The 131537-nt window shown below is 45.9% G+C and overlaps 1 protein-coding gene across 1 annotated transcript; it reads left to right on the top strand.

The window, feature by feature from the left end:
* The first annotated feature begins 28885 nt into the window (after positions 1-28885).
* CFAP92 (cilia and flagella associated protein 92 (putative)) lies at positions 28886-117316 on the top strand. Its single transcript, XM_044301560.1, has 17 exons — positions 28886-29289; positions 31719-31912; positions 37182-37395; positions 45297-45410; positions 65017-65107; positions 66376-66611; positions 69159-69269; positions 76761-76945; positions 90475-91358; positions 91619-91810; positions 98421-98706; positions 99401-99565; positions 103311-103523; positions 104993-105146; positions 106540-106739; positions 108672-108853; positions 116696-117316. The coding sequence occupies exons 1-17, from the start codon at positions 28980-28982 to the stop codon at positions 116889-116891; spliced, it is 3927 nt and encodes a 1308-aa protein (XP_044157495.1). The 5' UTR covers positions 28886-28979; the 3' UTR covers positions 116892-117316.
* The last annotated feature ends 14221 nt before the right edge of the window (positions 117317-131537 follow it).

The following is a 131537-nucleotide window of genomic DNA, read 5'->3' as shown; positions in this document are numbered from 1 at the left end:
CCTAGACATGCCACTCCAGTTTCTCTATGCCGCTCCAGTTTCTCTATGCCGCTCCAGTTTCTCTATGCCGCTCCAGTTTCTCTATGCCGCTCCAGTTTCTCTATGCCGCTCCAGTTTCTCTATGCCGCTCCAGTTTCTCTATGCCGCTCCAGTTTCTCTATGCCGCTCCAGTTTCTCTATGCCGCTCCAGTTTCTCTATGCCACTCCAGTTTCTCTATGCCACTCCAGTTTCTCTATGCCACTCCAGTTTCTCTATGCCACTCCAGTTTCTCTATGCCACTCCAGTTTCTCTATGCCCCTCCAGTTTCTCTATGCCCCTCCAGTTTCTCTATGCCCCTCCAGTTTCTCTATGTCGCTCCAGTTTCTCTATGCCACTCCAGTTTCTCTATGTCGCTCCAGTTTCTCTATGCCACTCCAGTTTCTCTATGCCACTCCCACCACCACTGGAGTGAGTTTGTGACTTTTTTCAAGTCTCAGTGACAAATCTGGAGTGAAACTCAATATAGACAATCATGTCCACTTTCCCACCCGCTATTCAAAACTGGAGTGACGTAGAAATACAAATCTTTGCATGGGACCTAAAAAAGTCATAAAGCCCTATTATGCAATTTTTTGAAGCCAGAATTATGAAGTGAAGGCATGATAAATTCCCCTCTACGGGTGTTCGATTCTGGTTTTATAAACTAAGGGTACTTTCACACTTGCGTTAGAGGATTCTGGTAGGCAGTTCACGTGCCGGAACTGCCTGCTAGATCCAGAAATCCGTATGCAAACAGATAGCATTTGTTTCCGAATCCGGATGTGGATTCATCTGACAAGTGCATTGAAATACCGGATCCGTCTCTCTGGTGTCATCCGGAAAAACGGATCCGGTATTTATTTATTTTTCGCATTTTTAAAGGTCTGCGGATGCGCAAACTGGGAAACCGGATCAGTTTTTCCGGAATACTTGGTCCCGGATCCGGCATTAATACATTTCAATGGAAATTAATGCCTGATCCGGCATTCCGGCAAGTGTTCCGGAATTTTGGCCAGAGAAAATACCGCAGCAAATACAGTAAGAGGGACTGAACTGAAGACACCCTGATTCGTACTGAACGGATTGCTCTCCATTCAGAATGCATTAGGATAAAACTTAAGCGTTTTTTTCCGGTATTGAGTTCCGTCACAGAACCCCTTAGAGGTTCAGAGGTGTATTAAGGTCACGTACACGAGGCCATAATGATGTAGCAGGTGCTGTATACGCAGATTTTGTTGTGATTTTACTGCTATTTGTTTTCTACAATCATACCAATCGCAGGAAGACTGCAGCACAACTGCTTCTTAGGGGTTTTTGAGAAGTTTCACATTTTTTGTGGTTGCCCTGCAGACCTTTTAGGCAGAGCCGGAAGAATTTGCAACTGGGCAGGATAGCTAATCATGAGCAAAAAACTGGTCTTTGCAATACTTCTCCGCTCCTGAACAAAGTGTTCTAGGCTTGTTTCACAATACCGGTACGGCCTTCCTACAGGCTGTTCCGGCATAAAATGCCAGGAATCGGCCAGAGAAAAACGTTGTGCGCAGCGGTATTTGTCCAACCGATTTTCGACATGTTTGCTGGTTTCAGCTGGTTCTCCATCAGACAAAATTATAGTTAATGGTGCCGCACACCATTCCAGCAGCGTCCAGCAATGCCAAATCGGGCAGGCTGTTCCCAGCCGGTACAGCCTGTCTGAACGGTAAACGTTAATGTGACACAAACTTTAGCCATACAGGGTGCATTGGATTCCATACTGGTGGAAATACTTTTCCCTGGCTTTAGACAAGAGCCCACTTACACACACAAAGTACCTAAACATACCGAATTTTAAGGCTACTTTCACACTAGCGTTTTTGTTGTCCAGTATTGAGCTCAATACCGTAAAAAAACTGATCAGTTTTATTCTAACGCATTCTGAATGGAGAGCAATCCGTTCAGGATGCATCAGTTCAGTCCCTCTTACGTTTTTTTGGACGGAGAAAATACCGCAGCATGCTGCAGTTTTCTCTCCGGCCCAAAATACTGAACACTTGCCGGAATGCCGGATCCGGCATTAATTTACATTGAAGTGTATGAGTGTCGGCAAAATGGATCCAGCTTTCCAGTCTGCGCATGCGCAGACCTTTAAAAAAGCAAAAAAAATTAATACCGGATCCGTTTTTCCAGATGACACCGGAGAGATGGATCCGGTATTTCAATGCATCCGTCTGACAAATGCCATCAGTTTGCGTCCGGATTGCGGGATCTGCCTGCCGGAATCCTCTGCTGCAAGTGTAAAAGTAGCCTTAATTGTAGTCTGTGAATGGGATGCAGATTACAAACTACTGTAAAATGTGTCTGTAGTCTGTGGACCCACAGCAGAGCATTACAATTTCCGTTTCAGCCTTGTACGTTCTTATCGGATAAATGGAGAGATTCCAGTGAAAACATTATAATAGGGAGAGGCTGAAATACTTCTCCCATCCTGCTGCTAAAAGCTTCCTGCTTACAGCATTTTATTTTGGTATTTTGACCCTTAAAAATCTTTTAACATTTCTGGAAACTAAACATTCCATTGTTTTGCTTTTTTCGGTCCAACGCCTCCCTCGTGCTTCCAGCGCTGTGAGGTTAAAAGTGAATGGGTAGCTCCATCTTTGAGCACTATTGTATATAATACGGTATTACAGTCCAAATCTGCATTTACAGTTCTGCTGGTTGTCCTTAGAAAGCTTTTAGTCAGACACATCCCTAAGGCCCCTTTCACACGGGCGAGTATTCCGCGCGGATGCGATGCGTGAGTTGAAAGCATTGCACCCGCACTGAATCCTGACCCATTCATTTCTATGGGGCTGTGCACATGAGCAGTGATTTTCACGCATCACTTGTGCGTTGCGTGAAAATCGCAGCATGCTCCTCTTTGTGCGTTTTTCACGTATCGCAGGCCCCATAGAAATGAATGGGGCTGCGGGAAAATCGCAAGCATCCGCGAGCAAGTGCGGATGCGGTGCGATTTTCACGCACAGTTGCTAGGAGACAATCGGGATGGAGACCTGATCATTATTATTTTCCCTTATAGCATGGTTATAAGGGAAAATAATAGCATTCTGGATACAGAATGCATAGTACAATAGCACTGGAGGGTTAAAAAATAAAATAAAAATTTAACTCACCTTAATCCACTTGATCGCGCAGCCCGGCATCTCTTCTGTCTTCTTCTTTACTGTGTGCAGGAAAAGGACCTGTGGTGACGTCACTCCGGTTATCACATGATCCATCCATCACCATGGTAAAAGATCATGTGACGGACCATGTGATGACCGGAGTGACGTCACCACAGGTTCTGTTCCTGCACACAGCAAAGAAGAAGACAGAAAGATGCCGGGCTGCGCGATCAAGTGGATTAAGGTGAGTTAAAAAAATAATAATTTTAACCCCTCCAGCGCTATTGTACTATGCATTCTGTATTCAGAATGCTATTATTTTCCCTTATAACCATGCTATAAGGGAAAATAATACAATCTACAGAACACCGATCCGTTTGGGTACCAAACATGCCGATTTTTCTCAGGCGCGTGCAAAACGCATTACAATGTTTTGCACTCGCGCGGAAAAATCGTGCATGTTCCCGCAACGCACCCGCACCTTTTCCCGCAACGTCCGTGTGAAAGAGGCCTAACAGCTAAGCTCCTATTAAAGGGGTTGTCCAGCCTTTACTAAGTGACGGCCTTTCCTCCTGTAGTGGAGGGAGTTCATTACTACAGAGTTGCTCCCATTGACTTCAATGGGAGCAGTGCTGTAGCAGCGAGATCCCTCCACTAGAAGTTCACCCAAACAGCTGATCGGCAGGGGTGCATGGTGTCAGATCCCTGCTGATCGGCTAGTGGTGGCTTTTTTACTGAGAATAGGCCAACACTTAGTATTGGCTGGACAACCCCTTTAAAGAGTAACTAATGCTGGCATAGCACATCAGTACCCTGTGACCGTGTGCTATGCCAGGATTAGCTGAGCTGAGCGGGCTCCTGCCTGTGCCTGCTTTGCTAAGCTGAGAGTATGGCATATGAGCTCTTAGCTTAGCGAAGCAGGCACAGACAGGACCCCGCTCTGCTCAGATAATCCTGGCATAGCACATTGTTACATGGTACCCATGTGCTATGCCAGCATTTAGCCAACATCAGGGGGCACAGGCAGGAGCAGCAATGTACGCTCCCACCTGTACTCCATTTGCTGCGGCTCCATTGATGCAATGCAGAGTCCGGACTCCGTACACTGTTGACAAGTCAACGATGTGCGAATATAGGGCCACATTTATTAGGAACCGTGTTTTAGACGCCGGTTTTAATAAGGCTCTGCGCTGGCAGTGTGTCCGCCGAAGTTATGAAGAGGTGCCGGCCTCTACATAACTTCGGCACATCCACTGCCGCCTCTAAAAGTAAGACGTCTTTCTTGTTGTCTTACATTTAGACCATTTTCTACACCTACTTTTTTAGACCTGGCGTGAGTGGGGAAAAGTCGCAGATTGCGGCGCAAAGAACCTTATAGGCGTAGTTCTGGATAGTAAATTACCCCCATAGTGAATTTAAAGTGTGGTTGAAAATAGGTGCAAATTTCTTTAGTAAAAAGTCCAAATCAATTAATAAATGATCAAAAATTTTTTTAGGGCATTTGGGAATTTTTTTTTTTCCTTAGGCCCTTTGCAGACGAGCGAGTATTCCGCACGGGTGCAATGCGTGATGTGAGCGCATTGCGCCCACACTGAATCCTGACCAATTTATTTCAATGGGTCTGTGTACATGAGTTGTTTTTCACGCATCACTTGTGCGTTGCGTGAAAATCGCATCATGTTCTATATTCTGCGTTTTTTCACGCAGCCCTGGCCCCATCGAAGTGAATGGGGCTTCAGTGAAAAACTCATAGCACCCGCAAGCAAGTGCGGATGCAATGCGTTTTTCACTGATGGTTGCTAAGAGATGCTGTTTGTAAACCTTCAGTTTTTTATCACGTGCGTGCAAAACGCATGAAATCGCATTGCACCCATGCGGAAAAAACTGAACAACTGAGCGCGATTGCATACAAAACTGAATGAACTTGCTTGCGAAATCGCGCATTTTTCACTGAACGCATCTGCAACGCATCCGGACTTAATTCGCTCATGCTCGTCTGCAAGGGGTCTTAAAGTTGAATAAACGTTAAAGTGGTAGAATTAGTTTGTTTCCTACAGCAGATATCATACAGTATCTGCTGTACAGATGGCACTTCAATGCAAATCACCAGAACAAATTCTGTACCAACAAAGAGCCAACAAGGAATGCTGGGAGATTTTAGCTCTAAAGCCTTCAGAGTTGTGAATGCAGCACTGGAATGTAATGCACGTTGTAAAGGATCAGTACAAGACAAGTAGTGGAATGTACTTGCAAAGTTGCTCCATTTTTTTTTATTCCGCTTGTACAATGGTGTTCAGCATTGGGGTTTGCCAGGTGTTGGCCCCCACCAATCTGATGTTTATGACCTAAGCACAGGATAGGTCATGAACATTAGAAAGTTAGAATACCCCTTTAAGAAACAAACTAGGTTTCATTCTTAAAGAGGGCCCATCCCCCATCCCTGACATGTCTGTTTTTTTTTTTTGTAAATAAATGTGTTCCACATGAAATGACAATGCTGGAGCTATCTACTGTATTCTTGTGATTCCTTGTTGTGTCGTTCCTCTATAATTCCTACTTAAAATTTATAAATAAATGTACAACTAGGTGTTACCAGTTGGGGGTATTCCTGCACAGCCTTACTGTTCTCCACATTACATTTTGATGCAGCTTTTTCAGGTTCCATTGCAGTCAAAGATAACTGTATAAATTCTTATGCACAGAGCTCTCCCTAGTGGTGGCTTTGGGAAGACACTTTTATAATATACTGTATGAAGTAGCTTTTTTTTTTTCTAGCAAATAACACAGTCATTATATGGCGAAAATGTATAAATCTTTTTGACATACTCTGTATGAATCCCTCATGGTTCTCCACATCTCTGTTGTCCTTGTATGGGATCCTTCGTTACTTATTTCCAAGAGAAAACAATGTGTTCTGATCACACAATAGTCACAAAGGCCTACGGCTTATTACAGTACAGTTAAGCTGTGTACCTGTGGGATCATCACATGGTCAGGACAGATTTCTGCCACGAATAAGCTTTACATGCTGAAACCAATATTTAAAATCCACAAAACACACTGTTACAGCAGTGGGTGTGGGACCACTGCACTAACAGACGGATTAATCTTGGGCTTAATCCTAAGGACATTATCATGGAAGTCCCCTGTTATTCACTTTTTAACCATTTTGGTCAGGGCTGGCAGAGTGCATGCAATACGGTAAACACTCTGAGGTCAGGGCAGGCAGAGTGCATGTAATATGGTAAACACTCCGAGGTCAGGGCTGGCAGAGTGCATGCAATACGGTAAACACTCCGAGGTCAGGGCAGGCAGAGTGTATGCAATACGGTAAACACTCTGAGGTCAGGGCAGGCAGAGTGCATGTAATATGGTAAACACTCCGAGGTCAGGGCTGGCAGAGTGCATGCAATACGGTAAACACTCCGAGGTCAGGGCAGGCAGAGTGCATGCAATACGGTAAACACTCTGAGGTCAGGGCAGGCAGAGTGCATGCAATACGGTAAACACTCCGAGGTCAGGGCTGGCAGAGTGCATGCAATACGGTAAACACTCCGAGGTCAGGGCTGGCAGAGTGCATGCAATACGGTAAACACTCCAAGGTCAGGGCTGGCAGAGTGCATGTAATATGGTAAACACTCCGAGGTCAGGGCTGGCAGAGTGCATGCAATACGGTAAACACTCCGAGGTCAGGGCTGGCAGAGTGCATGCAATACGGTAAACACTCCGAGGTCAGGGCTGGCAGAGTGCATGCAATACGGTAAACACTCCGAGGTCAGGGCAGGCAGAGTAGAATCAATCCGGTAACAGGCACATATCAGGTTAGGCAGCAGAGAGGCAATACAGGTAAATGGAAAGTGGTCAGTACACAGGCAGACAACAGGACGTCTTTTGTAGGGAACTAATTAAGCAATATAAAGATTCTTATTGTTCAGACACCTTTCAACACAGGAAATGTCCTTTAATTACCCCAACACTACCAGTCATTGGCTGAGGAAAATTACGGCAGAGATTGGGTGGCTTCGCGGGCATGGAGTGACTTGTATTACAGGAACAAGAGGCAGGTCCGGACCTATAACACAGGCAAAGTCTTTAACAAGAAACAAAACATTTGAACCTACGGTATGCAGTGTACGTGAATCATATAATAATAATCTTTTTTTAGTATTGCGACACACCTGTTGACATAGCTAAAGTAGTATTAATTTTGGCATGACACAGTAATGTTGAAGCATTGTAAGAAATGCACCCAGAATAATGACTAAATCTGTCTGTAAATCAATGTAAGTGACACTTAATGGACTACAGAAATTACAGTTAATATATGACATAATCCATATTTACTCCAACTTTGGTCTCCACTTGTTACACAGGAATTCTTATGATGCGTGGTGTGACTGTCACACTTAGTTTATATAGAAGTAATCGCTGTGTTACTGAAGATGTGACATGACAAAAACAGATGTACAGTCCTGTATATAGCATGTAGTAATAGAAACAGAATCGTAGTGAATGTCCAGAGGTAACATTTAGAGGGCATCTGTCAGCAGATTTGTACCTATGACACTGGCTGACCTGTTACATGTGCACTCGGCAGCTGAAGACATCTGTGCTGGTCCCATGATCATACGTCCCCAATGATGTTTTAATATATGCAAATGAGCCTCTAGGAGCAACGGAGGCGTCACCATTACACCTAGAGCCTCAGCTCTCTCTACAACTGCCACGCCCTCTGCACTTTGATTGACAAGACCAGGCAGTAAAAAGATCATCATACCTGGTCTTGTCAATCAAAGTGCAGAGGGTGCAGCAGTTGCAAAGAGACCTGAGCCTCTAGGTGTAATGGTAATGCCCCCGTTGCTCCTAGAGGCTCATTTGCATATATTAGAACATCATTTTTCTCCCTATCCAGGCGTTTGCATAGACGCATTATTATGTTTCACCTGATTAAAACACTATTTTTCTTTTGCTGATTCGAGGCTCTGTTCCTGAGTTATTATACTTTTTCCCAATATGCATATTAGTCCTTTAGTGCAATGAGGGCGTCATCGTTGCTCTTGCTGCCCCCAAGCTCTACTCCTTTCTATGGTGAGCCCCTCCCTGGCTGCTTTGATTGACAGGGTGAAGCAGTGGGAAAACAGCGAGGGAGAGGCTGGCCACAGAAAGGAGTGGAGCTTGGGTTAAACAAAAGCAACAGTGGTGCCCTCATTGCACCAAAGGCACGTGCCCACTGCGCACACGGTCTCCTTATACAGCTGATTGGCGGGGTGCGTCTGACCCCCGCCCATCTGATATTGATGACCTAGCCTGAGGATTAAAAGCCCAGACAGCCCCTTTAAGTAGATACATTAAATATTATCTTATTATATGTCGTCCACGGCGGTGTTCATATAAATGTTTGGTCACAAAGTGGGGCTGCCTTTACCATATTGGAATGAGGGATACTGTCTACCGCACAGTCTAGTGTGGATTTTATTGTTTTGAATCTTTGTCCTTGTTTTCTTTATGATTTATTTTTTGTAGTTTATAATAAAACTATGCAACTTTTTTTTTTTACGAGGTGCATGTTTTCTTACCCTTTTTTTGTTTGTTCATGCAGTGGGATTATACGTAGCCGGCCAGGTATCAGGGCTAATCCATATGAGGAGGTTTAGCAGCAGTTTTTGAGATTTTCTACTGCTTTTTGCACCCTTTTAATGGTTCTGTTAAAAGTGACACTTTACGAGCAATGGGCAAGATTTATCAAACTGGTGTAAAGGAAAAGTGGCTTAGTTGCCCATAGCAACCAATCAGATTCCACCTTTTATTTTTCAAATATTTTTGAAAAATGATAAATAACCCCTATGTTTTTTCAGGGATTATGATTTCCTATTCTACAAGGAGGTCAATTCAAACCTAAAAAAACAGAATATCTCTTTAAATCATCCTCTAGATGGAATATGTGGAACATGACACACACTGCGCTGGTGATGGCGGTATGTCACTATGTTTCCTGATTGATCATTACAGTATTAGAACTCTTTATGACACATTACTGTAAAGATCTTGTCAGTTATAACTGCTCGTCATGACGTCACGTGCACACCTCTTTATGGAATTCTTGTAAATAGGTTTCGGGTCTATATAAACATATTTCGATGAACACAACGTATTATTGATGACAAATATCCTTCCTATGGTGCATCATAGAAGCCACTTGGTCTGCCTGTATGGTACATACACCTGTCAGACTAGTTTATCTCTTTATTTTCTATTTTTACATAAAGTGATATTATATTATTACCCTTATTGCTACATTTCAGTCTCTGAATAGCATCATCGCAACAAAACAATACAATATATAAAATGATGGGCATATTCTTCAGAGACTTAGATCAGTGTCTTTTTTTTTATTTGACCAGAAATGACTCCGCTGGATATCTGTCCCAGGACAAAGTGTAAAAATAACTCAACATCATTGTCCCATCTGTAGAATTTTATAGCAGCACCTGCTTCTTCCACTTCATTTCCTACCAATGCCTCTTCTGCTCACTGTATGACACGGGCAGAACAATGGGTGGCACCGCATTCAGTCCTTTGTGGAACTGTTCAATGCCCATCTGTCATTTCTATATCAGAAAAGAACAGAGGGGAGTCAACTGTATTATAAATCATTTAACCCCCTCTACTATCTGTTACAGACCCTCAAAGTCAAGACACAACTCAAATATTGTATTTCTGCTCAGTTCAGAAGATGAAAAGTATTTGTTTTGTACAGAAATCCTTGCTTTATTAACCCCTTACCTTCTATGCATTTTGGGGCTTAGCGACCAAGCAATTTTTTTTTCATTTCTTTCATCTTTGCATTCCAAGAGCGATACCTTTTTTTTATCTTTCTGTCGATTTTTGCCTGTCTTTGGTAGTTTTTAATGGCACCATTTTGGGATACATATAATTATTGATTAACTCTTTGTTGTAGGGGAAAGCAATACGCCGTTTAATTTTTACGTTGTAAATGTTACGACTAGAGATGAGCAAATTTCTCAAAAATTCGATTCAGCCGGTTCACCGAATTTTCAGAAATTTTTTGGTTCGATCCGAATTTATTTGTGGCAAATCGCGTTAAAAAATAATAAGCCAATTCTGATGCACAATATGGACCATGTCATGCAGGTCTTACAGCTGTTACATAGACAGGATCCATTGTACGTCTAACTTTTCCTTCCTTCTGACAGATCAGAAGAAGGGTCAAATAAATGATAATCTCAGCCAGACCGAAAGGCAAAAGAGTGGCCCAGTCATGAAGTGGGGAGGGCGGGAACAGCATGAGAAGTCCACAGAGTGGCCCTATGACATAATAGTGAGGTGAAAGCAGCATGAGGAGACCACAGAGTGGCTCAATGACAGAGTCTGGAGGTGGCGGCAGCAGCATCAGGAGGAGGCCACAGAGTGGCACAATGACAGTGTGGAGGTGGCAGCAGCAGTATCAAAAGGCCACAGAGTGGCACAATAAGAGTGTGGAGGTGGCGGCAGCAGCAGCATCAGGAGAAGGCCGCAGGGTGGCACAATGACAGTGTCGAGGTGCCAGCAGCAGCATCAGGAGACCTGAGTGGTGAGGTGGCAGGAGCATCAGGAGACCACAGAGTGACCCGCTTGACAGAGTGGGGAGGTGGGTGGCAATACCAGTACCAGCTGAAGATAGTGGGTAAAAGAAGAAGCACTTGGCAACAGGTGTGTGGCATCAGGCGGGTGGCAGCATCAGAATAGTAGCTGAGGCAGGTAGCCAGAAGAAACCAGTCTCTTTTGTCAAAGTGTTGGTGTGGCACCATGGATGATCTAGTCTGATGCATCAGGCATTGGTGGGTTGAAATCCTGGCTAATCCACGCCTGATTCATCTTGACAAAGGTCAGTCTCTCCACATTTTGGGTGGACAGGCAAGTTCTTCTTGGGGTAACTATGGATCCCGCAGCGCTAAATACCTGCTCTGATGCCACACTGTTGGCCGGGCAGGACAGCTTTTTCAGTGCAAACTCTGCCAGTTGTGGCCACAAATCCAGTTTGACTGCGCAGTAGTTTAGTGGATCTTCAATGTGGGGTGGCAGGGTGCTGTCCAAGCATGCCACCACCTGCTGGTTCAGGTCCTGCTCCAGGTCTAGCTGCTGCTGCTGCTGGTGAGTAGTTTCTTCACTAGGCGAGACTCAAGTTGCTGCTGATGGAGCTGGAACTGCTCCTACCCCCTCACCCTACCACAGCAGCCATGGCAGAGGAACGTGAGCGCATAGGGCCCCCCCCCGGTCAGACCTGCGAGAGGATGGACGATGGCGCAGATAGACAACGGCCAACTGACTACATAGGTTGTATAGTAGTTCAGTTTGTCCTTCCTCTCAGCGGGTGTAAAAAAGGCTCCCATTTTGAACCGGTACCGAGGGTCCAACAAGGTGGAGAGCCAGAAGTCATCCCTCTTCCGAATGGTGACAATTCGGCTTTCACTACGCAAGCAAGTGAGCATGCATCGGGCCATTTGTGCAAGTGACTCGGAGGGACTCCCTGCCTCCACTGCATACTGCCACGGTGTGTCTGGGTCCTCTGCCTCGTCTTCCTCATCGCCCTGTAGATCCTCTGGCTGCTCCTGCTCCTCCTCTCCTGTCACCTGTGTAGAAAAACCACCCATTTGGCTACACATTGCTTGTGCTCCAATGTCCTCCTCCTCCAGTTCAGCCCCATAGGGCTGATTTAGCCGTGAGATCTAGACGCCACGTCTCCAGTCCCCTGATCAGCCAGATTTAACAGCATCTGTTCCAGGACATGAAGCAGTGGAATGACGTTGTTCATCCCGTAGTCGTGGCGACTGACAAATAACGTGGCCTCCTCAAAGGGCCTGAGCAAACGGCAGGTGTCACGCATAAGCTGCCACTGGCTGACATCGAAGTTACACAGGGGAGTACTTCTGTCCGCTTGGATCATCAAGAAAGTGTTTATGGTCTTTCTCTGTTCGTATAGTTGGTCCAACATATGGAGGGTGGAATTCCAACTGGTGGAAACGTTGCATATCAGCCTATGTTGGGGGATGCCGTTCTGCTGCTGCAGCTCAAGGAGGGTGTGCTTTGCGGTGTACGAGTGACTGAAGTGCATACAAAGTTTCCTGGCCATTTTTAGGATGTCTTGCAGATGAGTGGAAGACTTCAGGAACCGCTTGACAACCAGATTAAACATATGTGCCATGCAAGGCGCATGGCTCAGCCCTCCTTGATTCAGCGCCGAAACCATGTTCTTCCCGTTGTTAGTCACCATGGTTCCAATTTTGAATTGTCACAGAGAAAGCAAGGATTTGATTTCTTGATGAAGGACACGGAGCAGTTCCTCCCCTGTGTGACTCCGTTCACCCAGGAAAATGCGGTGCAGAACAGTGTGACATCGCCGTGCCTGCACATGTGGTATGCTGGAGGGGCACTGTGAATTGTCCCTGCAGTGGAGGCTGAGGACACGGTGGAGCATGAGGAGGCAGAGGCGAACATTGTAGCAGGATCAACGGTGTGAAAACGTGGAGGCAGAAGCGGCGTCACCTGGCCAAGTTGCTGGTGTGGCTGTGCAAGAACCACATTCACCCAGTGGGCCATAAAGGACGTGTATGTCACGGCCTCTGTGGTGTGCGTCGTGACATAGTTGCCGTGTCGTGGTTGTAGCTTGCAGGTGCCTCCTCATTTCTCCTGGGGCCTTTCCTGTCTGGTGCTGGAAGGGTTAATTATCTAGCTGGTGGGGATTTAGGTGCATCCTGGGTGTGGCCACAAGGTTTATATTGCCTGTGGCCTGGGTTCAGTGTTGCTCCGGCCTTGCTGTGTGCTGGAGCTGTGCTCCTTCCCGGCCTCTACCATCTGCCCAGTGCTTGAGGGCCACCTTGTGGAACACATTGTCACAGTGGGGGAAAACTCCCCACAATATAACGTGGGAAAACGGGGAAGCAGCTAGGAATGGACACTGGGAAAAGGGAGCTGGTCACCTCCTAGAGCTCCCCTAATCCTCGCCCTGACTCCTTACTGTATGAGCGGACCCAGATGGTAGGACGGCTCATACCCAGGAACCTTGGACCCTAGTCGCCCTGATAATCCCTGGAATAGGAGCAGGGGAGAGAAAACCCTAGCAGTAAGGGAAGGGACAGACAGTGCACAGCTACTGCATCGGCAGGTAAGATCCCAGAAACAACTACCACTTACCTGCAGCGGCAAACAACGATGACCGGAACCCCATGCAGACAAGATGCATGGTGGCCCTCAGCAGAGCTGCACACTGACTAGTGGTTCCCCCTCCAGGCAACCCCAAGACCCCCTTCCAGAGGCTATACGACTCACAGGGGAAAATGTCTAGCAAACATGCTGGACTACAAATTCCACTTCGTCAACTTCGATTCGCTCATCTCTAGTTACGACGTTCACTTTGCAGCATAAATAACATGATAATTGCATTCTCTGGGTGAGTTTGATAAGAAAAAAAGAAAATGTTTTTGCATCGCTGCATCCCAAGACCCATAACTTTTTTTTTTCCTTTTACAAAGATGTGTAAAAGCTTGATTTTTGTGGGACAACGTATAGTTTTTATTGGTATCATTTTGGGGTACATAACACGTTTTGATCTTAAATTTTTGGGGAAAATACACAAATATAGCAATTCAGACATTGTTCATTGTTTCTATGGTATGTATTTTTTTTTATGGTGTTCACTGTGCAGGATGAATTACATGATAAGTGCATAGTATAGGTCGCTACGCGGCAGTGCCAAATATATGGAGGGGTTATTTTTGGAATTTTTTTTCCAATGAAAAGCATTTTTTTAACTTGGAAATTTTTTTATTCCATTTTTTGTGGCAAATACACAAAATGCAGCAATACTGGCTTTGTTTTTTTATTTGTTTTTAACGGCGTTCACCATGCAAGATAAATGACGTGATAATTGCATAGTGTGGGTTGCTATGAACACGGTGATGCTAAATACTGTATGTGGGGGGGTTTTTATTTTTGCAATTTTTTTCCACTGAAAAGCATTTTTTATTTTTTTTTGCTTTAAATCCGACCTTCTCTCAGCTTTTCCTAAACCAGTGTCAACACGTTCATCGGTCACATGGCCTAGGACAGTGATGGCGAACCTATGGCACGGGTGCCAGAGGCGGCACTCAGAGCCCTCTCTGTGGGCACCCACACCCTGGAAAAAGTCTATGGTGTACCAATATGCCTTAGACTTTTCCTGCCATTCAGCAGCACAGGGCGCACTATGAACAGCACAGGCAGCGCACTAAATGTAGGCAGGATATTGTAAATAAATTATAAAGTACATGGAAGATATTCTATATTGGACTGTAGTATTAAAGGTAAATTGCTGTGTTGGCACTTTGCGATAAATAAGTGGGTTTATGTTGCAGTTTGGGCACTCGGTCTGTAAAAGGTTCGCCATCACTGGCCTAGGAGAAGCTCATATTAGTGAATGAGGCTGAGCTGTGATTGCAAGCACAGCTGCTATACTATGTGCTTGGTGAGCACGGAGAAGACTGTGAGCGCTTATGCCTTCTAAAACCCATCTAAAGAAACAGTAACAGCAGCATCTCCAGATATTCTTTATTGGACGTGCTTCAACGAATCTGTACAAAAATTGCAACGTTTCGGCTACATGGTAGTCTTTATCAAGCATAGTAACAATTGATATGCTTGATAAAGGCTACCATGTAGCCGAAACGTTGCAATTTTTGTACACATTCGTTGAAGCAAGTCCAATAAAGAATATCTGAAGATGCTGCTGTTACCGTTTTTTTTAACGCTAATCTGTGGACTGCTGAGGATCTGCGGTCGTGGTTTGGCTGGTGCATTCCGGTAATGTCGAGAAGGCCCGTGGGTGCTGCTCTACATTATCTTTTTCACTATCCAGAGGATAGGTCATCAGTATTAAAGTTTTGGAAAACCCTTTTATCTCTGTTTATTTTTGTACCATTTATTAGTCCCACAAGGGGACTTTGACTTGCCATCCTTTGATCGCTCACATAGTACACTGTACTACTTATGTATTACAGTGCACTATATACTGTCAGTAGCACACTGATAGGCACTATTAGGCTGCGACTCTGGCATAGCCTGATAGGCATACACTGCAGGCAGACATGGGGTCTTCATTATGCCCCTGGCTGCAGTGTACAGACATTGGCACCCGACAATCTCTTTCATGGGAAGCCGATGCCTGACAGAAGGAACCCCCATGACTGCGGCATCTAAGGGGTTAAACAACCCGGATTCTTGCTTCTGAAAATCTGGGCTGTTAGAGCAAGACGGCGCTCTAAAAAAAGCCTAGTAATGACCCCCATAGAAACACATATTAGACATCATTAAGGAGTTAATCAAACAAATTAGAGAGTATAAAGGTGAAATCATACATCTGAATAGGGTTGTTGTGACAACATGTGCATGTTTTTCTGCAAGCCCTATCCAGATAAATAACCCTACAGACACACTTATAGCAGTAGTACAAGTATAGGAATAAGGGCTCATGCACACGACCGTTGTTGTTTTGCGGTCCGTTTTTCACGGATCCGTTGTTCGTATCTGAGTTTCTACAGTATGGATCCACAAAATAGCAGAGATGTACCTGTCTAGTGAAGTGACGGTACAGTATGGGGTGTACAGCTGGTTCGCCTCCCCGTGATGCACCCTAGGTAACTCTAAATGAACCAGCAAATACTGGCGGTCTGACAAAGAAAGCTTCTCCTGAGTCCTGACCACCAGGACATAAATTATAATCTATAGACTCTGTGTGTGTGTGCGGTATATAGTGTGTGTGTGTGTGTGCAGAATATAGTGTGTGGCATGACAATGGATGTGCAATGTGCATGTGAAATATATTTCTCTGCTTTCCATACAAATATGCTACTAACATAGTGGGTGCGATGTCACAGGAATACTTTGTGCAACAATCACTAATATCTAGTGAGACCTTATAAAATGTGAAGTTGAGTGCACTTAAGAAACATTAGAATCGCAGAAGGTCGCACTGGCGATTTTTTTATAACACTCTTTATGCATATAAAGCGATTGTTCAGACATGCAGGTGAAATGTAATAAAATACACTACTTTAATGTAAGATTACTTACAGTCACCAGGAGTTCTTCCTCTTCGTCGCTGAACTTGGTTCCAACCATCGTATCCATTTACATTTCTAGCCGCTGCAAACCAGTTGCTGTAGGCCACGCCTTCCTAGCGCATGTGCTCTTGCAATTAATACTTTGCCGAAATTTCGCATATAAAAAAATAATGCTTGTAGATCGCAGATTCGCTTAATACTTCTGGTATGTCCGTGTCCATGTTGTGGAACTATGTGTGCACATCTAGTAAGTATTTTGTGGCTGCAAATATGACCTGGAGGCTTTTTTTAGGTTCGCCTGCCATTAAAATGAATGGGACCCGCCGCGAACCGCAACATTTGATCGCGTTCGCAAACCGTCCCATAAGATGTTCGTCCATCACTACTGCTAGATACCTGCCTCCACAAAATACTGATTAAGGAGTTTGATATACCTGCTTCCACCAAATATTGATTGAGGGCTGCGATATACCTGCTTCCACAAAATACTGATTGAGGCCTGCGAGATTCCTGCTTCCACCGGTCCTGCACTGCTTACAGCTCTGCTTTCACATGCCGATTAGGCCGAATGCACACGGCCGTGTTTGCGGCCGAGAGCGGGCCGTGAAAATCCTGCCGGGATTCCTGCTGACTGCTGGAGCGCACGGCGTCATGGGTTGCTATGACGCCGTGCGCTTCATGCAGCCGCTCCTGTACAGTAATACACTTTACCAACTGTCAAATTGAGTGGAATTAGCCACTAGGGCCGAATGCACACGGCCGTGTTCCGCGGCCGAGTGCGGGCCGTGAAAACCCTGCCGGGATTCCTGCTGACTGCTTGAGCGCACGGCGTCATGGGTTGCTATGACGCCGTGCGCTCAAGCAGTCAGCAGGAATCCCGGCAGGGTTTTCACGGCCCGCACTCGGCCGCGGAACACGGCCGTGTGCATTCGGCCCTAGTGGCTAATTCCACTCAATTTGACAGTTGTGTACCTCCAGCCACATCATCACAAGTTCTTTTCTGTCTGGTAAATGCCTAATTTTTGGGGCCTGTACTGGCCTACGGTAAATTTTTAGTCAGTGACTGCCTAATGTACCTCCAGCCACATCATCACAAGTTATTTTCTGTCAGGTGAATGCCTAATTTTTCTGTACTCCCTTGGCCTAAAATAATTTTTTTCGAGGCTCCAGCAGGGCACATTTTTGAGAGTGGCCCCTAATTAAAATACATATTTTTTGTGGGAATTTTTGCCAATGATCCCCCTCTGGCATGTCACTGTCCATGTTGTGTACTTCTAGTAAGTATTTGGTGGCTGCAAATATGAACTGAAGGTTTTTCAGGTTCGTATGCCATTAAAGTCAATGGGGCCAGTCGCAAACATCTATGGGGCTGAGCTGCTCCTAGGTCACATTACCTATGAACGTGCCGTCACTGGCCTAGGAAAAGCTGTAAGAAGGCCATGGATCTCACAGGAATGCTGGTGCCTTCTCAAACAGCTCATCTGCGGGGGTCCCAGGTGTTTGACCCCCACTGATTAGATACTGATGACCAATTATCAGTTATAAGCTCTCTGTTCTGTGATTTTGCACACTATAGGCATAGGTTGGCGCCTTTCCAATAGTGTGCAAGTACGACCACCACTACTTTATTGCAGGGTGGTCGTAACCATGGAAACAAGCAGTGTATAATGTGATGGAAAAATGAATCAAGCCAGCAAAGTAGGCAATATGGACAAATACATTAGTGTCTTACATTTCTACATGATAAATGCCATTTGCTGAAGTGAGACAAACCCTTTAACAACAGTAGGTGAATGAAGGTCATATTTAATGTACAGTTGTGGTAGGGGGGGGGGGGGTGATTTCCTTCAACAATTAAATGGATCTAATGGATGCCGTCATGTTTTTTCAGAAAATAGTGTACAAACCACAGACATTATATTCACATTTATATGGGTTGCATTCAGAGAAAAGCATTGCAATTCAGTTCAATTAAAAGCTTCATGAATTTGCTATAATGTGGTATAATGGAATCAAATGGTTGGTTTTAGTGAATCTCGGGCTACTTACTTATCTGAGGTGCGCGCTCTTCTTAATTGAATTGTTTTAGAATGAAAACACCCTTAGGCCTCTTGCACACAAACATTTTTTTTCCGTTCATGTTCCGTTTTTTGTGTTCTGTATACGGACCATATACGGAACCATTGATTTTAATCGATCCGCAAAAAAAACCGGAAGGTACTCCGTATGCCTTCCGTTTCCGTTTTGCCATTCCGTTCAAAGATAGAACATGTCCTATTATTGTCCGCATAACGGACAAAGATAGTACTGTTCTATCAGAGGCCATCTGTTCCATTCCGCAAAAACCAGAATGCACACTGACGTCATCCGTATTTTTTGCAAATCTGTTTTTTGCGGACCACAAAATACTGAAAAAGCCATACGGTCGTGTGCAAGAGGCCTTATTAGGGACATTAGTAGCAGTGACGCATTGCATTCCAGAGCGGAGGAACCTATTACCAGCACGTCCTGGACCAAGTCAGATGAAAATCCTGTCTAAACCTTTTCCCGTGCTGGGAAGAAGCATTTATGTAATCATACATCATTATCCCCAGTTTAGGGACAATCATGTCTCTGATCTGACGGGGACTTCGTATTCAACGTGTAGTCATCTGGTGTGAGTTTTCTAGTAGGAGCCAAGTCACCCACTGCAGACATGACCTTCCGTCTGGGCTTTTGACCCCCCCAGGTCACTTTTGGGTTTGGGGCCATTAGTTAGCGAGTATGATTATAGGGGCGGTGATACGGGCAAGGTTACTTCGTATTGGTAATCACCTACATAATGACTTGCCTGTGTAATCTATAGAAGAATACATCAGTATAACTGGAAGCAGATGTCTGATCAGCTGTAATGTATGCTATTTCTACATAAAAGGAAGGGGGTTCACACGTCAGGGAATCACATGCTGTCCACGGTCTCCACGGACCGCTCACATATCCAGCGATTTTAGTCTTAGGCTACTTTCAGACTGGCGTTTTTACTGGATCCGGCAGGGTTCAGCAAAAACGCTTCCGTTACTGATAATACAACCATCTGCATCCGTTATGAACGGATCCGGTTGTATTATCTTTAACATATCTTTAACATAGACAAGACGGAGCCGTCATGAAGTCGATGAAGTCGAGTTGAAAGTCAATGAGTGATGGATCCGTTTTCTATTGTGTCAAAGAAAATGGTTCCGTTCCCATTAAAGAGGACCTTTCACCAGGAAAAAGTACGTAAACTGACTATACCGACGTGTAGAGCGGCGCCCAGGGATCCCCCTGCACTTACTGTTATCCCCGGGTGCCGCTCCGTTCTCCGGTTATAGCCTCCGGTATGTTCCTACTTAGGCTCCACCCGGCGAACTTACGCTCCACCCAAGGGAACCTGCCGGCGTCTCTTTCTCCTATGCTGTAGCGCTGGCCAATCGCATCGCTCATACTTTTTTCTGATGAAAGGTCCTCTTTAACTTGCATTGTGGGTCATGATGGATCCGTCTCGCTCCGCATCCCAGGACGGAAAGCATGCTGCGGTTTGCTCTCCGGTATGAGAACGGAATGCATTTTGGAGCGTTCCGTTCTGTTCAGTTACGTTTTGTCCCCAGTGACAATGAATGGGGACAAAACAGAAGCGTTTTTATCCAGTATTGAGACCCTACAACGGATCTCAATACCGGAAAATATTAACGCTAGTGTGAAAGTAGGCTTAGAGGAGCGGATAATTTTCCCTTTTTTATGCTTTTTCTTTTTTTCCTCCCTGCCATAACTTTTTTATTTTTCCGTTCACATATAAGGGTTTGTTTTTTTGTGGGAGAAGTTGTATTTTTTTTAAATGTTTTAATGGCACCACTTACTATTGCATGAAGCTTGAAACAAAATAGCAAAAGGGGTGAAAAAGAAAAAAGAAAAAATAGTTTTATGGGTTTTGTTTTTACAGCATTCCCTACGCAGTAAAACTGACCTGTTCCCTTCATTCTCCAGGTCAGTACTATTATAGCAATACCACATTTAGGCTCCATTCACACGTCCGTAGTACATGGGTACAGGGTACCCATGTGCTATGCCAGGAGTTGGTAAACCTCCGGGGGGCACAGGCAGGAGCAGCAATATGCACTCCAGAAGTAGGCGGGGCCAGCAATACCATAGGGCAGAACAAGATACCGCCCCCGCTGAACCAAATACCACAGTGCAGCACAAAATACTGCCACCTATGTCCTGTCCTGTCCAGGTGCATATGAGAGAATAAGACCATTATGTACCCAGCTGCGGCTGTGAGGAGGGCTTGAGTGGCCCTCCTAGGCATTGGCCCACCGGGAAATTTCCCTGTAGGGTCAATGGCCAATCCGCCCCTGGCTTTAGGTAGGGAAAAATCTAATAAAATTACAAAATTTATGAATAAAGTATATTAGAAAAACATTTATTAGGGCATTAGGGACATCTTATTAAAATTTCAGTCAAAGGTTTAGTTACTCTAATTATTTTTATTATGGGCAACGGGGGTGATTTGAATTTCTATATACTTTAGATATATTTTATATAGTTTTGTGGGAAAAGATTCATTATAACTTGTATTTTAAATCCCTGCTCATTCTGGGCTTTGAAGTCCAGGAGGAGGTACTATCAGTGATTGACCTACAGTCATAGAGGGAAGGCTGTCAATCACTGACAGGACCACCTCCTGGCCCAGAATGAGATGAATCTTGTCACATAAAAGTATATATCAATCTGCTCAGCTCCTCCTGCTCTATAACCTGCTGCCTGCAGATTATTTAGCATCTTCATGGTGAGAAAGTTATGTGAAGCTCGAAAAGTCAAAAATTGTTGCGCAAATATGGCATGTGTCATAATTAGCGGATTTTTAACACCACAAAAATGGTGTTAAAACATTAATAATTTTGTGTTGTTTGCTTTTTTGGGCAAAAAAAGAAAGCCTTATAAAATGCCTAACTTGATCAGAAATTATTGTAGCGTTGAGTTTGAGGACTCAGTTCTAAGGATAGGTGCTGGTTCCAGAGGTGGGACCCACACCTATCAGACTATGCCTTCTATGTCTGAGATGCAACAACCCCTTTAAGGGCTTATGCACGCTGGCCGTTGGCTAGCCGTGCTCGTATTGCTGCACTGACCGTGTGCACCCCGCATTACGGATCCGGAAGGCTGGTCCTCAACTGTGTGCTTCCAGGGGGTTTCTGTCCATGTCTCGGCACCGCAAAAAAATAGAATTTGCTCTATTTTTTTGTGGTGCAGACGGAGCGATTCAAGTTGAATGAGTCCAGATCCGTCTGCAGAATCCACATGGATGTTGTCCGTGTGTTGGGGACCGCAAATCAACGGCTGTGTGAATCACTTGAATGGGTCTGCAATCTGGGAGAAGAGGTGCGGAACGGAGAAACGGATCGGAAGCCCACGGACGCACTACGGAGCCATTCCGTGGGATTTCTGTCTGTTCCTCCGCACCGCAAAAAAGTAGCGCATGCAGTACTTTTTTGTGGTGCGGTCAGTCAGATGCGGATCGCGGACCTCATTCAAGACTGCCCCACGGTCGGTGCCTGTGCATTGCGGAGCGCAGCATGGGCCCGGCCAATACATGGTCGTGTGCATGAGCCCTAAGTCTGTAGATAGGTGAGCGGTCTGTGGAGACCACTGACATGGGAAAGAGGTCTTAGAACTGAAGGCTGTCACAGTTTTGGCTGCATTGTGTCCACCCCTTCAGCTATGAGCCGGGTGACCAGGCCCCAGCTCCATGCAGTATACAGGACTGTACATGACATCTCCACACATCACAGTCCGGGCAGCCAGCAGACAAGCCGTCTCCATGGTAACTGATAGGCGCTGTGCTGCGTATCCCTCCGCCGCTTGCGTTTCTGGGTGTGCTAAAATCTTCTCGCCGTGCACCTAGCTAAAGTATAAGCCACTTATCTCCTCTGAAGGAGCCACAGGTTCATGGAATATTATGTACAGCAGGTGAGCGACAAATAATCCAAACGCCGCGGACTATTTCTCCCCGCGGATGGATAGGCTGATTCTAGGGAGTTTACTTTGCAAAGTTTTGTTTGGCAGAGAGTGAGGTAAGCGGAGGGGCGCGAGCTGTCCTGGAAGATGGCGAGGGGGTGCGATAGGAGGAAGACCAGGCTGGGTGGTCTCACCTCAGAACACATTGCTAGGTATCACACATGTGGGGTCTAGATAGTGGGGGACTACAACACCCAGTGTGTATACTATATCAGTGGGGGACTACAACACCCAGTGTGTATACTATATGTATCAGTGGGGGGCTAGAACACCCAGTGTGTATACTATATGTATCAGTGGAGGACTACAACACCCAGTGTGTATACTATATGTATCAGTGGAGGACTACAACACCCAGTGTGTATACTATATGTATCAGTGGGGGACTACAACACCCAGTGTGTATACTATATGTATCAGTGGGGGACTACAACACCCAGTGTGTATACTATATGTATCAGTGGGGGACTACAACACCCAGTGTGTATACTATATGTATCAGTGAGGGACTACAACACCCAGTGTGTATACTATATGTATCAGTGGAGGACTACAACACCCAGTGTGTATACTATATGTATCAGTGGAGGTCTAGATAGTGAGGGATTACAACACCCAATGTGTATACTATGTGTATAATGAGAATGAACTATATATTTCACTGGACCCATTCACTCTTGGGGCCAGGTTTATCATGACTCTGACCGCTCACTCCACTTTCACATGTGGCTAAAGTCAGTTTTATGATCGGCCCTTTAAGACTGTAATAAATGTGGTTTGACGGTAGCAGTTTATCCGTCAGTAAGCAGCTTTACAAAAGTCGCGCGTCTTTACGAAAAAGTCGCATGTTCTATTTAACAAGTCTCAAAAGATAAGCATGGTCCTCACTGGAGTGAAATTGCGCATTTTTTTGCGACTTATTAAATAGTCCCAATAGTAAATCTGTCTAGAGATTAATTTACATAAAACACGCCCACTTTCAGAAAACTGGCGAGCATAGCGCAGAGCCAATAAAAGTCGCAAATTTTTGCACAGTTTAAGCGATCGCGCAAAAATTTGTGACTTTTTCACTCCATTATTCTGACTTGAGCTAATGATAAATCGGCCCTTGGTGTGTGTGTGTGTGTATATATATAGATATAATTTCTGGAAGAGGCATTTGGTGGATGAGACGTGTTGGGTGTTTTTACAATTTGCAGTTTTGCAGCATTTTTCAACACATCCTGTTTTTTTTTTGGTTTTACGGTGTGTGACTCCTCCATACCTCCCATCTTTTTGAATGTTCAGAGAGGGACACACGAGCGTGACGGATTAGGTCAGGATGCGTTCAGGGTGCATTCCGTAAAACTTGCACTATTTTGCAAGCAAGTTCAGTCAGTTTTGTCTGCGATTGCATTTAGTTGTTCAGTTTTTTCCGCGCGGGTGCAATGCGTTTTGATGCGTTTTTCACGCTCGTGATAAAAAACTGAAGGTTTACAAACAACATCTCTTAGCAACCATCAGTGAAAAACGCATCGCACCCGCACTTGCTTGCGCATGCAATGCGTTTTTCACGCAACCCCATTCACTTCTATGGGGCCAGGGCTGCGTGAAAAACGCAGAATATAGAACATGCTGCGATTTTCACACAACGCAGAACTGATGAGTGAAAAACAACGCTCATGTACACAGACCCATTGAAATGAATGGGTCAGAATTCAGTGCGGGTGCTATGCGTTCACATCACGCATTGCACCCGTGCGGAAAACTCGCTCGTGTGAAAGGGACCTTATGGTTCATTGTTTGAAAGATCCGTTTTTCCCGCATATCTATAGACTTCAATAGTTTCCTCTTACTAAATAGTGCAAAAATAATCTGAATATAGACATTTCGAAAATCCCAACTGCATCAAATAATGAAACAATATACGAGGCGGCTCTAATCTACAGAGACATAGATTTACTGGATCAATATTGTAAATGCAGTAATGAAAATCTAGGACACTTGGGGGGTCTGCACATTTATTCACCTGTATCCGCGTCGAGGACCTCAGTAAAGCCGCACACGTTTTTTTCTGATGCAGTTTCAGGCGCTGTCCACACGTGACTGAAGTGATGCAGTTTTGGAGTTGCAGATTTTTGTGCAGTAAATCCACAGTGTAGCACGGTACCAGCAAAGTGTAGAGGACACTAATCTCATGTACACGTTGCAGATTGTTTCTGCAGAATGTCAATTGTGTTTGCTGTTTAGCTGTGGATTTCACACTTTTCAATGGAAGGATGAGATCTGCGGCAAAACCGCATCACATCTGCACCTAAGGCCTCTTTCACACGAGCGTGTCCGGATGCGTTGCGGCAAACTCGCGTGAGTAGGTATCCAATTGCAGTCAGCTCCGTTGTTCAGTTTTTATCGCTCGGGTGCAATGCGTTTTGCACACGCGTGATAAAAAACTGAATGTTGTACCTAGACCCGAACTTCTTCACAGAAGTTCAGGTTTGGGTTCAAGGTTGTGTAGACCTTTGATGACGTCGCTACGCTCATCACATGGTCTTTTACCATGGTGATGGATCATGTGACGGACCATGTGATGAACGTAGTGACGTCATCAAAGGTCCTATACCTCACAGACCAAGACAGAAGAGATGCCGGCTGCGCGAACAAATGGATTAAGGTGAGTTAAATTATTTTTTATTTTTTTTTAACCCCTCAATCCCTATGTTAGAAGGGAAAATAATAATGATCGGGTCCCCATCCCGATCGTCTCCTAGCAACCGTGCGTGAAGATCGCACCGCATCCGCACTTGCTTGCGGATGCTTGCGATTTTCACACAGCCCCATTCACTTCTATGTGGCCTGCGTTGCGTTAAAAACGCACAAAATAGAGCTTTCTGCGATTTTCACGCAACGCACAAGTGAAGCGTGAAAATCACCGCTCATGTGCACAGCCCCATAGAAATGAATGGGTCTGGATTCAGTGCGGGTGCAATGCGTTCAACTCACTCATTGCATCCGCGTGGAAAACTCGCCCGTGTGAAAGGGGCCTAAAACGGCTGTTAGACATTGAGGATTTTGGTGCGGATATGCTGTAAAAAAAAACACACGGAAGTTTGTGCAGATCTTATGTGTATTCACCCGCAGTTGTGTGCAGGTGGCCTTAGGGTCCAAAACTGCACATAAAGTACTGTCTCCATCGAAAAAGGTGAAATCTGTGGTGGAGATCCACAGCATCAGGGCTCATCACACAACCAGACTGGCTAAGTGACCGTATTGCAGACTATAAACAGCCAGTCCACAATTGACCATTGACTTGAATAGGTCCACAATCCGCAAGATACGACCGAAGATAGGACTTTGCGGAGTGGAGGCACGGATTGGAAGCTCTACAAACTGCTTCTGTGGGCTTTCAGGTCCGCGCCTCCGCACAGCAGAAAGATAGAACATGTCCTATGGTGTAACTTGGGTCCACACCGCAGCACAGAGGTCACACGGCCAGTGCCTGTGCATTGCGGACCACTATTTGCAGTCCACAGCGCGGGCACTAAGCCATTATGCTTGTGTGCATGAGCCCTAAGGCCTCATGCACAGAGCTGTAGTTGTGGTCCGCATCTGATCAGCATTTTTTTCTGATGATGATCCATTCACTTCAATAGGGCTGCCAAAAATTTGGGCTGCACACCGTGTGCTGTATGCATCCATATGTCCCTTCTGCCGCCCCGCAAAAAAACTTAAAACACAAGTTCGCTCATCCCTACTGTTCGGTTACGTGTAGTATAAGGGTCCATTTACACATACGTGGTGTGTTGCGGACCTGCAAATTGCTGATCCACAACACACCCGGCCGGCACCCCCTATAGAAATGCCTATTCTTGTCCGCAGCTTCGGACAAGAATAGGACATGTTCTATCTTTTGCGGTGCTGCGGACTGGAAGATCGGGGCAGTGCTCCGCAAAAACACTGTGTGCTGTCCGCATCCATTTCGTCCCCATAGACAATGAATAGGGACCCTTTTGCGGACGTGTGAATGGACCCTAAGAGCTATTGCACACGAGCGAGTCCACTGCGGGATTTCCACTCCGTGTGTGAGCGTGGTCCTCTGTTTCGGACATTGAGGCGTGCATTGTATTATCATGATCTATAATGCTGTGCAATGTTCTGCTTGACCTTACTTCTACAGGATCATACTGACCTAAAGCTGTCCCCATGATTCTGTAGAAGTAAGGTCAAGCAGAGGATTGCACAGCATTATAAATCATGATAAGGCCTCATGCACACGACTGTTGTGTGTTTTGCGGTCTGCTAATTGCGGATCCGCAAAACACGGATGGCGTCCATGTGCATTCCGCAATTTGCGTAACGGTGTGGACAGCCGTTAATATAACTTCCTATTCTTGTTCGCAAAATGGACAAGAATAGGACAGGTTATATTTTTTTTGCGGAGCAACGGATGCGGACAGCTCCCGGATTGCTGTCCACATCTTTTGCGGTCTCATTGAAGTGAACAGGTATGCATCCAAGCTGCAAATACTGCGGCTCGGATGCGGACCAAAACAACGGTCGTGTGCATGAGGCCTAATGCTGTGTGCTCCTGACAGTCCAGAACAGAGAATCACGCTCACACACTGAGAGTGATTCCAACAATTGACTGGCTCATAGGAAATGGCCCTAAAGAAGCACATTTTTCCTGCCTCCTGTTTTGAAATGTGAGGGGTGCACAGCTGTGGGGTTTAGCTTTGCTCAGTGGCACCACCTGTTGACCACTCTCTGAATGCTCTCAATGCAGTTCATTAGGGATGAGTGAATCGACTTCGGATAAAAGATGCAAAGTCAATTTGCATAAAACTTTGTTTTAATACTGTACCGAGCAGGAGCTCCGTACAGTATTAGACTGTATTGGCTCTGATGAGCCGAAATTACTGCTTTGCGGAGTCTTGCAAGACTTTGTGTAATAACTTCATAAAATAATTTGTACTGTAAAAAAAACATTTCCCGAACGTTCGGTTCCAAGGTACCACTTAGAACCGAACCCGAGTTTGGGAAATGGTTTTTAGAGTACAAATTAATTTATCAAGTTATTACACAAAGTCTTGTGAGACTCCGCAAAGCAGTAACTTCAGCTCATTAGAGCCAATACATTCTAATACTGCTGCTTCGTACAGTATTAGAGCAAAGTTTTATGCAAATCGACTTTGGATCTTTCATCCGAAGTCGATTTGCTCATCCCTACTGTTCTTGTGTTGTTACTTGATGCTCCCTCTAGTGGTCAGTCCGTGGAATGGTCCGGGTAAGCTACTATCTGTTGAGCTTGGTCTGCCTGCTACCCTGGAGTAAGGCCGCTTTCACGGTCAGTGATTTATTGACTGAGAACCAGAAGTGGAGCCTATACAGACACAAGGTATAATGGAGGGGTTTGCTCCTGTTCTGTGTTTAGATCTGCACCTGCTTTTGGCTCAGTCACTGTCACTGACCAAACGCTGGGGGTCATTTACGACGGGCGATGTGAGGCCAGGGCAGGGGAGCAACAAAGACGGCTGGTCTTTGTAATGAGTAATGTGTAAAAGCTTCCTAAGAAAAGGGAGAAGGAAGACTTTCTGATCAACTAAAGACTAATTCAGAAAAGCATTATAGAATGCGCCCGTATTCTGTCCGCTGAAATCTGACTTTTCCTTTCGTGTAGCATCAGAATTGCCTGCAGCTCTGTTCAGCTTGTCTGTTTTTCTGTCTGCATGGCATCAGTATTTTGCGTCAGTTGCAAAACTGAAGAATGCCCATCCAGCGCCATCCATGAAGAAACAGATGTCATCTGTGCTGTCTTTTTTTCCCACAGACCAGTTCATTTGGACGAGCGAGGCTAGTCTACAAAATAGTAAATGCTGCAAATTTCTCTGGACGGATCGATGGTACTTGAAAAAAGTCAGACATGTCGATGAACCCACTGGAGGTCAATTACACCTGTTACTTTTTATACCATGTTTACACCATCCTCGTCACGAGACGAGGCAGGGGCCAGGCCAAATTCCCGAACATTTACGCCTGTAAACAAGCAACTGAAAACTACTCCACTCAGGGGCTGAAGTAGTTTTCAGTCTAAGCGCATGGACTGCCGGAGGATGCGGCTGATTTATGACAAGGCACACACCATCCTCCAGTGCTGAAGAGGCCGGTCTTTGATAAATGACCCCCATTATCTTTAAAGTTCAAGCATTCAGTCCATGTGCTGTCCACCTTACAGGCGCTCGTTTTAATGAGCCGTTACATATTGTGATCAGTTGTTGGACCACCCCTGCTTCAGGGTGCTGACACACTACGTCTTTTTGTTTGAGTCTTTTGGCTTTTAATAAATGCCATAAAATTCTGTTGTATTTTACAGCTTTTTTTTTTTTTCTATAGTGAACTCCGCACTCGTAGCATACTGCAATTTTTTTTTTAAAAAGACACGGAGGAAGAAAAAAATGCCAGCAGACCGTCTTATAGAACCACTACAAAAATAAATATGTTAGTAGGGCATTTTATAAAATTGTATTGGCCAACACGTAACGTCTGGCTGCAGCCTTTGTTGTCCATCCCCCCTCCCCCAACAAAAAAAATACCTGAAATTGTATTTTTTCTTTTATTTAAGCATTTTCCATCCAAGATCTTCTGGCTCCATGCTGAGTGCCTAAGTCTTCCGTTGCGTTACCAGCAGGCACTGCGGTCGCAGATCTTGTCTCTAGGGAAATGATTGCTTCAGAGTCTGAAGAGTATGACAGCGGCCTCCCTACTGATAGTGAATGCAAAACCCAGCAAAGAACATGTTCTTCACAAAAAGATGGTTTGTCGGATTATGGAACTGACCGCTCTTCTCCAGACACAGGTCAAGTGCTATCGGAGAAGGGTGGCCCATATGAATCCAAGATTCAAGCCACCGCCATGGATTTAAGACAAAAGGCCGAAGAAAGACATGAGGAGTCAGCAAGTAAAGATAAGTCTCACACAGTGACGTGCACAATCACCATCTGTTTTGCCATCCCATCACCACCCAAAAAAGGTACATTTTAGTGTTACTTTGCAAAGTAATATACTTAAAGGGGTTGTGCCATCTCAGACAATGGGGGCATATCGCTAGGATATGCCCCCATTGTCTGATAGGTGTGGGTCCCACCGCTGCGACCCGCTTCTATCTAATAAACGGAGCCTTGAAAGTCACAAAGGGTGCACCGCACATTCGTGGCCACCGATCCCATTAATTTCTATGGGGCCGATGGAAATAGTCGACCGCTGGCTCAGCTATTTCCGTCTGCTCTATTGAAATGAATGGAAGCGGTGGCAACAAATGCGCGTTACGCCCTCCATGATTTTCCCAGCTCCGTTTATGAGAGGTGGGACCTGCACCTATCGGACCATGGGGACATATCCTAGCGATATGCCCCCATTGTCTGAGATGACACAACCCCTTTAAATATAGCAACCAGTGGATTGGTTGACTGTTTTTGCAACTCTTAGGGCAAATTTACTAATTAGGGGTCATTTATCAAAGACCAGTGTTTTAAGTCGGTCTTTGCTATTCCCTGCGCTAAAGGAAGATGCGTCTAATTTATGATGAGGAGCATGCCTCGTCATAAATTAAGCGCATTATCCGCCTGTGCTCCTAGATTGAAATCTGCTTCACCCCCTGACTGGAGTAATTTTCATGTGAATTTGCTGAGACTGATGGCCTGCCCCCTTCGCTCCCCAGTGGTGAGGACAGGGTAAAAACGTTGCGTGGTCCTAAATTTAAAAGCACGGACGTTCAACAAGTCTTAAAATGGGCCTGTGTGACTCTTTTATGCCAGTTTCTGCTGTATTCCTCTTAAATAAATTACCTCCATTCCGTCTAATTTTTACGTAGTGTAAACTTAGGGGAATTTTTACCATGAGGGCACTTTTTCAGACTTTGCACATTGTTTGATAAAGTTGTTGAATTTTTAAAGGTGTTTTCAGAGACTTTTTAACTAATGACCTATCCTCTGGATATCAATTTGTTATCAATTAGTCCAACACCCAGGACCCCACCGATCAGCTGTTTGGGAAGGCATCACTGGTCCTGTAAGCACTGCGGCCTCCTCGCAGCTCACCAAGCACAGCGCCGTACATGGTATAATGGCTGTGCTTGGTATTACAGCTCAGCCCTATTCACTTGAATGAGACTGAGCTGAGCGTAGACCATGTGACCAATGAACGTGACACCACTGGCCTATGGAAAGCAGCATGAAGGATTTTGAAAACAGCGGGTCACTGGTGTCAGACCCCAAACTATTGGTTGAAAAGTTTTGGAAAACTGTTTTAACCCTTATGGTCATTTTATATAGATCGATGTTTCAGAAAATTATCGGTAAACAACCAAATGTTCCTGATAATTGCCTGATCGTCAGTGGAGATGAAGCTGCATTTACTTGCAGCAATCACCTCTGCAGTGGAGGGACAAGCTATCGATACAGAGATCACTTGTCCCCACGGAAAATCATTGGGGCAGATTTATCAAACTGGTGTAAAGTAGACTGGCTTCGTTGCCCATAGCAGCCAATCAGATTTCCCCTTTCATTTTCCAAAGGAGCAGTGAAAAATGAAAAAGTGGAATCTGATTGGTTGCTATGGGCAACTAAGCCAGTTCTACCTTACACCAGTTTGATAAATCTCCCCCATTGTGTTTTATACAGGACAATCTGCTGCCCAGAAACAATGATTTTTTTTGTGTCGGCTGAAATACAGTCACCCGATCGTTGACACCTTTGAACTGGTCAGTCATTGGGAGCCAGCATTCCTTCAAATGCTCATCCTCCATCATTGGCCCAGTGATCGGTCTGTATGAGGGTCCATTCACATTTCCGTAGAATGGTCTGCATCCGGGTGCGGACCCATTCGTTCTCTATGGGGCAGGAATGGATGCAGACAGCACACAGCGGGCTATCCACATTTCCGGAGCACGCCCCCGATCTTCCGGTCTGCGGCTCCGGAAAAAAATAGAACATGTCCTATTCTTGTCTGCAGACAAGATTAGGCAGTTCTATGGGGGTGCCGGCCAGGTGTATTGCGGATCCGCAATGCACTACAGACATGTGAATGGACCCTAAAAGGACCTTAACACTTTTGTCTAGAAATACTACTGCAATTTTGTTATGCCATCCCCCTACTGTAGTGAGATTGTGACTTTTTTTAAAAGTCACAGTGAAAAAACCCATGCCCACTTTCCCACCCACTAAATGAGTGGCGTAAAAGGGTAGGACAGTTCTTCAGAGGCCAGGACATTCCGTTCTGTAAAATGCGGAACGCAGACCGCAGAAGCTGCTACGGTCGTGTGCATGAGCACTAAGGCATATTTTATGGCAGAATCATTTGCCAAAATTTTGACCCATTTTGTTGCATCTTAAAGAGGTCTTCCACCTTTTAAAAATTAATGACCGGTGTATTATCCTTCTTTACTTTTTATATTTTATGTAGAAGACTACGAATCCATTGCTGATCATAAAGGAAAGGGAAATGGTAAGCACCACAAGAAGGTCATTGAAGCTCCGAAAGCCCAGAAATATTTCCACTTTGAGTACTTTCTTCTCCCTGAAGACACCGAACCCACCAAAGTGGATGTAGTGATGTTTGGGGTTGTGGCCAAGCTGTACATGGAGCATGAGACTCGGGTGAGTTGTAGAATATTTCAAATGGGTTCAAGCGGCTATTATGCAGTGTATGCACTTATTAATGAAGGCATTGTATCTAGTGACGTAGCTCTGGCTGTGATGATGGCATCATTAGTGGTTTCTTACGGTATACTGGCCACACACGTAAGATCAATGTCTGCCAAACCTTATCATCTTCAACTGAATCGGCCAACTATCTAATGCGTGTGGGGACCTGACGGCAGATGTTGGTGGAAAGAACGATTGGGCACGAGAGGTGTCTGGCAGCAGCTTACCCCCTCTCCCTATTCAGAATACATGAGTGTGGCTGAGCCCAGCATGCATGTATATGGGGTGGCTGGGAGGGATTGCTGTCAGCTGAATGAGTGTTTGGTTGACAGCTATGCGTATTGTGGGCTTTACTGCCTCAACAACTCTCGGGGCAATGATACTGTATATAAGGGTTTTCAGTACATGGTGCCTAGTAGTTAGTGTTAGGCTCTATTCACATTACATTAAAGGTGTATTCCCATCACAGACAATGGGGGCATATCGTTAGGATATGTCCCCATTGTCTGATAGGTGTGTGTCCCACCTCTGAGACCCACACCTGTATCGAGAACGGAGGGGGAAGAGTGGTGGTTTCCCGGGGTCCGGCCACCACCAAGCTCTCTCCCCATACAAGTGAATGGGAGCACACCGTGCTTGCACGGCCACCAATCCCATAGGGCCAACGGAAATAGCCGAGCACCCCACAGAAATGAATGTAGGGCCCCTGTGCATGAGCAGTGTGCCCTCTACCATCTTTTCCCGCTCTGTTCTCGGTGTAGGTGCGGGTCCCAGCAGTGGCGGCACCTATCGGACAATGGGTGCATATCCTAGCGATATGCCCCCATTGTCTGTGATGGGAAAGCCCTTTAAGTGCCTGAGGACATATATGCTCCAAATATATCCGTAGGGCTCGATTCGGCTGACAGAGGTCAAGTCTGTCCTTCTGGTGTCAGACCAGTATACATGGTATATCTTTTTTGGTGGTATTGAATAGAAGAGTATAGTAGGGAATACAGTAAAAAAATAAAATACAATGCAGTATTTGTTTTTTTTACAATGGGAACCTATTAGGGTGACTTGTCACAGCCCCCATCACAGATCCTGCCAATGTGTACCTCCAGTGTAGGCTTTTAAAGTGGTGTGAGTAGTGCCCTAATGTCCATTTGTAAGGACTGAGAGGGGAAAATACTTTTCTTACCTAATGAGTTCAACTGACTCATCCGTCCACTCTATTCTTTTCTTCTATAAGCCAAATCTTTTTTGTGCTGTTTTGGCTAATGGTAGAACTGTCCATGACTATGCTTCTCTTACATAAGGTGGGATATTCTTTGCACTTTAAAGGGGTTCGCCAGTTTCCAGGGGTCGACTCCCAACACCCCATCCGATCAGATGTATGAAGAGAACACAGCGCTAGTGTGAGCACTTCTCTGTTTTCCTGCTTGCTTTCGATATTGCAATGACGAGCAAGTGTACTTACAGCTCCCCTGTCCCATTCACTTCAGTGGGAAGGGGCAGATGGAGTGTAACTGCGCCTGTTCATCGCTGCGATGTCAGCGGCAAGCAGATAAACAGAGAAGAAGACACATGCAAGCACTGCTGTCTCTCCACTCAGCTGATCGGATAGGTCATCAATATTGGAAACTGGCCAACCCCTTTATGTTTTTTTTCCCTCTGGCCTCCACAACGGCATTACCTGGAGGTTACTCCGTCTCCTTCAGGAGCAGGAAACAATTAGATCAGTGCATGTCCTGCTCCAGTTGTTTCCTGCCCCTCAAAGAGTGCAGGAGAGTCAGTGCAAGCAAGACAGCAAGGTTTGTTATCCTGGTCCTTGTACCGGAGGGCTGGTGCAGAGGTTAGGGGCTCGGGACTTTGGCTTGTCACTTCTACCTCTAAGTATGTCCGGCGGATGCCGGCAACTCTGGGCTGATATCCCTGCTCCAGGATGCGGGAGCATGTGAGGTGTTGAGGGTGGAGGATCGCGGCTATTTGCGTTCCAAACGGGCGCATGCGCAGAGGCACTGGAGAGCGGGACGTCGTCTAGCCGGATAGGAGGGCGCGGCGTGATGACGCCAGCCGACGTAGCATACACCACTGCTTTGAAGAGGAGGTGTGAACGCTGGAGCATGGTGTCCCATACACGCTGCTGGACAAGAGGTTGTGTGAAATGTCCCTGGTCTCAGTAGGAGATGTTGGCCGCAAATCTTCGGATCCTCCTAGGCCCTCCAGTCCGTTAAGCCTCCTCCAGGAGGGCCCTTTTACTTGGCAATGATTAATAATCACTGGGTGATTTCATGCAGGTTCTGTCTGCTCTTAGGTGACCGCTCCTTTGGTTACTTCCAGTGTTTTTATTTTTTTGGGATAAGTCTCCTTTGCATTGTAGGGCAAAGAGACTGCAAAAGCCAGTGGAGAGGCGTCACAAAAGAAGAGATGTGCCATCTGTAAAAATACCCTTCCTGCTTCCACTAAAAAAACAGTATTACCTGCAATTATAAACTTAACTTGAACAAACACATCCAATACTAAAGATTCAAGATGGAGACAAAAAAAAGTCTACGATCAATCTACTTCAGAAAGACTGCTTCATGGTAACCCTAGATCTTACGGACTTTGGACTATCATGTCCAGATACACCCGAGATATCAAAAATTCTTAAGACTGGCAGTCTGGCTGGGGGGAGAAGTGCAACATTTTCAGTTCCAGGTCCCTCTGTTCGGCCTTTGTTCAGCCCGCAGAGTCTTTACAAAGATCATGGCAGAGGTAGCATGCTTCTTTCATCACTCTGAGGTATTGCTTATACCTTACCTCAACGATCTTCTGATTGCCGCTCCTTCAGAAGAAACTCTAAGGCCCCTTTCAGACAGGCGAGATTTCCGCGCGGGTGCAAAGCGTGAGGTGAACGCATTGCACCCGCACTGAATCCGGACCCATTCATTTCTATGGGGCTGTGCACATGAGCTGTGATTTTCATGCATCACTTGTGCGTTGCGTGAAAATCGCTGCATGCTCCTCCTTGTGCGTTTTTCACGTAACGCAGGCCCCATTGAAATGAATGGGGTTGTGTGAAAATAGCAAGCATCCGCAAGCAAGTGCGTATGCGGTGGGATTTTCACGCACTGTTGCTAGGTGACAATCGGGATGGGGACCTGATCTGTATTATGTTCCCTTATAACATGCTTATAAGGGAAAATAATAGCATTCTGAATACAGAATGCATAGTACAATAGGGCTGGAGGGGTTAAAAAAAAATTTAAAATTTTTTAACTCACCTTAATCCACTTGTTCGCGCAGCCGGCATCTCTTCTGTCTTCTTTTGTGAGGAATAGGACCTTTTGATGACATCACTACATTCATCACATGGTCCGTCACATAATCCAGGTTTTTTCACAATTTAGATGCCATGGTTGCACTTGACCACGGCATCTGAAGGCCTAAATGACTGCGATTGCTATTATTGCCAGTTGCGCACATTACCTGTAGGCCTCTGCTGTTTGAAACAGCAGAGACCTGCCGGATATGGCACCCACTGCACGCGTGAGCGGGCGCCTTGTTTAAAGACTCGGGAGCCTAAGCAAACCAGCCCCATTTAAGTAGGTTAGAATGTGGGCATTGATATTAAGTGATTGCTCCGGGAAGTCTATTTGAAAAATGTAAATCAACCAAGTCAGTCGATTCCTTTTTTTTTTTTTTTAAAGGGAACCGGTCACCATGTTTTCCCATATAAAACTGAATGTACCTTCAAGCTGGTCTACCTTGATAGTTCCTAGCGATCCATCCATAACCTTCTCAGGACTAACATGTCCTATTATATCCCCCTCATCTAAAGCTTTCCCGCCGTTATACTCGTTTGCATAAATAATTCCTTCCCCTCACACCATCAGAGCCTATTTCCCTCCCCCTAGACTTTGATTGACGGCGAATCTTCTCCCTCACTGCTTGTAATCTCGTCCGAAATCGTGCACTTGCCCTTTCTTAGTTAGACCAATCAGATACTTTAGTGTTTGTCCCCTCCCCCTCACGCCACTACGTGCTGGAATGTTCTCAACTATCCGTTCCCCCTGCGACAGAAGATAGCGCAAGTAATTAGGGAGTGCACATTACTGCGGGCACTATGTAGATCACGTGGTAGTGTGGAAATACTTGCGCAGCGTCGTCTTGCCCGTACTGACTATTGCGCATGCGGGAGATTTTATCTATAGGGGCGTTAGCTGGACTCCGAGAAAATATGACTCTTCTCTGGTCACACAAGTAAGATATGACTCTTTTATGTTAATTTGCATAAAAGGCGGAAAGTACAAAAATGCATCATACTTATTTAATTTGTCTGCAGATGAAATGAAGTGTAATTTTATATGTTTAGGGCAACACAATGAACATTTAGAAACGCTCAGTGAGGGTCGCATAGTACAGATGTAGCAGGGTTAACACTCAAACTCTTAACTCATCGCGTTATCTTGAAACAAAAGCCATTAAAAAGCAATTGAAGGTGTTTTCTTATCGCATTTAGTTTAGATAACACGTCTCATAAAGCATGTGTGTTAACTCTACTACATCTGTAGAGGTGACAGGTCCCCTTTAAGCTAAATCAGTTGCAGTACACCTCATGACCAGCAGGTGGGGATGTGGAATGGACAGATCTATTTCTATGTTTATTTGAGCTTCTCAAACTGAAGAGTAGTACATACTGCAAATCTATGGTAACAGCAAAATGAAGACCATTTTTTGTCATCGGTAATATGAGAAAACGATGAGATCCAAGATATGATGAATAGGCTTAATGAATAGAGCATTCTGCCAATTACAGGGCACCCTGGCACCCAATGGATTTTAGGACATGACCCTGACAGATGGAACCATATAGTTGTAAGGAAGCAGTTCTTAACAGCTTGTTTCATTCCGGGTGCTTAGAGCTCTCTAAAGCATTCCCAGGTATATAGGATATTTTCCGATACATTTCTCTTTATATAGTGAGGCGTCCGTGTCTACAGCGTTCATACATTTGCAATGCATGTTATAAGGATATTAATGTATTCTGCGGAGATCCACCTTTAAATGTTGTACGTCTTTATGCTATGATTTGGTATTACATATGTGATGTAGCTTTTAAGCTTTGTAATATGAAAGAATGAAGATATTGTACAGTAGATATATACCTATAATTTAATGTGAGCTGTACAAACCTGTCAGGCAAATAATGTGTAACAGCGTCAAATCATTTATAATTCTGCCTCATTATTTCCAGTTGTTAAAACCATGGCAAGAAAATGAGAAAATTTGGTTGACATGGAACCACAGCGTTGAACTCTGTGTCACAAAAGAAGTTTTATTGAAAGCGTTAAAACATCAGATCCGTGTGAAAGTGTGGAGCACGAAAGACAAAGTGTCCGCTAAAGCTAGATTTGATCGACCAAAGGCTTTTAGAGTGTCAACTGTGAAACAAGGGGAAGACCCTGAAGGTATGCTGATGTTAAAGAGGACCTATCGCCACGAAATGCAGTGCGACCAGCAGGCAGCATGTTACAGAGCAGGAGAAGCTGAGCAGATTGATGTATAGTTTTATAGGAAAAGATTCTGTTTTGGGGCTCATTCACACAAACTGTTTGGTCGCTAGGCCTATGTCGCGGACCGCAAATAGCAGTCTGCAAAATACAGGGTCTGGCTGTGTGGACTCCGCTTCGCAGATGCGGACCCATTGACTAGAATGGGTCCACGATCCACAAGATACGCCAAAAGATAGGACATGTCCTACCTTTTGCAGTGCGGAGGCATGAACCTGAAAGCCCGCGGAAGGGCTTCCAAGTGTTTCCATGGGCTCCGCAAAAGATAGGACATGTCCTATCTTTCGGATCGCAGACCTATTCAAGTCAATGGGTCCACATTCGTGATGCAGAGTTTACGCGGCCGGTGCCCATGTTTTGTGGACCACTATTTACAGTCCGCAACACTGGAACAGAGACCATACGGTCATATGAATGAGCCTTTGCTTGTATTTCATTCATTTATAATCCTGCATAGTCTGGGTTTTGAAGTCCAGTTGGCGGTCCCATCAGTGACTGGCAGCTATCTCCGTATACACAGTCACTGAGGGAAGGCTGTCAATCACTGATAGGACCGTCTACTTTAATTCAGCCCAGAATGTGCAGGAATATCAATGAATAACTTACAAGTGTTACAGAATTTTTCTCGTTAATGTCATTGGGGGGACACAGCACCATGGGTATACACCCAGCTACCACTAGGAGGCGACACTAGATATAAAAAAGGTGGGCTATACCCTCTCCACAGACACTAGGCTAATCAGTTTTAGTCTAGTGTCCGTAAGAGGCAGACATGACATGCTGTTTTTTTGCAGGTCTTGCTGTTTTTCTTTATTTTTATTTTATTTTATTCCTTTTTCTTTTCGTCTGCAGGTCTCTGCCTGCTGCAGGATGGGGCTCTATCGTGGATAACCACTTTAGTTGCACCCTCTGTGGGCGCGTACATTGAGTACCTTGCCGGTCACCCAGTTCCCCTTTACTGCATCCGCAGTGGCATGCCGGCAATCCCACTTAAGGCTCTCTTCACACGTCCGTATAATGGGTCCACGTCCGTTCCGCAAATTGCGGAACGGGTGCGGACCCATTCATTCTCTATGGGGACGGAATGGATGCGGAGAGCAGGGCGCCCCTGATTTTCCGGTCCGTGGCTCCGGAAAAAAATAGAACATGTCCTATTCTTGTCCGCAATTGCGGACAAGAATAGGCAGTTCTATGGGGGGTGTCGGCCGGGTGTAGTGCAAGTTTGCCGAAGGGGTGACCCTGCAGCACCTGAAGCTGCCGGGCGGTAAGTATTTTCCCCTGCGTCCCTGCCCCATGGGGGCCCCCGGGTAAGCCCCCTGTTTCCTGGCCAAGGGAGTCCAGATTTTTCAGTGGTCTTTTGTTTCTGGTTTTGTTTTTTTTCTCCCCCCTTCTGGGTTCCCTTCTCCTCCCTAGCCACCCACTCCTCACCATCCTGGTTCTTCCTTGGCCTCTCCTTCTAATTTAGTCCCCGGCTTCGGCTGGGACTAGTCCGCATGTTTCTCCGGCCTGTACCCAGATCCCAGGTGCTCATTTTGCCCCGTTTTCCCCCCCGCGTCGCCTACCCACAGGAGGCCCCAACCTAATTTTCTTTCTCCGGAGGGCCCACATTTTTTTCAGCCACTTAATAAATCAAGGCCCCGGCTTTTCCTCCGTCTAGGCCGCATTCTTCTCCTGCCCCCCATCCGCTTCCCGGGCTTTTTTCTGGACCCCTCCCTGTCTCGGCTCATGGGAGGGGTCCCCTGCCCCTCCTATCACAGTTAAGTGCGAGCTTTGCCTAGGGGGGTGGAATTTTTGCTTTTCTGCTCCTGGGCCCTCCATTTTGGAGGTACTCTCCCAGTACTCTGGGGATCTTTTGGTACAAGCTTCCTGCATGTTCGGTGGCTGCTGCAGCACCTCTCGGGGGGGACAGCACCCGGGGTCTGGTAGGGTAACCTCTGGCTGGCAACTTTTTTGCTTTTCAGGCTTCCCCTAGCCTCCATATCCTCTTCCTGAGTAGACTGTCTGTCCCAGCCTCCCCCCCGGGGTCACCACGTACTTACGTGTACCCGTTGCAATAGGAGGTTGCTATGCGGTTAGCTTTCCCCTCTTTGTATGCAGTGCCTTGTCTCCAGGCTCCCCCCCCCCCCCTTCTGCATAGGTCCCTCCTGAATGGACCCCTTTTTTTTGTCCCAGGCTATAGGGAATTTAGCCCTTCCCTCCCAATCCATGGTGGAGTTATTGGACCGCTTGACTGCCCAATTGCGTCCACATATGCCCCCCCAGGGACTCCTCTGCTGACTGGGTACGCTCAGCTCAGACACTAGGTCCAGTAATCGACCTTGGGTTGTCTTAACTAGGTCCTGCTCCTCTTCTGTGTCCTTGGGTCACTTCCAGGACAGAAATCCTTGCTCTCATGCGACCCCCCCCCTTGGAGTCCTTTGCTTTCTGCCTCGGTCCATATCAGGCCTAGGGTCTCCCGTCATAGGTCCTGCTCACCCCCTGCATCCTGGTTTCCTCCCAGGATGGGATTAGCACTGAGAGAAACGCCTCAAGTTTCTCCTGCCTCATTGGGGGACTTCTCTGCACCGATTCTGACTCAGAACAGAGCATCAGACGGTCTTCCACCATACAGAATCTCTCTGGGTGGTCTAAGACAAAATTCCACTGAGGAACCTCTCCTCTCCAGGGTGGGTTCCCCTTTAGTGGATTTTCTGATGGCACTCCCCTGGTTGCACAGGTAATTATCCATACAGGTAAGTCAGCTTGCTGTCTCTCCAGTAGGTGGTGCTTTACCCGCCACCTTGTTTAGCACGCCGTCACACCTACAGTACCTGTACCATCTCCAGATGCTGGAGTACCTGTACCATCTCCAGATGCTGGAGTACCTGTACCATCTCCAGATGCTGGAGTGCCTGTACCATCTCCAGATGCTGGAGTGCCTGTACCATCTCCAGATGCTGGAGTGCCTGTACCATCTCCAGATGCTGGAGTGCCTGTACCATCTCCAGATGCTGGAGTGCCTGTACCATCTCCAGATGCTGGAGTGCCTGTACCATCTCCAGATGCTGGAGTGCCTGTACCATCTCCAGATGCTGGAGTGCCTGTACCATCTCCAGATGCTGGAGTGCCTGTACCATCTCCAGATGCTGGAGTGCCTGTACCATCTCCAGATGCTGGAGTGCCTGTACCATCTCCAGATGCTGGAGTGCCTGTACCATCTCCAGATGCTGGAGTGCCCTCTGTGCCCCCTTCATGGTAATAAAGCCCTCTGTGGCTAGTATGCTAGTCTGAGTGTCCCGGCTGACAACTGTGGAGACAGGGCCCTGCTTTCTTTAGATGCCGCTAAGGCATTTGACAGTGTAGAGTGGACTTACTTGTGGGGTGTTTTGAGAGCTATGGGGTTTGAGGACCGGTTCGTGAGGTGGGTACAGGTTTTGTATTCCTGTCCCAGAGCCCGCATTAGAGCTAATGGAGGGTTGTCGGACAATTTTAATTTGGCCAGAGGTACCAGGCAGGGATGCCCATTGTCGCCCTTATTATTTGCACTGGCCATTGAGCCACTAGCAGCTCTAATACACCTGTCACCTCATATTGTGGGGTTTAGTTATGGCGAAGTCCAGAATAAGGTGGCTCTATATGCCGATGATACCTTGCTTTTTTTGGGCGATACTGGGTCATCTTTGGACAGTGCCATGTCACTAATAGATAGATTTGTGAGTTTCTCCGGTCTTAGGATCAATTGGCAAAAATCTGCTTTGATGCCTGTGGATGGACAGGTTGTGCCTGATGTACGAGTGGATGATAGAATTCCCTGGGTGAATAAGTTTAAATATTTGGGGCTGTACATAACGCCTAGACTGATGGACTTTGAGGATCTTAATCTAACCCCCCTGCTTGTTGCTTTCAGGCTTAAGGTGAGAACTTGGTGTAAGCTCTTTTTGTCGGTAGTAGGTAGAGTGAACCTTTTAAAAATGGTATTGATGCCGCAGCTGCTTTATGTACTTAATAATGCTCCTGTATGGATCCCTCGAGATAGGTTTAGGAAAATGCATTCCATATTTAGAGATCTTATTTGGAAGTATGGCCAAGCAAGGATCAAATTAGAGACGTTGCAGTACCCTAAGACGGAGGGTGGTTTGTCAGTCCCGAATGCCTGGATTTATTTCCTGGCATCTCAGTGCCAGCACTTCAAGGGGTGGATTGATTTTCAGGCCTCGGATGTGACGGGGAAGATATTGCAGCATTGGGTGGGTAGTCGGGACCTTATGTGCATATTAGAGGGGGCGGGAATGCATGGGGGGAGAGATAGGGTCCTAATTATTGATCTTATGAAGAAAGTATGGGCGAAAGTGAAGCAACTTAGAGGTGTGGGAGGAGTTGGAGAGCTTTCCCCAATATGGGATAATAATTTATTGCCAGAATTCACGTCACTGTCGGGACTTAGGAACTGGGAGTCTCGGGAGGTGATGAGAATAGGTCAATTACTTGAAGGCACGGTATTCAAATCCTTTCAGGGAATGCAGCAAGAGTTTAATGTCCCCAGGAGATGGTTTTATCAGTATTTGCAATTGAGGCATGCTTATGATGTCACGGTGAGGAAAGGGTGTCGTATAGCTAAAATGGATGTGGTGCAGAAACTTATTCTTTCGAAGGGAGGGAAGAGAGGACTGATTTCACAGGTGTATACGTTATTACTGGATACGTTTCTGGATGGGTTCCCTCGGTCGCGGATGTTGAAGTGGGAGGGTGATTTGGGTGCAGTTTCGAAGGATCAGTGGGATGATATCTTAGATGCAGTTCCCAGAGTGTCTCTAAGTGAGCAGGCGAAATTATCGCAACTCTTTATCATTCACAGAGTTTATAAAACACCAGTATTTTTACGAAAAATCAGAGTCAGGACTGATGATAGGTGTCCGAAATGTACGGTGGAAGGAGCGGATCTGGTGCATATGCTGTGGTCGTGCTCTGTCATAGGTAGATATTGGGATGAGGTGCTGAATAAGATTAACCGTAATCTGGAGCTGAGATTGCAGAAAGATCCTAAGGTGTGTGTGCTGGGTTATATAGCAGAAATTGGAGGAAGTGAGTTGGTTAAGGTGGCGGTGGGAAGACTGTTATATGTGGCCAGGAAACTGGTGGCGCAGAGGTGAATCCAGGGGAGTCCGCCAACGATTGAAGAGTTTGAAAGGAAGGTGAATGACATGTTGATCTTGGAGAAGAGTGTGTTTGTTAAGCGTGGCTGCCCTCAGAAGTTTGACAAGTTGTGGAACGAATGGATGTCTCATACTCATCTAATGCTATAAACTAGGACAGAAGGTTTCTTACTCCTTTCATTTTTGGGGGGGGAGGGGTGTTAACATGTTAGTCCAGGAAACATTGACATGATCAGTGATCATAGTAGATTTTGGGTGATGTATCTTATATGCCATTTCAAGTACTCATGATTGTGTAATGTGTACTATTGTAATAGTCGTTTCGCCAGTGGACGAGATTTGTGATAGACTCTTATTCTGATGGTGGTAATGGCATAATGTGATTGTGAACCCTGATATTGCTTTCTTAAAACTTTCAATAAAAATGATTTGATTTAAAAAAAAATAAAGCCCTCTGTGCCCCCTTCATGGTAATAAAGCCCTCTGTGCCCCCTCCATGGTAATAAAGCCCTCTGTGCCCTCTCTGTATTAAAAAAAACAAAACACAGTAACTACTCACCTTGTCCCGCTCCTGAAGCTCACAGTCCTCTCTTCTCTGCAGGCACAGATCGCTCTGCAGCAATGTGTGGGCGGACCCTATGCAGGTTACCGGGCTGCAGGCTCCGCCCTCACAGGCTGGCAGCGCAATCCGTGCCTGCAGGCTGAATGATGAAGCGGGGAGAAGTCTTCCTGCTCTACCATTCAGAGCGCCGCCGGCCTGAAGGAGGGGAGGAGCGCGGGGAGCTGAGCGGTGAGTGACAGGACCCAGCTTCTGGCACCTGTGCTGTGGGCCCCCGTAGGAGCTGTAGGCTCTGGCAATTGCCCGGTTATGCCGGATGCTGATGCCAGCCTTGCATGGTGCTGTGTCCCCCAATGAATTGAACGAGAAACTGATTTTACGGTAAGTACAAAAATTCTATGTTTCCCATAAAACAATACATCAATCTGCTCAGCTCCTCCTGCTCTATAACCTGCTGCCTGTAGATTGTACTGCATTTTCATGGTGACAGGTTTCCTATTGCAGTATTGCTTAATATACTGTAACCTTATAGGAGTATTCCAAGATTTTAACATTGATATCAATATCTGATTGGCGTGGGGCCAACACCCCCACCAGTCAGTTGTTCCAGTAGCTAAGCTACACAGCTCTGTCCATTGTGTAATGCGGGGATGCTCAAAATGTGGCCCTCAGGCTGGTGCAAAACTACAACTCCCAGCATGCCCTAATAGCTGTAGGCTGTCCAGGCATACTGGGAGTTGTAGCTTTGTAACAGCTGGTTGGCCACATGTTGGGCATCCCTGGTGTAGTGTATGGAGCTGTAGTGCCTTTGACCCGAAGTTTACCTGCAGGGACTAGTAGTAGTCTGGTTAAGATAGCCTGGGAGTGCTGGAGCCTGATCGGAGCATCGGAGAGAAGTATAGCTCTCTTCACTGGTCCCACCATGGCAGGGGGACATAAAAAAAAACAAAACAAAAAAAAACAACAACTCTTGAACCCCCTTAAAGCACATTTATGGCTATCAAACTACACCAAGCTCATAGTAGGGAGCCAACAGACTTTGTGTCTCTGGATAGCCTGTTCATCACATATAAAAAGTTTTATTCTGTATGTAAATTATCCAGTAAGTGCCCCTTGTTAAAGGGAACCTGTCACTGGGATTTTGGGCATAGAGCTGAGGACATGGGTTGCTAGATGGCCGCTAGCACATCCGCAATACCCAGTCCCCATAGCTCTGTGTGCTTTTATTGTGTAAAAAACAGATTTGATACATATGCAAATTAACCTGAGATGAGTCCTGTCCCTGAGATGAGCTATGGGGACTGGGTATTGCGGATGTGCTAGCGGCCAGCTAGCAACCCATGTCCTCAGCTCTATACACACAATCCCGGTGACAGGTTCCCTTTATGTCTGTCCAAGTTCTCCCCCTTGATTGATTCCCCTTGATTTAATTTTTTTAACATTTTTTTTAATCGACTATTTTTGAGCGGATATGGGAAAAGGCAAGTTATTTTATTTTTAATAAAATTGAGATTGAGATAACCATCCTCATCAGGTATCACTTGAATCCTGTTTGCAGTCCCCCGCACATGCATCATTTGTCTATGGCACATGCAGTTTACTCCCTGCATTGAGCATAGACTCTGCGCAGTCTTCCAGATGTGGTGGTAATGGTCGCGGCACACGTACACTTTATCCATGAGGCCCTTTCCCACAACAATGAGCGCAGCACAAGATTGGCAGGGGGGGAGTGAGCAGCACATTCAAGTGATTTTAGTCAGAAAGCAAGTGAATTCTGATGAGGCTGCCAACATCAATCAATAGGGAGAACTTGGGCGAGCTTGCAAAGCCAGACTTGGAGCAATTCCTGGGATTGGAACTGCCCCTGGGGTACTTGCAGCTATTTTGCATATAGAATAAAACTTCTTGGCAACGAAAAGGCTAAGAAGAAACATAAAGGTATGTGTGAACATACTCGCCCATGCATTGAGAGTTGTTGTTTTCCAAGAGGTCTAACTTTTTTAAATTTTTGGCTTTGTATAAAAATGTACTGTACCTATCCATGCAGACGTGCTGGACTGTTCAATATATACATTTCCATTCTTCTCTTTTTATGTCTTTGGCTGCAGTAAAGCATTTAGTATTGAATCAGAGAAAACTGTTTGAGGACAGTCTGCCCCGACAGAGTTTTTTTCCTGAAAAAAATGGAAATGTAGTGTATAAAGATGACTACAATACTGAAGGTAAGAGCGTGTTTTCTGTTATATCTGGGTACTAGGGCTGGGCGATTATGACAAAAATCAAAATTATGATTAATTGAACATGTAACCTCGATTTCGATTGTAGAATGGTTATTTGGGGGTGTGGCTTGGCAGTGCTCCAGACTAAAAAAATAACCAGGAGCCATTGGCTCCTAAACTGAAAAATGTAAGAGCCAAATTACATTTTTAGTCACCAAATTCCAAATGCGTATAATTATAATTAAAAAAAGGACTTGGCGAAGAAGATGAGCCGCAGGTCACAGTAGTGAGCCAGCACTACATATAGGAGAATACACACCTCTTACCTCCAGTGACATCCTCTGTCATGTAGACCTTCTCTTTCCTCCTATGTTTGACCCCGAACGCCATGACAAATTCTTTCAGCCGCATTTTGTCTCTACAGATTTTGTCACACAGACACGTTAGATTTCTCAATTTTTTTTTCATCAACCTCCCCATCCTGGTGTCCCCACAATGTCATCCTGCTGCCACTCCTAATACTGTGCCCATTGTTCTCCCCAATGCCCCAGGTACTATACTGCTGAAAAAATAGTGACCCAGTAGAAAAAATGTCACTATAGTGTCTACAGCTATTATGAATGCCCCCTAGAGTGCCCCCAGTAATAATAATAAAACCCTAGATTGTGCTCCAGGTAATAATGCCTGTATAGTGTTCCCAAAAATAATGTCCCCTAATATGTCGCTGTAATAGAAATGCTCCTACAGTGCCTCCCCAATAGTAATTTCTCCCACTCTGCCCTCGCATAATAATTTCCCCCCACACTGCCCCCACATAATAAGTTCCCCCCCATACTGCCCCCACAATAGTAATTTTTCCCCATACTGCCCCCACAGTAGTAATTTTCCCTACACGACCCCGACATAATAAATCACCCCCTCACTGCCCCCACAGTAGTAACTTCCCCCCTCACTGCCTGACAGTAGTAATATGCCCCACATTGCCTGCACGTAGTAATTTTCTCCCACACTGCCTCCACAGTAGTAATATGCCCCAAAGTTGTAATTTCCCCCCACACTGTCCCCCAGTGCCCCCCCTTCTGGCCAGTAATGTCCCCCAGTGCCCCCCCCTTCTGGCCAGTAATGTTCCCCCAGTGCCCCCCTTCTGGCCAGTAATGTTCCCCCAGTGCCCCCCTTCTGGCCAGTAATGTTCCCCCAGTGCCCCCCTTCTGGCCAGTAATGTTCCCCCAGTGCCCCCCTTCTGGCCAGTAATGTTCCCCCAGTGCCCCCCTTCTGGCCAGTAATGTTCCCCCAGTGCCCCCCTTCTGGCCAGTAATGTTCCCCCAGTGCCCCCCTTCTGGTCAGGAATGTCCCCCAGTGCCCCCCTTCTGGCCAGGAATGTCCCCCAATGTCGGCACTTAGAAAAAAAAAAAATCTAAAATCTTTTACTCACCTGTGTCCGCTCACTCGCTGCTGGTACGGCCCAGGATGATGCGATGCAGATGCGCACACGTCAGTGCTCTGCGTCCCGGCACAGGAGGCCGCGATGGGATTTTACTACCACATAGGCCTCAGTCCTTCTAGGCCTGAAGCCTATGACTGCGTCGGGGCAAGGAATTATGGGCTCCCACAATATTCAGCTGCAGCGTGGCGGTCCAGTCGCAAATGGCGACAAGACTAAAGTCTGAATTCCTTGGAAACCTGGATTCTACCTTTATTTCCTCATACCCGTGTACTCCTGTTACAGTTACTAGTAGCAGAATCTGACTTTTCTCTCTCCTCTGTCAGGCAGGGAGCTGACGGGCTCCGTATCTCTGCTCTCTGACATTATAAACACTCATTATAGCTCAGGTCTTATCTTACTGATAAGAATGTGGCTTAAGGATGTGTTTATGACCTCTCAGTAATTTAGAGATAAGGGTTATTAGAGGACCAGCACAAAGTGAAAGTAGGATGCACACAGCTAGAAAAACAGTTAACCCTTTGTGTCAGAACGGCTCAATGTTTTTAGTAAAAACCAATTGAAAAAATTATTTTTTTGAGTTTTCTTTATTTTCATGACTATGAAAATTGTAGATTTCACACTGAAGGCATCACAACTATGAATTAACACATGTGGAATTATATACATATCAAAAAAGTATGAAACAACTGAAAATATGTAATATTCTAGGTTCTTCAAAGTAGCCACCTTTTGCTTTGATTAATGCTTTGCACACTCTTGGCATTCTCTTGATGAGCTTCAAGAGGTAGTCACCTGAAATGGTTTTCACTTCACAGGTGTTCCCTGTCAGGTTTAATAAGTGGGATTTCTTGCCTTATAAATGGGGTTGGGACCATCAGTTGCGTTGTGGAGAAGTCAGGTGGATACACAGCTGATAGTCCTACTGAATAGACTGTTAGAATTTGTATTAAGGCAAGAAAAAAGCAGCTAAGTTAAGAAAAACGAGTAGCCATCATTACTTTAAGAAATGAAGGTCAGTCAGTCTGCAAAAAATTGGGAAAACTTTGAAAGTGTCCCCAAGTGCAGTCACAAAAACCATCAAGCGCTACAAAGAAACTGGCTCACATGCGGACCGCCCCAGGAAAGGAAGACCAAGTGTCACCTCTGCTGCGGAGGATAAGTTCATCCGAGTCACCAGCCTCAGAAATCGCAGGTTGACAGCAGCTCAGATTAGAGACCAGGTCAATGCCACACAGAGTTCTAGCAGCAGACACATCTCTAGAACAACTGTTAAGAGGAGACTGTGTGAATCAGGCCTTCATGGTAGAATATCTGCTAGGAAACCACTGCTAAGGACAGGCAACAAGCAGAAGAGACTTGTTTGGGCTAAAGAACACAAGGAATGGACATTAGACCAGTGGAAATCTGTGCTTTGATCTGATGAGTCCAAATTTAAGATCTTTGGTTCCAACCACCGTGTCTTTTTGCGACGCAGAAAAGGTGAACGGATGGACTCTACATGCCTGGTTCCCACCGTGAAGCATGGAGGAGGAGGTGTGATAGTGTGGGGGTGCTTTGCTGGTGACACTGTTGGGGATTTATTCAAAATTGAAGGCATACTGAACCAGCATGGCTACCACAGCATCTTGCAGCGGCATGCTATTCCATCCGGTTTGCGTTTAGTTGGACCATCATTTATTTTTCAACAGGACAATGACCCCAAACACACCTCCAGGCTGTGTAAGGGCTATTTGACAATGAAGGAGAGTGATGGGGTGCTGCGCCAGATGACCTAGCCTCCACAGTCACCGGACCTGAACCCAATCGAGATGGTTTGGGGTGAGCTGGACCGCAGAGTGAAGGCAAAAGGGCCAACAAGTGCTAAGCATCTCTGGGAACTCCTTCAAGACCGTGGGAAGACCATTTCAGGTGACTAACTCTTGAAGCTCATCAAGAGAATGCCAAGAGTGTGCAAAGCAGTAATCAAAGCAAAAGGTGGCTACTTTGAAGAACCTAGAATATGACATATTTTCAGTTGTTTCATACTTTTTTGATAAGTGTATATAATTCCACATGTGTTAATTTATAGTTTTGATGCCTTCAGTGTGAATCTACAATTTTCATAGTCATGAAAATAAAGAAAACTCTTTGAATGAGAAGGTGTGTCCAAACTTTTGGTCTGTATTGTGTGTGTGTATGTATGTATGTATGTATGTGTGTGTGTATATATATATATATATATATATATATATATATATATATATATATAAATTACTCGGCAGTATACAGTTTGCTTGTGCAAATTTTGTCACCTAGCAAAGTAAAATGTTATATTTTGTACCAGCATTTTATATTGTGTAATAATTCTGAACAGTATGGAGTTGGTTCCCAGCAAAATGTTGTGCTGAAAAACGTAATGGATTGTGATTATAAGGCCCAGCATGAATTATTTTATGTCCTGCACCCAATAAACTTTAAATTGCCTTGTTCCTGAGCTCAGCATGAGGCACTATGGCGGTTATAATGGCCAGGAACGTAAACGACAGCATATCTGTTTATAGTGCTCCTCAGATGTCATTCAGTAAGTCTTCTGCCGTTTGTGACCAACTTTTATGTTTTGTGTGCTATTTCAGTGAAACTTTGTGACAAATCTCTTGCCTACAAAGCATATAGACCTAAACCAGAGATTGTGACCCTTAAAGAAGTTCAGACTTACAGTAGACAGACCTGGCTGTGCTTGTCAGCCTTGGAAAACTGATTTATTTATGACTCGGTTTTGCAATCATTCCCCAGAATTTTAGGTTAGAATCAGGTTGTATAGCAGAAGATACAGAAAATGTCAAGCCCAACACATGTAAGATAAGAAAATTATTCAAACAATTTTTAATACTCATTTCCTTATCTCTGCCAGGCCAGCAGATTTGTGCAATGCATTTCTGAGACGGTCAAATGCGGCAGAAGATATGACGGTCACATTTCTTTCACAATAGCTTTGCATATGCTGACCTTTTCCGTGTGTTCTCTCTTGCTTATTCTGTGAAGTCTTCATTGTCAGGAGTATTCAGTCAACAAGGTTATGCAATGAGTTAGCACCAATGTCAAAATCTCATCCGTGTCATAAGCTCTATGATCCTAAAGGCCAGTGATTACTAGTAGAGGTGGTATGAATGCAATTTTTTCTGAATCCGAAAAGGTTCTCGAATATATCGAATCTCGAATCCTATGAATCCTGTACATAAGAATTATGGGGATCTGTGGATGACACTGTTATGGAGGGGGATCTGTGGATGACACTGTTATGGAGGGGGATCTGTGGATGACACTGTTATGGAGGGGGATCTGTGGATGACACTGTTTTTCAGACCCCTCCATGATTTCTAAGAGGGAGAACTTGCAAAATTGCAGGGTGTTCAAATACTTCTGTTCCTCACTGTATGTATAAGGTTATGGATGGAGCCTGATGGAGAGCTGCAGTTGTTGGTAGACCCTACAGATATGCAGTAGACTGGCCAGCTGGCCCTAACACGAGGACTGCCCATGCGGAGGGAATCGCAGGTTAGGGAAATTGTGTATTACAGATCAGAATGCTAGGTAGTATAGGAAAGGAAGGGACAGCTACCATGCTGACCTTCAAGGATGAAGGTGTATTGGAGGAGTTCACGTTCTCAAACCCCTGCCTGGGGTCCCAGGAAAGCTTGTCCCTCCTCTGCATATGGGTCTTTATCCATTGTATTCAGGATTAGTAATGCAGTTTAGGTTATCTGTTTTTGTACCTCTCAGATTTCTTCTACCTGATGGAGATGTTCAGAGTTAATCATTATAAACTATATTCCATTTTAATTCTAATGTAATATAATAATGTAATTTCAGTAAAGTTTCTTTTATTGTGTAATTAATTTATTCTCAGTTGTGGCCATTAATTTCCACCATTTTGGACGTCTTCCAGTGCTGATAGAGCCTCGGCAGTGTCGTGAAATAATCCAATTACTCTTTGCAGTACAATTAGCACGGGGGCCGTGCTGTTATTTAAGCTTGACTCTGCAGATTTCTCCTAAATGTTACTTGTCTTAAGGTTCTCAGATGCTTGGCAATCAATCATGTCACCAAGTTTCTTTATGCTCTACTGATGATATCAACAGCCAGAGAGAACATTTTCAGGATAAACCCAGATTTTCATGCAGGTCCATCAATCACTTTTCTCAGTAAATGTGAGAAGATGTAAGCAGTCCTATAGCTTAATTTGTGCTGCAGATCATGGGACCTGTGTGAGGACTATACACAGACATTTCTTCTAGGACCGTGGCACATTATGCTTTCGTCACACAGCCTACGCTTCTATGGTTGCTCACTTTTGATCTGACCACAGGCCTGAGAACAGCTACTGAATATATATTCAGTGCTGCGACTTTCCTGGTCCCAATGGCATGTTCTGATATGTACCATTTGCTGCGTGGCTTTTGGAGATCAATGCAGAGAGGGGGGGGGGGGGGAATGTGACATCCGTATTGCATCAGTTTTTTTTTTTTTGCGGATCCATTGTAACAATTCCTATCCTTGTCCGCAAAACGTACAAGAATAGGACATGTTCTGTCTTTTTTGCGGAACGGCTATGCGGTCATACGGAAATGAAATGCCCACAGTCATTTCCGTTTTTTGGGGGGACCCTTTGAAGTGAATGTTTCTGCATACGGGTTGCAAAAAAACAGAAAGGACCCGGAAATAAAATATGTTTGTGTGGGGGCGTGGCCAACTGCCGTCATGGACGGTCGCATCTGAGAGCAGCTCCGTCTCCCACCAGCAATCCTGAGCCATCCTGCACATTCCGGCTGTTGATTTTTACCTTCAGCAAGGACGTTTGAATTTGCTATCGAGACCGATTGCGTGCCATGAGCCCCAGCAAAGCACAGATGGCGGCGGAGCGGCTTAAGGAGTTTGCCAGGCAGGACTCCCAACATGGCGCTGAGGCCTCCTCACCATCCCGCACAGCCAGCACGCGGAGTCAGTCCTCACAGCAGCTCCCGTCTGACACAGAGGCCGCACCAGAACTTACCCTGCAGACCTCTCACCAGCAATTGATGGCGGCTATTACAGGTTGCCAGGGAAGATAGAGGAGGTCAGGGTAGAATTTGGGCCTACTACGGCATGACGTACAGCAGCTACGGGAGAGAGTTAAACTCACCGAAACCAGAGTGTCTGACCTGGAGGATATGACCACTCCCTTGCCGGCGAGGATAGCCGCCGTGGAGGCCTCCGTGGAGCTTTACCGCCAGAAATGCGATGACCTGGAGAATCGCGCGCGCCGCAATAACGTGCGCATCATCGGCATGCCAGAACGGGCGGAAGGCACTGACCCAGCGACTTTCCTGGAGGGGTGGTTCAAGGAGATATTCCTGAACGCTGCCTTCTCCACTGCATACGCCGTTGAAAGGGCGCACCGTGTCCCGGCCAGGCCACTACCACCGGGTGCCCCGCCAAGGCCTTTACTTGCCCGCATGTTAAATTAGCGCGACAGGGATCTTATCCTAGCGCAAGCCAGAGTCGCACAGGCCATTACGCTGGGCTCGGCGAACATATCTTTATACCCGGACTTTTCCGCTGACCTGCAGAAGAGGAGGGCCACCTTCGTCTCCATTAAAAGATGACTTCGCAAGATGAATCTTAAATATTCCATGGCATACCCTGCGCGTCTGAGGATCGTCGACGGTGAAAAATCCTTATTTTTCTCTACACCTGCCGAGGCGGAGGACTGGCTTTCCGGAAGACCTCGCCGTTCCCCTCCTAATTGATTTGGGAAAAGGATGCAGCTTTGCTACCATTAACGAGGACTTAGGACAGACCATGCAGAATATGTGACGTGACTGTCCCATGATCTTACTCCTTCATTTTACCTGGGTCCTCGGTTGGTAATGTATCACCTCGTCGTGTCTGGACTCAGAGCCGTTAAGGGTTAATCACATACATGCATATATGATACTGGGTCGATAGTGCTTATTCAGTCGGCACACCCTGTTACGAATGGTGGGGGTCCGCTACTCTACCTGCACTGGGTTTTCATCCCTATACACCGTGCAGGTCCCCCAATGTACGTGGCCACTAGATACAAAGGGCATGTTTATGTTCTACTGGTTCACCCACTGTTTGGGTGGTTAAATGTATGCCTTATGTTATTCGCTTTTTCTGAAATGTACAGTCACATTCTGCGTATTATGATCCATATACATCTTCTCTGGCATAGTGTTCCCCAGTGTCTGGGATCTTATCCTTCTCCAATATCTGGTGCTCACTATGGCAGACATTAGAGTAATGTCTTGGAACGTCAGAGGACTGGGCGGGCCCAGGAAACGCATGGCTGTGTTTTCTCATATCCGAAGCTATGCTCCCCATATCCTGGGGTTGCAGGAAATGCACCTCACCGCTGAAACCGGGGGGAGGGTACGGAAGCCCTGGGCTCAATGGGTGGAAAGCGCGTATGGGACCTCATATTCTAAAGGAGTGTCATTGTTGATTCATCGGGCAGTCAGATGGGAACCGCACCACACGAGTATTGACCCAGAAGGGAAGTTTGTTTTTGTCTATGCTCACATAAATGGTATGCCATATGTGATTATGAAGATGTACAATCCTCCTCCAGCCAGCCTATCACTGCTTCAGGCAGCGGCGGGATTTGCAGCGCAATTCCCCACTGCCGGGATTCTCGGCATGGGAGACCTTAATATGATCCTGGATGACTCGAAAGACAGATTTCGCAACCCGTCTGCTAGTCACCCCGGACGGCCCCTAAACAAAACCGCTCTAGCGCGCCTCTTGTCTGAGCTGGGATGGATGGACATATGGAGAGAGAGATATCCAGACAGGATAGAATTCTCTTGCTTTACACCCTCTAGGGGAGCTCTCTCTAGGATTGACTACCTCCTGGGCACCCCTGGCACCTTTATGGCAACACGAGAGATCCGATATGGGTTTCAAGGCCCGTCTGACCATGCACCTGTAATGGCCCCACTTGCTGACCCTTATATGGCAAACCGAACACCCAAGCAGCGTATACACCCATTTTGGTTATCTCTGAATGACAGGGTGCCTGATCAGCTCCACACTTTCTTAATGGCTCACCCAGCTGATACTGACCCGGCCTTATTGTGGGACACCCTGAAGGCCTTTCTGCGTGGATGTCTGAAATCCTCCATCTCATATATTAAGAAGTCCACTCGCCTCAAGGAGGAGGAGTTGGGCATACAGTGCAGAAATACTGAATGTGCGTTTGTCTCAGATCCTACCGAAGAGAATAGGAATGATTGGTTGCTGAAGGGTAGGAATTATATGAACCACCTGCAGGAGAAGGGCGACCGCAAGATGCTTTTCTTGCAGCAACAGACCTTTGAACAAAGGAGTAGAGTGGGCAAGGTGTTGGCGCAGATAATAAGGAGGAATAACATGTCCCCACCGATACTTCGCATCGCGAACAAGGATGGAATAGTGGTGTCGGACCCGGGGGGTATCCTGGAACGTTTCTGGGAATTTTACCAGGACCTATACTGCTCCCATGCTGAGTACTCTCCTCAGGCATTATAGACTTATCTGCAGGAAGTAAATCACCCACAGTTATCCGAGTCCGATAGGGAACTACTAGATGGTGAGATTACACTGGAAGAAGTGAGCGAGGCGATCGCAGGGTTAAATCTAGGAAAAGCCCCGGGACCGGACGGGATACCATTGGAGGTATACTCCAAATATGTGGAGATTTTGGCACCGCAGCTCCTGCGCATGTACAAGGCGTCTCTGAACAGTGGGGTCCTCCCGGAGACACTGTGCGAGGCTTCCATTGTAGTCTTATTAAAACCTGATAAGGAACCCATAGAGTGTGGGTCATACCGGCCTATTTCACTGTTGAATTTAGATTACAAGATCCTTACTAAAATATTTGCGAATAGACTGAACAGTCATATCTACTATCATACATGACGACCAATCAGGTTTTATACCAGGTAGATCTACCTCTAGTAACATACGTAGAGCGCAGGTTATTGCCCAGCTGGGTTGTGCGGATGGGAGGCCATGGGCGTTGGCAGCCTTGGACACTGCCAAAGCGTTTGACTCCATCGAGTGGCCCTTCTTAGTGCAGGTCCTGCAGTTTTTGGGCTTTGGTCCTGGGTTTATCAAGTGGATCAATATACTGTATAGCTCCCCATCTGCGAACATCATGATTAACGGCTCCTTATCACCCACATTTAGACTATACAGAGGTACCAGGCAGGGATGCCCCCTTTCTCCCTTGTTATTTGCAGTGGCCATCGAACATCTGGCGCTGAGAATTCGTCAAGATGAAGTCTATAGAGGTGTGGGGTTGGGAGGCAGAGAGGACAGGCTGGGTTTATATGCTGACGATCTCATTTTGTACATGGATTCCGTAGAGTGCACCTTACCGAGAGCGATATCCATTATTGAGCAATTTGGTGCATTCTCCGGACTATGTATAAACTGGGCCAAGTCGGCCATTATGCCTTTATGGGCCTCAGACTGGCCAGCGGTGTACCGGAATCTGTTAGTGGTGGACAGATTTAAATATCTAGGAGTGATCATTACTAAAGCCCCGGAGTCCTCTCATTTGCTGAACATAGTTCCCCTGGTGGCATACTTCATGGACAAGTTTAAATCCTGGAATACTTTACCGCTGTCCACGATGGGCCGAGTAAACTAAACTTAATCAAAATGGTTCTTCAGCCCAAAGCTTTATACCTATTAGAACACGCTCATACACCTGTCCCACGCGCGTTCTTTGATAAGCTACACTCCCTTATGGCGACATTTATCTGGGGTAGGAATAGAAGAAAATTAGCCGTCAAGTCTCTACAGAGAAGTTGGGATCAGGGTGGAGCAGCTCTGCCGGACTTGCATTTATATTTTCTTGCTGGTCAGTTGAGGTATCTGGTGCCATGGGTGACCCGGGACGTGCTTTCTAGTTCTGAATACTATTTGCGGGAGTTTTTGCAGCTCCCCACCCTGTGGCCTGTACTTGAGGGCCGATCTTCGGTGTCGGGCTCGCTCCTTCCGATTCATAAATTGGCGCATCAGGTATGGGGGGCTGCAAAGATGCAGCAATACAAGGATCTACCAGAGGATATACCATTGTGGAACAACCCGATGTTTCTGCATCTGATGCAGAGTGAACGGGAGGTGATTTGGAGAGGATATGGGGTGTGCTATTTGAGGGACCTATACGAAAAGGGTATACTGTTCGCCTTCTCCCAGCTGCAGTCCAAAGTGGGTGTTTTGAGATCACACTTTTTCAGGTATCTGCAACTGAGACATGCCCTCCAAGCCCAGTTAAAGGATCTTAATAGGCCGGTGTCAGTTTATCCTCTGATAGGGGTCTTCAGGACCCAAGGCCCGAAGGGATTGATATCCGCCATCTATACGCACTTACTTGGTCTTAAGATTTCAGCTTCTCCATTGAGTGCGGAACGTAAATGGAGAGGGAATATACCTACTTTGACGAATGAGGAGTGGGGAGAAGCTCTGGAGGCTCCAGTGGCTGTATCTCCATCTCTCAATAACAGATTGACACAGCTCTTCATTTTAAATAGATGTTATTTGACCCCAACCAGGCTTTTTAAAATGGGAAGGAGGCAGCACACGGAGTGCCATAGGTGCTCACAGGTGAATGCGGATTTCTGGCATCTAATATGGGATTGCAGTCACATACAATCGTTTTGAAAAGGGGTGGTGGATGTAGTCTCGTCCCTGATCCCGGACTCACTGGTAGTTTGTCCTAAATCTTGCCTTCTGGGTATAGTGGAAGATGAGTCACGCTCACGTTACACTCTCGCCCTCATTAGGGAAACCCTATTTATGGCCAGGAAAGCCATTGCAATTAGATGGATGGCGGACAGACCTCCTACGGTTGGACAATGGAAAACCATGGTCAATAACATTATTCCCTTCGAGAGGATTATTTATTCTCGTAGGGGTTGTCCTCAAAAATTCGAGAAAATATGGGGTCCATGGTGTGCTTCCTATCTGACTGCTACGACGGCCCATCTGCATTCGGTGGACTGAGGGGTGCACTCGTCCAACTGAGCGCTATCAGGTTCTATTGAAGCGATGTGCTTGAATGACGTAAATCACAGTATGTACTGTAATGCTTGGCCTAATGACGACAGTTAAAATGATGTACTATGGATAATGGATGCTGTTTATTACTTTCTGTAATGTTGAGAACTGTATAATCTTGCAATATTCTCTTTGCAACGCTGTACGACTCTGTTCAATGCAATAATCCTCGAATGTACTGTTACATAACTTGCTTATCATTTTCCAATAAAGCGAGTTTAAAAAAAATATATGTTTGTGTGCATGAGCCCTTACTGCGAGCACTGGTGCCTTCTCAAACAATTAATCAGTGGGTTCCTGGGTGTCAGGCCCTCACCGATCAGATACTAATGGCCCATCCAGAGGATAGGTGATCGGTGTAAAACTCCCAGAAAACCCCTTCATCTAGAAAAAGAAGAGCTTCAGAAAATTAACATGCAAATTATAAAACGGAGCTGGAGAAGCTAGAGATCTGCAAATTAATGGGCATGTCCAAAACAATGACTTAACTGACCTGAGCACTAGAAAGCAGAAACCCACAAAATAATAAGATTTCTAGACCTACTATGAAGTTCACTGATTTAAACAATGGTAACAGCCAAGCTAGGGGGTTCTGTCAGTTTTGATAGCAAGAATAGCACCGCATGCAGCTATATTATTCCTATCAAATGGCTGAGGAACCTCATTATAAGTCAGCATGGTCTATCTGAAACCGTTCAAATCCATCGTACTACAGATCCATTACAGCGTCCTAGCTTCTGTAATTGCCTGTTCACACAGGTGATGTTTGCTTGCTGTCCAAGCGTAGCACGGACAGCCCCCAGTCTGAACATTGACCCATTATACTCAGTGTGCTAATTCACGCGTGTTTTACCACATGGATGGTTGGTCGTTGCAGAGAATATTGCAGCGTGCACTATCAAGCTCCAATTTTAAAAGGGTTTTCTGAGATTTTAATACTGATGACCTATCTTCATGATAAGTCATCAGTATCTGAACGGTGGGGGTCTGACACCAGGAACCCCACTGATCAGCTGTTTGAGAAGTCACCGGTGCTCCTGTGAGTGCCTCGGCCTTCTTCTCGCTGCTCACAAAGCACAGCGTTGTACATTGCGGCCTTCTTCGGTGGACAAAGAAATAAGAAAAAGAACAAACAGCAGGTGGCGCTATACAGATGCATTTTATTGAATAACTCTATGGCTATACTTAATTTTAAATTACATGGAATTACTAAAGTATTCAGATCAAGGTGCTGGTTTGAAAACTAGAATTTCTCGTACATTCCATTGGGGGACACAGACCATGGGTATAGCTTAGAGGTATTACTAGGAGGGACACTATGCAAAAAAAGAAGCTCCTCCTCCTCGGACTATACTCCCAGGCTCCACCAGGAGGACTTCAGTCTTTGCTTAGTGTCCGGTCAAGGAGGTTGACGCTTACTCTTCTCCTGTTTTGTTATTTTTTCTGTTCCAGATGGGGATGCAGGTCAGCATTGTGCTTTCCTGGCCCCGTGGAGTGTCTGCCACAGTCTTCTGACGTTTCCAGGCTACCTCCCATTCCCCTACGGAAGATAAGTTGATCCAGGCTCGACCTGTCAGCTCTGGCATCCCACCAGCTGCTGGGGCACCTGCTGCCACCCTCCACCAGAGCACTGTTCTCCTAGATTGGAGTCAGAAGTCTGAAGAGGTGCATCCCTGCTGGTCCTGACATCGAGGGAGCAGACTGCAGGAGCAGATAAGTATTGCCTGCATCCACCCTACTTCTCTCTCTCCCCCCCCCCTCCCCCCGTGCCATCTGCCTGTGGCGCTTTTGAGGCCGCCTGGGTGAGCTTGAGAAGGAGTTCCTGCTGGGGGCATATTTCCTTTGGGGGCCAGCTTGGGCTCTGGGGGGCAAGAAAATTTGTTCTCCGTTTGTTAGGAGCAGAGACATAGGGGGCGTTCGCTGCAGGCTGCGGCGTCCCCTACCCACTTACAATTATCGGCGCCAGATTCATTCAGGCCCATGGCCGCTGCGCTCTCCGCAACACCAGCCGGTGGACCGCTCCTCCCACAATCTATTAACCCCCGCTGCGCCGCGATGGGGTGTTCTTATGTCCACATTTTTTCGCGCCGCAATGACGCGTTCGGGGGGGCGGAGCTTCGGCGTCCCGCTCTGACTCTCCCTACGCCGGAGACTCTTGCTGGGTTACGGCCGTGCAGCTCCTCGCTTCGTGTGTCTCTCCCCTGGTCCTCTACGTCGGAGACTTCTGCTGTTACCTGGGTGGTAGGACTTTTTCAGCTCTCCTTGCAGAAACTGGTAGGAGATCTTTTACTCTTTGGATAGCCATCATGCCTAAACCTGGGGTCCCTAAGTCTGCCAAAGCCTCCTCTCAGGCTCCACTGGGGTCATGTAAGGTGTGTCTTCTGCCTTTCTCTGTCGCTGGTACCTGTGACTCGTGCCCTGATCCTGGACAGGATCAGCCTCCTTCTCTTGCTCAGCCCAGTCCCCCCTCTGCCCCTGCGGAGCCAGCGGTACCCGCCTGGGCCTCCGCCATGTCTAGTGCGGCCGCGGATCCGGCCTTAGTTGCCAAGGCAGCCATGTCGTTTATGGAGCGTATGGCAGCTACTAATCCCGTAGCATCCACCACTCCATCTCCTCTTAGTGATTCTCACAGGGGGCGCCTGACCACTAAGAGGCAGCATTCCTCCTCGGATGACTCCGCTTTCCCCCCCCCCCCGCCTTAAAGCATGCCCGGATGACTCTCCCTCTCTCAGGGAGCGCAAATCCGAAGGGGATTTGTCCGGATCAGACGAAGTCATGGTGCGGGAACCCCTGCCTAAGCTTTCCGCCATGGTAACTGATTTGGTGGCGGCTGTCCGTGACACCTTTAATATCCAAGGGGATTCTCCTCCCTCCACTAGTCGGGAGTTCTCCCTTTTTCCACCCAAAATACCGGAGTGCGCTGTGTTCCCCGTTCATGAGGAATTCACTGCGGTCATATCAAAGGCTTGAGACCGCCCTAATCAAAAAATTTCGCCCACCAAGCGCAGGGAAAGGCTTTACCCTTCTCCTTCTGACACGGTGGAAAAGTGGACTTCTTCCCCTAAGGTAGATCCTCCGGTGGCCAGGTTAGCCAAGAACACGGCCCTTCCCGTACTAGACGGTTCTTCTCTGCAGTATGAGGTGGACAGGCATCTGGATTCGCTTTCCAAGTCCATCTTCTCCCCGGCAGGCACTTCTCTGCAACCGGCCTTTGCATCGGCTTGGGTCGCCAGAGCCCTTACTGCGTGGTTGCAGCGCCACCACCTGGAACTGGTGGAGCAGGACGCTGCTGCAGACACTCTGGATTTCATCCTCCAAATGTCTCAGGCTTCTAAATATCTCTGTGAGGCTTCGATGGACATCGGCTCCCTCTTTGCTCGTATTTCGGCGCCCTCGGTCATTCAGCGCAGGGAGGTCTGGTTGAATGTGTGGGATGCTGATGCTTCTTCCAAGCGTTCCCTCGCTAACCTTCCTTTTGAAGGGTCCAGGCTCTTTGGGGCCCAGTTGGCTGAGTTCATTTCTGCCGCAACGGGGGGCAAGAGTACTCATCTGCCTAAACCCAGGACCAAGTGCCCTTTTCGATCTATGGCTTCAGGTTTCCGGGTCCAGTCCTTTCGTCGCTTCTCCACTGCCAGAACGTCGACGTCTTCGTCATCCGGGGGATCCCAGGACGCAAAAAGCCCTTCTTCAAGCCCCAGCCCTCTTGGCGACCACGGGCTCAGTCAGCCCGTCCTCCTGCTCCCAAGCAGCCCTCCGCATGAAGGGGTGCCCCCGGTGGGGGGCCGTCCGCTCTCCTTTCAACAGGTTTGGAGGGCTCATGTTCAGGACGCCTGGGCTCTGGAAATTGAGACGTCTGGTTAAAAGTTGGAGTTCGCGTCCAGACCATCGGAGGATCCTCCTTTGGGCGGAGTCTCATGTTCCAGTGTTGTCGGCGGTGTACATTCCAGGAGTCGACAACTGGACGGCGGATTTTCTGAGTCGCATCAAAGTGGATCCGGGAGAGTGGTCTCTACATCCAGAGGTTTTCGAAGACATCTGCCACCGATGGGGCTGCCCGGACGTGGATTTGATGGCGTCCTGGCTCAACAACAAGGTGCCGGTGTTCCTGGCTCGCTCTCGGGACCTGCAGGCGTACGGGATGGACGCGCTGGTGTCTCTGTGGCAGCAATTCAGCCTCCTCTACGTCTTCCCTCCATTTCCTCTGCTGCCGAAGGTGCTGCGCAAGATCGAGGCGGAGGGGATACCGACCATTCTCATCGCCCCGGATTGGCCTCGCCGCGCCTGGTTCTCCAATGTCGCTCGAATGCTGGCGGACATTCCATGGCCTCTTCCCGACAGAGAGGATCTCCTGTCTCAGGGACCGCTCTTCCACCAGAATTCACGGCCGCTGTTTAACGGCGTGGCTATTGAGACCTCCATCCTGAGGAAGAGGGGGTTCTCTGGTAGTGAGAACCATGATCAGGGCTCGAAAACCGGCTTCTTCACGGATATATTATCGCACCTGGAGGGCCTATCTGACCTTTTGTGAAAACTCGGGTTTTCCGCCCCTTCGTTTCTCTGTCCCAGTGGTGCGGTCCTTTCTCCAGTCCGGCCTCGAGGTGGGGCTGTCGCTCAGTTCTCTGAAGGGTCAAGTTTCGGCCCTGGCTGTCTTTTTTCAAAGGTCCATTGTCTTTTTGGGTCCTGTGAGAACCTTCCTGCAGGGGGTGGCGCATTCGGTTCCTCCGTATGTTCCTCCCTTGCCCCCCTGGGATTTCAATTTGGTCCTGCGCGCCCTTCAGGCGGCGCCTTTTGAGCCTCTGAGGGAGGTCTCGCTGACCTTACTCAACTGAAAGGTAGTTTTTCTGGTGGCCATAACCTCCATTAGGCGGGTTTCAGAGCTAGCCGCTTTTTCCTGCCAGGAGCCTTTTCTGGTTTTTTCACCAGGATAAAGTGGTGCTCCGGCCGGTCCATCATTTTTGCCCAAGGTGATTTCTCCCTTCCACCTTAACGAGGATCTTGTCCTACCCTCTTTTTGTCCTTCTTCGGCAAACCCCAAGGAACGCGCTCTCCACTCCCTGGAGGTCGTCAGGGCCCTGAAGGTGTATCTGGGGGCTACCGCCTGTTTTCCGTCATTCGGACTCCCTCTCTTCCTGAGGGGCCTCGTAAGGGTCTGGCGGCTTCCAAAGTCACTGTGGCGCAGTGGATCCGTTCCGCTATTGCTGCGGCCTATCGTGTTCGTGGCCAGGTTCCCCCGTCTTGGATTACCGCTCACTCCACAAGGGCGGTGGGAGCTTCCTGGGCTAGACGCAATCGCGCCTCCGCGTCCCAGTTGTGTAAGGCGGCCACTTGCTCGTTATTACATACTTTCACGAAGTTCTATCAGTTGCACTCGCTGGCCCTTGCTGATGCTGTCCTTGGACGCAGGGTATTGCAGGCTGTGGTTCCTGTTTGACTGCTGGACGTTTCTTCTCCTGGCGGTGTCGGGTTTTTTCTTTTTCCCCACCCCATGGACTGCTTTTGGACGTCCCATGGTCTGTGTCCCCCAATGGAATGTACGAGAAAAGGAGATTTTTTGTGAAACTCACCTGTAAAATCTTTTTCTCGTCTTTTCCATTGGGGGACAAAGCTCCCGCCCCTTTTTTCATTTACGCCTCATGGTGTGCTGTGTGATGGTTTCCATTGTGTTTTTCCATTCTCCTACTGCTTTTGCAACGACTGAAGTCCTCCTGGTGGAGCCTGGGGGTATAGCCCGAGGAGGAGGAGCTTCTTTTTTTGCATAGTGTCCCTCCTAGTAATACCTCTAAGCTATACCCATGGTCTGTGTCCCCCAATGGAAAAGACGAGAAAAATATTTTACAGGTGAGTTTCACAAAAAATCTCCTTATTTTTCGTGGGACAACCCCTTTAAGGAGGTAATCTTAGTGCTCTCAAAGAAAAGAGCTGATGTGGCTTAATATATTAAATAAGTAAAATGGAGAGTGGAGTGCATTTGTAATGATAATGACTAATTACAGTTCTTTTCTAGTCTTCTCTAAAAAATGTAGTGTACTGAAAATGATAGTTATTGTACAAATATTGTGAGAATTATTTGTAGATTGGGCATTGGTGCATTTTTAATGTGTGTGTGATTAGTCATGTGATCCAGACTTCATTACTCAGCTTTTTTAGTATCACTTTTATTGATATTAGTATCCAAAGTAGTAGTAATATCCAGAGTATTTGAAAATATTACAAATCTAGGGGAATCTGGCTCACCCTAGGCATCGGTAACCTATCATTAGAATTTGCCTGATCGACTGGCGTGTCGTCTATGTGATGTTCACAGATCACTAGAATGAAGTGGAAGTGATTCTTGAAAAGCCATTGGGCCAGATTTATCATTAGCTCAGTTCAGAATAATGGAGTGAAAAAGTCCCCAACGCTAAAACTGCGCACAAATTTGCGACTTTTTTCTGCTCTGCACTATGCTCACCAGTTTTCTGAAAGTGGGCGTGTTTTCTTATGTAAATGTATCTCTAGACAGATTTACTATTGGGACTATTTAAAAAGTCGCAAAAAAGTTGCAATTTCACTCCAGTGAGGACCATGCTTATCTTATGAGACTTTTAATAGAACATGTGACTTTTTCATAAAAACGTGCGACTTTTTTCGTAAAGATGTGCGACTTTTGTAAAGCTGCTTACTGACGGATAAACTGCTACCATCAAACCACATTTATTACAGTCTTAAAGGGCCGATCATAAATCTGACTTGGCTAAAACTGACTTTAGCCATATGTGAAAGTGGAGTAAGCTGTCAGTCATGATAAATCTGGCCCATAGACTATAGTGCCTGACTCTGCAATATGTCACCAATATCTGTTCTGAGCCAACTACTTAATTCTTAAAAAGTATTTGCCCTAAAATCAGAATATTTACATTTCTGCAAATATGGGATCCTGGTTAATTTCATTGTCTTTCCTTTAGATTGTGTTCCCGTTATTTTACTAGAATGTCATATGAGTACTTAATCTTAACAGGAACCTGTCATCTAGTTTGGGGTGACTAAACCAGTAACATGGTGTTATGCAGCTGGGATTTATGGTCCCAAACCTGCCCACAGCAAACCCATCTGTGCCCACAAACACTAAGGCCTCTTTCACAGTAGAGATACAGAAGTACCGATGAGCTGAAGTTAGTTATTCACAAAGTCGTACAAGACTTAATTGAATAACTTTGGTAATTGATTTTTATAGTGGAAAACCACTATAAAACTTGAAACCGAACTCTGCTTCAGTTCCGAGGTACTAGTCTGAACCGAAGCAGAGTTTGGTTTTAAGTTTTAAAGTGGTTTTCCACTTTAAAAGTCAATTACTGAGGTTATTTAACAAAGTCACGAGTGACTTTGTGAAGAACTAACTTCGGTTCATCGGAGAACATCGATTCTAATACTCACTCGTGTAAAAGAGCCCTAAGGAATGAAAACCGAATGGGACTCTTCTCCAGTGGCATTGGGTGCATGCATACTGCGCCAGTGAAGCCAAGGATCTGGACTCTTTCCCAGTAAGGGCTCATGCACAAGACTGTAGCCTGTTTTGCAGTCTGCAAATTGCAGATTCCAGCCATGTGCATTCTGCATTTTGTGGAAGGGAACATGCAGATCATAACAGAACAGTCCTATCCTTGTCCTTTAATGCAGACAAGCATAGGACATGTTTTTTTGCAGGTGCCACGGAACAGACATATGGATGCGGACAGCACAAGATGTGCTATCCACATCTTTTGCTGCCCATTTAAGTGAATTGGTCCGCATCGGATCCACAAAACTTGCGTACTGGATGCGGACAAAAAATACTTTGTGTGCATGAGCCCTAAGTTTGTTTCTCCTCTACTGTTCTTTGCAGCGACATCACGGTTTGCTGTGGGCAGGTTTGGGATCCTAAATCTCAGCTGCATAACAGCATGCTGGTGGTTTAGTGGTTTGAAACCAGTACTCATTAAACAAAGGTTTGTATCTTGTATCTTGTGTTTCACTTTTTTATGGCATTAGAATTCCCTGACTGATATTAATGTATCCCTCTAAATTATGATTTAATGTACTTTTTGTCATTTATTTTAACAGCCCTAAAGGGTGCAAAACATGAGAAATTTCCACCTGCCATATTCCCAAAACCTGGCATGTTGGACCTGGAGCAGGACACTTCAGTCAAAAGGTAGCAGTTTTATCAACCGGTCAACCCCTCTACCTACACCAAGTTTGGTTTAACATGCTACCTGCATATTGAACTGCATTTCTTTCTGATTATTGTGTTGTTTTTTTTCCAATCTGCGCTACCGCCCCCATTCCAGTCTTGTGATATGTGCCCCCTTTGTTTTGGTGCCCTATATCTTAATCCACTGTGGTTTGCCGCAGAAATGCATCCACGGGTTTTCTCCCGAGGTGTAGTGGGCATGTTCGCTCTGATGCAGCACAATCATTATAGACAGTGTCAGACCGACCTGCCGCATGAGCTTTCAAGACGCATTGCTGATGATTGTTGCTAAGGGGATTTTACAACTTGCTGTGATGTAGTGCTGCAGCATGTTGTCTGCCTTCTGCTTCCGTGATGTTGTCTGCCTTCTGCTTCCATCTAAAGTTTTGTTGGTGATGCATGGAATAAACTCTTTGCTGTCATATCCCACTAGGCCATGCAGTGAAGGGTTAGCGTCAGAGCGAACATGCCCACTTCACCTCCGGAAAATCACTGTTGGGAATCTGCAGTGTATTAGCATCTAGGGTGCCAAAACACAGGGGGGACATATCATAGGAACAAGGGCGGCAAATTGGAAAAAAAATACCCACAAAACTCGGGGGGCACACAGATTTTATTTGTCAAAGTGATAAACAGAGGATCTTCAAAAAGCCTGCCGCTGTAGTATGAGTTCTTAGAACAAATCATTTATTGTACTTGGCACCTTGCAATTGTGTATGTGGGGTGCCAATCAGAGGGCATAGAGACCCAGGGGTCTGCAACCTTCGGCACTCCAGCTGTGGCAAAAGTACGACTCCCAGCATGCTCGCTTGTCTGTTCTCAGATCTCCTATAGAAGTGAATAGAGCATGCAGGGAGTTGTAGTCTTACCACAGCTGGAGTCCCGGAGGTTGCTGATTCCTGGTCTAACCTCTCAGATGAGATGGGTCCCTATTTTAGTTGACCCCATTTTTGGGGTATTGGTGTGGGGATCCTTGTGTCCGGCTAACTCCACTCAAAACCTGAAAGTGTCAGCATCTGGAATCGGTGATGAAGTTGTACAGTATCATAACTATGACTGGAATATAATAAATTATAAATACAGACGGCATATGATATATTTATGATGTAAAAGCTGTTTGCCGTAATATTTTTTGACAAGTTATTGCAAGTTGCAACTATACAAGATGACATGCATTGGCATGATCTGCCTCCCCAGTCGCTAGTATCTCTTATTGATCTTTTTGACAGGTTAGAGATGTCTAATACTGGCTTATCCGTCTTGGCTCAGTGTGAAAAATCGCCAGCAGGACAGACTGGAAAGAAGAAATCAGCAAAGAGCTCGGCAGACATGAAAGTCAATTTACAGGGACTCCAATCGAACATACAATCTTCAAAAGATCAGAAACTAGAAGTATCATCATCCAAGGGAGAACATGGTGTTCTGCACCATCTGAAGTACTCTGATACAGTTATCCCATATGAAGGTACATGTATAGAAAGTGTCCACAGCTTTATTTTACAGAGTATTTCTGCTTAAGTAGAAGGTGGACACATATCCACATGAGCTCCCCTGCTGATCTCCAAATCACTCCATATCTTTATTATACTGTTACACAGACTGCTCTGAGGTTCTCCAAGGCTTTCTCTCCTGCTGCTGTGTTAAAGCAAGGTGTAATCGTAATCTCCTGATATACTTTTTAAGGTAAAAGGATATATCAGTGGCAATGAAACTATAAATCATCTAACCAAATGCTTGGTTTTCTGTCTTTACTGTGCTTTGGTCCTTGCATATAAACTTACTGCACAGGTGTGAGTTACATGCACCACTGCAGCCAATAGATGGCTGCAGCAGTGACGTATCCCCAACTAAAGCCTTAACATAGCCTTGCGGAGCAGGTAAGTATGCTTCCCTTGACAGGTATCCTTGGTTGAGGAGATTATTTAAAAACGCATTGAAATTGGAAAACACCTTTTAGATCCCCTTTTGGGAAAATGTGAAGCTTTTAGAGTGGGCATGAGGTACATATAAATTGCATATTATGCATTTTGGGATAAACATACATAAGAAAACAAATCCAACAAAGCGTTGCACAAAAATATAGAGAAATCCAGCCTCCATAAAAATCTGTAGTTTATGCAAAAATGCAAAAAGCCATACACACTGACAACAGCATCTACGCATTTCAGGACATACATACAGACCCTTACTCATGACAAGGGTCTTTATGTAATGAAATGCATAGACACTTGTCTGTGTGTATGGCTTTTTCTTTTTGCATAAATAAACTACAAAGCTGTTGGTGGGAGTGTTATGGTATGGATAATGTTTTCATGACATTCTCTGGGACCACTCATGCATGTGGAAGGCACTCTCAACCAATTTGGGTTATAACTCCATCCTTGCAGATCACATACACCCATACATGCTGAATGTCTTCCCTGGCGTGGATGGGGCAGAAAGACAATGCGACATGTCACACTGCTAGAAATGTCCATTCATTGGTTGGAAGAGCATGACCAAGGCTTCCAAATACTACCCTGGGTCCCTAACTCCTCAGACTTGAACCCAATTGAACAGCTGTGGGACCACCTGAATGGTCATGTTCGCTCTATGGATCCTCCTCACCCCCTCCAGTAGCTGAGGGATGCAGTGCAGTCAGCATGGCTCCAGATATTGATATTAGCTGGTGGTCATAATAATGGAACTCGACTATGTGCAGACGTTATAGCTGTGAAAGCAACATATATAAAGTTTATGAAGCTTCACTGAGACACTGAAATAAAAACCTCAGGGTATTGCATCAGCCAGTTGTTTCATTGTAGTAAATTATATTCTAAGAATACTGGTTACAGAAGGTGGCAAAAAAACGCACAGATCTCAGAGCATACTGCCAGCGTTAACTAATTAAACTGGCATTAAAAACCACCATGTGCTAGGTTCGATGAGATCTGGGATAAATGGGTATCGTATAGGAATAATGAGGCATAGTTTGGCATATGACTGCCTTGGAGGTGTTGGAAGGAGTGATTTTGGAGATAGGCGTGGGATCTGAGGTTACATATACAAGCGACCAGGATGCAGAATGTCAGTTCTGATGGGGGTCCTGGGATGGAGGAGTCGTGTGAAAAGGCAGGGGATAAGGCCATATCTAGAGTGTGGGCTCTGGTTCTTTGCATCCTGACCAGGGGCATTGGTGTTAGATGTGTTGTGCCCGTCTCATTGCTGCGTGGGGGGTGGTTTATTATCAGTGATGGCCAGTTTGCAGTGTTCGCCCGTGAACACATGCGACCTGTCATCTTGACTCACAAGTCCGGCGATGCACAGGTAAGCCCTTACCTGTGCCTGTGCGCGAGCCGGTCTGAAATCAAATGTGGTCACCGGGAGCAGGCAGTTCCGAGAACAGCCGCCGGGGGCCTTCATCGGGCTGTTCTCGGAACTGCCTGCTCCCGGTGACCGCATTTGATTTCAGACCGGCTTGCGCACAGGTAAGGGCTTTACCTGTGCATCGTTGGACTTGCGAGTCAAGATGGCAGCCCGCATGTGTTCGCAGGCGAACACTGCGAACTGGCCATCACTGTTTATTATATGTTGAGATACATTTGAAAGGGTATATTTTTGCTTAATGTATCCACTATTGTAACATGGCAATCAAATGTGTTTAAAGAATTGCTTATTGTCTGAACATCAGATTTTTGTGTGTGGATATCTCCTCCTTGTATTTATTTCATGTTTTTGTTTGTATTTTGTAAAATTGTTAATAAAAAATGATCTGCTTAAAAAAAAAAAAAAACACAGTGTGGCATTTGCATAGCACAGGCAACGGCCCTGTTGTTTTTGTGCTGCGAAAGCAGTGCGGTAATTTTGGATCTTGTGAACCTTGCATAATGAGAGCAGGCTCAGTGTGGCATCTGTTCTGTAATTTGATATTCAGCAATTATAGCCAGTCGTCTTTACACAGACTAACTTAATGGATGTTGTTTTTTCGGAAACTACTGTATTTCATTACATGTTTATTCCATTATTTCCCCAGTCAGGAAAAAATCAGAGACAGAGAGGTATGAAAACACGGCAAGTGCTCGAATACCTCAAGGAGAAAGGAAGTGCTTGACTTTGAGCATTGATTTCATGCCGCTCCTTGCTGGTAAGTGTAGACAGTGGCTGATGTATTGTGGAAAAGCAGCTCAAAAGTGGCTGAATAGCATGAGATTATACTGTGCACCTGAAGTGCCTCATCATACTGTTCGCATTCCCTGCAGCTGTGGTATTTTGGTTTTTGGTGTCAGCTGTGTTTTTTCCACAGGCTTTTGCATGAAAAAAAAAAAAAAAAAAATACATGTACAATATGTTACAGTAGTAAACAATAAATTTAAGAATTTAATCCACCAAAACTGTTCCATGTTTTTCTTTTTAACTCTCTGCCTTCCCGAAGCCATAGCTTTTTTTTTTTACGTTCAGTTTTTTTTTTTTCTTTTTTAACTTTATAATGGTACCATTTAATATTGCATGTGATGTAAAAGGAAGCTGGAAAAAAAAATCCATATGGGGTATGTGCTTTTTTTCTTTAGCGCTATGATTTTAAGGTACTTTCACACTTGCGGCAGAGGATTCCGGCAGGCAGTTCCGTCGCCGGAACTGCTTGCCGGATCCGTCTAAACGTATGCAAACTAATGGCATTTGTCAGACGGATCAGGATCCTGTTCCGTATGGCAAATGCATTGAAAAGCCGGATCTGTCTCTCCGGTGTCATCCGGATGCCGGATCCATTTTTCCGGAACACTCGGGGCCGCACCCGGCATTAATGCATTTCAATGGGAAAAAATGCCGAATCCGGCATTACGGCAGGTGTTCTGGAATTTTGGACGGAGATAAAACTGCAGCATGCTGCGGTATTACCTCCGTCCTGAAAAGGCAAAAAGACTGTACTGAACACATCCTGATGCATCCTGAACGGATTTCTCTCCATTCAGAATGCATTAGGATAAAACTGATCAGTTCTTTTCCGGTATTGAGCCCCTAGGATGGAACTCAATGCCGGAAAAGAATAACGCTAGTGTGAAAGTACCCTTACACATTTGTACTGTTGCATTGTACAAATGAAATAAACAAATAAATATTGTTGCATTATCATAACCAAAGGCAGAAAAAAACAAAATGCTTTTTTTTTTTTTTCTCTTTTTGGACCCCTAACTAGTGTTTTTATTGTAGCTTCACCATTTTGCTACTATAATATTGTTGCCCAAGATTGGCCTATTAATTATAGGCCCGTTCCTGCTTCGGCTATGTCAACATACAATTAAAGGGGTTGTCGGAGTTATTTTTTTGTTCTTTGTATGTTTCTTATTAGGCAAATGTAAAGGCTTTACAATTCACTCACTTTATCTGCAGTTGCTGCTTTCTCAGATTTCACTGGGGGTCACATGACCTGTGATGTCAGCTTCTCTCCCTGCTCTGATGATGATTTGTGCACAAGCCTGAGAGAGCAGATATGTGTCTGTGCACTAGACGTCACTGTGCTGGTCACGCCCCCTGCACAGCTGACCCCAAAATACCACAGCTGCTGTCTCCCCTTTGTCTCCCTCTCACTGGATACTTCAGGAAAGATTAACCCCTTCAGCAGCAGAGAGGGCTGGAGGCTTTGGTGAGCAGCTGCAGGCAGTGAAGAGACACAGGATCTTCCCTCCTCACCCTGCAGACACAGAGCTGACAGACTATAGGAGTTCTGCAGAGCATTGCACAAGAGCAGGTAGGGGGAAGATCCTGTGTGTATCAGCAGTGCCATTATACAGCTGAGACTTGTAGTCCTACACATACAACATGCTGCTGAGTATCCCAGCGGTCAGACATGTCACTCAGGGCAGCACTTTTATTCACTCCCTTTTCAGAGCAGGGAGAGCTGCACAAATATTTATGAGGAAAACCTCAGAGATTGTTGTTATTGTAGGTAAACAAAGGGCCAGAAGAAAACCATGGAAATGTGGAACTTTTTTGCCTAAAACTTGCTTAGTTTATGTATATATTGCTGACCATCAGATTTAGGGCTTATTCAGACGGCCGTATGCTATACGCAAAAATGCGTATTAGTTTTTTTTGTGGATTAGATGTTGACCCATTCACTACTATGGGGCCCTTTTCTATTCCACGGTTCCGCAAAACAAATGAAACACGTCCTATACCTGTCCGTGTAAATCAGGACATGGCCCTATTGAAGTCTATGGGTCCGCAAAAATACTGAATGCTATCCTTTTTTTGCGGATCCGTTTTTTTGTGGATCCGCAAAAAAACGGATAGCATTCAGTATTTTTGCGGACAGCATGCGGCTGTCTGAATGAGCCCTAAGGCTCCATTCACACGTCCGCAATTTTGTTCTGCATTTTGTGGAACGGAATTGCGGACCCATTCATTCCTATGGGGCAGCACGATGTGCTGCCCGGACACGGAATAGCGGACCCGCACTTCCGGGTCCGCAATTCCGTTCCCGAAAAAAAATAGAACATGTCCTATTCTTGTCCGCAGTTGCGGACAAAAATAGGCATATTCTATAGTGCCGGCGATGTGCGGTCCGCAAAATGCAGAACGCACATTGCTGCTGTCCGTTGCGGACGTGTGAATGGAGCATTACAGTGTTATATTATTTTTTTTATAACTCGGACAACCCCTTTAACTGATAGAATGAGTCGTATCCGCCTAGTTCCTGCTCAGACATTGTATTATCATAAGAAGTGAGACCAGCATTGAGGCTGATGCCGCACTATGGGCCACCTTTATTCCAAGCTGTCATATCTCCCTGGGAATATGTACTATTCTTTGAGAATTATTTTCAATCATCTGAAAGATCAGTGGGATTCTCAGTTCCACTGTATGTTACTTGTAATACCTGACTTGCAAAAATATCACAACATTTTGGAACCTGAATAATACATAATAGCTGGTTCCCCAGTGCAGAGCTGTAGTTGTGGAAGAATGTAAATTGTCTTGTTACATAGTAGTGCTGAATATGCGGCTTTTACTTGTACAGTTTCCTCCTCCTTGTGTAAGGTGTTTGTTTAGCAGATATGTTCTATCCAGTTTGTACCATGTCAGCTTGCTGGCATAAAATTTACATGTGGTTTATACAACATGGACAGATGGGTCCTCTTTTTTTTAAAGGGGCTATCCAACCCCTATAATGACCCCCCCCCCCCCCCATTCCAATACCTGGGCCCCTCATATACATTATACTTACCTTCTCCCCGACACCTGCGTAGCTCCGGATCCCTGCACGGCTGCCGCTGCATCTCCTCGTCGCTCAGATAAAAACATCTGGCGATGGTGGAGCAGCCAATAGCAGGCCACGATAGGGACGAGCCTCCCTAGCATTGCGGGAGACACTAGGGAGGCCTGTCCCCGTCGTGGCCTGCTATTGGCTGCACCCCCCTGACGACGGATGTTTTGATCTGTGAGACAGGGAGACGCAGCGGTGCCCTGGGCATTGGGGGGGTTTGTCATTATAGCAGTTGGATAACCCCTTTAACTCTACATATCCTGAGATGTGTGGCAGATTAAAAGAAAGATAAAAAGTGCACCTGACAGGTCGAACTCATTGTCTATAGGCTCCCATGTTTAAAAGAAGTATACATTTAAAGAGCATCTGTCTGTAGGATCAACCCTATTAAACCTGGCATCATGCCTGGTAAAGTGGATCCTGCTGAGTAAAACGATACCTTAATTACGCAGATTGATCGTGCCATTCACACAAGTTTTTCACTTTTTATTAATACGTAAATTAGGCCTTCAGTGCATGGTGGGGGGGGGGGGGTGGACTTTTCTATACGATGCACCAGAACTCCTCCGCTCTGTACTGATGGCCGCTCCTCCCTCTTCTTGATCGACAGGGACAGACATTTCTTCTGGTCCTGTAATCCTGCGCCATAGATTATACTTCAGCACATGCGCAGTAGATCTGCCTCTGCTTCCCCAGCAACGCAGATGACATCATCCTCCACCTAGAAGAGGGGGCACTTGCCTTTGTTCAGGTGGAGAATGAAGTCATCAGCACATGCTTAACAGGGATCTGCAATGTTGGGGAAGCAAAAGCAGATCTACTGGTGCATGCACAGTACAGGTGCTAGAGTACAGAGCCAGATGGGATGCTCGACCCTATTATTGACCTGACAATGTATTGCAATGCAGCTTAGAGAGCTGACAGAGGGCGAACGTGGGGGCAGTAAGAAAATAAAAAAAGAGTGATCTGGAGTATGTATTATATAGGCTTGTTCACATCTGGGTTGGAGGCTCAGCTCAGGACATCTGTGGCATGCAAGACTTTTTTTGTCCAGTATAAAAAACAAGTTCCCGAACAAAAACGGAACGGAATCCATTGTAGTCAGGGGAGTCTGTTCAGCTCCATTCGAGTCAGTTACTGCTTTGCCGAATACAGCACTTCTATTATTAAGTGTTCTTGCATAGCAAGACCACTTAATGTTATCTCACATATATATTCTTATTCTTATTATAGCCAAATTTGCCACCCTAACTCCTCCCACAGTTTTTACACTACATAGACAAAAATTTACCAAAACGTGCAGATTGTTCCCGATCGGATTGCTATTACTTTGTGGAACTTTCGCCGAATGGTTCACGGAATATCGTGGTTCTTGTGGCGAAAATTGTCCCATAGGAATGAATGGCAAAGCTAGAGTGGGAGCTGGCAAAAGCTGAAAAATCAGGACATGATTTCTAAACTGCCACCACTCCCTCATTTTCAGGCCCACCTACACAAATCTTATATCAAAACGTTCAGCTATCCCTGCTGCCACTAAAAATGTCCACGGCTAAGCAATCCACGTTTTTCCCATTGACTTTGACAGGGAAAATTTTCAAATCGCTCCCAGTCGCACAGATTTTAAACTAAAGTCACCAAACTTGTGTCACTTAGTCATGGGGTCAACGCCCAATTTGTTAGAACATTTCGGAGACCCGAAAATGTGGGCGGGGCCACACAGAACCAATCAAATTCTCCCCATTGACTACAATGAGACGTTCAAATTGCTACTCCTCCCACAGATTTAGGAGTATCAATACCGAACTTTGCACTCTTGGTCGGCACATACCCGAGGATCTTGCTTGTGCTTTGTTAACCGATCCCACCCTCCGGGCCCCCGAAAACCTCTTTTTTTCTCCCATAGAGTTTTATTGGAAAAATGCAAACGTTTGTCACTCGTACAGCTTCGGAGTGAAACTCACCAAACTTGGGTCACTTAGTCATGGGGTCAACCTGAAAATTTCTGTCACATTTTGGGGACATTCAAAAGTGGGCGGAGCTACAAACAACCAATCAGATTTTCCCTATTGTCTTCAATGAGAATTTTAAATTGCTGCCATTTCAACATTGTTAATGGCAGGGTTGGTAAACTTAATATATTCGGTTAATAGGTGACTAGAATTCAAATGTTTTAAAGTGGGCGGAGTCTACAACGGCCAATCAAACTTCAGCTATATGTTTTAATGGGAAAATGTAAAACTGCCGCTGCTCTTAGACTGTTAATGGCAGGATCCCCAAACTTGGTACAGTTGGACAATTTAGGATTAGGATTAAAATTCAGAAAAGTGGGCGGGGCCAAAAACAACCAATCAGATTTCTTTGATTGATTTCAATGGGAAAATTGAAAAATGCTGAAAATTGAAAAATGCTGCCATTATTGATGTCAGGGGCTTCAAATCTCAGAAATCAGGCCATAGATTACTTCGGCTTCAAAAATTGAAAAAGTGGGCGGAGTCAACAACGACAAATCAGATTTTTCCTATTGACTTCAATGAGAAACCTTTAAATTGCTATCATTCTCACAATATTTAAGCCAGAATACCCAAACTTGGCACCGTAGGTCATTGGGTGACTGGGGTCAAAAAAATGTAAAAAGTGGGCGGGGTCTACAACGGCCAATCAAATTTCAGCCATTTGTTTAAATGGGAAAAATTCAAACTGCCGCTGCTCTTAGACTGTTAATGGCAGGGTTCTGAAACTTGGCACAGTTGGTCACTGGAGGACTGTGCCAATGTATATCTCATTTTGGGGATGCTAAAAAGTGGGCGGAGCCACAAACAACCAATCAGATTTTCCCTATTGACTTCAATAAGAAACCTTTAAACGGCTGTCATTCTCACAGTATTTAAGCCACAGCACCAAAACTCGGCAGGGTGGGTCAGTGTGAGACAAAGGTCAAAATTTATAAAAGTGGGCGGAGTCTACAACGGCCAATCAAATAGGTGCAACCACCCCGACTTTTAGGTGCAACCTTTCCACAGTTACTCCAGCCAATCCAACCACACAACAGTTACTCAAGCCACTCCACCCAGCTACTCCGCCCACTCCAGTTGTAAGCTACTGGTGGAGGCAAGAACACTTCACACAATTTCCCCAGAAATTGTACCTTTTCTAGTTTTGATTGTTCTCCTCCTATAATGGATCAGAATAACGGAAATGCGGTGATAGATAGGGAGGGCTATCCATCATTGATAACACTTCCTCCATGTACAACTGAAGACAGAAAATGCAGAGACTTAAATTTATAAATTACAAGTTTTATTCAATCTTTTCTCACAAAACTAGATATCAGTCTGCTCAGCTCCTCCTGCTCTGACGCTGCCGGCAGATTACTCAATAGTAACTGATACCGGCAGACTTTACATAGGGCTCTGTGCTCTGCTTTGTCACACAGGCCACCCTGCAGTGTCATTAGGAGGACGGATTACATGCTCATAAATATGACAGTGGCCATTTTGACTCTTTCACTGATTGTCCCCTAAACAAAACGAGACATTATCGATAATTAAAGACATTTATACGTTTATTTATAATAACATGCTTTTCAGTATTTCCATTTTTTTCTTTCCTGGAGAAGCTCTTTAATGTGCAGGAAGTGTAGAACAGTACATATATTGTAGTTACATGCTCTACTTAGTTCTGTGGATGCATACTGCAGCAGGGGTGGTTCCATAATGACAGCTTATTGCCTATCCACAGGGTAGGTGATAAGTGTCTGATTGGTGGGCGTCTGACAGCTGGAGTCCACCAATTCCATGGCTCAGGGATCCAGTGTCCCCCATTGCATTTAAGCTGGAGGGTCAGGACTCTGCTGTTTCTGACACTCCCATACAGTTTGAATGGAAAGGCACAGCTCCATTCAAACTGGGGTCACGGAGGGCCCAAATCTTGTGATCAGTTCATGTGTATGGAACTGCCAGACATAGAAGAGTACAGTGCTCTGCTGTTTCCAGAAGGTCCTATAGAGATGAATAAAGGAGCAGTGTGCATGCCGATTTGTGGGCCCTTTGGGGTTCAAGACCCCCATTGTCATGATTGCTGGAGGTCCCAGCGGCAGGACCCCCAACCAATCTAATGCTTATCCTCTATCCAATAACAGAATACCCATTTAATTGACAGGACTGGATTACAGGGTCAAGGCCCAGGCAAATGCATACTGAATTATAAAATCCTGCTACTGGAAAATAAAGCAAATCAAGTAGCACCAAAGCTAGAGACAGCTGCCGTAAAATGTTCAGTGGTGACTCGGCCATTGATAGTAGGTTTGAAATGTGAATAATGGTTGCATTTCCTTTACCAGTAAATAACGTTACATAATGTCCTTTTTCTCAGGAGATCTGTCAGTCACCAGTCGTCTGCAGGAGTGCTCATATCATATATTAGACTGTTATGTGACTTTGGCCCTAAACACTCCATTACTGTCCCATCAGCAAAGACATGATCTCAATCCAATGGTTATTCGGATCCTTTCAGCTACATGTCTCCCCGCATTACCAACGCCAATTAGTGTTTTACAGGTAACCTATTGTATTTTACAGACCATATTCCAAACCCAGATGTTCTGGTGTATTAGTCACTGTATAAACTTTGTGAACTGTTTCTTGAAATCCTAACAATGAATTGTACAGCGAGTTCCAATTCTGACTCGTTAACAAAGAATAGGTACCATGTAATTTAACACTACGATGATTTAAGGATATCTTTAACGTTTAGGATACCAGCAGGGCCGGCGCTACCATAAGGCAGACCAAGCGGCCGCCTTAGGGCGCGCCCTGCGCAGGGCGGAAGAATGGAAGAATGAATGAATGCTTTTTTTTTTTTTTTTTTTTTTTTTTTTTTTTTGCACTTGACTTATTGAACCTGCCGCGCCCGCCCTGTGTGCCGGCCGCGGCGATCGTCTAGTCTAGAGTAGTCAGGGACTCAGGGCAACAGATATCAAAGGCCCCCCCCCCCACCAGCCTGCGTGTGCGGCTGTGTGCCAGGCCGCCCGGCCGGCAGGGCAACATAGCTAGCTAGGCACTTAGGCAGAGATAGATGATCATAGATAGATGAATGATATTCATTCATTGGCTCAGCGCGCCGCTCTGGCTGCCACTAGTGACAACTGACAAGTCACCTGCACAGGGGGGGGCGTGAGTAGACACAGGCAGCCGCGGCCTGCGCCCGCCAAGAAATTGAATCCGAGGTGTGGGACCAAGAAATTGAAGCAGGGACTAGAGGTGAGGCGAGCTGACTGTGTCTGTGTTGTGTTTGCGCTCACCGTCCGGCGTCCTGGGTTCATTAAGAAAGGAGCTGAGCTGAGCACTGCAGGAAATCATCACCTGCAGGGGAGAATCCCAGTAATGCATTTGAGGTCCCGTCAGATAATTAGTGACTGTGAGGGGTCCTCATGTGAGAACGCTATACAGTAGGCCACGTGTTACGTCCCTTGTGGCCCCTTATTTCATACACCGAAGGAGTCAAGAGTAGAGATATAATTGCAATGTTGCTTTCTGGGTTCATTGCTGTAAATGAATATTTAATATTTCATCTTCCTGTAACAGGGATGAGAATATTCATGATCTGTTGCATCAGCCCCATGGTGTGGTTAGTACTTTATTAATGGAATTAAATTAAGGGGAAAGGTTTGACCGTCTGAGTCACGCTCCGTGTGGAGAGGCAGATATGGAAGCTGCAGCATTCAGAGTTGTGGGATGAGTGATAATACTTACGGGGGAGGAAGGTGAGATCACTAATGTCCATTTATAAGTGTCATCAGTAAACATCATCATACTTAGCGTCTATGATGGCAGCTAGAGGTCTATACAACCCCGGAGAAACTCATCTCGGCCATCTTCTTAAGATTCAGAATAGACCGGAAGATGACAATGATTCCTTGATTTGTTTTATTCTGCTTCTATTCTCATTCTATTGGGCCATCACCTAGGCATATCTGTTCCTGGGAAAGCTGAGTGGCAATCGATATGGCAAGAGTGAACGTACCATAACTTGTGTCTCGTCTGACTAACAGACACAGCCGTCAGTCAGACTGAAGACGCAGCCAGCAGCAGAAGTCAGACAGTCACAGCCCCACTCAGGTGTTAACATGGAGGCCTTGAGGGGGAGAAATGTGACATGGGGGGCTAATGGCTGACATGGGGGGGCTGATCTGAGGCATTGGGGGTCTGATTGCTGGCTGGTCTGACCTGAGGTGTAATGGAATATATTTTTTTCATATTATCCTCCTCTAAAACCTAGGTGCGTCTTATGGGCCAGTGGACCGGTGCGCGGGGGGGGGGGGGGGGGGCGCCAAAATGTAGCTTCGCTTGTGTTGGCAAAAATCCTTGCACCGGCCCTGGATACCAGTGCTGTATATATACGGCACTGGGATCTGTGTTTTAAATCCCAGCGCCATACAGGTACGGGGTGCTGATCAGGCGGGCGCTGCGCCTGCCTGATGAGCTGCAGGGGTCCGGCAGTCACTGATAGCCAGACCCCTGCTGTATGCGCCGGCATCCCTGAAAACATTGATGCCGGCGCATTAACCCTCATAATGCCGCCGTCAGCGCTGACCACGCAATGTGCGGTATCCTGATGGGTCCCGGTGTTCATCGGGTCCCCACTCTGCTGTGACAGGGACCCGAAGGCTGGAAAGGCAGCCCGATGCTTTCCTTAGGCATCGTGGCTGCCTTCCCTATAAGCCCCCTGGATCTCACAGGAAGCAGGCTGAAGTGTATTACAGTGTGTAATTAACTTACAGCCAATGCATTACAATACAGATGTATTGTAATGCACTGTATAGGGGATCAGACCCCCAAAAGTTGAAGTCCCAGAGTGGGACAAAAAAAAAAGTGAAAAAAATTGACGCAACCTGCTCTATAAAAATATCACATTATATGACCCCTCAGGTGAATGCTGTAAAAATATAAAATAAACATTGCCATTTTTTTTGTCACCTTGCGTCACAAAAAGTGTAACACCAAGCGATCAAAAAGTCTTATGTACCCCAAAATGGTACCAATCAAACCGTCATCTCATCCCACAAAAAATGATACCCTACCTAAAAGACAATCACAAAAAAAAATATAAACCAGTGGCACCTGTAAACCAATCCATCAAAATCTGCGCTTTCAGGAAAAAGTGGGTAACAAATTATGGGGTGCTTTTTCTCCTGCTACCCCCTGCTAAAGCAACATTTTATAGGAAGAAATTAAACTTTCAAACTCTGTAAAACACTTATGGGGTCAAAGTGCTCAGTACAACCTCTCTTCAGAATGTCATCAATATTTGATTGGTCTGAGTCCCAACACCTCCATTGATCAGCTGTTTGAAGAGACTGCAGTGCTTCAGTGAGCACCACAGTCCCTTCCTAGGCCAGTGACATCACCTTCATTGGTCACAGCACAGTCCCATTCAAGAGAATGGTCCTGGGCTGCAATACCAAGCACAGCCAGTATACAATGTATGGCGCTGTGCTTGGTATGCTGAAAGGAGGCTGCAGCACTGTGACCTCTTCAAACAGTTGATCGGTGGGGTGCCCGGACTCAGACCCCCAATCAGTTATTGATGGAGGATAGGTCATGAATATTATAGTTTCCGAAAACCCCTTTAAAGCGGACCTGTTATCCCGCCTGACAAATCAGTTTTACTAAATTCTTGTATTCCCTATACTATAACAATGCTCAAGCATAATGTCTTAGAACTCCGTGTTGTGACGTTCCTTTGTTATTACTTTTCGAAAATTAGAAAATAAAGTTTTACCACTTGGGGAGGGGGGGGGGTGTCCCTAGATACTGAGACAGTGTAGAGACATTCTTTGACAAGGGATTTGGTAACACCCAGTAGTGAATTTCTTCATACATTTTAAGGAGGATTGGCTGTCATGTTAGTGCATGGGCATTACATAGTTGCTTATACTACATACAGTGACTGGAAGAGGGCCGGAGCTGGTGAGAGCATAGTAATAGAGATAAGTAAAAGTATCAATTATATTTTTCACTCATGGAAACGCCTCTAAAAGTCCTGAAACCCATTTTAAGGAAACCTGTCACATTGAGTAAGCAGTCTGATCTGCAAGCAACATGATATAGAGCAGGAGGCTTTAAACAGATGGATATATCATTTTGTGTGAAATGATTCAGTATAACTTTTTTCAATGAATTCCCTGCTCTTTCTATGCCTTGGATCCCCAGGGCCATCCTTTATCAGTGACTGACATCCTTTCCTGTATGAGCGTTGTTTTAACAGGAATTCAAAAAATTTGAGAATAAATAAGCGTACACAGGCTAAGTGAATAAATACATTTACTAAATGTGAGAATAAAACTATAAAACAGACAAATGACCTACAGAGTAGTAAAAGTAAATAACAATCACTGGCCTGCACACAATATGGGGGGAACTCCGGATGCCATGTTGTAGCACATGATCGACACCCCATAGTTATACAAGAGATATGGATAGTGTTTGAAATCAATACATCCTACCTGGATAATTTTCCTCAATGGAGTGCCAATTAACTATCTGTGTTTACAAGACTTGATACCATTTTAGCCCCTCCTCCCAAGGATGTCCATTGTGTAGCACGCAAGTCTCTGAGATGAGCACTCAGGAATGCAGCCTTCTCAGCACAATGGGTGATGGGTATGTTATCTAACTATCTCTACCTCACTACATTACATGGAATATCATTATAGAATTAGATATTAAAGGGGACAGAACCAATCAGTACCTAATTATGTGTGTAAAATTATCTTACAATACAACAATCTCTGTGCGTGCATACAGAGAGAACTTTCAATCACTGAGTAGTACTGCCCACTAGACTCCCAATCCGAGCATGAGCCAGCACTTAAAGGGAACCTGTCATGTGGATATTTGATTATAATCTAACTAATTATATACAATCATTAACTACTAAAAAGTACCTTCGATGTATTCACTTACTGGTGTGACAGATGGTTATCTCATAATATACACACAAAGATGCCGCATGCTAATGAGCTGATTTGAGTCCAGCGTGATGTCGGTGAGTCCAGCGTTTATTTAATTCAGAGCTATAGCCACTCCCCTGACCACCTGCTGCTGATTTATATGGAAAATAACTGTCAATCAGCAGCAGGTAGGCGGGAAGAGTCAGGAGCTCATGAATATTCAGGACTCATCATTATCAGCTGGAGCTTTTAAATACAAGATGTTTGCAGATTGACTGGGTCAATTAAAGAAAGTGACCCAGCATTTTGCTAAGATAATCAGTCACTTATTTATGTTGCCCTTAGTTAGGACACCTTAAAACTGGTGACAGGTTCCCTTTAAATAAAATGCAATTATACAGTTATACTAAATCTTCTCCCATGAAATTGTATATCAATGTGCTCAGCTCCTCCTGCTCTATGACATCTTGCCTGCAGATCAGACACCATGTTTAACTGTACAGGTTCCTTTTTAGCATGGCTCCATGGTAAGAAGTTTGAAAGAACAACAGCTTTTGTTTTATATTTTTTCCACTAAAAAACTGGAGAGGATTTGAAAACCTAAAGAATGCATGTTGTACACTGATCGATTATTTATCCCCTATCATATGGAATACCCCTTTGATAAATCCCCCAATCATTTACAGTAATTAGCTTGTTATTGAGTCAGGTATTTTCTGCTCATTATTTATACTGCTTGGGTCAAAGCTAATTGCATCAGCTATTACAAAGTGTACTAGCGAAGGTATTAAGTCAGACATTAACAGCACGTGTTCCCTCCAGCTTTTTTCATGCAGGGAAAAAAGGAGAATATTGCTCTAGAGTTAATCAGCCAAATGCATTTTTATAATTGAAGTTTTCTTTGACTAATGTGCAGAGTAGACTATTGAACAGATATAATGTAGTCAGTGCTTCTGAAATTAAATGTTTAAAAATGAAAAAGAGAATTTGATTCAGCTAAAAATGCATTTTCTTGTTAATGTCATTAGGGGACACAGGACCATGGGTATATGCCCAGCTACCACTAGGAGGCGACACTAGATATCAAAAAGGTTTGCTCCGCCCAGGTGGGCTATACCCTCTCCACAGCCACTTGGCTATCAGTTTTAGTCTAGTGTCTGTAGGAGGCAGACATGACCTGCTCAGTTTTTTTTGCAGGTCTTGCTGCTTTTCATTTTTATTTGATTATTTTTTCCTTTCTTCTGCAGGTTTCGGCCTGCTGCAGGATGGGGCTCCATCGTGGATTACCACTTTACTTGCACCCCCTTCAGGCGCGTACTTGAAGTACCTACGCCGGTCACCCAGTCCCCATTACTGCATCCGCAGTGGTATGCCGGCAATCCCACGTAAGTGTTGAGTTTGCCGAAGGGGTCACCCTGCGGCGCCTAAAGACGCCGGACGGTAAGTATTCTCCCCTGCATCCCTGCCCCAAGAGGTTCATTCTGGCCAAGGGATGGGATTCATTTTATTTGTGGTGCCTGGTTAGGTCCCTCCTTTCCCCTTTTTCTTCCCTCCCTTGGGTATCCTTCATCCTTCACTTCCCTGGCCACCCATGCCTCTCCCGGCCTTTCCCTCTACTTTAGTCCCCAGCTTCTGCCCGGACTAGGCCGCATCTTCCCTGGCCTGTCCTCCTGGCTCCTTTTGCCCCGTTTTTACCCTCCCTCAGCGTCACTTCTCCTCAGGAGCCCCCCTCGCCCGTTTTTTTTTTTTCATTCCAGAGGTCCCCAGGTCTCCCGCAGTTCCGGTCCGCCACCTTTTCCGGCCACCTCATTAATCGAGTCTCCGTCTTCTTTCTCTCCTAGGCCGCGTCTTCTCCCAGCCCCCCTCGCTTCCTGGACTTTATCTTGGCCCCTCCCCGCTCCTCTCGGCTTATGGGAGGGGTTCTCTTCCCCTCCTATCCCACCCAAGCGCGGGATTTAACCGTGTGGAGGGAGGTTTCCACTTTACATTTTTCTTCTGCAGCACCTCTTCGGGGACACGACACCTGGGGTCTGGTAGGAAAGCCTCTGGCTGGCTGTTTTTCTTTTTTTTTTCAGGCTCCCTATCAGCCCCATATCCTCCTCCAGAGGGGACTCTCATTCCCAGCCCCCTTGTTCGACTCTCCCAATTCATGGTGGAGTCGCTGAACCAGCCTGGCTGCCCAAATTGTGGCCGCCTTTGCCCCTCCCAGGAACTCCTCCACGGACGGGGCACACACATTTAGACACCAGGTCCCGCAAATGACCTTGGGTTGTCACAACTAAGTCCCGCTCCTCCTCCGTATCCTCGGGTCACCCCAGGACAGGTCTGAGGCTGTTGACGTATTCTTCCCTGCCGCATCTTGCGCCTCCTCGGTGAACACCTCTGCACCGATTCTGACTCTGAACAGAGAATCAGGCGGTCTTCCACCATACATAATCTCTCTGGGTGGTCAAGGAAAAATGTCCACTGAGGAACCTCTCATCTCCAGGGTGGATTCCCCTTTAGTGGATTTTTAGATGGCACTCCCCTGGCTGCACAGGATATTATCCACACAGGTAAGTCAGCTTGCCGCCTCCCCAGTACGTGGTGCTTTAACCCGTCACCTTGTTTAGCACGCTAGCACACCTATGTGGTGTCCTAGGTACGTACACCTTCCCCTTCACAGGGTGGTACTCATACCATTGCCAAATGCTATATCCGGCAGACTTTGCTCGTTCCAAGGTATCTCCTTTTCAGCTGGATTTCAGTAATTTCTCTAATCCAGGGGCTATATTAAACACACTCTCCTAATCGGAGAGTGTTCCAGGCCACCAGTACACCTTCCTGGGGCTAGCGTGCACCACGCAACATATTACTGGGGAGCCCTGGTTTACCATATGACTCCTTTATTAGGTGAAGTACCTGTATCACCTCCAGAGGCTGTAGCCATTACACGTGTTTGGTTCTAGTGTACACCACAGGCGAAGTATACATGCCATGTTCAGTCGCTGTAGCCATGGCACCTGTCTGGCTCTAGTGTGCACCGTGCAGCCACCTTGCTTCCTTCTTCTGTGGAGTACCTGTACCATCTCCAGATGCTGTAGCCTTTACACCTGTCTGGTTTTTAGTCTGCATTACACATCCATTTTTCTCGCCATTACACATGTCTGGTTCTAGTGTGCATCAATCAGTCATTCTACTCCTTTATCAAGCGCAGTACTTATGCCATTTCCAGATGCTGCAGCTATGTCTCTACTCTTATTATCGTGTGCACCATGCATTCACATTACTCCCATTGAAGGCAGAGTATTTATAGTATCTCCAAGTGCTTTGCCCTATTAGTACAGTCTGTGGCCCATACTGCTCCTGCATTACTGGGTGTGTTTTCCTGGCTCTAATGTGTGCTAGGCAATCATGGGGCCCCTCTTGATGCGGAGTAATGGTACCATCCCCAGATGCTGTATTCATCACCCTTTTCTGGTTCTAGTATGCATCTGGCACCTCATTACCATCGTGCTTGGTGGTGTACTTGTACTATCTCAAGGCACTGTATGCGACAGGCCATTGTGGTTGGAGTATGTACCTGGCAGACTTCATGTGGCCAAGTATATCTCTGGTCTTACGCTTCACAGCAATATTTTGTTAGTTTTTTGGGGGCTCAATCCTAGCCTTTTTTTTATGGGAAGCAGGGCCATTACCTTGGAGCCCCTCCTCCCCCAGGGGTTGGCTGCTTTCTCTAGCAGGATGGGGTTTCCACCGTCTCATAGGGTGTTTCTCTTTGCCCACATGCCTTGCTGCGGAAGGAGGCTCACTCTCTTCCCATGGTTCCTCTCTACCCTGTACGACAAGTTAGAGTTTTTTCCTTGCTGGGTCCTCTTTCTGGTCGGGTTCCTTTGCTTCCAGGGCTTATAGAAGCGCCTTCCTTTTGCCGTTGGGCGGTCCACAGGGTCTTTTAGCTTGTTTCCAGGAAGTTTTTCTCCTTGGTTAAGGACTGCTCCATCCTTTTTCCAGGCATTTTTCCTTCTGCCAGGTACTCTCATAGTCTAATTTTCTTGTTGGGTCTGTCCTCTTATGGATTCTCCTCCTGGAGCATCCTTCCATATGCAGAGTGCTAGGTCATTACCAACTGACGTTGCTGTGCTACTCTCCTGTTTCTTCAGGAGGAGCCCTGGTTCTTCCAGATCCTTCCTCCGGCTCTTTAATGCGCAGTTGTTCATCTCTTGGTTCTTGTGCAGGACATCTGCCTTGCTCCCTATACCACCTTGGGAGGAACCGGGTGTTTCCCCTTGTTCCTTCTTGGGCTCCTTTCCCAGGCACTTGTTCTTGGAATCCTCACGGTCTCCTATAGTTATTTCCTTTGGAACCATTTCATGCTATGGCCTCTCCTGGTCCGGTCGGGTCACAGGGTACTCCAGCACCTGTGCGTCCAACTTTTTGCATGAGATTTCCTTTCCTCCCTCGGGGACTGCTTTGAGACGTCCAATGGGGCTGTGTCACCCAATGATATTAACGAGAAAATGGGATTTTTGTACTTACCGTAAAATCCCTTTCTCGTTCAGTTCATTAGGGGACACAGGTCCCACCCTTTGTTTTGACTTTGTTTCCTGTTACCAGGCTGCTGTTCTCGTTTCCTTTCCTGGTCCAGTACATTTTGGTTCTTCGCTTTTGTTTCTCTCTCCTTCTGCTATTGGTACAAACTGATTAGCCTAGTGTCTGTGGAGAGGGTATGGACCACCTGGGCGGTGCCAACCTCTTTGATATCTAGTGTTGCCTCCTAGTGGTAGCTGGGCATATACCCATGGTCCTGTGTCCCCCAATGAATTGAACGAGAAAGGGATTTTACGGTAAGTACAAAAATCCAATTTTCTTTTTATTATTGTGGTGGTGGGTCAAGAGGTTGTCTCATTTCAGCAAATAGCATTTATTATGTAAAGGAGGTTAATTAAAGGTACTTACTAATGTATTGCGATTGTCCATATTGCCTCCTTTGCTGGCTGGATTCATTTTTTCATCACATTATACATTGCTCGTTTCCATGGTTATGACCACCCTGCAATCCAGCATTGGTGGTTGAGTTTGCACACTATAGGAAAAAGCACCTTTCTATGTGCGCTCCCACAGTCCTGGCCACCTGAGAGGCTAGTGCTTTTTCCTATAGTGTGCAAGCATGACCACCACTGATGGATTGGAGGGTGGTCGTAACTATGAATCGAGCAGTGTATAATGTGATGGAAAAAATAAATCCAGCCAGCAAATTCTATGTGAATATTCTATATAATTTTTTTAAATTAAAATATGGTTGGATGGCTTTCTGGATATAATGTTTTGAAGTCACTCCATTTAATCTTACTTCCTGCCCTGGCTCTTTAACTTCTTTTTTGTTTGGACTTTTAGCATGGCAAACATCACTAGGATTTACCACATCAGGAACCCGCTCCTATCTCCAGAATGGCACCCCCAAAGTGAAGAGTGAAGGAGAGCACACTGTGCATGGGGGCAGCGTGCTCTGCATTCATCGTTGTGGGAGTTCCCAAAATAGCCTAGCAAGTGTGCTAGGTTCCTTTTTGAAAGTCCCATATGGGTGAATGGAGAGGGCACAGTGCAAGCGTGGCCACCGATCTATTCAATGCTATGGGACTGCTGGAAATAGCAGAGATAGCGCTGAGCTAGATTTGGAGCTCACGTACCAGTGAGCCGTGCGTGTGCGGCTGTTCTTCGTTCACTTTGAGGGCCCCGTTTTGGAGATGGGAATGGGTCCCAGAGATGGGATCACACCTATCTTGCATTGATTGCATATTTTAAATGGGCATACCCCTTTAACTCTGTCAGACAATCAGTGTGGACAGAGACCCTCCCTGTAGTGACTCAATTAGAGCATCACACATTGCACGGATGAGTACGATGCTCTTCTGTGGACATCTTTATCTAGGCCCATCAGGAGAACAATAGAGCGGTCATAAAGGGAGCCCAGTTCCACACTTACTATTATAATAAGAATTACCTTGAAAATCCTTTACTCGTCTTACCCTCACAGCAGCAGTAAACTGACAATAGATTACCTGTCTATATGGGAGGTTTTATAATTTGCTCTGACTCCTACAGAAAGGCAATATTTTATATGTAATTTAATGGCATAGTACTGCCAAAAGGAAAAGGCCAAACTTTCTAAAAAATAATATTTTTTATGAAGGATTAATTAAAAAAACAACAACCCCTTCTTGAGGGAATTCTCCCTTTGTGAACAGCAGTTTACTGTATTAGGAAGTCCAGAAAGGTTGTCATAAGGTCTAAACAAAAAGCGGAGTTGTAGGCAGATAAGGTGTACCTCTAGTACAGGTCTAGGCACCGCGGGGTACCTGAGCAAGACGGCCATGGAACCACATGAAAAAGCAATAAGATTCAGTCCCATTCAGTATATTTGACAGCCAGGAATCATACAGGAAGGAAGTAGAGTATCAGACCTTTCCCACAGGTTAGAAGGTAGGCAGGTAAGTGGGATATTTTCTTGCATTTCTAGTATAGAGGCCCTAATATATTGGAATCAATGTCCTGAAGGTCGTCAGTGACCACTGCTAGGCACCTACCTATGAGAGCATAGTAGGTAAGCTTTTGGACTCACCTAGAGATGCTTAACGTCATACTGTGGTCTGGCTCACATCATATTTCCTCTGTATGCAGATGGTGCTAAGGGCAAGCCTAATACTGGTCTCATGGTGGATGTATAGTGGTGGGAAGCAAAGGTTGCAGTTTGAGTGGGGACTTGGGTCTTTGTGTGGGAAAGCCCAAATCCTCAACCACGTGCCAAGATCTATAGTTCAGCAGAGGAGGAGGAATAAATGGTTCAAGGACAGAGCAGGAAAAATATAGTATGTGTCCTAGACATAAGCTTTGGAGGATGCAGCCCTTAAAGGGGTTGGTTAATTTTTGATGTTTTTTGGCAAACTCCCTCCTAGCAAGACCTGCAAAAGGGAAGCATGCTTACCTGCTCATTAGCTTCCCTTATTTGGCTGCGTCGCTCGGGTCCCCCGCTGTCAACATCCACTTTTATCACCATTGCATGCAATCACTGGATGTAGCAGTGACCAGGTCCATTGGTTATTTGACACAAGGGGGACAGGTCACTGCTGCGGCCAGTGATTGGCTGCAGTGGTGTAAAATTGGATGTTGACAGAGGGGTACCCAAGTGAGACAGCTGAGTACAGGGAACAAAGGAGCTGGGACCCAGGTAAATATGCTTCCCTGTAGCAGGTCTGGCTAGGGAATGGGGGAGGGGGGCAATCTGAAGCTCTTTTTGTGTAAGTAGGACAGTTTAGTATTCAGTTCTGTCTCTCTGAGCGTTATTGCCTGGAGCCAAATCTGAAGCATTGCTTTGAATAGTGTGAATTTCTTTGGTGCAGCTAAAGACATGTGGCTGCTTGATAGGGGATGATTAATTAAAGTCACCCCCCTTGGATCCACTATTAAAATATGCTATAGACAAGTATAAATTACATCTTCCTCACATTTTGAGCATTTCATTGGAATATCTGCTTATAGCAGTAGGAGTACAGTCTTCCAATAATGACATAAATGACTGATCTTCAAATCAAACCTGTTGGCAAACGTGGCAGCATATTGTTAGTTGCCTGGTAGGGCTGCGTTCACATCAGTGCTAATCATTTCCATCATTCTGCCCCATTATAGGAGCAGAACAGTGAAAATACTGGCAGTGCCGGATCTGACGCATCAGTGAAACTAATGGCACCAGATGTACCCCATTGACTATAATGGTGCCCGTCGGGTTTCCCTTAGGGAGACCAGCAGGCAGAACTATTGTGTCCTATATTTTTTCAGGAAACCGTGACAGAGGCCCCCAAACGAGCCTCCAACAGATGTGAGCATAGGAATATAAATTATTCTAATATGTTCTTAGTAAAACATGACACTGGTTAATGAGTGCAGTTATGTTAGGGAGTTTCTGCTTTGGGCTATTGAGTAATACAGAGATGTATCAATATGGTGGCGTAAAGAAAAATGACTTAGAGGTTATCCAGGAAATAATAATGAGGACCTATCCTCAGGGGTTCCGAGTCCTGGCACTCCTGCCGATCAGCTGTGTCGGGGGGGCTTTCCAAGCACAGCGTCGTACATCATATAGCGGCAGTGCTTGGTATTGCAGCTTTGCCCCCTTCACTTCAATGGGTCTGAGCTGCAACTAAGCCATGTGACCGATATACGGTGATGTCACATGGTCTAGGAAGGAGCCGCGGTGCTCACGGAGCGCTGGCCTCTTCTAACAGCTGAGGACACTTGTATTGCAGTTTCTTTATTTTTCTTTAAAACATAATCACGGGTGCGGGCACTTACTCAGTGACAAGCGAAGGCTGTTTCTTGCTCAGTTGTGCTTCGTCTGGCCTCCCTGCAAAAGGATCCAGTGAGTGCTGCATTTATTATCATTTTCTCACAAGACAAGTGGATTTTAGTCTGTGATGCAGAGCACCACCAGGGAATTGCCACGAGAATCCCATAAAGAGGTGGCAGTGCCGACCCCAGATTTTTTATAAGTATACACAGTAAAAGCTGAGGATAGGTCATCAATATGATTTACCAGATAACCCCTTTAAAAGGGTATTCTGGTTACTAAAAGTTATTCCTTATCCACTAGGTAGGACAGGATAGGGGTTATCTGTGGGGGTTTGACCACTGGGACCCCACTGATGGGCCCTTGCTCCCATCCTGATAGAGTGACAGGTGAAGCACTGCCTCATTCTGTATGGGACTGCTGACTCTAGCTCAGTACAGTGCCCAAGTCTCCCGTAGGGAATGAATGGAGCGGTAGGCAGCATGCTTGACCTGCCACTCCATCAGAATGTGGGTACAGGATCATCTATTTTGGGATCAGTGGGGAGTCCGACTGCCCAGTCAGTATCTTTTAGTAACCAGAATATTTTAGGTTTTAAAGACAAAGGGTTTTTCACCCAGTAATAGTACCACTCCTGCCCATGAGCTGTAATTGGCATTGCAGTTTGTTGCCATACAAGTGATTCGGACTGACTACAATACCAAGAATAGAGCTGTTACTGGAGAATGAGCAGTCTTGTTTTTGTAATCCCAGGCAACCCCTTTAATGTCACATAGTGTCCCCAGCGTATAATGTGTGTTATCTTTGTTTTCCAGGAGAAGTGTATCCCAGTGTACTGCAGATACAGATTCCAGGATCATCTTTTTCACCAAACGCATGGGCAGACACATGGAACACACGTCTTTTTCAAAGACGTCTATGTCGTTTTCGTAGGAACTATGAGTCCTGGAAAGTTGCGTGAATTTCTTCTTGGCCCGCCTATAGAGATTGAGGTACATGATCGAGATCAGAAAATAAAGGAGAATATCAGCAGGCCATCACTTTTTGGCATGGAGCCTGAAGATGAAAAGCTAAGTAATGTCGGACTTATAACTTCTAAGAGCACTATTCATAACCCCTTCACTCAGCGAGACAGGTTGTCGGATCCTTATGGAATTGCAAAAATGAGATTATCTGAACTGGTCTATGGGGCAACATACTTGAATATATCTGTTCCCATCCTCAGCTGTGAAAGTCCAGATGCTACAGAGCATCGCTCCGAGGGCAAAAGTGGTGGAATAATTGGATCAGATATTGATAGCCAAGTGTCTCCCTTACCAGTAGGACATTATTTAGATGCCCAGTCTCATCTCAAAGTAAGAGTAGACCTGGCAGTGCCACTTTCCTCTGAGGCTGTGACTCCTGATTGTCCTTTTGGACGTATCATCTACATTTTTGATTATAAGAACAATAAATTGTTTCAAGATCTTATCATGAAGATAACAGAAATCAACTGTCGTGCTCTCAGTCTTCAGCCTGACCCCAGAGGTCTCTCCTTGGATGCTGTCTCCAGAGTGTGTTTAACAGATGATCAGAAAGGCGACACTTCGCTGGATGTTATCACCGGCATTCATATCATGGATGGAGACATTCACCTCTTTATTTTAGAAGGTCTGCGACAAAATGCTGTGAAAGAACTGTGGGAGACAGTGCCATCCAGGTACAAACTATTGTTATATAATAGTCTGGAATTGTATATACCAGGGATCTGCAACCTCCAGCACTCCAGCTGTTCTGAAACTACAACTCCCATAATCCTACTTTCACTACTATAGAGGTTACAAGAACAGATGAGTAAGTGTGCATGGTGGGAGTTGTAGTTTAACAGCAGCTGGAGTGCCGAAGGTTGCTGATCCCTGGTCCTATACAGTATACATGTGAGCGGTAGAGACAATAATATGTCTGATCTTTGTTTTACAGAGAAGCAGAACAGAAGGGAGGGCTGGAGATTCTGTACAATTCAGATATGACTTTTCACGAGCGTTTATACAAAGATCTTGGAGTGTTGTTGTGTCACGTCCATCTGCACGAACCTCTGTACTCTTTAGTAAATCAGCCACTTCTCTACATCAGAGACATGGTCCCTCCATTATGCTTCCAAGCTTTGTCCAGGTAGATTTAACTTCTTGGTTATTGTTTTTTTTTCTTTCCGTACAATAGAAACTAGGGTTGTAACGATACCAAAATTTTGATTTGATTTCGATACCATAAAAAAGTATTCTGATATTCGATACCACGCAAAAAAAATAAGACACCAAAAAAGCTGCATGCTTTCCGCATTTTATTGAATGTTCAGCCCATAATCAAATAGTCCTATCCTATTTTTTGGGGGGGACAAGGTGAAAAAAAATAAAATGGCGAATTGCGCAGTTTTAATTAATTTTTTTTTTCTATTACTGCTTTCTATTGCTAGATTTATTTTATATTTTAATAGTTTGGACTTTTCAGATGTGGCGATATGTAATAACTAGATTTTTGTACTTACCGTAAAATCTGTTTCTCTTCCGTTCATTAAGGGACACAGGCTTGACCATGGGTATAGCTGTTGCCACTAGGAGGCGGACTCTAAGCACAAAGGTGTGAGCTCCTCCCTTCAGCTATACCCTTCCTACAGGGACTAAGCTAAATCAGTTAGTGCAAAAGCAGTAGGAGAAGCAAGACAAAAACAGGAAACCAAGCTATGTACAAACCCAGAACCACATAGGCCATAAGGGGCCCGTAAAAGAGAGAACGGGTCGGAGCTGTGTCCCCCAATGAACGGAAGAGAAACAGATTTTACGGTAAGTACAAAAATCTAGTTTTCTCATCCGTATCATTGGGGGACACAGGCTTGACCATGGGAGGTTACAGAGCAGTCCCAAAGGTAGGCATAAACAAAAAAAAAAACGGCCAATCAGAGAGTCTGCAAAAAGCTACGCCCCAGTGAAGCGTCAGGAGACTGAAAGGTGTGTATGGCCAAACGAATCCATCGGGAAATGGAAGTTTTAGACACATCCAGCCCTCGTCTCGGCCTTTTTAGAATGACGAATTCAGAGTGTGGAGCGACTGCTCACGAGAATGAGACGGGTCAGGGCAAAATGAAGGGAGAATGATCTCTTCATTGAGATGGAATGCCGACACAACCTTCGGAAGGAAGGACTGAACAGGGCGAAGGACTACTTTGTCCTGATGGAGGATCAGGAAAGGCGACTGACAGGAAAGATCCGCGAGTTCCGACACCCTACGAATGGAAGTGATTGCCACCAAAACGGCCACCTTGTAGGACAGGAAGCGAAGCGACACCTGCTGCAAAGGCTGAAACGGTGAAGACTGGAGAGCGTTGAGCAATAGATTAAGATCCCAAGGATTCAACGGAGGACGGAAAGGGGGAGCAGTGTGTGCAACCCCCTGCAGGAAGGTCCGAACTTCAGAAAGCGGAGCCAAGTTCCGCTGAAAAAGAATGGAAAGAGCCGAAACTTACCCTTTGAGGTAAGATCCAGCCCTAAGTCCATACCCGACTGCAGGAAAGACAAGAGTCGTGGCAACGAGAAACTAATGGGAGCCAGCTGGTGACGCTCTCACCGACTGAAGTAGGACTTCCAGGTCCGGTGGTAGATTTGGTAAGACGACGGCTTTCTGGCCAGAATTATGGTCTGGACAACAGCGTCCGAGAAACCCCAAGCCCTTAGTACAACTGCTTCAACAGCCATGCCGTTAAATGTAGAGACCCTAAATTCGGGTGCAAGATTGGTCGCTGCGACAAGAGGTCCTCCCGAAGAGGAAGATGCCAGGGTTCCTCAGCGAGGAGGGTGACAAGAGATGCGTGCCACACTCAGTGTAGCCAATCTGGGGCCACGAGAATGACGGGCAGAATTGAGCTTTTTATCACGGGAGAATGACGGGCATGTCTGGAGGAGACATAGAATGAGAGGAAGAGGAGGGAACACGTAAGAAAACGTGAACTGACTCCACAGAATCACTTGTGCGTCACACTCCAGGGCCATGGGATTGCTGGACCGCACCCTGAAGTTCTTGACCTTGTGATTGAACTGGCAGGCCATGAGATCCACGTCTGGCCAACCCCATCGCTCACTGATGGCTTGAAAAACCTGCGGGTGAAGAGCCCATTCGCCGGGATCAAGACTCTCCCGGCTGAGGAAGTCGGCGATCCAGTTGTCGACGCCGGGGATGTAAGACTGCCGACAGTGCCGGATCATGGCTCTCCGTCCAGCTGAGAATCAGAGCTGTTTCCGCCATGGGTATGGAACTGAGCATAGGGAACTGCTTCGAAGGCAGAGATCATGTGACCCAGAGCCCGCATGCATTGACGAATAGGAGGAGGACAGGGCCGCAACAAGGGGAGAATCTGAAGACAGAGAGTGGATAGCTTCCATTCACACATCCGCAAAATGGGTCCGCATAGGTTCCGCAATTTAGCAAAACAGGTGCGGACCCATTCATTTTCCATGGTTCCGGAATGTGCTGTCCGCATTTGTGGATCCGCACTTCTGTTCCGCCCAAAAATAGAACATGTCTTATTCTTGTCCGCAATATGAGAGTGCCGGCGATGTGTGGTCCGCAAAATGCGGAACGCACATTGCCGGTGTCTGTGGTTTGTGGATCCGCAAAACACATACGGACATGTGAATGGACCCTAAAGACATGACTGCCGGTTTAGGATCCATCCGAAGCGTTCTCGGGTGTCCAGGACTATGCACAAGCTGTCCGCCGTTGCCTGGAACAACGGACCCTTTATGAGGATATCGTCTAAGTAAGGGATCGCCACTATACCTCTGGCATGGAGCAGGGCCATGACTGCCGCCAGAACCTTCATGAATATTCTGGGAGCTGTGGCCAGGCCGAACGGGAGGGCCGCAAACTGGTAGTGAAAGGGACCCACTGCGAACCGGAGAAATCTTTGATGACTGATGCAGATGGGAACATGAAGATCAGCGTACTTGTCTATCGAGGACGGGTACTCTCCCGGTTCCATGGACGCAATGACCGATCTAAGGGACTCCATCCGGAAGCGGCGGATCCGAAGGAAGCGGTTGAGTGCCTTGAGGTCCAGAATGGGATGGAATGTCCCCTCCTTTTTGGGGAGCACCAAGAGATTGGAGTAGAACCCGCGAAAACGGTCGCAGGAGTGGTCGGAGGAGATGAGCGAATAAACCGGGACGGAGGGAATGACCTGAATTCCACCTTGTAATCCTCTGCAATGACCTCTCACCTAAGCATCCGAGACATGAGCCAGCCAAACATGCCGAAACAGATGAAGCCGGCGGCCCACCCGATCGGGGGGCCCCGGAAGCTGCACGTCATGCAGAGGAGGTTTTGGGGTTAAAGGACTTGGGGCCCTGTTGACGGGAACACCAAGAAGGGCGAGGTTTTGAAGGAAGGCTTGCGCTTCTAATCCGTGGCAGGCTTGTCAGTTGGCCGCTTGGGGCTGGAAAAACTCTGAAAGGGGCGAAAAAGAGGTTTTCGCCTTCTTGACTTGTTGAAACGAACCCTGTTCTGTGGTAAATGAGTTCTCTTACCACCTGTAGCATCAGAAATTATCTCGTCCAGGCGTTTGCCAAAAAGTCTGCCTGTTAAGGGGAGGGCCGTCAGGGTCCGCTTTGAAGCATCTGCCGCCCAGCACAAGAGAGCCATAGGGTACGGCGAATAGCCACCAAAAGGGGCTGACGAGCGGGCCATAAGCCTGGCCGCGTCCAGAGAGGCTTCACAAATATATACGCACTGGCATTGGCGAGCTGCAGGGCAATACGGCTAGTTTCCCCGAGAATTGGCCCTGACGGAAATTATTTGCCCAGTCACCCATCGCTTTGCTAGCCCATGTAGAGGCAAAAACCGGTCGCAGTGCTGTGCCCACTGCTTCAAAGGAAGATTTTGCAAAAGATTCCAATTTTTTATCCCTAATATCAGAGAAAGAAACCCCATCTGCCATCGGCAAAGTGGTGCATTTAAAACCATGATGTGGGCGGAGGCAGAAAACGATGCCAAGAATTTGCCCCAGGATACATCTGAAGGAGTGGGAGCGGGGATAACTTCATGCCCCGCCCCCAACGTGTAGGGAAGTGCAGGCCCGACTATCTGCCGTTCCTGCCAAAGAGGCCTCCGCTCCACCCCGCTCCCCGCTCCCTTGCGGGATACCAGAGCTTACTGGAAAAAGCCCCGGCCGAATGAAGATGCCGACCAGGAGAGAAGAGGCTGTGGGGAGCCGATGCTGGAGTAGGCCGCAGAGAAGCCAGGGCCTCAATTAGCAGCAGCCCCAGTGGAGCCTGATCGGACGCGACGCAAAGGAGGAATGGCCCCTTGATAGAGCGCAATGCGCACCAGAGGCTTCTCCAACCTCTCCCCACTCCCGACAGGAGAAAGACGTATGGAGGGGACAAGGCTTCCGTGGAGGGAACACAGTGAAGGTAACCTGAGAAGGGGAGGGAGTAGGAAGGAGGGGAGCACCTTTTTATTTGGCCAGAAATACTCACCCGTCCGGCGTCTAATGCCCCCCTGGCTCCAGCCGGATCATCACCTTCGGTGTGCGGCCCCTTGGGGAGGGCCGCTACACCGGAAACAGAGGGGACTTGTAGTGGGTGGCCGTGGTGATCCGAAAGCTAGGGGGATGCAGAGGCTTTAAGAACCTCTGGTCCTCCTTTAATTCTGGAGAACGGGAAGGAGCAGGGGGCTTGGGGACCCCCTGGTCTTCCATCTCATGGGTGGGAATGCATGCAGCTAGGACCGCCTGAAATCCCGCTAAAATGAAAGAAAAGGAAAAATCATAAAAGGGTAAAAAAGTTGCAGACCTAAAAGGCAAGGAGGTCTGCCTCCTACAGACACTAAGCTAAAACTGATTTAGCTAAGTCCCTGTAGGAAGGGTATAGCTGAAGGGAGGAGCTCACACCTTTGTGCTTAGTGTCCAGCTCCTAGTGGCAACAGCTATACCCAATGATACGAATGAGAAATATTTATTTATTTATTTAATGTACAGTTGCATAGGGTATGGCATTATTCTAATGCTGGCACCCGCCTCCTGTATTAAACGTTAATTATCTTCATTGGTGGTGCAGTGGCCACAGCCCCTCCCCTCCTCCTTCCATTGGTAGCAGCAGCACAGGGGGAGGGTGGGACTGCTTCCTTCTCCCTTGTGCTGCTGAAGGAACATGGCGCGTGCTGAGAGCAGCGCGCACCATGTTCTCTGATACTAAGCTGTACAATAGCGCAGCCTAGTATCGGTAAAAGGCAAATCCCAGTATCGATAAAAGGCAAATCCCAGTATCGAATCGATACCGGTAGAAAAGTATCGATTGGGTATTGATAATTCCATAATTCCATACCTGGTGCAACCCTAGTAGAAACTAATATTAAAATAATTTCTAAACATTTGAATGTACCCCTTCAAGACATGGCGATTTTCCGTTGTTGCATTTTTGCCCTCCCAGAGCCCTAACTTTTTTTTTTTCTTTTCATTCACATAGCTATATGAGGGCATTTTTTTATATTGCATACGATGTACAGGGAAGCTGGAAAAAATTGCAAAATGGGTGTCATTGGAAAAAATTCCCCCACAGTTTTATTGGTTTTGTTATTACATGCAGTAAAACTGACTAGTTCACTTCAGGTTCGGAAGCGTTTTGTAAGGCTTAAATACTGATGACCTATCCTTATCATGGGTTATTAATGTCGGAGCAATGCTGGTCCAAATCCTAGCACCCCCAATGACCAGCTCTTGGAAAGGGCTGCTGCTCTCAGGCCTCTTCCCCAGGCTGTGATGTCCCATCCGTCAAATCATATGGCCTCTGTGCAATACAGTCCTATTGAAGTGAATGGGTTTGAGCTGCAATACCAAGGATAGCAGTACAATGTATGGTCCTGTCCTTACTACGCTATGGAGAGGGTACTGTGCTTGTCCAAGCTCCATGGCTTTTAAAAAAAGCTGAATGACAGAGAGCTATTCAGACATTGAAGACCGGAACAGCACATTAATTTTTTAGTCCCAGAAAAACCCTTTAACCACTTTGTGCACCTGGATGTAGCTGTACATCCAAGGTGTATGGAGCGGGTTTATGAGCTAAGCCCCCTCCATACGCAGTGAATACTGTGTAATACAGTTGATACCCTTCTGCAATTACCGGGATCGGAGAGAACTCCGATCATGGCCATTTAGGACCTTAGATGCTGTGGTTAGTAGTGGCTGCTGGCTGTCAGAGAGAGGGAGGGTTCACTTTGACCAACACCTCTTCAAATTTGCCGGGGCGACGTTTAGTAGCCATTGTAGCCTGGGGTTTAAGGAAAGCTCCATGACTGGCCATAGTAACCTATTGCAGAGTATGGTACAATGATAGCAGGGGTGAAAATAATGTTTTTAAAAAGTATAAAAAATAATAAAAAAAATCATTCCCCCTTACTAATTTTATATATAAAAATAAATAATAAAATATAAACATAATTGTTATGGTATTGAATAAAAAGCGATCAGAGTCCTATGTCCTGTACTAGGAGCTTAGCTGCAGTACACCGCCACAGCAGCTACACAGTGTACAGAGCTGTCCGCTTCCAGTATAGCTTGCAGTGCAAGCAGCTGCCTAAAACTGATTGGTGGGGTTGTCGTATCCCCAAGATATGATATTGATGATCTATCTTTAGGATAGTTCATCAATACCTATAGCCCAGACAACTCCCTACACTCCTCTGGTTTATCACCAACACCAACAACTCAATTTTTTGTATTATTGCGTTTTTATAGGTTAGACTATCTCTGCAGTGCCAAGAAGTTACGAGATGTCATTCAGAGAGACCTCCTGCCTTCTGTAGAAATGATTCACCTGCTGAGTCGAGAATTTGGAATTCCACTTAAACTTGGAGATTTGTTTGCAGATGCAGAACATACTTTCAGCAAAAAGCTGGTTATTTCAGAGAAAGAAGACAAAGGTTTGCGATGTCCTCTGCATATACCCTTAGATAATTTTAATGAAAATTACATTCACTTTAAGAGGGAGAATGAGAATAACCAGACAAAAGACCACATTCAGGTAAGTACAGGTCCCCGGAGAGGGAAACTGCCAACTTTTCCATCTTAACATCTACATAGCATTCCTGACTTTTATTCTTCTTCTTGCTCCTGATAAACTGTATATAATTCTGTATATAATTCTATGTATATAATTATACATAGAAGGGGCTACCTCTTTTGGTAAAAGACCAGGGTCTTGGATATGTTGATGATTAGCAGAAACTTTGTTCATCCTGAAACCTCTTCATTTTGTAATTGATCTTTGACACAAACTTTAAAGGGCATCTGTCAGCAGATTTGTCCCTATGACACTGGCTGACCTGTTACATGTGCATTTGGCAGCTGAAGGCATCTGTGTTGGTCTTATGTTCATATGTGTCCACATTGCTGAGAAAAATTAAGTTTTAATATACGCAAATGAGCCTCTAGGAGCAACAGGGGCGTTGCTGTTACACCTAGAGGGTCAGCTCTCTCTGTAACGGCTGAGCCCTCTCCACTTTGATTGACAGGGCCAGGCAGCGACAACATCATCATGTGTGTCTGTTGAAATGATGGAATCTGTGGTGTAGACTCCAAATGAATCCTTCAGTGCACATGTGAACAGAGCCTAAGCTCACTATTGATCACAAATGTTATTTGATCTTGTGGTCACTGTTTCTGGACAGCGTTGTTTTCAGTGCAGTAAGTTTTAAAATCTCCTCTTTCGCTTACAGATGAACATTGACCGTGTTTGGCAGCTGAATAGAAAGTTGAAAAAACCTGAAGTGGAGTATGTGGAGATTGTTCCTGTTGATGGGGTGACCGTTCACAATTACAGCTCGCAGACGCTCAACTCTGCAGAACTGGCGCTAAAGATTTTACGACAGAGATTAGCTGCGGTCAGTAATCCCTTATTTATAATACTTACTTATATAGCGCTACTATATTCCGCAGCACTTTACAGACATCATCATCCAACTGTCCCCAATGGGGCTCACAATCTAAGGTCCCTATCAGTATGTCTTTGGAGTGTGGGAGGAACCTGTAAGTACCTGGAGGAAACCCACGCAAACACCGGGAGAACATACAAACTCCATGCAGATGTTGTCCTTGGTCAGATTTGAACCTAGGACCCCAGCGTGGCAATGCATTAGTGCTAACCACTGAGCCACCATGCTGCCCTAATGTGAAAAGATCTTTATTATGTATTCAAACTTTTTTTCATATGTAGACACATTGAGTACTGACAGTACTTCAGTAGTAACATTGAGTACTGGCTGGTATATTGTACCTTCAAATTGCTATACGTCCATTACATGCTTGGGATTTATCCGACTATTTGAAACTGATGACCTGATCACTTGAATGGGGCTGAGCTGAACCTAGGCCACATGACCGATGCTCGTGATATCACTGGTAAGCAGCAAGAAAGCTGCAGCACTTACAAGAGTGCCAGGGCCTTCTCCGATCATCCCGCCCGCCCCCTCTCATTTCCAGGATGGCACATTGCTGACACTCTGCTGGAAACGTCTGACATCTGTGCTGTGATGTCACTAGTTTAACCCCTTCCATGCCACGGTCCAAAGGGACCACTGTATGGAAGGGGTTAACAAGGAGGGAGCTCCCTCCTTCTCCCATTGGGGGCTGCTGTGCCTTTTCAGCCCCCAATTCTTGACTGTATCACAGAGGGAGGGGGCCCCCCCTCCCTCCCCATCACCCGCAGCTCTGTTGTGGCAGCGGGTGATGGTTACCATGGCAACCAGACGCCTTCACAGGCTTCCGGCTTTCCATGGTGCTGATCAGACTTCTGCTAAAAGCAGAAGTCTGATCAGACTAAGTGTAAAGTGAAAATACAGTACAGTACACTATATAGTGTACTGTACTGTATTATACAGACATCACACCCACTGGATCTTCAAGAACCAAGTGGGTCTGGGTCAAAAAGTTATAATAAAAAAAATTAAATGCACTACACATATCAGGTATCGCCGCGTCCGTAATAGCCTTCTCTATTAAAATATCATGTGACCTAACCCCTCAGGTGAATAGCGTAAAAAAAAAAATATAAAAACGTCCCCTTACATCACAAAAAGTGTAATAGCAAGCGATCAAAAAGTCATACGCACCCCAAAATAGTGCCAATAAAACCGTCATCTCATCCTGCAAAAATCATACCCTACCCCAAAAAATCGCCCAAAAACTGAAAAAACTATGGCTCTCGGACTATGGAGACACTAAAACATGATTATTTTTTTGTTTCAAAAATGAAATATTTGTGTAAAACTTACATAAATAAAAAAAAGTTGACATATTAGGTATCGCCGCATCTGTAATAACCTGCTCTATAAAAATATCACATGACCTAACCCCTCAGGTTAATACTGTAAAAAATAAATAAATAAGTTTTAAAAAAGCCATTTTTTGTGACCTTACATCACAAAAAGTGTAATAGCAAGCGATCAAAAAGTCATACACACCCCAAAATAGTGCCGATAAAACCGTCATCTCATCCTGCAAAGATCATACCCTACCCAAGATAATCGCCCACAAACTGAAAAAACTATGGCTCTCGGCCTATAGAGACATTAAAACATGATTTTTTTTGTTTAAAAAATGAAATAATTGTGGAAAACTTACATAAATAAATAAAAAAATAGACCTATTAGGTATCGCCGCTTCCGTAATAACCTGCTCTATAAAAATACCACATGATCTAACCTGTCAGATGAATGTTGAAAATAACAAAAAAATGAACTGTGCTAAAACAGCTATTTCTTGTTATCTTGCCTCACCGAAAGTGTAATATAGAGCAACCAAAAATCATATTTACCCTAAAATAGTACAAACAAAACTGCCACCCTATCCCGTAGTTTCCGAAATTAGGTCACTTTTATGGAGTTTCTACTCTAGGGGTGCATCAGAGGGGCTTCAATGGGACATGGTGTCAAAAAAACAGTCCAGCAAAATCTGCCTTCCAAAAACCGTATGGCATTCCTTTCCTTCTGCGCCCTGCCGTGTGCCCGTACAGCAGTTTACGACCACATATGGGGTGTTTCTGTAAACTACAGAATCAGGGCCATAAATATTGAGTTTTGTTTGGCTGTTAACCCTTTGCTTTGTAACTGGAAAAAAAATATTCAAATGGAAAATGCCAAAAAAGTGAAATTTTATCTCTATTTTCCATTAATTCTTGTGGAACACCTAAAGGGTTAACAAAGTTTTTAAAATCAGTATTGAATACCTTGAGAGTGTAGTTTGTAAAATGGGGTCATTTTTGGGTTGTTTCTATTATGTAAGCCTCACAAAGTGACTTCAGACCTGAACTGGTCCTGAAAAAGTGGGTTTTAGAAATTTTTCAAGATTTGCTTCTAAGCCTTGTAACGTCCCCAAAAAATAAAATGGCATTCCCAAAATGATCCAAACATAAAGAAGACATATGGGGAATGTAAATCAATAACTATTTTTGTAGGTATTACTATGTATTATAATCTCAGAATGGCCTGGATATGTAAAAGCGTTTTAAAGTTATCACCACATAAAGTGACACTGGTCAGATTTGCAAAAAATGGCCTGGTCCTTAAGGTGAAAATGAGCCCGGTCCTTAAGGGGTTAAACTATTTTGCACTAAATATTTGTAGATGGTGCAGATCCAAGAGCTTCCCGAGTAAACAGCTGATTGCTGCCTATCCATGTCCTGGAACCACCAACAGTCTTCTGTGCTCACAAGGGAAATGTGCTATTACAGGCTGGCCTTTAAATGAATGGTCGTCCATGTATAACATGGACCAGGGCCCGATCTACTAAGATCAGAACCCTCTTTCTTAGTGATTCTCTGCAGTGGCTTATAGAGGATGATTGTAAGTGGGTTCATATGGACAAGGGTTGTTTTGATGACAACTTTTAAAGTGCAAAAAATCTGAGAGAGACCCTTTCTTATAGAAGCCATGGCGTCAGTCAGCTGTAGTTTTACATGGTGGCTATTCAGATGAATGGTTATGTAGATAAAGGCAGCATTTAAGTGTTGCAGTAGTAGTGCCCATTTTATTCACTGGTTAAGGTCCATTATCTTATACACTAGTACAGTGATGGCTAACCTCTGGCACTCCAGCTGTGGTGAAACTACGACTCTCAGCATGCTCCATTCATTTCTATGGAGTTCTGAAAAAAGCCAAGCTAGTGTGCATTTTGGGAGTTGTAGTTTTACCACAGCTGGAGTGTGGAGGTTAGCCATCACAGCACTAGTATATCACCAACTGGCTTCCCTGAAACCTGGTCCGATATTTCAGAGAAGACATGACCCTTTTACAGTAGGCATAAACTAATGTCATTTAGCTCAAATATGCTTGGAAAAGCAGTCAGCAGATCTTAGACAAGATTATAATACTGAACAAGAATTTTAGAACTATTTTCTCCCTATGCCTTCTTTGAGGTCGGCTTTAGTAGTAAGGATTTCCTGGGAGAGACAACAGTTTAATTAGCGAAGTTATCAGCCACTGCGTCAACTAATTAGTGGCATGTACCACATATCAATAGTGTATAATAATGCTATCAAAGACAAGGTAGCTTTTTTTTGATGATCATTAAACGTTTACTGAGGATGTGGGGCTCTCTAAATTAATTGTATCCCTGAATTATTCCGCACAGGAACCAAGCCACAGATACACCTACTCTCTAGATTACCAGTCAGCTACTGTGAGTCCAGTAGATGTTGTACAGGAACTGAAAAAACAAGCTGCAAAGTCCAGAGCGGACTGGATGACGTCAAATGGTTTTCTGTATCCAGGATTCAGGAGCAGCATTGAAAGCAACAAACACCCCAAAAATCCAGATGATGCTCGGATCCTGGAATTAACCAAGGTATGTAAGGAAAGATTCACACAGTTGTGTTAACTGGTCTTGGAGACGGCCTCATTTATCAAATTGCCTCAGGCTGGTGATAAACCTGGTGCATTGTTAGACACTCGTGTAATTTTACATTGCATATTGGTTGGCTTAGGGTGCATTTACACCAACAGATTATCTGACCAATTTCTTTCCAATCAGACCAATAGTTGGCGTGTAAATGGCCATCTGACCAAAGATTAGTCAGAAAATCTGTTAGATAATCTGTTGGTGTAAATGCCCCTTAAGGCTGGGATCACATCTGCGCTTTCTATTGCGCCAGTGTGTTCCAGACTGCTGACGTACATGTCTGCGTTCGGCCAGACAAAAAATACTACACGCAGCATTTTAGCCTCTATGGCTATGTGTATGTTTAGATGTGTGTGTATGTGCTGAATGTCCTAAAATGATGCTTTAATATATGCAAATGAGCCTCTAGGAGCAACTGGGTAATTGCCTTTACTCCTAGAGGCTCTGCTCTCTCTGCAACTGCGGCACCCTCTCCACTATGATTGACAAGACCAGGCACTATGATGTTTTCACTGTCTGGCCCTCTGGCGGTGACTTCATATGCATAGTATTAACAAACCATAACTGGTTCAGACACAGCGGACATGATCAGGAACAGGTTCTGAGTAGAGCTGCCAATACTAATGAGCCCTCAAGACTTGCAAGGAAAATGTACCGGCCGCCCCTATACGAGTCTGTTCAATAGGCTTCCGTCTAGATCACTGTACTAGACCACGTGATGTGTGGTCTGGAACAAGCAAACATGTCATTTTGGTACAGTCTACTGTGAAATACTTGGTAATGAGATTTTTTCATTCTTGCTTTAGGGCCCTTTAACACAGGCCAAGGATCAGGACAATTATTGGGACTAACGTAATATAAACGCTTGTTCCCGACAATTGTCAGGTGCCACCAATGACCTGACAAGCTAGCAAAGGCTTGTTTGTTTACTTGTTTGCGGCACCTAAAAATCACCATTTGTGGACAGCACATTGCCTCGCCTAAACAGGCATGTGCTCCCCACAACCAATGAATCTGCAAGAGGATGAGCAGTCATAGTAGCGATCATCCATTCCCCATACAGAAGGCATGTAAATTCAGCTCACACGAGTGATTTGTTCATCCCTGATGATTGCCCTGTGCATCAAGCCATATAAAAGACCCTAATGGACAGATCATAGGCTACCTCAATGGGAGCTTAGATAAGAACAGTATCATTGAGATTTCAGTATTTATTTGTGGCTGTACATGTGTACACAGCGGAAAACAATAAAAAGCTATTTTCCTAACGCTCATAAAACAGAAAGGTCAGCTTTGACAGCCAAATAGTCCTTGATATTTTTAATTAGCTTTTAATGGAAAGTGTCAGCCCCCAATCTCATTCTCTGAAAGGTCAGGCTGCAAAAGTAAATACCCATGTATGTCTTGTATTGCAGGTCTGGAAAGAAAATATTCTGCACGCAAACACCCTCCAGCCCACGCTTTCCCGGGACCACTGGAGTTGGGCAGATCGCCACCTTGAATTTGACCTATATAAGAAGCCCTGTGAGAGGGGTTCTCTGTCTGCCCCAGGCACGGTCCAAGTTATCGGTGACTTTTTTTTTAAAACTATTTCCTAATTACATGTAGAACTCATTATAAATACAAGCAGAGTTATGGTCCCTCAAGACTGATATAATTAGCAGGCCTTATTGCTGCTTGCATGTAATTAACAGCACCCTGAAAAAATTCAGCCAAAAACACATCCATCATTCGCCTGGCAAAGCCGGTATATTTAGATGTGTCTAGACCTCCCATGAGCACTCAATGTGCAAATGAATAAAATCCATGAGATTGTGGAGTAGCTGTGAAATGACTGCAGGGGAAAAGTCTGCACAAACAAGAGGCGTAACAAAGAGCGCACAGAAGAATACTGAGACGCTTTCTCCGTTCCCTAAATAACATTTGTTATATTAGCTTCAAACTTTGAAGGGGTATTGCGGTTATAACAAGTTATCCCCTATCCACAGGATGGGGGAATAGCTATCAGATTGTTGGCAGTCCTACAGCTGGGACCCCCACTGATCACGAGAACGGAGGCCCTGTACCCTGTGGAGCCCCCCAGAAATGGATGGAGTGGCTGGAGAGTACAGCGCTGTCTCCAGCATTTCCAAAGAAATGAATGGAGCAGCAGAGTGCATTTCCAACCAGCCACTCCGTCCAATTTATGGGCGCTCCATTGGGTGCGGGGCCCCCCATCTGGTGATCGTGGGGGTCCCATCGTTAGTATCTCCTAACTTGTTACAATACTCCTTTAAGCAGTCTGGTTTGCTAAATGTATTGCCAAGCAGCAATAGTTGGAGTGCAGGATTGCACTTTACAGTGAGAGCCATTACGCGTTGTATATTCTGTATTCAGATTCATCAAATTCACATTGAGTCATGTCTGTGTAAAAAGGACTTTTGAGTATTTTTTGCATAGTTTATGTGATAGGTTATGTGATATTTTTAGAATTGCTGTATAAGTGACAGTTTACAATAAGTTGTCGTATTAAAGGGCATCTGTTAAATATATGCAAATGAGCCACTAGGAGCAACGTGGGCGTTGCCATTAAACCTAGACCCTGCTCTCTGTGCAACTGTCGCAACCTCTGCACTTTGGTTGACAGGGCCAGGCAGTGAAAACGTCATTATGCTTGGTGCTGTCAATCAAAGTGGAGTAGGCGGGCAGCTGTAGCAGAAAAAGTAGAACTTTTAGGTGTAACGGCAACGCCCCTGTTGCTCCGAGGGGCTCATTTGCATATATTTAAACATTCAATGCAGGCACATATGAACATGGGACCAACACAGATGCCTTCAGCTGCCAAGTGCACATGTAACAGGTCAGCCAGTGTCATAGGGACAAATCTGCTGACAGATGCCCTTTAAATTATTTAATAGAAGCACTTCACTATCGAGAGATGCATGGAACCACATATATTTTTCTGACCTTTTCTCTCTCATAGATGAAACTTTGCAGGAAGAAGCTATAGAAAGTGTTCAGCCCGCAGATATTAAGCAAAAAATGAGATTCCATCGATGTTTGCCTCAGACAGAGCGAACAGCACAGGGACCTCATGCAAGTAACCAGCAGAGCAGACTTGAAGGACTGTTAAAAGATAAAGGAGCCAAGTTGTCTCTGAGAAAGTCTGGTCTTGCACTTCAGGTGGGAGATTCTTGGCCATTGTAATATGCTGTGTTCCGACTTACATTACAACTTCTAGCATGCAGTAAATTATACATAATTACTCTCTGCTAATACAGACCTTTTCTATAGAAATGTGCAAAAAGTTCCATCCAGAGCTGAATCATTCACCAGAGCTTTCTTATTATAGGTTTAGGTAGATTATTTAGATACCACAAAGTCCCTGGAAATCACTCTAAAATGTTGTGGTTTATTTAAGTAAAATGTTTTATCTCTGTATGCCATGAGCTTTAAATGTATCATTAGGATAAAAGCCATTTTTTTTGTCAACTTATATCACAAAAAGTGTAATAGCAAGTGATCAAAAAGTCATATGCACCCCAAAATAGTGCCAATCAAACCGTCATCTCATCCCGCAAAAATGATACCCTACCGAAGACAATAGCTAAAAAAACTATGGCTATTTTGTTTCAAAAATAATATTATTGTGTAAAACTTAAATTAAAAAAAGTAGACATATTGGGTATTGCCACGTCCGTAAGGACCTGCTCTATAAAAAAATATCACATGACCTAACCCCTCAGGTGAACACCGTCAAAAAAATAAGATAAAAACTGCTAAATGGGGTGTTTCTGTAAACTACAGAATCAGGGCAATAAATATAGAGTTTTGTTTGGCTGTTAACCCTTGCTTTGTTACTGGATTTTTTTAAATTGAAATGGAAAATCTGCCAAAAAAGTGAAATTCTGAAATTTCATCTCCATTTTCCATTAATTCTTGTGGAACACCTAAAGGGTTAACACAGTTTATAAAATCAGTTTTGAATACCTTGAGGGGTGTAGTTTCTAAAATGGGGCTATTTATGGGTGGTTTCTATTATGTAAGCCTCACAAAGTGACTTCAGACCTGAACTGGTCCTGAAAAAGTGGGTTTTAGAAATTTTCTGAAAAATTTTCTTCTAAACTTCTAAGCCTTGTAACGTCCCCAAAAAATAAAACGTCATTCCCAAAATGATCCAAACATGAAGTAGACATATGGGGAATGTAAAGTAATAACCATTTTTGGCGGTATTACTGTCTATTATAAAAGTAGAGAAATTTAAATTTGCTAATTTTTCATAATTTTTGGTAAATTTTTTTAGTATTTTTTTTAAAAATAAAATGAAATATTTTGACTCCACTTTACCAGTGTCATGAAGTACAATATGTGACAAGAAAACAATCTCAGAATGGCCTGGATAAGTAAAAGCGTTTTAAAGTTATCACCACATGAAGTGACACATGTCAGATTTGCAAAAAATGGCCTGGGCAGGAAGGTGAAAACTGGCTCGGGGTTCAAAAGGTTAAAGAGGCATTCCCGTTGTTACATGGTATTCTCTATCCGAGCGCTGTCTCCAGAACTCCCATTGAGATGAATGGAGCAGCGGTGTGCATGCTCAACCTGCCGCTTTGTTCATTTTGGGTAGTTTTGAGGGGTGTGGCGCCCCCTTTATAGTGATCGGTGGGGTCCCAGCAGTAGGACCCCCACCAATCTAGTAGTTATCCGGCATCCTCTGGATAGAGGATAACTTGTAACCACCAGAATACACCTTTTAGGCTGTTTTTGAATGTTAGCGGTAATTGACAGTCCCACCACTCATGTGCACCCATGGAACTGTTCATCATATGGTTCAGGACATATTCATGGTCTGGTAATAACCAGGCCTTGCTTGTTTTCCTTTATTTAAAGCACATTTTAATGGTTTAACTAACCTATGGGATTCCATCTGTGGAAACTACTGAAATATTTAGAAATAAACTAGTTTTGAGCACCACAACATCTTTGTCTGACATGTCCTAATAATTAACTCATTCCCTTCCATGTATTTTATGTATTGTTTTTAAGAAAAAATTTTTTTTTGTGCCTGTGGTTAAATGGTTAGACCTCCTAAAATGTATCTCTTATTTTTGGTAGCCCATGCCAGCATTGGCCGTAATACCAAAGTCAGGAAGTAATGGAAGCAAAATGGGGATCAACGGCATGGGTTTTATTCCAGGAGAACTTAAAGATCACAGCTTGAAATGGACTGACAATGCTATTCCCTGCCATAACATGAACCATGAGACGTACCGGAAGCTGAGAGGGAAAGACTTTACGTAAGTTCCCATCATCCCCCAGGGGACATTCATGACTTACAGATCGATTATTGCACTGCTTGCCCAGGTATTAACCCCTTCAAGACTGTCGCTGTACATGTACGGCAGAAGTCCATTCTTTAAAAATGGCTCCCACTGGCGAGCGCAGTGGGTACCATAGCAAAGAGGAATAAATGTCTGCCAAACAACCGGGGTGCCGCTTATCTGCCTGCGGAAACAGGATCAGACATGTCTAGATCTAGTCTGACCCTGACAACATTAGCGGGATCCAACCCCAAAAGCTTCACTAATAACAAACACCTAGAAATAGACAGGATCAGACTACTGTTTAGATTACTGTACAATCAGCTCAATGGGGTTGTCCAACTCCTTGCACCAAGTGCTAAAAAACAGGGTTCAGTGAACCAAGGCATTTTTTTTAAAAGAGTCTGAACACTTTTAATCTACTTAAAATGGGAACTCTACATATACTGGGAGTATACAGGCTTCATAGAAGTCTATAGGCCCATCTTGATTTTATCCTCAACAGTGAGGAGAGAGAGCGCGATATATGTGAGTGCTTCTCTACCCTCGTTCTAGGGATCGTGGGGGTCTCAGCACTCAGACCCACACTGATCTAAACTGTTGATATTGAGCTGATGGCACTGGGTGGGAATGAGCTGATGGCACTGGGGGAGTGGAACTGAAGGCACTGGGGAATGAAGCTGATGGCACTGGGATGGGGGAGAGCTGATGGCACTGGGGTGGGGAAGAGCTGATGGCACTGGGGTGGGGGAGAGCTGATGGCACTGGGGTGGGGAAGTGGAACTGAAGGCACTGGGATGGGGGAGAGCTGAAGGCACTGGGGGAAAGGAGCTGATGGCACTGTGGGATAGTGGAGCTGATGGCACTAGGGTGAACTGATGCACTTGGGTTGATAGCACAGGGGGGGGAACAAAGGGTATTGGGAACTGATGGCAGGGGGTCTGATGAGTTTTTATAAAGGAAAATAGTCTAATAATTCATTTTTCTCGCCCATTTTCCTTGGGGGACACAGACCTTGGGTATAGCTCAGCTCCCTAGGAGGCGTGACACTAAGTAAAACTGTTAAGCCCCTCCTCCATCAGCTATACCCTCAGCCTGGAGATAGAGGCTACCAGTTTTAGCTTAGTGTCCAAGGAGGCAAGACACTCCCTGCTACTGCAGGGCTGTTTTCTCCTTGATATTTTATTTTTCTAATTTTGTTATTTTACTTTTTCCTAGGGATACCAGAGACGCATGGACCTCTCTGCTCTCCCGGGGTTGAGCTGCGCCAGTGCCAATTTATCTGCACTGCTGCCTCCCCCACAGAAGCAATAGGAGGATCTGGGCAGCAATGGCTCCCCTACATCCCGCCAGCTAGGGGGTCGCCCGCACGCCAAGCCCCTCTACCAGCTTCCTGCCACTGCGGTGCCAGTGGCTGAAGGGGCGACCCTGCTGGAAGGAACTGAGGGTGAAGACGTCGTTCGGTGAGATGGCTATTCCAGCCCATACCCCGTCCCTATTTGCAGCACCTACCCCTCTGGGTAAGGGGGGCACCCGTGGTCGCTTATTCTGAGCGCTCAAGCAGACCCTCCCCAGCTCCCCTCAGGTTATCCTCAGCAGGGGGGCCGCCTTCCTCCACGCCGTTCCCCCCACGCTGCTTTCTTCAGCCCGGCATTCTCTCTCCCTCTCTCCCTTCCCGCCGCCGCCCGCTCCGTTCCGATCGGGGGGCGGGGCTTATGCCCGACATGGGCAGATCGCGGTGGAGCTTGTTTCTCGGCGAAACAGGGGACTTGGTGGCAGAGGGTCACCCACCTGGGCAAATCGCCGCACTCCAGGGGCCTGCGGGCCCTTTATTTTCTGGCATCTGGCTTCTTCTTAGCCCTGAGAGCATTTTCGGCAGCAGGGGGCGTGGCTTACGCGCGTGTCCTGTTGGGGGCGGAGCAAGCGCTGGAGGGGGCGGAGCTTGTTTTCCCCGCGATTCTGCTGAGATTTCCCGCGCTTCCTCACTCCTGACAGGAAGCTGAGACACGGTGGGGGACTCTAAACTCCTGTGTACATCGCTCGGCTTCTGTGGGCGCTATCTGCTGGCTCACTGCTGTTGCTGCTCTCTGCTGCTGCTGATCTGCTCCATCTCTACTCCTGACGTTCTTCTGAGGCACTGGTAGGACAGTTAACCCTCTCCTAACCCTCCTGGCCATAGCTGCTATAACCCTTTGTGGTCTCTGTATTAGAGTACAACCACCTTTCAGCATGTCAGATCCCACGGGTGCCCCCAAACCCTGGTACCATGCCTGTACCGCCTGTAAGGAACTTTTTCCGCGTGGACAATCTGAGCCGCATTGCCTTGCATGTCAGGCCCCGATGCAGGGCCCGCTTCCCGCTGCGACCCCCGGTGCCTCTGAACCCCCTGACTGGGCTAGGTCTCTGTCTCAGGCAGTGGAAAGCCTTACACACGTAGTGGGCCGTCTCGTGGATAGACCGCCTCTCCCGCAGGCTGCCACAATCCCTGTCGCACCCGCTGGGACTACCGTTTCTGCCGCCCCCACTGGTTCCCTGCCTCCCAGCGAATCTTCCAGGGCCCGGCATACTCAGAAACGTTCAAGGGTTGAGCGCACATCTTCTCCAGATGCTTCGCTCTCTCCGCCATGCGTGCGAGCTCAGTCGAGTCTATCCTCTCAAAGGGATACGCTTTCTGAGGGAGAACTGGCGGATTCGGACGTGGACATGGACTCAGAGCTTCCGTCCAAATTGGCGTCCGCGGTGGGGCATCTTATCGCTAGCATCCGTGATACCTTTCAGATACACGATGACCCCCCCCAGCTCCGAACAGGCCGGCGTGTCCTTTCTCCGCCCCAGACAGGCCTCCAAGGTTTTTCCCATACACGCTGATTTTTCTTCTGTGGTATCCAAGGCTTGGACCCGGCCTAACGTCCGCTTTATTACACCCAAAAAGCTGGACATTTGCTATCCCTTTCCAGCGGATTCTGTGACCACGTGGACATCCCCGCCTAAGGTTGATCCTCCCGTGGCTCGCCTGTCCAAAAGCACTACTATTCCGGTACAGGACGGATCTTCCCTCCAGTCTGTTGAGGACCGTCGTACGGAATCCCTCTCCAAGGCCATATTTACTGCCTCTGGTTCGGCCCTTAGACCGGTCTTTGCCTCCGCCTGGGTTGGTAAAGCGGTCTCTGAATGGGGTTTGCAACTGGAACGGGAGTTAGGGTCGGACGTCCCTGTTCAGGACCTCCGCTCCTTAGCCCAACTAATTGTTCAGGCCGGAAAATTCGTCTGTGAGGCCTCCCTTGATGCGGGTGCCCTCATTGCCCGTTCCTCTGCCCTGGCAGTTTCTGTCAGGAGGGAACTCTGGCTGAAGGTTTGGGCGGCGGACGCCGCTTCCAAACGCTCTTTGGCCGGCCTACCATTTACGGGTTCCCGCCTGTTCGGGACCCGTCTGGACGAACTTATATCAGAGGCCACGGGTGGGAAGAGTACTCTCCTCCCCCAGTCCAGGCCAAAGGGCGCCCCCCGTGGTCGCGCTGGTTCGTCCCGGTTTCGGTCCTTTCGCAAGACCACCGGGTCTAGACCCGCGGTCAGTTCTTCTTCCTCTGGCCCAGTCCAAGATAGGCGCAAGAAGCCATTTTTTCGGACGCAACCTACCTGGCGCAAGTCCCAGCCTGCACGGGCTCCCACAGGCCAGCAGCCCTCTGCCTGAAGGTGCGCCCCCACCCACCCGGGTGGGGGGCCGCCTTCTCCTGTTCAGGAACGTATGGCGGGCCCACATCTCAGACGCATGGGCGCTCGAGATTGTATCTTGCGGATACAAGATCGAATTTGCGTCCATTCCGCCAGACCGTTTCTTCCGATCCCGTCCTCCGCGGGATCCCGTACGAGCGGCCGCCTTCTTCGCGGCTATTCGCTCTCTAATGGACAAGGGTGTCGTCACCCCCGTGCCTCCGACGGAAAGGTTCAGGGGGTTCTACTCGAACCTCTTTGTGGTTCCCAAGAAGGAAGGCTCAGTGCGACCGATCTTGGACCTAAAACGCCTGAACCGTTTTCTCCGACTACAGAGATTCCGGATGGAGTCTCTCAGGTCCGCAGTGGCCTCCCTGGAAAGAGGGGATTTCATGGTTTCGATCGACATTCAGGATGCATACCTCCACGTTCCGGTTGCTCCATGTCATCACCGCTTCGCGGTGGGGGACGATCACTTCCAATTCGTCGCCCTTCCCTTGGTCTGGCGACGGCTCCTCGGGTGTTCACCAAGGTCCTGGCCCCTGTCTTGGCCCTTCTACGTTCAAGAAGTGTTTTTCTTCTCCCATACTTGGACGACATCCTGGTCAAGGCACCCTCCTTCTCTCAGGCATCCGGCAGTGTGGACCTCACCCTGGAGACCCTGACGCGTTTCGGTTGGGTTATCAACCACCCCAAGTCTTCCCTTATCCCCTCCAGACGGCTGATCTTCCTGGGGATGCTCCTGGATACAGAGTTGGCGGAGGTCCGCCTCCCGTCGGACAAGCGTCTGGCCCTTCGCGGGTCGGTTCACAGTCTCCTCCGTCATCGCCGCCCTTCCCTCAGATCCAGCATGCGGTTGTTGGGAAAGATGGTTGCCTGTTTCGAAGCGGTGCCGTTCGCACAATTCCGATCCCGCACCTTTCAGAGGGCAATTCTGTCGGCCTGGGACAAATCACCGGGGAGTCTGGACAGGACCTTTCTTCTGCCTCCCCTGGCTCGGGCTTCCCTCAGCTGGTGGTTGCATATCCCTCTAAGGGGGAAGTCCTTCCTCCCACTGAACTGGCTGGTGATTACCACCGATGCCAGCTTACGGGGGTGGGGGGGGGTTTTCCCTCCCCGGTCCGTCCAGGGCGTTTGGTCTCTATCGGAGTCCAGACTTCCAATCAATATTCTGGAACTGAGGGCGATTTTTCTGTCCCTCAGACACTGGACCCATCTACTGAAGGGCCACCCTGTTCGGATCCAATCGGACAATGCCACGGCTGTGGCATACATAAACCATCAGGGAGGCACTCGCAGCGATGCAAGAGGTGTCCCTCATTCTCCTCTGGGCGGAGACGCACGTGCCGGCCTTATCTGCGATTTACATCCCGGGGGTGGACAACTGGGCGGCGGATTTCCTCAGCCGGTCCACCATCGACCCGGGAGAATGGTCCCTGCACCCAGAGGTGTTCGAAGCCCTTTGTCTTCGCTGGGGTCGCCCCGACGTGGACCTCATGGCTTCCAAATTCAACCACAAGGTCCCCCTATACCTGGCCAGGGCACGGGACCCGAAGGCATACGGCGCCGACGCGCTCGTCCTTCCGTGGCGCGAATTCTCCCTTCTGTACGTCTTTCCTCCTTTTCCCCTCCTGCCACGGGTTCTTCGGAGGATCGCGGCAGAGGGCGTTCCCGCGATTTTAATCGCCCCGGATTGGCCCCGCCGGTCTTGGTACGCCGACCTAATGTTGCTGTTGGCAGACGCACCGTGGCCACTGCCCTCCAGGGAAGACCTTCTCTCTCAGGGACCGATCTTCCACGAGCATTTAGGCTCGCTACGTTTGACGGCGTGGCTATTGAGACCGCCGTCTTAACGCGACGGGGTTTCTCCGCGGACGTAATCCGCACCATGATCCGTGCTCGTAAGCCTGTATCCTCTAGGATCTACTATCGGGTTTGGAGGTCCTATCTGGGGTTCTGTGAGTCCCGGAGCATCCCTCCTCTCCGATTCTCCCTTCCCACACTCCTGTCCTTCCTCCAGTCGGGTCTGGACCTGGGGCTGAGCCTCAGTTCTCTGAAGGGACAGATTTCGGCGCTGTCTATTCTTCTCCAGCGTCCCCTGGCCCCTCTAGGGCCCATTAAGACCTTCTTACAAGGGGTGGCTCACTCTGTTCCGCCGTACCGCCCTCCAGTTCCTTCCTGGGACCTGAATGTGGTGCTCTCGGCGCTCCAATCCGCCCCCTTCGAGCCTTTACGGGAAGTCTCCCTTCGTCTTCTGTCCTGCAAGGTCATCTTTCTTGTGGCCATCACGTCTCTCCGACGGGTGTCGGAGTTAGCGGCTCTTTCTTGCTCCGACCCTTTCCTGGTCTTCCACCAGGATAAGGTTGTGCTTCGGCCTGTCCCGACCTTCCTGCCAAAGGTGGTTTCCGCCTTTCACATCAATGAGGACATCGTCCTTCCGTCGCTCTGTCCCTCTCCTTCCCACCCCAGAGAACGGGAACTGCACCGTCTGGATGTGGTCAGGGCGTTGAGGATTTACTTGGAGGTCACCGGATCCTTTCCGCGCACGGACTCCCTGTTTTTGGTTCCGGAGGGTTCGCGCAAGGGTTTGGCAGTCTCCAAGGTGGCTATTGCCCGTTTCATTAAACTGGCGGTGTCTGAGGCTTATCGAGCCCAGGGCAGAGCTCCGCCTTTCGGCATCACTGCTCATTCCACCAGAGCAGTCGGTGCTTCCTGGGCGCAGAGGCATCGGGCCTCGGCTGAACAGTTGTGCAAGGCAGCCACTTGGTCCTCTCTGCACACTTTCACAAAGTTCTATAGAGTGCATACGCATGCATCAGCGGATGCTGCTTTGGGCCGCCTGGTTTTGCAGACAGCGGTTTCCTGATGCTCTGGTGGTGTTCCGCCTTGGGTTTGTGGTCCCTCCCTTCTTGGACTGCTCTTGAACGTCCCAAGGTCTGTGTCCCCCAAGGAAAATGGGCGAGAAAAGGAGATTTTTGTATAACTTACCAGTTAAATCTCTTTCTCGCTCTTCCTTGGGGGACACAGCACCCACCCTTCTGTGTTTGGTTACAGGGTTATGGTTTGGCGCCCCGTTGGGTTGCTGGTTGGTTGTTCCTGTTATTGGTTGTTTTCCTTTCACTACTTGGACACGCAACTGGTAGCCTCTATCTCCAGGCTGAGGGTATAGCTGATGGAGGAGGGGCTTAACAGTTTTACTTAGTGTCACGCCTCCTAGGGAGCTGAGCTATACCCAAGGTCTGTGTCCCCCAAGGAAGAGCGAGAAAGAGATTTAACTGGTAAGTTATACAAAAATCTCCTTTTTCTTATTAGATTACTTAATTAATCGTAAAAATAATCGCTAGAATACTCAATTTCTAAAATAATCGTTTACTGCAACCCTAGCGGCGGGCAGCTCCTTGAAACAGCTGAACGCGGGGGTGCTGGGAGTTGGATCCTGATGATCTAACAATGATGACCTAACCTATCATTTGCTGGTAAACCCCTTTAACAGACTTGATCTGCCCCTTGTGCTTTCGGGTTTATCAAATCTGCCTCATCTTTTGTCCCACTTGAGGAGCTCTTCCTTTGCACTAGTGGTAGGAGGTTACTAGTTAGCTTGCTATCCCTTCTTATGAATGTAACCTGTTCCTCTAAAAGTTATGGAAACTTCAGCAAACACAATCGATCGGCAGATTGTTTCTGAGGAAGCAGAATAGAAGTAGTAGAGTGTGTTTCCATACGTTATCCGGCATGCAGCATTTCTCTGGTCAGGATTATAAGACGAGTCAGAACTGATGTCGCCAGAATGGCCCTTTAATAATTTGTCGCAGCCTGGTTTCCCTTGATGGCGGTATTACACTTTTGTATTTGTATTGCTCACTGTTCCTGACGCTCACTAATATGCCTGAAAAAGTTAAATCCGCTGCTTTTGTAATTTGTGCAATGCCTAGTAATACATTTTGTCACGTACTCAGACCCACCTAATAGGTAATTGCTCTCCTTCCTTCATTATTCAGGTCATTTAAATTCCCCCATTACCATTTTATAGCTAATGGATGTTCTCCTCTGAATGCTTAACAGAATCTCCACTGAATATTCAATTTATGTGTTTCTCGGTTCTTACAGCTCTAATTCTACAGACCATTCAGTCATTTACAAGAGGAAAATAAAGGAGTTGAGCGCCGAGGAGAAAAATTCCTTCATCCTCTTAAAGTCTGCACCATCAGGTGTCAAAGCCAATTCCGCACCAAAGACGGCGGATGAATTTCAGAACGTTGTTCGGATCCAGAGCCACAAAGGTTTTCTGCTTCATATTCAATAATTGGCAACCACCCACCCACCCATATACGGATGACCTTTGTCAATAAAATAACACTTCATATGAAATCATGCTCTTTAGGCTTGTGTTACATATGCAGGAAGATGGACACCGTAGAAAATCACTGAGCGTCTGAGGACAATAATTGACTTCTAGAGAGACTGTTTTGATGACTATTACTTTTGCGTTGAGTATGCTGCTCTGTCTATAGGCAGAACGTTATGGGGCAGAAGATGCTGAGCAGCATGCACAACATGACAGGTTTGTAACTTTCTACAGGATAATGCTAGGTGTGTATTTTTGGAGGTTAATCAAAGTTCTCCTGGGCATTTTTGCATTTGTCTGGTTTAGGAAACCTAATTTCGAATCCCATGGTAAAGGGGTTGTCCCACAAAAAATATTCTACAGTTTTCAAACCAGCACCTGAATCTGAATACTTTTGTAATTGCTTGTAATTAAAAATTATTTTTCAATAAAATGTATCTGTATAGCGCCTCCACCTGCTGTTTTTTTTTTTCTTTGTCCTGCTTACTGAGATGGCCACACATGCTCAGTTTCATCCTTCAACTGCCTCCTGAGCTGTGATAGGGGGAGCATGGACACGCCCCTTGAGCTGTGATAGGGAGAGCTGAGACACGTCCCCCTGAGCTGCAGCAGAAAGGACACTCCCCTTTATCTGTCAGCTTCATATAAATCTAGTAGAGCAATGAATGTGGAGATCTCTGGATCCATGTGAGATACAGGGCTGGTTCTAGTTTTGTTAGAAAGATTGTCATGTACTATATAATGTCTGATTTTAATTTTTTACATTAGTCATGGGATAATCCCTTTAAGTCCTTCTGAGTTCACAGAGGGAAGTTCAGGAGCTCCATAATTATCTGGATAGGAAAATGGCTGCATTGAGCGTTTCTTTATTTTCCTTCAACGTCACTTGCCATCATGTAATGCTTAATTTCTCTGATAGTGGTGCTGCAGAGGAATATAACACTTTCACTTTCTGCAAAGTTCCTTTGCAGATTACAGCCAGTCGCTGCCAGTCCCAGCAATGGGACATCCTGTGGTGAACAGATTATGGGGAACCAGTCTTTAAAAGGGGCTATGCCATGATTGTAAAAAATAAAAATCAGATACAGTATATAGCACACGCCAACCTCTTTCTAACAAAGCTAGAACCAGCCCTGTACCTCACATGAATCCAGAGATCTCCTTTTATTCATTGGCAGCTCAAGGGATGTGTCCTTTCTCGCCCATTTCCTTGGGGGACACAGGAGACCTTGGGTATAGCTCAGCTCCCTAGGAGGCGTGACACTAAGTGAAAAACTGTTAAGCCCCTCCTCCAGCAGCTATTACCCTCAGCCTGGAGAGAGAGACTGCCAGTTTTTTGCTTAGTGTCCAATGAGGCAAGACACTCCCTGCTTTGCAGGGCTGTTTTTTCTCCTTATTTTTTATTTTATTTTTAATCTGGATTTTTTATTTTTCAGGGGCAACAGAGACGCCTGGACCTCTGTTTCTCCCGGGGTTGAGTTGCGCCAGTGCCGGTCACCTGCACTGCTGCCTCCCCCACAGAAGACAAGGGGGACCAGGGCAGCCCAGCTCCCCTGCATCCCACCAGCGTAAGGGTCGCCCGCACGCCAAGTCCCTCTTCCAGCGTCCTGCCACTGCGCTGCCAGTAGCTGAAGGGGAGACCCTGCTGGAATGGACCGAGGGTGAAGACCGCAGGACGGTGAGAGGTGGCTGCTCCAGCCCAACCCCCCCACCCCCCTTTCCCCCAAGAACTTGGCTGAGCTGTTAGGGTGCTTAAGTCTAGGGCCTGCGGTTCCCCTCTCCTTATTTCATTCCTGCTTCCAGAATGGCCGCAGTTTCACTACTTGCCGCAAACTCTGGGAACACCGGCGCTGCGGGTGGCCGCAGCGCTTTTCTTTTTCCCCCAGCCGGTATCCAGGCCTGAACCTGCTGGCCAACGCTGCTGCCTTCAGTCGTCCAGAGCTGCCTCAACGACCGCTGCTACTGCTTCTTGTTTTTCTGTCTCCTGGTAGGACTGTTAACCCCCTCCCAGCGCCAGTGGCCCCAGCTTGAGTTTAGGCCTCTCTCTTTTTTTCCTGGGTTATATTATCCCTCATCACCAACATGTCGGATCCCACACCGCCTGTAAAGAACCCTTTCCACGTGGGCAATCTGATCCGCATTGCTCTGCATGCCAGGTTGAAGGTTTGGGCGCCGCCTCCAAACGTTCCCTTACTGTGCTACCATTCACGGGCTCCCGTTTATTCGGGACCCATTTGGACAAAATAATTTTAGAAGCCACGGGTGGCAAGAGCACCCATCTTCCCCAGTCCAGAACCAAAGGCACCCCTCGAGGTCGCTCTGGTTCGTCTCGTTTTTGGTCCTCCTGCAGGTCCTCCGGGCCTTGATTCGCAGCCGGTTCCTCATCTGGCCCCTCCCAAGATAGGCGCAAGAAGCCCTTTTTTTGGGCACAGCCCACCTGGCGCAAGTCACAGGCTGGCTGTCCCTCTACGGCCAAGCAGTCCCCGCCTTAAGGTGCGCCACCACCCACCCGGGTGGGGGGCCGCCTTCTCCTTTTCAGGGGCGTCTGGCGGGCTCATGTCTCCGATGCCCACCCCTAGTGTGCGGCCGCCTTCTCCGCAGCCATTCACACCCTACTAGACAAGGTAATCATCATTCCCGTGCCTCCGACGGACCAATTCAAGGGGTTCTACTCGAACCTCTTTGTGGTCCCCAAAAAAGAAGGCTCGGTGTGGCTGATCCTAGACTTAAAACGGCTAAACCTCCGATCCGCGGTGGCCTCCCTTGGACGACGTCCTCATCAAGGCGCCCTCCTTTTCTCAGGCGTCCACCAGCGTGGACCTCACTCTGGAGACCCTGGGGCGGTTCGGTTGGCTTCTCAAGTCTTCCCAGTTTCCCTCCAGATGGTTGATCTTCCTGGGGATGCTGCTGGATACGGAGGCGGCGGAGGTCCGTCTTCCAACGGACAAGCGCCTGGCCCTCCACTGGTCTTCTCCTCCGCTGTCCGTCCTTCCGATCCAACATATGCGGGTGTTGGGACAAATGGTTGCCTGCTTCGAGGCGATTCCGTTCGCACAGTTTCATTCCTGCACCCTTCAAAGCGCGATCCTCTCTGCCTGGGACAAGTCGCCAGAGAGTCTGGACCGGCCCTTTCTTCTAACTCCCCAAGTTTGGGCCTCCCTCCGCTGGTGGTCCTCCCTTCTCTGTGCCCATCCCCTTCCCACCACCAGGAACGGGAACTTCAACGTTTACACGTTGTTAGGGCCTTGAAGATTTACCCTTTTCGTCACACGGACTCTCTTTTTGTTGTTCCGGAGGGTCCGCGCAAGGGGTTGTCAGCCTCCAAGGTGGCTATCGCCCGTTTCATCAAATTAACTATTGCTGAGGCTTACCGCGCCAAGGGCAGGGTTCTGCCTTTCGGTATCACTGCTCATTCCACCAGAGCGGTCGGTGCCTCTTGGGCCCAGATACATCGGGCTTCGGCTGAACAATTGTGCAAGGCGGCCACTTGGTCTTCCTTGCACACCTTTACCAAGTTTTACAGGGTGCACACTCATGCATTGGCGGATGGTAGTCTCTCTCTCCAGGCTGAGGGTATTGCTGCTGGAGGAGGGGCTTAACAGTTTTTCACTTAGTGTCACGCCTCCTAGGGAACTGAGCTATACCCAAGGTCTCCTGTGTCGCCCAAGGAACAGCGAGAAATAAATTTTACTGGTAAGTTATACAAAAATCTCGTTTTTCACTGCAGCTTTTTCTGCCACAGCTTCTAATAGAATATTTGTCTCATGACCGTTAACAGGGGCGAATTGGCCAAAGACCTTACAGGGAAGTTTTCCGGTGGGCCGATGCCCAGGGGGGCGCCTGGAACCGCCTCACGACCGGCGGAAATTTTTGAGGGTGTATTTTGTGCTGCTAGGGCAGTATTTTGTGATGGACTGTGGTATTTAGCTCTGTTGGGATGGTATAATGTGCCACAATATGGTATTGCTGGCCCTGCCTTCCATCAATTGGGCCTTTTTTTTTTGTATATTTTCCAGTGCCCACTTTAAGTTCCTAGTCCGCCCCTTACAATTAAAGATTTAAATTGAGCGCGTGCAGCCACCTCTGTAAGGTGGACAAGAAATAAGGAACATAAACAGCATGTTGACTATACAGATACATTTCATTAAATCACTCAGAGGCGATACAAAATTTTTAATTACATTCAATTACAGAAGTATTCATATCCAGTTACTAGAAGATTTTTGTAGTAAAACCCAACAGAAATTGATTTTCCAAAAGAGAAAAATTCCTTTAATGATTTGAAATAAGCAAGTTGATTGAAGGTACACTGGGCACAGAGGGTGATGCAATGTAATAAAAAATAACACATATGGAAAGCAAGCAGTAATAAAAAAAAACTAGAAGATCTCACAAAAAAACTAGAAGATCTCACAATTGCAGCAGTTTGTATTCAGTTGTGTGAAAGCTATGTTGTCATTCTCCATAATTCCATATGTTGGGTGCTAACCACTGATGCTTTTGCCCAGTCTGTCGGTAACATATGATTCCCAACATATGATCAATAATGATCAGTGTTAGCAGAGGGAGGGAGACTCCTCTTGTGCCCCTCAAATGAACTCCATCATCACGATTCTCAAGTCATATTTTTTTTTTAAGAAATGTTGGATAAATTGAGTATTTTTTTAAAGATATGTTTACATGGAAAACCTTAATCATATAATAATAAGTTGTCAGGAAGCTATACAGACCTTTACTAATTGATTTCCATTATATACACCAATCAGCCTGCCTAATAAGGTCTCCCAGCAGAACATTTCTCAGAGCACCCCACTGCGTCCGGTAACCTGCCTCCTTTGCATAGTAGATCCTGGTGCCTTCTTTTTCCCTGGTAAGTGACGCACACCCACTTGGCCACTCTTCTTCCATTCCTCTATGGACCTGTTCTGATGCTCACTTGCACATTTTTGGTGTTTTCACCAGTAGGCACATGTGCAACAGTTTTCTTTTTTCCATTATGTGCAACTAGAGCTCTTTTTATGGGTCTCGATCAGACAGGCTAGCCTCTGCTCACAACATGCGTCAGTGATCCTTGCTGTCAAACAATTATGTCCAAGAAACACTCCTTATTTCTACTTTCTACCCAAGATTCAGAAGTCCTTGGACCGAACCCCTGGGCGCCCAATCATATGTTATAAATTCCCAAACATCAGATATTTCAGCCTATGTGGATAATTTGTTGCAAAGATATGTAGTACAACTTCCATCTTATCTCCATGACTCAGGCCATCTTATCACCCTTTTGAAAGGAAGAAAAGGGGAAGAAAATAATATATGGATACATTTAGATGTAACATGCCTTTACAGCAATATTTAAAAAAATAATAATTTTAAAATCAGGATCCAGTTATGCCCCAGACGGAATTCATCCTTTAAAGCTATCCATTTTATACTTATCCATAACTATTTAACATACGATAAGGAATTTTATATTCAAAAGAGGGGCACAGCTATAGGAACCAAGTTTGCACCATTATATGGGTTCTTTTGAGACAAAAGAAGGTTTATCACATGCCCAGATAGCCTTCTACATACGATTCATAGACGATATCATTTTTATTTGAAAAAGGGATCATCTGTCTCTAGACCTATTTAGTACATCATTAATTAAGGATTATTTGAATTTGACTGCTCACTTAGAGAAAAGAGAGAATATATTTTTGGATCTTTGTTGATGCTAATAGTTATCTTGATTTTGATAGTTGTCACCACAAAAAAAACTGAAGAAAAGCATTCCTTACAGTCAGATGAAAAGAATTAGATGTAAGTGCTGAATAAAGAGAGATTTTGATGACCAGCTAGCCATAGTCATATCTAGATTTTAGGAGAAAGTTTACCCACAGGGCCTGATTAAGGAATCCACTGCCCCTATTAAGAGAGAAGAGCAGGTGGACTGTGTTCGGGGAAGAGAGAGAGTGGGAAAAGATAGTAAACACAATCCCTGTAGATTGAACTTTATTACAAAATATAAACTAGAACATGGCGGTATCAGGCAGATCCTCAATAGACACTGGTCTATCCTTAAAAATGACCCTATTTTAAGAGATATCATTCCTGAAAGACTCACCTTTAGGAGGGCCACAACTTTAAGAAATTTGGTAGCCCCATCCTGTCCGAAGTTAAAAGGGTTGGCTATAGGGAAAACCTTGAACTACACCACGGGAGAAGGATTGGTGGAGAAGAATAGCTCCTTCAGATGTGGTTCTGTACGATGTACAGATCTTATCTAGTGTCCATGTGGACCACAATATATAGGCCCCAAGACACAGACCGTAAGGGAGAGGTTAAATAATCATTGATGAAATATCAAATATGGATACATGTTACAAAGTGTATCCAAATATATTAAACAATGTCATGACAATGACTCTTCCCTCCTCAGAATCATAGTTATAGACCAAGTTATGTCATTTTCTATTATTTTGTCAATTATTAGGTCAGAGAGACATGTACAGGATATATAAATTTAACTCACTTGTACCCTTCGGTTCTAATGAATCTTTTACATTTACAAGTTGGAAAACATTTGATTTTTTTTTCCCCAATTTTTTTTCTCTCCCCCCCAAATCCATAACTAACCTTATGATCCTGAGATGGTTGGTTCTTTGAATAAATAATCTGAATGATAATTTTATGATTTCATAAGGAATTAGGAAATTCGTAATTATTTATATTCACCCTTCTCCCAGTCTATATTTTTTTTGTAGTATTATAAAAAGGTTTTGGATTGTATAATGAATATTGGATTATTATAGCGTCACAGATATTTTAAGAAAGCCTTTTATTTGCTTTATACAGGATGGAAGTCTTAAATATAGTCATATAATTTCCTATGATATACCTGTATATCTTATACATACATACATACATACATGATGATATTTTTTATTTATAATATATTTTTGACTTTTTATCATATATTCACTTCCCTTTATAAAAAAAAATTATGATTTATTATATATGGAGGTTCTTGTTTTATCGATTTATGTTTATACAGTATATAAATACAATGAACACTAATAATTTGGTCGTATGGAATATTTTTTTCTTATTTATTTTTTTTCATATTTTTTTTCATATATATGATTTTTTTCTTGTCTATTTTAAAGGGGTTTTCCAAGACTTCAATACTGATGACCTATCCTGAGGATAGATAATCAGTATCTGATCAGTGGGGGTCTGACACCCAGGACCCCTGCCGATCAGCTGTTTGAGAAGGATGAGGAGCTCATAGTAGCGCCAAGGCTTTTCAGCTTTCACTAGGCCAGTGACGAGACACTCATTGGAGCTCCATTCATAGAAGTGAATGGGGCTGAGCGAGATATCAAACACAGCCACTACAGAGTGTACGGTACTGTGCTTGGTAGGCACAGAGAAGGCCGCAGAGCTCACAAGAGCGTCAGTGCCTTCTCAAACTGATCAGTGGAGGTCCTGGGTGTTGGACCCCCACCAATCTTGGAAAACACTTTTTTTTTTTTTTTTTTTTTTTTTTTTTTTAACCACCTCCGGACCGCCTAACGCGCCGATGCGTCCGGAAGGTGGTTGCTTTTCTCCTCCTGGACGCATATACGCGTCATCTCGCGAGACGCGAGATTTCCTGTGAACGCGCGCACACAGGCGCGCGCGCTCACAGGAACGGAAGGTAAGCGAGTGGATCTCCAGCATGCCAGCGGCGATCGTTCGCTGGCAGGCTGGAGATCCGAATTTTTTAACCCCTAACAGGTATATTAGACGCTGTTTTCATAACAGCGTCTAATATACCTCCTACCTGGTCCTCTGGTGGTCCCTTTTGTTAGGATCGACCACCAGAGGACTCAGGTAGGTCAGTACAGTCGCACCAAACACTACACTACACTACACCCCCCCCCCGTCACTTATTAACCCCTTATAAACCCCTGATCACCCATGATCACCCCATATAAACTCCCTGATCACCCCCCTGTCATTGATCACCGCCCTGTCATTGATCACCCCCCTGTCAGGCTCCGTTCAGACGTCCGTATGATTTTTACGGATCCACGGATACATGGATCGGATCCGCAAAACGCATACGGACGTCTAAATGGAGCCTTACAGGGGGGTGATCAATGACAGGCGGGTGATCACCCATATACACTCCCTGATCACCCCCTGTCATTGATCACCCCCCTGTCATTGATCACCCCCCTGTAAGGCTCCATTCAGACGTCCGCATGATTTTTACGGATCCATGGATACATGGATCGGATCCGCAAAAACACATGCGGACGTCTGAATGGAGCCTTACAGGGGGGTGATCACCCATATACACTCCCTGATCACCCCCTGTCATTGATCACCCCCCTGTAAGGCTCCATTCAGACGTCCGCATGATTTTTACGGATCCATGGATACATGGATCGGATCCACAAAACACATGCGGACGTCTGAATGGAGCCTTACAGGGGGTGATCAATGACAGGCGGGTGATCACCCATATACACTCCCTGATCACCCCCCTGTCATTGATCACCCCCCTGTAAGGCTCCATTCAGACGTCCGCATGTTTTTTGTGGATCCGATCCATGTATCCATGGATCCGTAAAAAATCATGCGGATGTCTGAATGGAGCCTTACAGGGGGTGTGATCAGTGACAGGGGGGTGATCACCCTGATCACCCCCTGTCATTGATAACCCCCCTGTAAGGCTCCATTCAGACGTCCGCATGTTTTTTGTGGATCCGATCCATGTATCCATGGATCCGTAAAAAATCATGCGGATGTCTGAATGGAGCCTTACAGGGGGTGTGATCAGTGACAGGGGGGTGATCACCCTGATCACCCCCTGTCATTGATAACCCCCCTGTAAGGCTCCATTCAGACGTCCGCATGTGTTTTGCGGATCCGATCCATGGATCCGTAAAAATTATACGGACGTCTGAATGGAGCCTTACCAGGGGGGTGATCAATGACAGGGGGGTGATCCGGGAGTCTATATGGGTGATCACCCCCCTGTCATTGATCACCCCCCCTGTCATTGATCACCCCCCTGTCATTGATCACCCCCCCTGTCATTGATCACCCCCCCCCCCCGTAAGGCTAAATTCAGACATTTTTTTTGGCACAAGTTAGCGGAAATTTTTTTTTTGTTTTTGTTTTTTCTTACTAAGTCTCATATTCCACTAACTTGTGTCAAAAAATAAAATCTCCCATGGACGCACCATACCCCTCACGGAATCCAAATGCGTAAACATTTTTAGACATTTATATTCCAGACTTCTTCTCACGCTTTAGGGCCCCTAAAAAGCCAGGGCAGTATAAATACCCCACATGTGACCCCATTTTGGAAAGAAGACACCCCAAGGTATTTGCTGAGGGGCATATTGAGTCCATGAAAGATTGAAATTTTTGTCCTAAGTTAGCGGAAAGTGAGACTTTGTGAGAAAAAAACAAAAAAAATCAATTTCCGCTAACTTATGCAAAAAATAAAAAATTTCTAGGAACTCGCCAGGCCCCTCATTGAATACCTTGGGGTGTCTTCTTTCCAAAGTGGGGTCACATGTGGGGTATTTATACTGCCCTGGCTTTTTAGGGGCCCGAAAGTGTGAGAAGAAGTCTGGGATCCAAATGTCTAAAAATGCCCTCCTAAAAGGAATTTGGGCCCCTTTGCGCATCTAGGCTGCAAAAAAGTGTGACACATCTGGTATCGCCGTACTCAGGAGAAGTTGGGGAATGTGTTTTGGGGTGTCATTTTACATATACCCATGCTGGGTGAGAGAAATATCTTGGTCAAATGCCAACTTTGTATAAAAAAAATAGGAAAAGTTGTCATTTGCCAAGATATTTCTCTCACCCAGCATGGGTATATGTAAAATGACATCCCAAAACACATTCCCCAACTTCTCCTGAGTACGGCGATACCAGATGTGTGACACTTTTTTGCAGCCAAGGTGGGCAAAGGGGCACACATTCCAAAGTGCACCTTTCGGATTTCACAGGCCATTTTTTACAGATTTTGATTGCAAGGTACTTCTTACACATTTGGGCCCCTAAATTGCCAGGGCAGTATAACTACGCCACAAGTGACCCCATTTTGGAAAGAAGACACCCCAAGGTATTCCGTGAGGGGCACGGCGAGTTCCTCGAATTTTTTATTTTTTGTCACAAGTTAGCGGAAAATGATGATTTTTCTTTTTTTTTCTTTTTTCCTTACAAAGTCTCATATTCCACTAACTTGCGACAAAAAAAAAAAAATTCTAGGAACTCGCCATGCCCCTCACAGAATACCTTGGGGTGTCTTCTTTCCAAAATGGGGTCACTTGTGGCGTAGTTATACTGCCCTGGCAATTTAGGGGCCCAAATGTGTGCGAAGAACTTTGCAATCAAAATGTGTAAAAAATGACCGGTGAAATCCGAAAGGTGCACTTTGGAATATGTGCCCCTTTGCCCACCTTGGCAGCAAAAAAGTGTGACACATCTGGTATCGCCGTACTCAGGAGAAGTTGGGGAATGTGTTTTGGGGTGTCATTTTACATATACCCATGCTGGGTGAGAAAAATATCTTGGTCAAATGCCAACTTTGTATAAAAAAATGGGAAAAGTTGTCTTTTGCCAAGATATTTCTCTCATCCAGCATGGGTATATGTAAAATGACACCCCAAAACACATTGCCCAACTTCTCCTGAGTACGGCGATACCAGATGTGTGACACTTTTTTGCTGCCAAGGTGGGCAAAGGGGCACATATTCCAAAGTGCACCTTTCAGATTTTGCAGGCCATTTTACACAGATTTTGATTGCAAAGTTCTTCTCACACATTTGGGCCCCTAAATTGCCAGGGCAGTATAACTACGCCACAAGTGACCCCATTTTGGAAAGAAGACACCCCAAGGTATTCCGTGAGGGGCATGGCGAGTTCCTAGAATTTTTTATTTTTTGTCGCAAGTTAGTGGAATATGAGACTTTGTAAGGAAAAAAGAGAAAAAAAAAAAATCATCATTTTCCGCTAACTTGTGACAAAAAATAAAAAATTCTAGGAACTCGCCATGCCCCTCACGGAATACCTTGGGGTGTCTTCTTTCCAAAATGGGGTCACTTGTGGCGTAGTTATACTGCCCTGGCAATTTAGGGGCCCAAATGTGTAAGAAGTACCTTGCAATCAAAATGTGTAAAAAATGGCCTGCAAAATCTGAAAGGTGCACTTTGGAATATGTGCCCCTTTGCCCACCTTGGCAGCAAAAAAGTGTGACACATCTGGTATCGCCGTACTCAGGAGAAGTTGGGGAATGTGTTTTGGGGTGTCATTTTACATATACCCATGCTGGATGAGAGAAATATCTTGGCAAAAGACAACTTTTCCCATTTTTTTATACAAAGTTGGCATTTGACCAAGATATTTTTCTCACCCAGCATGGGTATATGTAAAATGACACCCCAAAACACATTCCCCAACTTCTCCTGAGTACGGCGATACCAGATGTGTCACACTTTTTTGCTGCCAAGGTGGGCAAAGGGGCACATATTCCAAAGTGCACCTTTTGGATTTCACCGGTCATTTTTTACACATTTTGATTGCAAAGTTCTTCTCACACATTTGGGCCCCTAAATTGCCAGGGCAGTATAACTACGCCACAAGTGACCCCATTTTGGAAAGAAGACACCCCAAGGTATTCCGTGAGGGGCATGGCGAGTTCCTAGAATTTTTTATTTTTTGTCGCAAGTTAGTGGAATATGAGACTTTGTAAGAAAAATAAAAAAAATAAAAATCATCATCATTTTCTGCTAACTTGTGACAAAAAATAAAAAGTTCTATGAACTCACTATGCCCATCAGCGAATACCTTAGGGTGTCTACTTTCCGAAATGGGGTCATTTGTGGGGGTTTTCTACTGTCTGGGCATTGTAGAACCTCAGGAATCATGACAGGTGCTCAGAAAGTCAGAGCTGTTTCAAAAAGCGGAAATTCACATTTTTGTACCATAGTTTGTAAATGCTATAACTTTTACCCAAACCATTTTTTTTTTTGCCCAAACATTTTTTTTTATCAAAGACATGTAGAACAATAAATTTGGCGAAAAATTTATATATGGATGTCGTTTTTTTTGCAAAATTTTACAGCTGAAAGTGAAAAATGTCATTTTTTTGCAAAAAAATCGTTACATTTTGATTAATAACAAAAAAAGTAAAAATGTCAGCAGCAATAAAATACCACCAAATGAAAGCTCCATTAGTGAGAAGAAAAGGAGGTAAAATTCATTTGGGTGGTAAGTTGCATGACCGAGCGATAAACGGTGAAAGGAGTGTAGTGCAGAAGTGTAAAAAGTGCTCTGGTCATGAAGGGGGTTTCACCTAGCGGGGCTGAAGTGGTTAAACTGTTTTTATTAAGTTTTCAAATATTTAAAGAATAAACATACAAACAAAGGCAGTGTCGCACTGCTACTATTGGTATCCATTCTTACAAATGCAAAGTAATTTACCAGTTGTAGTGTCCATGAACATACAGAGGCTGACAAAAACCCAACTAAGCTGTCAGTATTAGCCGTCCGCCTCCGTGGGATACAATAGCCGCCATCCCCGAGAGAGCCTTAATATTATAGACTGATATGATCCCCAGTGGGCTCCCGGGGTAGATGCCCTGATATTGTCTCATTCCTATTGTACCCTGTAGTAGTGAATTAGAGAACGACACAGACAAATAAAGAAAAGACTAGAACAAAAACGGAGATGCTCGGGACTGTTTGGGCTCAATGATCCCCCCCCCCCCCAATCAGGATAGTAGAACCGGTTCTTCGCCAGCTGTCATCTGTTGCAGAAACCATGTGGTCCCCGAAAAGCATTCGTGTATGGCCTTACGGATATGTAACGGCAGTATATTAATAAAGCTTTCCCACACCTGAAAGAAATGTTCTACTTTTTTGTCTTTTTGGTGTGACGCCTCCACCCAGTCCATGCGCATGATATAAGATAGTTTCTCCAAGAATAATTTAAAAGGGGGAATTGTGGGCTGTAGCCAGACTTGCAAAATTGCCTTGGTGCCCGCCGCTGCCACAAAGTGTAGCAGTTTCCTACATCCCGGGGTGCAGTTGTATTTGTCCTTATCCACATAACCGAACAGCGCCCAAAGTGGGTCGCGTGGGGTAAAATTGGTCAAGTGTGCGTTAGTGAAGGTGATGACTCTGTCCCAGAACCTTCTTATCATTGGACAGTCCCATAGACAATGGTAAAGTCCAGCGTCCAAAGTCCCGCATTTAAAGCAATTGGTGGTGTCATATATACCCATTCTAAACCCCCTTCTCGGAGTCAGATATGATCTATGACAGATTTGTAGGATCATCTCTGTGTATCTTGCTTTGGAAAACACTTTTAACTTATTTGGCATCCCATAGCCAGAAAAATTATTGTCCTAATGCACATGCGTTCCACAGTGGAACGCTACACAGAAAAGCCGAAGTTGACGTAGTAAATCGCTCGATTTTCTATAGAACCCCCTGGGAGCACTGCAGGGTCACATTAATCACCTCTTTGGCTAAGGTAGTTACGATGCATTCTGGGGTGACTCACATCGTACTTCCAGCTTTTGCACTTGCGTTTGCGCATTGGATAGAGATCCCTCCTGTGCATCCAGTAGTGTGAAATGGAACCTGTACTTGGAGATTGGTCTGCACTCCATGGTGAAACACACGCCGGAGTCTCAGGAACTATATGGGCCTTATACACTGAAACCGGATTAACTCCGTCCTGGAGTTGTAGATGATATCCTGAGTCTTTCTATATATGTAAGTGATTGTCTGTACGTTGACTTTGATAATTGTTGCTCCTGAGGAAGGGGAAGCATTGAGCCGAATAAAAGTTTACCATGCAGCCTGAAAGTCGGTGATGTTAATCTCTAGGATGGCTGATGAGCTGGCCTGGCGCGAGAGATGTGGGAGATTGGTGTCTTGAGGTTATACTGTCTCCTCACTCTCAAGTACTGTGAGTAAAAGGTTACCCCTTGACGCCCCCAGATTCTCCTGCTGCCACCAGAGTGCCTCTGGTTATACACATTGTATAAATGAAACACTGGAATGTCCCAAATTCAAACCAACCAGTTAACTACCGTACCATTTAAATCATTATACAGGTATATTGGGATAACCCTGTCTTTCTAGTCATAATAGTAAGTTAAGGTCATGACATCAGGAGATTATGGCTTACAGGTGTCATTGATAGTAAGGTAAGGGCATTACGGTGTCTAGATTATGTAAGGGGCTAATGATTTTGTGTTGATCACAAAAAACTAATAGAAGTTAGCTTATTTTTTATTTTAGTTTTTACAGCAAATTTTATTGAAACATTAAATACTCATATAACAGACAATGCATTATATATCAGAAAACATAGTCCAGTAAAGTGCATGTCTCATCCTGTTTTAAGTAACTGTTCTGTTAGTCCTCAAACCAAATCAGAATGATGAAAGGGTCAACCGCTACATCTACCACTCACAACACCTATTGTGTCCATCTTATCTGCCTATTCTAGTACTAAGGAAATCTGCTGATTCCCCCATCGGCCCTCAATCCACCTTTCCCGCTACGTTTCAAACGTAAGGGATATTTATTTGAAATATACGT

This window comes from Bufo gargarizans, chromosome 7 (genome assembly GCF_014858855.1).
Source record: "Bufo gargarizans isolate SCDJY-AF-19 chromosome 7, ASM1485885v1, whole genome shotgun sequence".
NCBI classification, from domain to species: domain Eukaryota; kingdom Metazoa; phylum Chordata; class Amphibia; order Anura; family Bufonidae; genus Bufo; species Bufo gargarizans.
Note: the sequence above shows the minus strand (reverse complement) of the source record. Positions and strands in the feature narration are given on the sequence as shown.

Coding starts and splice junctions, on each gene's coding strand:
- CFAP92 (XM_044301560.1), top strand. CDS start 28,980: ATGATTGCTTCAGAGTCTGAAGAGTATGACAGCGGCCTCCCTACTGAT. Junction 45,411..65,016: donor AGATGACTACAATACTGAAG/GTAAGAGCGTGT, acceptor TTATTTTAACAG/CCCTAAAGGGTGCAAAACAT. Junction 105,147..106,539: donor AGGCACGGTCCAAGTTATCG/GTGACTTTTTTT, acceptor TCTCTCTCATAG/ATGAAACTTTGCAGGAAGAA.